The sequence below is a fragment of the Ranitomeya variabilis genome, chromosome 2, assembly GCF_051348905.1.
Source record: "Ranitomeya variabilis isolate aRanVar5 chromosome 2, aRanVar5.hap1, whole genome shotgun sequence".
Taxonomy (NCBI): domain Eukaryota; kingdom Metazoa; phylum Chordata; class Amphibia; order Anura; family Dendrobatidae; genus Ranitomeya; species Ranitomeya variabilis.
Window position 1 is genome coordinate 274,967,491 of NC_135233.1, and position 144,179 is coordinate 275,111,669.

General features: G+C 45.3%; 2 protein-coding genes across 3 annotated transcripts; both read left to right on the plus strand.

Moving 5' to 3' along the window:
* Window positions 1-497: 497 nt before the first annotated feature.
* IGBP1 (immunoglobulin binding protein 1) lies at window positions 498-29,485 on the plus strand. Its single transcript, XM_077284967.1, has 6 exons — window positions 498-730; window positions 5,091-5,393; window positions 15,437-15,629; window positions 23,528-23,610; window positions 23,836-23,948; window positions 28,779-29,485. The coding sequence occupies exons 1-6, from the start codon at window positions 543-545 to the stop codon at window positions 28,913-28,915; spliced, it is 1,017 nt and encodes a 338-aa protein (XP_077141082.1). The 5' UTR covers window positions 498-542; the 3' UTR covers window positions 28,916-29,485.
* Window positions 29,486-30,668: 1,183 nt separating this feature from the next.
* Window positions 30,669-117,562, plus strand: LOC143805503 (diacylglycerol O-acyltransferase 2-like). Of its 2 annotated transcripts, none has more exons than XM_077284950.1 (8): window positions 30,669-30,760; window positions 101,520-101,648; window positions 104,971-105,078; window positions 107,410-107,480; window positions 107,765-107,969; window positions 111,421-111,595; window positions 111,696-111,898; window positions 117,019-117,562. In XM_077284950.1, the coding sequence occupies exons 3-8, from the start codon at window positions 104,985-104,987 to the stop codon at window positions 117,171-117,173; spliced, it is 903 nt and encodes a 300-aa protein (XP_077141065.1). In that variant the 5' UTR covers window positions 30,669-30,760; window positions 101,520-101,648; window positions 104,971-104,984; the 3' UTR covers window positions 117,174-117,562. The 2 variants fall into 2 exon arrangements, with proteins under 2 accessions (XP_077141065.1, XP_077141064.1); XM_077284949.1 differs by lacking the exon at window positions 30,669-30,760 and adding an exon at window positions 64,164-64,433.
* The last annotated feature ends 26,617 nt before the right edge of the window (window positions 117,563-144,179 follow it).

Below are 144,179 nucleotides of genomic sequence, written 5' to 3' on the forward strand. Positions count from 1 at the left end.
TATTACTGGCTATGGGGACACTGAGGTATTACTGGCTATGGGGACACTGAGGTATTACTGGCTATGGGGACACTCAGGTACGGCTTTGGTGACACTGAGGTATTACTGGCTATGGGGACACTGAGGTATTACTGGCTTTGGTGACACTGAGGTATTACTGGATATGGGGACACTGAGGTATTACTGGCTATGAGAGAACTCTGTCTTGCTAAAATCTTAAAAATCATAAACTCAAATCATGCTATGGCAGAGGACAGGACAGCAGCGGACAGGCAAGTAAGCACAATGCGGGCTGCAGTCAGAGACTCGACTACTCTCAGCAACCCGCCTCAGTGCCTCAGTGCCTGCCCCTGCGATAGACAGGTGACCTCTCTATTAGCATATAGCGACCTCTACCGACAAACGAGCAGAACACACATCGTCTGCCACATCTAACATGGCGCATTCTTACAGCCGTGCACTACTGGCACATACAATATGGCGGCTATCTAACGTCACTTCCCGACTACGGAAGCTGTAGAGCTCAGACATGGTCGACAAACATGGCGGCTGAATCCGGACCTGAGCTCCCGAAGTTGCCAGAGCTGTTAGATAAAGGATGGCAGATTTTGGAGGAGGTGGAGGACAGCAGCCAGCCGGCGGGAGTGCGGGAGGTGCAGGACAAGGTGAAGCGCGGGCTGGGGCTGCTGGAGCAGGCCACCCGGATGGTCACTCAGCTGGAGCTCTTCAGGTACTGGTGGAGGCGACTGCGGTGTCCCCCCGACTGTGTGACGCGGGCTGCCGTGTCCCCCCGTCTGTGTACATGCAAGACACAAGAAAAAGCATGCCCATATATTTAGGGAACACCCAGACATATTAAATACTCAGTTTATTACAGAAAAAATTCAGCACAATCATTACACTTAGGGCACAATAACAATTAAAACCATTTAAAAACAATTGTGAGGCATCCAAAAAGCCATGTCCAATAATGTGGATCATCGACCACCCCGTGACTACTCAAACATGCTCAATATTGTAAACATTGGCTCAGAAATGAGTGTGTTGATACCATTCAGAAAACATATATATATGAGCTGCCCCATCTATTCACAGTACCATATAGATTGTGTGGTAGACAAAAAGAAGTAATAGTTCTATATATGCCCATGTATGTGTGTATGTGTGTGTGTGTGTGTGTGTGTGTGTGTGTATATATATATATATATATATATATATATATATATATATATATATATATATATACACACACACACACACACTTATACGTAAACAGGTCTAACAAATAGCAATGACCATATATGGGCTGATAGACTAAATAATGTAGGCAATAATAAAGAAAAGAATCCTGAAATACAGCCGTCCAATAAACCCAGCTGGATACACCTAATATGGTGTCACAGTCATGGAAGCAAATGCAGGATATAGCATGGCCATGACTATACTTTAGAAAAATACTTTATCCAAAAAACTAATTAAAGCTGCCAAAAAGGAAACAGAGAAGCACATTGCTAAGGAGAGTAAAACTAATCCCAAACTGTTCTTCAACTATATCAATAGTAAAAGAATAAAAACTGAAAATGTAGGCCCCTTAAAAAATAGTGAGGAAAGAATGGTTGTAGATGACCAGGAAAAGGCTAACATATTAAACACCTTCTTCTCCACGGTATTCACGGTGGAAAATGAAATGCTAGGTGAAATCCCAAGAAACAATGAAAACCCTATATTAAGGGTCACCAATCTAACCCAAGAAGAGGTGCGAAACCGGCTAAATAAGATTAAAATAGATAAATCTCCGGGTCCGGATGGCATACACCCACGAGTACTAAGAGAACTAAGTAATGTAATAGATAAACCATTATTTCTTATTTTTAGGGACTCTTTAGCGATGGGGTCTGTTCCGCAGGACTGGCGCATAGCAAATGTGGTGCCAATATTCAAAAAGGGCTCTAAAAGTGAACCTGGAAATTATAGGCCAGTAAGTCTAACCTCTATTGTTGGTAAAATATTTGAAGGGTTTCTGAAGGATGTTATTCTGGATTATCTCAATGAGAATAACTGTTTAACTCCATATCAGCATGGGTTTATGAGAAATCGCTCCTGTCAAACCAATCTAATCAGTTTTTATGAAGAGGTAAGCTATAGGCTAGACCACGGTGAGTCATTGGACGTGGTATATCTCGATTTTTCCAAAGCGTTTGATACCGTGCCGCACAAGAGGTTGGTACACAAAATGAGAATGCTTGGTCTGGGGGAAAATGTGTGTAAATGGGTTAGTAACTGGCTTAGTGATAGAAAGCAGAGGGTGGTTATAAATGGTATAGTCTCTAACTGGGTCGCTGTGACCAGTGGGGTACCGCAGGGGTCGGTATTGGGACCTGTTCTCTTCAACATATTCATTAATGATCTGGTAGAAGGTTTACACAGTAAAATATTGATATTTGCAGATGATACAAAACTATGTAAAGCAGTCAATACAAGAGAAGATAGTATTCTGCTACAGATGGATCTGGATAAGTTGGAAACTTGGGCTGAAAGGTGGCAGATGAGGTTTAACAATGATAAATGTAAGGTTATACACATGGGAAGAAGGAATCAATATCACCATTACACACTGAACGGGAAACCACTGGGTAAATCTGACAGGGAGAAGGACTTGGGGATCCTAGTTAATGATAAACTTACCTGGAGCAGCCAGTGCCAGGCAGCAGCTGCCAAGGCAAACAGGATCATGGGGTGCATTAAAAGAGGTCTGGAATACACATGATGAGAGCATTATACTGCCTTTGTACAAATCCCTAGTTAGACCGCACATGGAGTACTGTGTCCAGTTTTGGGCACCGGTGCTCAGGAAGGATATAATGGAACTAGAGAGAGTACAAAGGAGGGCAACAAAATTAATAAAGGATGGGAGAACTACAATACCCAGATAGATTAGCGAAATTAGGATTATTTAGTCTAGAAAAAAGACGACTGAGGGGCGATCTAATAACCATGTATAAGTATATAAGGGGACAATACAAATATCTCGCTGAGGATCTGTTTATACCAAGGAAGGTGACGGGCACAAGGGGGCATTCTTTGCGTCTGGAGGAGAGAAGGTTTTTCCACCAACATAGAAGAGGATTCTTTACTGTTAGGGCAGTGAGAATCTGGAATTGCTTGCCTGAGGAGGTGGTGATGGCGAACTCAGTCGAGGGGTTCAAGAGAGGCCTGGATGTCTTCCTGGAGCAGAACAATATTGTATCATACAATTATTAGGTTCTGTAGAAGGACGTAGATCTGGGGATTTATTATGATGGAATATAGGCTGAACTGGATGGACAAATGTCTTTTTTCGGCCTTACTAACTATGTTACTATGTTACTATAAAAGAACACGGTCCCTACAGTCAAACATGGCGGAGGTTCCCTGATGTTTTGGGGTTGCTTTGCTGCCTCTGGCACTGGACTGCTTGACCGTGTGCATGGCATTATGAAGTCTGAAGACTACCAACAAATTTTGCAGCATAATGTAGGGCCCAGTGTGAGAAAGTTGTTTCTCCCTCAGAGGTCAAGGGTCTTCCAGCAGGACAATGACCCAAAACACACTTCAAAAAACACTAGAAAATGGTTTGAGAGAAAGCAGTGGAGACTTCTAAGGTGGCCAGCAATGAGTCCAGACCTGAATCTCATAGAACACCTGTGGAGAGATCTAAAAATGGCAGTTTGGAGAAGGCACCCTTCAAATACCAGGGACTTGGAGCAGTTTGCCAAAGAAGAATGGTCTAAAATTCCAGCAGAGCATTGTCAGAAACTCATTGATGGTTACCGGAAGCGGTTGGTCGCAGTTATTTTGGCTAAAGGGTGTGCAACCAAGTATTAGGCTGAGGGTGCCAATACTTTTGTCTGGCCCATTTTTGGAGTTTTGTGTGAAATGATCAATGTTTTGCTTTTTGCTTCATTCTCTGTTGTGTTTTTTCATTTAAGACAAATTAAATGAAGATAATAATACCAAAGAAATTGTGATTGCAATCATTTTCAGGAAGAAACTGAGTATTATGTGACAGAATTGCAGGGGTGTCAATACTTTTGGCCATGACTGTGTGTATATATAGATAGATAGATAGATAGATAGATAGAACTATTCTTCTTTTTGTCCACCACAATCTATATGGTACTGTGAATAGATGGGGCAGCTCATGTATATATTTTTTTCTGAATGGTATCAACACACTCATTTCTTAGCCAATGTTTACAATATTGAGCATGTTTGAGTAGTCACGGGGTGGTCGATGATCCACATTATTGGACATGGCTTTTTGGATGTCTCACAATTGTTTTTAAATGGTTTTAATTGTTATTGTGCCCTAAGTGTAATGATTGTACTGAATTTTTTCTGTAATAAACGGAGTATTTAATATGTCTGGGTGTTCCCTAAATATATGGGCATGCTTTTTCTTGTGTCTTGCATGTTCTTAACCTTTTTGCCCATAGGTGAACCCCATTCTTAATATTGCATAGTGGTGCCCTCCACACTTCATCTCTTGTCCCCCGGCTGTGTGACGCGGGCTGCGGTGTCCCCCGACATGGCGGTACACGGTATTGGCTCTGTGCGGTATGGCGGTACACGGTATTGGCTCTGTGCGGTATGGCGGTACACGGTATTGGCTCTGTGCGGTATGGCGGTACACGGTATTGGCTCTGTGCGGTATGGCGGTACACGGTATTGGCTCTGTGCGGTATGGCGGTACACGGTATTGGCTCTGTGCGGTATGGCGGTACACGGTATTGGCTCTGTGCGGTATGGCGGTACACGGTATTGGCTCTGTGCGGTATGGCGGTACACGGTATTGGCTCTGTGCGGTATGGCGGTACACGGTATTGGCTCTGTGCGGTATGGCGGTACACGGTATTGGCTCTGTGCGGTATGGCGGTACACGGTATTGGCTCTGTACGACATGGCGGTACACGGTATTGGCTCTGTACGACATGGCGGTACACGGTATTGGCTCTGTACGGTATGGCGGTACATGGTGTGGCGGCGTACACGGCATGCCTGGATACGGTTTGGTAATATTTCCCTTCTTACTCCCCTTTTGTTTTGTACAGCTCCAATGAGGATCTGGATGAGATTTCCTCTGCAGATATTCGGTATCTTCTGCTGCCCGCTCTTCTCGGAGCCCTGACCCTAAAGCAGGTGGATCTCAGCCATAGACGACAGCACCTGGAGGCCGCTCGCTCCTATTTTCTAGACTTCCTGAAAAGATGCCATGACTACAAAGTTTCCAGTTTTAACCTCCCTGGACAGGAAGAAGCCGCTCAAGAAGATTGTGAACCAGTACGCAGTACCCGTGCAGGGGTGCCTCCTAATCTGACTGCAATGGCAATGCAGAGGCAGGCCAAGATTGAAAGGTACGAAGACCTGAATAATGAGCTAGTGTCTGTGTTTTCACTTCAAAATTGTTCACAATTCAATAGTGGACCGGAAAAGAAGTGTTCTCATAGCATGCATACATCAGGAATAGTGTGCTCATAGCATGCATACATCAGGAATAGTGTGCTCATAGCATGCATACATCAGGAATAGTGTGCTCATAGCATGCATACATCAGGAATAGTGTGCTCATAGCATGCATACATCAGGAATAGTGTGCTCATAGCATGCATACATCAGGAATAGTGTGCTCATAGCATGCATACATCGGGAATAGTGTGCTCATAGCATGCAAACATCGGGAATAGTGTGCTCATAGCATGCATACATCAGGAATAGTGTGCTCATAGCATGCATACATCAGGAATAGTGTGCTTATAGCATGCATACATCGGAAATAGTGTGCTCATAGCATGCATACATCAGGAATAGTGTGCTCATAGCATGCATACATCGGGAATAGTGTGCTCATAGCATGCAAACATCGGAAATAGTGTGCTCATAGCATGCATACATTGGGAACAGTGTGCTCATAGCATGCATGCATACATTGGGAATAGTGTGCTCATAGCATGCATACATCGGGAATAGTGTGCTCATAGCATGCATACATCGGGAATAGTGTGCGCATAGCATGCATACATCGGGAATAGTGTGCTCATAGCATGCATACATCAGGAATAGTGTGCTCATAGCATGCATACAGCTGGAATAATGTGCTTATTTGCATATTTTCTTTGTAGTAGCGCCTCCTGCTGATGTCCCCTGGGGCAGAAATGTTGATTCCCCCAAACCCCCCTCGTAGTGGATGCACATGCTCAGTAGCTTCCCTGCGATCTCCCTGGTCATACAGTGTAGTGATGAGACTGATACTGTAATTTTGTTTACTGCTCGTTGCCTGGGTTACCGACCACCCCTGCATTCTAACAGCAGTGGTCAGTCTCCCAGACAAGGATCACAGTGCTTACAAGCTCTTTCTGTAGCTCCTTTGATGCTGCAGAGGAAAAGCTGCCTCTTCTCTCTCACTGATGGATGCACATGTTGGGCAGCCATGCCGCTGTTCCGATCTGTCAATCATCAGGAGCACACTGTTCCTTACCAAGCAGGAAGCCGGGGCAGAGCATTGGTGCGCTCTCTTCAGAAGTTAGGAAAGCACCTTTAAGGGGAAGTTCTTTCTCTCTCTCTTTCTCTTTTATGGTGCTTTTATTTTATGAAGAAAATCTAATTACCTGTGAGTAACTTTAATTTGTGGTAGCATTATTTGTGAGTCACAACAAGAAGTGCAGCCATGTTACTTGCCACTTTTAACCTCCTAAAAGGCTATGTGCTCACAATCAGGAATAGTGGGGTTTTGGATGCAGCTTATGTATGCTGCGTTCACATACGCACTTGTCTTTTAGAACTATGTGGTTTACCGCATCTAATGACCGCATCTATTCAGCGAAAGTACGCAGAGGAGACTAGCATCTCCACTACAAAAACTGACATGCTGCGGCTCGGAAACCCGCACCACAGGTGAGTTTACACAGCGTTAAATAGAAGCACAGTGGGCAGGAGATTTGTATAAATCCCATCCACTGTGCTTGTAATGAAGAACGCAGCACAAATTCGCTGCCTCCAAAACGCTAATATTCATGATTGTGGGCACATACCCTAAAGGACCTAGGGCCATAAACTTGTGATGCTTGGTCCTGGGCCTTAAACCTCTGGTGCATTTACAGTGTGGGATGTAAGCTGCATTGTAGCAGAAGCGGGTCCAATTCCCCACTGTCAAACACACACAGGGACAGAAGCGGTTCATTACTCCGGTTAGGTATCCATATGAGCAACAAATATATATATGTGTGTGTGTGTATGTATGTGTGTATATCTATATATATAATTGTCTAGGGGTTTTTCTGTCTGTCTGTCCTGGAAATCCCGCGTCACTGATTGGTCGAGGCCGCCAGGCCTCGACCAATCAGCGACGGGCACAGCATCGACGATGATGTCATAATGGAAATCCCGCGTCTGATTGGTCGAGGCCGCCAGGCCTCGACCAATCAACGACGGGCACAGTATCAACGTAGATGTCATAATGGTTGCCATGGCGACGATGATGTCATAAAGGTTGCCTCGACCAATCAGCGACGGGCACAGTCTGCCGCGAATTCTGGAATCATCATTGTCCATATACTACGGGGACATGCATATTCTAGAATACCCGATGCGTTAGAATCGGGCCACAGTCTAGTCTATCTATATATATAATTGTCTAAGGGTTTTTCCGTCTGTCTGTCTGTCTGTCTGTCTGTCTGTCTGTCTGTCTGTCTGTCCTGGAAATCCCACGTCTCTGATTGGTCGAGGCCTGGCGGCCTCGACCAATCAGCGACGGGCACAGCATGGCGACGATGATGTCATAATGGAAATCCCACGTCTCTGATTGGTCGAGGCCGCCAGGCCTCGGCCAATCAGCGACGGGCACAGTATCGACGTAGATGTCATAATGGTTGCCATGGCGACGATGATGTCATAAAGGTTGCCTCGACCAATCAGCGACGGGCACAGTCTGCCGCGAATTCGCCTCGACCAATCAGCGATGGGCACAGTATCGACGTAGATGTCATAATGGTTGCCATGGCGACGATGATGTCATAAAGGTTGCCTCGACCAATCAGCGACGGGCACAGTCTGCCACGAATTCTGAAATCATCATTGTCCATATACTACGGGGACATGCATATTCTAGAATACCCGATGCATTAGAATCGGGCCACAGTCTAGCCTCGACTAATCAGCGACGGGCACAGTATCGACGTAGATGTCATAATGGTTGCCATGGCGACGATGATGTCATAAAGGTTGCCTCGACCAATCAGCGACGGGCACAGTCTGCCGCGAATTCGCCTCGACCAATCAGCGATGGGCACAGTATCGACGTAGATGTCATAATGGTTGCCATGGCGACGATGATGTCATAAAGGTTGCCTCGACCAATCAGCGACGGGCACAGTCTGCCGCGAATTCTGGAATCATCATTGTCCATATACTACGGGGACATGCATATTCTAGAATACCCGATGCGTTAGAATCGGGCCACAGTCTAGTCTATCTATATATATAATTGTCTAAGGGTTTTTCCGTCTGTCTGTCTTTCTGTCTGTCTGTCTGTCTGTCCTGGAAATCCTGCGTCTCTGATTGGTCGAGGCCGCCAGGCCTCGACCAATCAGAGATGGGCACAGCATGGCGACGATGATGTCATAATGAAAATCCCGTGTCTCTGATTGGTCGAGGCCGCCAGGCCTCGACCAATCAGCGACGGGCACAGTATCGACGTAGATGTCATAATGGTTGCCATGGCGACGATGATGTCATAAAGGTTGCCTCGACCAATCAGCAACGGGCTCAGTCTGCCGTGAATTCTGGAATCATCATTGTCAATATACTACGGGGACATGCATATTCTAGAATACCCGATGCATTAGAATCGGGCCACAGTCTAGTCTATATATATATATAATTGTCTAAGGGTTTTTCTGTCTGTCCCGTTTAAATCATTCGCTGATTGGTCGAGGCCTCGACCAATCAGCGACGGGCACAGTATCGACGTAGAAATCCCGCGTCTCTGATTGGTCGAGGCTGCCAGGCCTCGACCAATCAGCGATGGGCACAGTATCAACGTAGATCTCATAAAGTTTGCCATGGCGACGATGATGTCAAAAAGGTTGCCTCGACCAATCAGCGACGGGATATATATATATATATATATATATATATATATATATATATATATATATATATATATATATATATATATATATATATATATATTTATATTTATATTTGTCTAAGGGGTACTTCCGTCTTTCTGTCTGTCACGGATATTCATTGGTCGCAGCCTCTGTCTGTCATGGAATCCAAGTCGCTGATTGGTCTCGCCAGCTGCCTGTCATGGCTGCCACGACCAATCAGCGACGGCCACAGTCCGATTAGTCCCTCCCTACTCCCCTGCAGTCAGTGCCCGGCGCCCGCATACTCCCCTCCAGTCACCGCTCACACAGGGTTAATGCCAGCGGTAACGGACCCCGTTATGCCGCGGGTAACGCACTCCGTTATCGCTGCTATTAACCCTGTGTGCCCCCAACTTTTTACTATTGATGCTGCCTATGCAGCATCAGTAGTAAAAAGATGTAATGTTAAAAATAATAATAAAAAGAAAAACCTGCTATTCTCACCCTCCGTCGACCAAAGATGCGCTCGCGCCTGCTGCCATCTTCCTTTCCCAGAGATGCATTGTGAAATTACCCAGAAGACTTAGCGGTCTCGCGAGACCGGTAAGTCTTCTGGGTAATTTCGCAATGCATCCTGGGAACGGAAGATGGCTGCAGCCGCGCGTGCATCGCCAGAGCTTCGGTGGATCCCGGCGGGTGAGTATATAACTTTTTTATTTTAATTATTTTTTTTTAACAGGGATATGGTGCCCACACTGCTAAATACTGCGTGGGCTGTGTGATATACTGCGTGGGCTGTGTGATATACTGCGTGGGCTGTGTGATATACTGCGTGGGCTGTGTGATATACTGCGTGGGCTGTGTGATATACTGCGTGGGCTGTGTGATATACTGCGTGGGCTGTGTGATATACTGCGTGGGCTGTGCTATATTCTGCGTGGGCTGTGTTATATACCGCGTGGCTGCCATATACTACATGGGCAGTGTGATATACTGCGTGGGCTGTGTTATATACTGCGTGGCTGCTATATACTGCGTGGGCTGTGTGAAATACTGCGTGGGCTGTGCTATATACTGCGTGGGCTGTGATATACTGCATGGGCTGTGCTATGTACTACATGGGCTGTTATATACTGCGTGGACTGTGTTATATACTGCGTGGCTGCTATATACTACATGGGCAGTGTGATATACTGCGTGGGCTGTGTTATATACCGCGTGGCTACTATATACTACATGGGCTGTGTGATATACTGCGTGGCTGCTATATACTGCGTGGGCTGTGCTATATACTGCGTGGGCTGTGCTATATACTGCGTGGGCTGTGCTATATACTGCGTGGGCTGTGCTATATACTGCGTGGGCTGTGCTATATACTGCGTGGGCTGTGCTATATACTGCGTGGGCTGTGCTATATACTGCGTGGGCTGTGCTATATACTGCGTGGGCTGTGCTATATACTGCGTGGGCTGTGCTATATACTGCGTGGGCTGTGCTATATACTGCGTGGGCTGTGCTATATACTGCGTGGGCTGTGCTATATACTGCGTGGGCTGTGCTATATACTGCGTGGGCTGTGCTATATACTGCGTGGGCTGTGCTATATACTGCGTGGGCTGTGCTATATACTGCGTGGGCTGTGCTATATACTGCGTGGGCTGTGCTATATACTGCGTGGGCTGTGCTATATACTGCGTGGGCTGTGCTATATACTGCGTGGGCTGTGCTATATACTGCGTGGGCTGTGCGATATACTGCGTGGGCTGTGTGATACTGCGGGAGCTGTGCTATATACTACATGGGCAGTGTGATATACTGCGGGAGCTGTGCTATATACTACATGGGCAGTGTGATATACTGCGGGGGCTGTGTGATATACTATATGGGCAGTGTGATATACTGCGGGGGCTGTGCTATATACTGCGTGGGCTGTGATATACTGCGTGGGCTGTGCTATACACTGTGTTCCAAATTATATTATGCAAATTGGATTTAAGTGTGATAAACATTTAATTGTTTTGTTTTTCAAATAAACTCGTGGATGGTATTGTGTCTCAGGGCTCAATGTATCACTGAAATCAATCTTAAACACATGGGATAATTAGTTTTCCAGGTGATTCTAATTAAAGGAAAATTACTTAATAATGATGTTCCACATTATTAAGCAGGTCACAGTTTTCAAGTAACATGGGAAAGAAAAAGGATGTCTCTGCTGCTGAAAAGCATCAAATAGTGCAATGCCTTGGTAAAGGGATGAAAACATTAGAAATTTCCCGAAAACGTAAGCGTGATCATCGTACTGTTAAGAGATTTGTGGCTGTATCTGAGCACAGATTTGTTTGTGCTGATAAAGGCATAATGAGGAAGGTTTCTGCCAGGCAAGTTCATTGGATTAAGAGAGCAGCTGCTAAAAAGCCATTACAAAGCAGCAAACAGATATTTGAAGCTGCTGGTGCCTCTGGAGTCCCTCGAACCTCAAGGTGTAGGCTCCTTCAAAGGCTTGCTGTGGTGCATAAACCTACTATTCGGACACCCCCTAAACAGTGGTCACAAGCAGAAATGGTTGCATTGGGCCCACACATACATGAAGACTAATTTCCAAACATTCTTATTTGCGCATAAGTGTTGAGGAACCCTGGATGGTCCAAATGGATGGAGTAGTGGATGGTTGGTGTATGGCCACCATGTCCCAACAAGGCAGCAACAACAGCAAGGAGGTGGAGGAGTCATGTTTTGGGCCGGAATCATGGAGAAACAGCTGGTAGAGCCCTTTAAGGTTCCTGAAGGTGTGAAAATGACCTCTGCAAAGTATATAGAGTTTCTGACTGACAACTTTCCTCCATGGTATAAAAAGCAGAAATGTGCCTTCAGGAGCAAAATCAACTTCATGCCTGACAATGCACCATCTCATGCTGCAAAGAAAACCTCTGAATCATTGGCTGCTATGGGCATAAAAGGAGATAAACTCATGGTATGGCCACCATCTTCCCCTGACCTCAACCCTATAGAGAACCTTTGGAGTATCATCAAGCAAAAGATCTATGAGGGTGGAAGGCAGTTCACATCAAAACAGCAGCTCTGGGAGGCTATTCTGACTTCATGCAAAGAAATACAAGCAGAAACTCAATGGATGCAGGAATTGTGAAGGTGATATCAAAGAAGGGTTCCTATGGTAACATGTAACTTGGCCTGTTAGGATGTTTTGGAGTTAAATAGCTTTTTGTTCAGTGAATGTGACCTCCTAATGCTGCAAATTCCACAAATGGGCATTTTCAGTTCTTTAAAACATATCAAATGTTTAGAAATTCTACTGTGCCTAATAATTTGGAGCAGTGCATTTTGAGTTTTTATTCATTTTGGAGATTATACTGTTATCATTGGGAGGTTTAGTCAATAAAATTCAATGTATACTCTAACGGGTTTTTACTTTTATTAGACTGACTGTCATTTGCACCAACCATTTAGGAAAATCAGAGAAAAATGTCATTTGCATAATAATTTGGAACATAGTGTATACTACATGGGCAGTGTGATATACTGCGTGGGCTGTGCTATGTACTACATGGGCTGTGTGATATACTGCGTGGGCTGTGTGATATATTGCGTGGGCTGTGCTATATACTACATGGGCAGTGTGATATACTGCGTGGGCTGTGTGATATACTGCGGGGGCTGTGCTATATACTACATGTAGAAAAGCCGCGGAGACACCATCACATGTTTCTCAACGCAAGCAATGAATAGCCTGGTCTTTCACCGGGAAGGAACAACCACGGGAAGGGCAGCATCCAATAAAGGAAAAACACCTATGCCAAAACATGGTATCCATCCACAGACAGCTGTTTCGGGGTATTTGCCCCTCATCAGTGTGGAGTAGGAAACTGGCTATTAGGAGCAGTGCCTAGTGAAAGGACTATAAACCTAAGGATGAACGACCTCGGGGAGATCAAAACATCCAACACCGTGGAGACACCATCACGTGTTTCTCAACGCAGTGATCCAGAACACTGCCCCCATCCCTTAAGGGAAATATGCAAATGCATGTAGAAAAGCCGCGGAGACACCATCACATGTTTCTCAACGCAAGCAATGAATAGCCAGGACTGCTAAACCGCTATGGGGACACTGACTGGGGAGTAGGGAGGGGGCACTGACTGGAGGGGAGTAGGGCAGGGCGAATTCGTGGCTGGACTGTGCCCGTTGCTGATTGGTCGCTGCTGGCCGCGACCAATCAGCGACGCCGGATTTCCTTTACAGACAGACGAAAGTACCCCTTAGACGAATATATAGATAGATATTTGTAGCACAAAAACGGTATGCATTAAACAGTAATTTATATCCTCCACAAAGCAAGCTGGGGAACAAATGGAAAACATTTTTTGGGTGCCTCAGGTATTTGGCTTGATTTTAGATATATTCAGTCCTCCGAATCCTAATGTCATTTATATTTTTTGTAGCAGCTGTAGTTTTTTAGAGAGCCTTAAATGTGTGCTTTTGCGCAATGGGAACAAATATGGATCAATCCCAATAAATTATTATTTTACTTTTCTGATCATCACTTGTCCTTTTGTCAACATGTTCAAGCAGTACTAAACTTACAATTGTCTAAAAACTAATACAAAGGTGCCATCTTTATTGCTCTATTGTGAGCACGTTTTATAAAAATTGCTCCTGCAACCAATAATTCTGCTACTGAAAGGTACATAAATTCCAAAGTTTGCTCTGGATTCCATATACACTGCTCAAAAAAATAAAGGGAACACTAAAATCCCACATCCTAGCTATCACTGAATGAAATATTCCAGTTGTAAATCTTTATTCATTACATAGTGGAATGTGTTGAGAACAATAAAACCTAACAATGATCAATGTAAATCACAACTAATATCCCACGCAGGTCTGGAGTTGGAATGATGCTCAAAATCAAAGTGGAAAATTAAGTTACAGGCTGATCCAACTTCAGTGGAAATGCCTCAAGACAAGGAAATGATGCTCAGTAGTGTGTGTAGCCACCACGTGCCTGTATGACCTCCCTACAACGCCTGGGCATGCTCCTGAGGCGGCGGCGGATGGTCTCCTGAGGGATCTCCTCCCAGACCTGGACTAAAGCATCCGCCAACTCCTGGACAGTCTGTGGTGCAACCTGACGTTGGTGGATGGTGCGAAACATGGTGTCCCAGATGTGTTCAATCGGATTCAGGTCTGGGGAACAGGCGTTCCAGTCCATATCTTCAATGCCTTCATCTTGCAGGAACTGCAGACACACTTCAGCCACATAAGGTCTGGCATTGTCCTGCATTAGGAGGAACCCAGGGCCAACCGCACCAGCATATGGTCTCACAAGGGCTCTGAGGATCTCATCTCGTTACCTAATGGCAGTCAGGATACCTCTAGCATGCACATGGAGGGCTGTGCGGCCCTCCAAAGAAATGCCACTTCACTCCATTACTGACCCACTGCCAAAAGGGTCATGCTGAAGGATGTTGCAGGCAGCAGATCTCTCTCCACGGCGTTCCCAGACTCTTTCACTTCTGTCATATGTGCTCAGTGTGAACCTGCTTTCATCTGTGAAGAGCAACCCCCATCTATGGACGTCGGGCACTCGGACCATCCTCATGGAGTCGGTTTCTAACCACTTGTGCAGACACTTGCACATTTGTGGCCTGCTGGAGGTCATTTTGCAGGGCTCTCGCAGTGCTCCTCCTGTTCCTGCTTGAATAAAGGCTGAGGTAGCGGTCCTGCTGCTGGGTTGTTGCCCTCTACGGCCCCCTCCACGTCTCTTGGTGTACTGGCATGTCTTCTGGTAGCACCTCTAGCCTCTGGACACTACACTGACAGACACAGCAAACCTTCTTGCCACAGCTGACAATGATGTGCCATCCTGGGTGAGCTGCACTACCTGAGCCACTTGTGTGGGTTGTAGAGTCCGTCTCCTGCTACCACGAGTGTGAAAGCACAACCAACATTCAAAAGTAACCAAAACATCAGCCAGAAAGCATTGGTACTGAGATGTCGGCTGTGGTCCCCACCTGCAGAACCACTCCTTTATTGAGTGTGCCTTGATAATTGCCAATAATTTCCATCTGTTGTCTATTCCATTTGCACAACAGCATGTGAAATTGATTGTCAAACAGTGTTGCTTCCTAAGTGGACAGTTTGATTTCACAGAACTTTGATTTACTTGGGAGTTATATTCTGTTATTTAAATGTTCCCTTTATTTTTTTGAGCAGTGTACATGGGCACTTTATATAATGTGTGTACATCGTGTTTATCACTTTTTGTAATGATATTGTTATCTGATGGGTTGCAGGTATAAGCAGAAGAAGGAGCTGGAGAACAGACTGTCCGGCTTGAAAGCAGCAGTGAAAAGTGGCACCGCTGATGAAGAGCAAGTGCGGGAATTTTACCTTCTGCATCTACAGCGCTGGGTGTGCATGGCCCTCGAAGAGGTGGAGAGTATTGACCAAGAGATGCCAATGGTAAAAGCCAGGGAAATGATGAAGGTGAGCCAGGTTATAGTCTTACTAATAACATGAAGATGGCGGTATGAAGTCCATGTCAGAATGGCTTTGTGTATTGGTGAAGGTGAGGCCAGGAAGACGGGCATTCATTGCACTCTATCATTTCCAAAGACATCTTTATGTGCTCTTATAGTGGTTCAGGAGATAAGCCGATACTAGAGGAAATGCACCATAAATTGGGTGAAAAAGAGGCTCATAGGGTAAGTATGGTAATAGCAATTGCATGTTCACAGTAAATTCAGAAGGCTCACCTTGTGCGGGTGTGCTAGGATAGGCACAACTCTCTTGTGAGCATGATGTGTGACTAAACGTCCGTAACCTGTGGTATAGCATGACCGTGACGAAACCCTGGGACTGTGGAGCAAATGCATTATTCCATTAGCAACTGAAAAGGACATGCGACGTTTAGCAGCCAGTCAAAAGTCGGGGTTACACCCCATCTAGGGATTTAGTTGTAGAAGAGTCCCTTAGTCTTTAAGTCTAAAACGTGATGTGTTTCGGAGTTATCTGCTCCTTTCTCAAATGCCAAGACTATCATTTGAGAATCCAGCAAATTGCTCTAAAATGCATCATGTTTTAGACTTGCAGGGAATGTGTCACCCCCAGGATGTATAAAACCTATTAATATGGGCATACAGGTGATAACATTTTACACTGGTCCTACCTGTATGCCTCATATTAGAGGTCTTGTTGTGGATAAATGTTATATTATTTCTGTATGTTAATGATTTCTTCCAGGCTCCGGGGCATGCAGTGCTGTAAAAAATCCCTGCCTCCTGTCTTCATTATAATACTATGAATAGGTCATATGTGTCCCGGGGAGTGACAGATTCCCTTAAGACCAAAGGACTCTTCTACAACTAAACGTGATGGAGTGTAAGCCTGACTTTGGATTGGCTACGCGAGTCTACATGTTCTTTTCGGGTCTTATTACAATGACAGATATCTAAAGTGTCTGGTCAGATTAATGTTTTTGTTTTATGCCTAAACTGATTACAGCAAACACCTAAAAGAAAAATTTGGTGATAGATGCTTTTTCAAAGTACTGAAGGCCCCTGTGTGTGCCAGGTTAGTGTGTGTATGAATGTGAGGTAGTGGAGATCATCAATTATACAATAGACTGCAATACTGTAATATTGTGTTGTATTGGCATTCAAGGGATCATGTGTTCAGGTCTCCTAAGTTGACTAAAAGGGAACTTGTCCAATATCACTATTAACCTGTAGATAATATGCAGGTAAAGTGTGTTATAAAGGTGCCTGGCCGCTGTACTGAACGTGCGCCTACCCTTTACTTCGATATGACACCTTGGACCCCTTGGTAGTACTGTGAGCAGCCTTTGTGGTGTAAACGTGCTACCATGACCTGCTGTGTTTCTGGACTTGTCTCTGATCGAGCACATCTGGGACATGATTGGACGGCAATTGCAAAAGTAGCTGCCAGCAGAGGATCTTGATGATTTGCCCCAAGTGCATTCAGTGTGGTAGATCATTCCTCAGCCATTAATAACCTTATTGATAGCAGCACAGTCATGGAAGTGCTGGGATTTCTGCGTGTGGGGCTGATACACAATAATGAATAAATCAAGATGGTTCGAAAATTTAGTTTCCATATATTTTCATTATTTGCATCTCATTAACATGTCCAACATCCAGTGAAATTCATAGGTCCACAACTTTGCTTTTTTGGTGTTGCCATTACAATCTCAAGGAGTGTATATATATATATATATATATATATATATATATATATATATATATATATATATATATATACAGAGTTTCTCCTACGCCTCATTGGGGGACACAGACCGTGGGTGTTATGCTGCTGCCACTAGGAGGACACTAAGTGATACAAAGAAAGTTAGCTCCTCCCCTGCAGTATACACCCTCCTGCTGGCCCTCAGCTAACCAGTTCTTGCTTAGTGTCTTAGGAGGCACTTGGGTCTTTTTTCCCAGACCCCATCTTTGTTTTAATTTTTGATTTTTTAATTTTATGTAAATTTTTAATTTTTTATTTAACGGAGTGAAGGGGGCGACGGGTCCTTTTTTTCATAAGGTCCGCTCTCCCCCGAACCAACAACAGGCGAGCACGGCGAGTATACCTCCCCGTCCCTCTCCTGCGACGTATGGCGCACGAAAAAAGTTTGCGCCAGGGCAACGGTTCCTTTTTTGGTCCCGATTTCCCCCAACCCCCTCCAGGACCCTGCATTACAGCGATGTAATTTGGAGACGTAGGCAGTCCGGAGGGGATGTTGTGCCGCAGCCCCCCTCTGCTACAGAGATGCATCAGGGGCCTCTCCATCCCCATCCAGGGTGCATGGATTGAGCTTACAGACTCACAGAAGCGCCCAGCAGACCTGTGAGATCCGGGATGGCGACTGTAAGTACCTTCTGGGGACTCCCCCCTGCTCCCCCTCAGCGGCAGCGATGCAGTCTGGGTCCCCAGGGAGAGGCACCGCCGACCGGTGGTCGGTGGTGCTCGGCGGCGCTCCGTCGCGGCCGCCGCCGCACATCGTCGGCAGGGCCCATAAATTTAGGCCCCGGCTTCTTCAGCCGGAGTAGGCCGCAGTGGCCTCTATGGGGTAGGCGCCGGCAGTACTTGCGGCAGAGCCCCTGGGGACAGGCGCCGGCGGTCGGGAACTGCGGCGGTTAGCGTCGCTCTGTTGCGGCCGCCGCGCATCCCCAGGCAGGCTGGAAATTTAGTCCCCGGCTTTTCAGCTGGAGTAGGCCGCAGTGGGCAGATCCCTCCCACGGCCGTAACCCCGCCCCCCTAGATCGGCGCTTCTCGTCTGGGACGAGAGGCGCCCTGCAGATCTCGGGGGCCATGCTTCCTCACGCTGCCTGCCTGGAAGATGCGGTCCTGGGGGTGCCACTGGCCAGTACGCCAGCGGCAATCATTCGGCGCGCGGCCCGCCGACGCGCTCCACCGGCAGGCTCCATAAATTTAGTCCCCGGCTTTTGCAGCCGGACTAGGCCGCAGTTGAAATCCTTTTCAGGAGCGGAGGTGCTTTCATGGTTCCGATGGGCTGAACTTCGTGGATGTACAGAAGCCCCCCTCCATGGTCCGGGCAGCCTCCTCCACCACTGTGAAAGCGGACAAGGAGGCGGACGGTTCCTCTCCACCTCCTTAACAAAGGGATGATGGATTGAGGTTTATCTCTCTATCCCTGCACCGTCCACGCTGCAATACCCGACATCCGCGGCGGCTCCATGCCGGGACGCGCACCGTTGGTAAGTGGATTCTGCCAGCAATGGGCTTCTGCAGCGGGATATTGACAGGCAGTCTCAGACTTCCCTGTGGCCACCTCCCTGAGGTAACGCTCCAGTCGGCTAACAAATTTTGCTCCCGGCTTCGGCCGATGGTAGTACAGAAGCGCACTGTGTCGCCTCAAGGCGGCTTAGCCTTTTTTCCTGGCGCTTAGCGCCTGACGCAGAAGCGCTCAATTTTCTCGAGCAACGGGTGACCACCCCTAACTTTTACGCTGACGCCGGCTGCAGAAATTTACGCCCCGGCTGGGGCCTATCATGGAAGTTTCGAGGCTCCGCCCATGTCGTGCCTGTAGCTCCGCCCCCTAAATTGGCGCTTCTCGCTCGCTGCGAGATTTTACCTAACCCGCATGACCAGTATTCCTGGTCTTAAAGTCACACGACCAGTATTCTCTGGTCTTAAAGGCACGTGACCAGTATTTCCTGGTCTTAAAGGCACGTGACCAGTATTTCCTGGTCTTAAAGGCACGTGACCAGTATTCCCTGGTCTTAAAGGCACGTGACCAGTATTCCCTCGTGACCAGTATTCCCTGGTCTTACAGGCACGTGACCAGTATTCCCTGGTCTTAAGGGCGCGTGACCAGAATTCCCGGGTTTTAAAGGCACACGTCCAGTTTTCCCTGGTCTTAAAGGCACACGACCAGTATTCCCTGGTCTTAATGGCGCACGACCAGTATTCCCTGGTCTTAAAGGCACACGACCAGCATTCTCTGGTCTTAAAGCCACACGACCAGTAATCCCTGGTCTTAAAGGCAGACGACCAGTATTCCCTGGTCTTAAAGGCACACGACCAGTATTCCCTGGTCTTAAAGGCACACGACCAGTTTTCCCTGGTCTTAACGGCACACGACCAGTATTCCCTGGTCTTGAGGGCACCATGACCAATCCGAAACTGGTCATAAATGAGGAGCCCTCTGCCGCTGATCCCAGTTTATCCCAGTGTAACTAGTTCCCTCAGCCTAACACTGGACAGAAGCCTCTACGCGGGACGCTATGCCTGGTCTGATTTTTAACGGCGACAGGCACTTTAAAGGGCGCCGGTCTCCCCACACCATCAACAGACGGGCACTCGAAGGTCCAGGCCTAACGCCAGACAGCCTGTCCTGTCCACCCGGAGACTTGCACTCTGTGGATGTACAGAGGCATCCCTTTTTTCGGGTGTCTGAGCACCCCCCTCTGCATCACCACTATTTAACAGAAGATGCAAGTAGGCGTATTTCCCTCTCCACTTCCTTGTTAAGAGGATGGTGGATCGAGGCTCCTAATTTTTAACTCTGCAATGACCTGCTGGAAGCAGCGGCGCATTCTGCCACTCGGCAGATTAACCGGGTACAATCTCCTGTGGTTTACCTACCAGTATCCCTGCCCGATATGTCCTCAATTAAAAATGCCACGATCTGTCAAATAGCACATCTGGTTTGTTCCGTTTGGCAGCTACGGGTCCAGCCCTTTAATCTCCCTATCCGCCGCATGGATGCTAGAGCCCTTAACTACTTCGATTCACACCAGTATCCCTTTCCTGATCCCTTTCCTGAAGACAGTTCAGCTGGTCAATCATATTTTTGAGCGGGAGACTAACGAACAATCGTACGTTTCCGCAGCCCCGACCAACAATGAAAGGGTTGTCCAGGACAGTCTAGATCTAAGGGATCTTGGTTACTAAGAGGTGGAACGATAAGTAGGACCGATTCCGGACCTCAAACTTCTAACAATCTTTTCACAAGGTTCTTCTTCGAATGGAGTTTCATCCGCTCAGCCATTACTTCAACAAAAAAGGTGCAATTTCGGGCATCCATCGACATTCGGGATGCCTAACCTCTTCAAAAATTCCTTTTGCTTTTCCATTCGTGAACAGCATTTAGGTCACGACCTTGTTCTTCGGCCTTGCTACCGCATCCAGGGTGTTCGCAAGGGTCATGGTGGCTGTCATCTTGCACCTAGAGGCGTGGTCGTCCTATCCTGTTTGACCGACTGTTTACCCACCCTTGCAGGACTACCCTAAGTCGTCTATATCACTTGCGATACCCTCTCACCTGGGCTGGTGGCTAGACTTAGACTACTCCTCATTTCCAGCCCAGCAGATATCCTTTTTTGAGGATGATCCAGTATTCTTCCAGAAGGGTGGTAAATCTCCCTCCAGACAAGGTCATGGTTTTTCAACAGGGAGCTCGCGCTCTTGCTCACTCCCCCCCCTCATTTCATTTGATTTACTGGGAGGGTTCCAAAAAAAAAAAAAAAAAAAACAACGGAGACGACAATGGAAACAGTTTCCTTTGCTTCGTTAGTTTTCAGCAAGTCAAGCAGCTTTTCAGACGATAGTCTCTGAGCTCCTTCTTCATCCGGAGTTTTTTCTCCCGGTTCCATGGTTACTAGTAACTTCCAATGCCAGTCCTCTTCTCCCGATCATTGCTCTGGAGATCTCAAGGGTAGTCCTATAGTAGGTCCACTCCTTAGGGCGGGTCAACCCATCCGAATTCAATTGGACAACGCCACGGCTGTCATACGTCAATCATCTAGCGAGTACCCACGTTCAAGCACCATGGCCAAAGTACCTCACATGGGCCGAGATCTATCACTCGGTGATCTTGGCAGTTCATATCCCAGAAGTAGAACTCTGGGCTGCGAACATATTTAGCCGTCAGGGTTTCACCTCAAGTGAGTGGGAACTTCACCGGAAGTATTCCATCAGACCCGCCTTCACTGGAGCTCTACAGTTGTAGCTCGGATGGCGTCCTGACTGATCGCCGGTGTACTGGAGTTGGTTGTTCGGCCTCGAGATCCAGGAGCCTTCGCACTGCATGCTCCGGTTATTCCGTGGTACCAGTTTCCACTTCCGAAAGCTTTTCAGAAGCAGAAAGGGCCCCAGTGATCCTCGGAAATCCGTACTGACCACGTCAGTTCGCTTGCGGAGCTGGTAGCTTTCTGTATTTCTGCAACAAAACTGCAAGTAGGGACCACCTCGCAGGATGTTTTTCACATGTAATTCTTCCCTTTTGCATACCGTTAGATCACTGGGATCTATTCTCTTAGGGAAGGTTGCCCCCCTTTTCTCTCGGCGATATCCTCATCCTGACGAGTCTTCGGTGCTAACGGGTCTTTTTCAGTCTTTTTTCTCTTATTTCCTTCAAGGTTGTCCTCAAGCCTTCCCTGTCCCTAGTTACCAAGGTGGTATTGTATTACTACTGTCATGAGGGCATAGTTCCTCCCTCATCTCTTTTGGCATCACTCCACAAAATGGAATGAGGTCCCCATATTCCGGACAGAGCAAGTGCTCTGAGTAGGTATGTCTTGAGGACGGCGTCCTTCCGAAGGTTGGACACTGTATCTTGGGTTTCCTACCGGTAAGAGGAAGGCTTCCTGACTGTTACAGGAAGGGTTTGGCCGTCTCCATCGGCCATTTAGCCTGGTGTATTCTTTCACCATCCAGTAGTCCTTCCGTGTTAGATGACAGCCTATCTCCCCGTCTATCGTGGGTTCCAGGCACCAGGCGTCAACAAGACACGCCTGCAAGCTTGCGGATTCGTCCAGTCCGCATGCATTCTTGAAGCATTATAATTCCCAGACTTCCACAGATGTGACTCTGGGCAGGCGGACTCTGCAGGCCGCGGTGGCGCACTTGTAAGTAGCGGTTACACAGAGCCTGATCTGATGTTGTCCCCACCCAGGGACTGCTTTGGTACGTCCCACGGTCTGTGTCCCCCAATGAGGCGTAGGAGAAAAGGAGATTTTTGTTTACTTACCGTAAAATCTTTTTCTCCGAGCCAATCATTGGGGGACACAGCTCCCACCCTAGTATTGGCTTATGCTTGTTTTTACAATCCGATATGCTATACTCTCATATATAATATGACATGCTGTAAGCTAATATGTTGTTACTGCTCTCCTACTGCTTTTTGCACCGAACTGGTTAGCTGAGGGCCAGCAGGAGGGTGTATACTGCAGGGGAGGAGCTAACTTTCTTTGTATCACTTAGTGTCCTCCTAGTGGCAGCAGCATAACACCCACGGTCTGTGTCCCCCAATGATTGGCTCGGAGAAAAAGATTTTACGGTAAGTAAACAAAAATCTCCTTATTGCTTTATACACCAGTTAATCTGTATGGTTGCCACAATTCCTACTATTACTTTTTATTTGTTGAGTATTAAAGGGAATCTGTCAGCAGGTTTCTGCTATGTAATCTGACAGCAGCACGATGTAGGGACAGAGACCCTGATTCCAGCAATGTATCACTTAGTTTACAGGGTGCAGCAGTTATGAGGGCCAAAGCTTTCTTTGTTGCAGAGCTCAGTTGTTGATCTGAGTATATCCCCACCTACACCACAGCTTTCTGTGTAAAATGTATAGTGACAGAGCTACTAAACAGTGCTGGGGTGTGGTTGGACTAGGAGACACAGGGGAAGATGTCCTGTACTGATAATATCCTGTTGTTAAAAGACTGATTGTATTGAAACAGCAAAATAAAGCTTAGTAAGTGATACATCCCTGGAATCAGGGAATCTGCCCCCTACATTACGCTTCTTTCAGATTACATAACAAAACCTGCTGACAGATTCCCTTTAAAGTCTGTTGCCATTTTAGATTGTATATTTTATCTTTTACTATATTCCTGTAGGGAGCTGAGGTTGCTCATCCTCCACGTCCGAAAAGACCACCTATGAAACCATTTATCCTGACTCGAGACGCCCTCCAGGCAAAGTACGTGGTAGTTCATTCTATTTCGTCTACCATGCTTTTACTTATTTTTCTTTATATATATATATATATATATATATATATATATATATATATATATATATATATATATATATATATATATACATACATACATACATACATACATACATACATACATACATACATACATACATACATACATACATACATACATACATACATACATATAAACTGTTTAAATTACAGGGTCTATGGAGCAGGATATCCTAGTCTTCCTACTATGACAGTTGATGACTGGTACGAGCAGCATCGCAGTAAAGGAGTTCTCCCTGATCAGGGTGTTTTCAGCAAACCAACAGGTATATCTTTTCTTTTTTTTTTTAATATAAATTGCGGCTTGCTTTAAAGTGATTCTCCAGAAGTAGAAAAATAATCGATAAGTAAAATGTCATAGTAAATGTGTTCATAAATTCTTATTGAAATCACATTAATTTTGTCTAAGGAGGTAATCACTATAGTACATGAACATGGCGGCTGTCTTAGGATGGATACCTATTGTAGAATGTGAGCAGTCTCTTCTTACTTTAGCACATCTGTTATCTCCTGTATTAGATCAGCCATACAGGGTGGGCAGCAGTGTGAGCAGTCTCTTCTTATCTCATCACCACTGATATCTCCTGTAATAGATCAGATCCACAGGGTGGACAGCAGTGCGAGCAGCCTCTTCTGATCTCAGCTCTACTGATATCTCCTGTATTAGATCAGATTATCCTGTATTAGATCAGATTGGCATGATGGACTGCAGTGTGAGCAGACTTTTCTTACATCAACACCCTTGGTATCACCAGTATTAGATCAGATTTACAGGGTGGACAGCAGTGTGAGCCGTCTCTTCTGATCTCGGCACCACTGGCATCTCCTGTATTAGATGAAACAGTCAGGGTGGACAGCAGTGTGAGCAGCCTCTTCTGATCTCAGCACCACTGGCATTTCCTGTATTATATCAGATAGACAGGATGGACAGCAGTGTGAGCCGTCTCTTCTGATCTCAGCACCACTGGCATCTCCTGTATTAGATCAGATAGACATGATGGACAGCAGTGTGAGCAGACTTTTCTTACATCAAAACCCTTGGTATAACCAGTATTAGATCAGATTGACAGGGTGGACAGCAGTGTGAGCCGTCTCTTCTGATCTCGGCACCGCTGGCATCTCCTGTATTAGATGAAACAGTTAGGGTGGACAGCAGTGTGAGCCGTCTCTTCTGATCTCGGCACCGCTGGCATCTCCTGTATTAGATGAAACAGTCAGGGTGGACAGCAGTGTGAGCAGCCTCTTCTGATCTCAGCACCACTGGCATCTCCTGTATTAGATCAGATAGAATGGTGGACAGCATTGTGAGCCGTCTCTTCTGATCTCAGCACCACTGGCATCTCCTGTATTAGATCAGATAGACAGAGTGGACAGCAGTGTGAGCAGCCTCTTCTGATCTCAGCACCACTGGCATCTCCTGTATTAGATCAGATAGAATGGTGGACAGCATTGTGAGCCGTCTCTTCTGATCTCAGCACCACTGGCATCTCCTGTATTAGATCAGATAGACAGAGTGGACAGCAGTGTGAGCAGCCTCTTCTGATCTCAGCACCACTGGCATCTCCTGTATTAGATCAGATAGAATGGTGGACAGCATTGTGAGCCGTCTCTTCTGATCTCAGCACCACTGGCATCTCCTGTATTAGATCAGATAGACAGAGTGGACAGCAGTGTGAGCAGCCTCTTCTGATCTCAGCACCACTGGCATCTCCTGTATTAGATCAGATAGACAGAGTGGACAGCAGTGTGAGCAGCCTCTTCTGAGCTCAGCACCACTGGCATCTCCTGTATTAGATCAGATAGAATGGTGGACAGCATTGTGAGCCGTCTCTTCTGATCTCAGCACCACTGGTATCTCCTGTATTAGATCAGATAGAATGGTGGACAGCTGTGTGAGCAGCCTCTTCTGATCTCAGCACCACTGGCATCTCCTGTATTAGATCAGATAGACAGAGTGGACAGCAGTGTGAGCAGCCTCTTCTGATCTCAGCACCACTGGCATCTCCTGTATTAGATCAGATAGAATGGTGGACAGCAGTGTGAGCCGTCTCTTCTGATCTCAGCACCACTGGTATCTCCTGTATTAGATCAGATAGAATGGTGGACAGCAGTGTGAGCAGCCTCTTCTTCAGCTCATCTGGTATTTCCAGTATTGGAACTGAATTTTCCACTGCTAGCACTCAAAACAAGTGTGATTTGCTAATTATTAATTAGTTAGCAAAATAGTTTGCATATTTATAATGTGAATTTAATTTAATTTGTTTTTTATTCCCGGAAAACCCAATTAAAAAGTTTATATTTTAATATTTTAGAGCTTTGTTTGTTTCCTTTATTGTTCTGCAGATCAGGGATTTGTGCACAGAATGGTGTAAGAGTTGATAGATTTAATTTTAAAACCCTAAATCTATATCTTTTCTGAAAGTAAAAACCTTTGGGGTTGCCGCTCTCTGCACTTAATACACATGAGCACCTGCAAGCAATTTTGTGTCAAAGTGGCAATAACCTTTATCAGAAAAAATGCATATAGCTACAGTAGCATTAGTGTCTAAAAGTGTGACTCAATCAGCAAATCAGATACACCACAACTCCTGGAAATAAAAGTTAATATGTGTCCATAAATGCCACTTAGGAAAGTCATTATTTTAATAAAACATACACTTGCGCCTTACACCAGGCGTCTTTTTTGTAACAATATAAAAACAGTAATTTAACCTCTCCTTCACCTTGTGGCAATTTTTTTTTCTTTTTTAGTTTCTTCCCCTTCTTCCAAGAGCTATAACTTTCTTATTTTTCCAGCCATATAGCCATATGAGGCTTGTTTTTTTTTTTTTTTTGCGGGATAAATTGTACTTTTGAATGACACCATTCATTCTGCCACATAGTGTACTGAAAGATGGGAAAAATATCCAATTGGGGTATATATATCATGTTTTGATCACCTCTTTTTGCATTTTATTGCAATATTGTGGCGGCCCAAAAAAATTTCATTATGGCTTTTTTATTTTTTTTATTTTTTTTCTCTTAAGCCATTTACCGATTAGATTAATTTGTAATATTTTGATCGGACATTTCTGAACTCAGCGACACCAAATGCGTATTTTTTGAATTGTTTTTTATTAGGGCAAAAGGGGGGTGATTAGAACTTTTGTGTTTTTGCTTAAATTTTTTTTAAATATTTTTATTTTTTACTGTAGCACAGCTATGTATAGCAAAAATTACAATCTCCTATGAATGCTGGCAACTGGTCAGCGTTCACAGGGGGATTGTGGTGACAGGCTCGGGGGTCTGACTTGAAGCTTTCTGTTATCAGTATCCTACATTCTGGTAACATTGTAACCCCTTAATGACCGCCAATACGTCTTTTAACTGACCTGAGGTGTAAGAGAATAGCATCCCCATACAGGTAATAATCCAGGAGCTGTCGACTGTACACTATAGCTGACAATTTGCTGCATCAGCCACCATCAGTGTTTGCACCATCCAAATCTGTTTAACCCCTTAGATGCTGCTGTCAATAATGACTACATCATATAAATGGTTAACAGAGTGTGGGGGCTTCCTCTTTATCCCAATTGGTGCCCTCAGGTCATGATTGTGTGGTCCTGATGTTTGCTGTGGCAATTCATGACCAAATAGCGGCCTCAGAGTCTGACGGCTGTAGCGGCCTGTTCAGAAGTTAGCGGCATTTAGGTGGTAAAAATACACATTTTCATTTGTGTTATGCCACTTTGCATTAATTCCTGAAAATCACCTGAAGGGTTAGTAAACTACCTGACTGCAGTTTTCATTATGTCAGGGGGTTCTGTTTTTAAAATGGTATAACTTTTGGGGGTTTCCCAATATATAGGACCCCTAAAGGCACTTCAAACATGGATAGGTCTGCGGGGCTGGGATTCACAGGCAGGGCGGCCGCACAGGCGCAGTCAGCTAGACTGCATATGAGGACAGAGGACGGGCAGCGCTCACTGCGCCTGCCCAAGGCAGGAGAAAAGAGCGCAGGCGCCGGCAGATTTCAAAACCGTGGCAAGGAGGCGGCGCCCGGCGCCAAGAGGATTTGAGTGACGGCTGTGTGGCGTCTGCAGCAGGGGGGAAAGGCCTGCCTCTTTGACTGAAGAAAGGTATTTGGGACAAATTACAAAACGGATTATTTCTGCAGTTACAGCACCAATAACTAAAAGAGCCACCTTGTCAGGTTCCCTTTAAGCCCAAGTGATCGTTGTGTAGTGCAAGTGTAATGTAGCATTGCACGTGATTTCATTGGCCGCATATGTTGTGCCTGGACTCAGTGGGTCCACCAGGACGAGAGCCACTCCTGCAGCTTCTGGCTCACAGATCACACTTGGCCTCTATAATGTTAATTTGCCACACGGCATATGAACAGGGGCTGAGCTTACTGCATTGTTCCTGATATCTGTGTGCTGCATGCCCAATATAAGGGTATGTTTCCACGGTACGTAAACGCTGCTTGTTTGACGCTGCAGCGTCAAACAAGCAGCGTCCAGATGTTCCAGCATAGTGGAGGGGATTTTATGAAATCCCGTCTCCACTATGCGTGGAAACCCGCACGCGGCGGCCCTGCGACTCCGGACATGCTGCGCGTCTTTTCAGAACGCAGCATGTCCGTACACCTTGCGGGGACGCAGCGTCCCCGCAAGGCATATCACAGGGCCCTATGGCGAGGGGTGCGATGATCCCGGATGTGTACTGTACACATCCGGCACCATCGCGTCCCAGAAAGGGGGCGGGGCTTAGCGCCGAACCCGCCGGCAAGCCGTACCGTGGAGCCATACCCTAACGTTTAGGGATTGTTACAGCAGAAGCCCATAACGTTCTGTGTTCATTGTTCCGTCTGTGATAGACTCTCACTGCAGCTTCTGTTATAAACAGTTGCAGATTTGCAGCCCTGAATATGATAACCTGGAAAACATAAGTCTGAGAATTTATTTACGTAAGTGCCCTGTCCAAATAGGAGTCACTTTATACCGGCACTACCATCAAAGGTCGCAATGTAGTTTAAAAATGCTGCATTGCTAATATACTAATGTTTTGTGTTTTTTTGTTTTGTTTTTTTTTGTTTGTTTGTTTTTTTTCTATAGATGAGGAGCAGGAGGCAGCTGAACGGGAGCATAAAGAAGAGCAGGATGATCCAGACACACTGCAAAAGGCTCGGAATTGGGACGACTGGAAAGATACTCATCCTCGGGGATATGGAAACCGCAAGAATATGGGCTAATGTCACTTCTTGTCTAGTTTTAAAGAGACTCACTTAAAGGCATCTACATTATTCACTGGTCAAGTAAGACTTGATGCAGGGATCGCCATCTGCTGAGTGCAATAAGTCACTTGGGGTGCTTTCACATTGCGTTCAGGCATCTGTTTGGTGACATCCAAACCCCCCCCCCCCCCCATGTAAAATGGGATTCCGACATATGCGCTGATGGGGACTATAATGGTGTTGGCAGAGCGAATCTGTGCTCGGTCTACAATGCCTGAGTGTCCACCTCGAGTAGGCATACACGCTCGAAAGTAATGCATGGCAGAGCGCACGTTCACTCTACCAGCACCTTTATAGTCCCTGGAGCCATCGGCGCATATGTCTGAATCCCATTTTGCAGGGGGTTCAGACGTCGGTCCCGACGGGGCAACCAAACAGGCGCCTGAACGCAGTGTGAAAGCACCCTTACTGACAGCGTTGTGCGTGCCTTTGTTCTCACACTAGCTGATGCCATGACACAACAGTTCAATGTATGTTTGTATTTATTTCTGATTCTGGTTTCTTTTTTTAATAAATGTTCTCCTGGTATTTCTGATGCTGCACTCATACTTGCACAGACAGTCTGCGTGTTCTTTCTCAAGTACAATCACTGTTTACTACATTCACTATGTCTGTGTTATTACATAATAGACTGGAAACCAAATAAAAATGAGAGTTCAGCAATTGGAAGATATAGCCCCTGCTTATGAAACAACTAATGAAAATGGACCAAGGCAAGGTAACCATGATTCTGTGACACTCACACAAAGGCAATAACCAAGTGCAAAACAGAAGAGCTATCATTTTACTACTATCTATAGGTAGCTATATCTATGTCCAGTGTCAGGGAGGGAGGGTGGTCAGCAGTGCCAGATCACTTTCTTAAATGTTATGGACACCTTTGACATGGAAAAAATATTTTACATATTTTAATGGTTAATTTACATTAGTAGAACTGTACAAATTAGCAGTGGGAAAGCCTCATTCCATCAAGTCTTTGTTTCTCTGGTGTCTTGTCTTTTTAAAGCACTGAACTAAAAATTCACTATATGATCGAAGGCCTGATGGAGTCCAGAGTAACTCTGCCTGCCACATTATAGTGATTGAATTCATCAGAGATTCTGTCATAATTACATATTCGGCAGATTTACATGGAAACCCCAACGTAACTGCTCTGCATAGAGTGCAGGATAAATGTGAGCCGAACATTATAATGATCTTTGGGAGTCAGAATGAACAAATAAACAGCAGATGAAGAACAGCATATATATATTTTTTTTACGCTGTTCACCTTGTGGTATAAGAGGTAAAACTTCTTTATTCTTCAGGTCAATATGAATGCAGAAAGACCAGATTTTATATCTTGTTCCTTTTTAGGAAAATATCTATATTTTTGTATCCTGTTTTGAGAGCCATATTTTTTCTATTTTTCATCCGACAGTTGTGAGGGCTTGTGAGTTGAAATCTTATTCATATCAGTTTTGGGATATATAATAATTTTGATCACTTTGTTTTCAGGTCTTTGGGAGGGAGAATAAACAAAAAATCACACAGCGTTTTCCACAACATTCATTGTGCAATGAAACTGATAAGGCAACTTTATTTCTTGTCTCACTACAATTGCAGTAATACCACATTTATATAGGTTTTTTATGTTTTGCTACTTATGCACACTTAGATCAATTTTCTAGGGGGAAAAAATGTATAGCTCTCGTAATATTCAGAGAGCTATAACTTTTTATTTTTCAGCTGTGTGAGGGCTTGTTTTCTCCAGAACGAGATTACGTTTTCAGGAATATCATTTTAACGTACATACGACTACCGGTAAGTGGATTTGCTTTTGTTTTTTTGCTTTTTTTTTTTTTTTTATTTGCTGTGTTCATTGCGGCATAGCTCTGGTCTTTGTGAACACAATACCAAAATGTGTACTTTATTTTATTTTTTTACATAAAAAAAAATGTTTAACCCCCTAAGGACGAGGGGTATTTCCGTTTTTGTGTTTCCATCTTTTGCTCCCCTACTTCCCATGGCCATAACTTTTTTTTTTTTTTTTTACTTTTTTGGTCAAAATGGCCACGAGAAGGCTTGTTTTTGCGGGACGAGTTGTACTTTTGAACGACACCATTGGTTTTACCATCTCGTGTACTCGAAAATGGTAGAAAAAAAAAAACTCCCAAGTGCGGTGAAATTGCAAAAAAAAGTGCAATCCCACACTTGCTTTTTTGCTAGGTTCACTAAATACTAAAACTGACCTGCCATTATGATTCTCCAAGTTTATAAACCCCAAACATGTCTAAGTTCTTTTTTTTATCTAAGTGGTAAAAAAAAATTCCAAACTTTGTTAAAAAAATTGTCCCATTTTCTGATACCCGTAGCATCTCCATTTTTCGTGATCTGGGGTTGGGTGAGGGCTTATTTTTTTGTGCGACAAGCTGACGTTTTTAATTATACCATTTTGGTGCAGATACGATCTTTTTTTTTTTTTTTTTTTTCGTTTAATCAGATAAATTTTTATTAAGGAAAACAATTATGACAAATATGACATCAGGCTATTGTTTACACATAATCATAATTTTATGAACAAAAACTCCTCCCCCCCCATTTTTCCCCCCTAACCCCCCCCCCCCCTCCTTCAAGACCCCTTTAGTGCATTCCTCATTTCCCATCCAAAATTCTTTCCCCAATCCATATACAATTATATAGTATGAACATCGTCTATACCATTATGCATCCTCCCCACAAATCTAATTCCATGCTATCCATGGCTGTCATATCTTTGCAGATACGATCTTTGATCGCCCGTTATTGCATTTTAATGCACTGTTGCGGTTACCAAAAATGTAAAAAATTCTGGCATTTTTCTCGCTACGCCAATAAATGATCAGGTTAATCCTTTTTTCTCCTACGCCTCATTGGGGGACACAGGACCACGGGTGTTATGCTGCTGCCACTAGGAGGACACTCAGTAAACACAGAAAGAATAGCTCCTCCCCTGCAGTATACACCCTCCTGCTGGCTCTCAGTGAACCAGTTCTTGCTTAGTGTCTGTAGTTGGCACTTGGGTCTGTTTCAGACCCCACTGTTTTTATTTTAATTTTTTGATTTTTTGTTCTATTTTTTCCTTTAAGGGAGCGAATGGGGGCGACGGATCCTTTCTAGGCTCCGATATCCCCCGAACCATCAACAGGCAAGTACGTGGCGCGTTCCTCTCGTATCCTTTCCTGCAACGTTGGATGCCAGCCCTGAGCTCACCTTACGGGCGACGGTTCCTTCGCATTCCGATCTCCCCCCTCCATAGCAGGCGACCACATGGAGTAGCCCTCCATCTACCTTTCCTGGAGCCAGGTGCATAGCCGGACATGATATATATGGCGTCTGTGCAGCCCCCCTCTGCATCACCACTGATATAGCGGATGACGCATGGCGGCAGAAGCTCTCCACCCCCTCCCTGACTACGGTGACGGATTGAGCACCGGCCCACCGCATCTACCGTGAGTACACTGTGGGGGCCGAGGCACTGGGGGGTCCTGGTCCCTGGGGTATGGGAGGTCCGCACCTTAAGCCTGTGTCCGTGGGTGGTCCTTAGTGCGGCAACCCCACGAAGGAGTGCAGCTAATGATGGCGCTAATAGCGGTCGTGGCGCTGCAGGCCGCAACCGCTGAGAGAGAAAAAAAAAATTCCCTCAATACAGGCCGACGTTTTGGCCAGGCCCACCGGCAGTTAGCCCCACCCACTTTTTCTGGCGCTTCTCGTTCCCTGTGATGAGCTCCCACTTCCTGGTCTCGGCGGCCATCTTGGGACACCCACAGCGCTGATGCTGCAGCACTGCTCCAGCGTTTCCTATCACAGCCCTCAGGACTAGCGTTTTTCTCTGCCTACACTGCGGACCTGCCCTGGGGACTCAAGACACAGGACCTGGGTAAGCTGCAGACACATAGCTTAACCCTTCCCCTGCTAGTAAGCGCTTTCCTCCAGGCTTTACTATGTCTCAACCAAAGCCTCACAAAAAGTCTGGGAAAACCCACACTGTATTTTTCGCTGCATGTTCCTCTTGTAAGGTATCATTACCTCGGAGTCACAATACTGCATTATGCACAGCTTTTGTGAACCGGTGACGGCTCAGGAACCACCTGTTGCTGATACTGAACCCAGTGAGCCTAGTCCCCCTGAGTGGGCTACCTCCCTTACCCGATCTATGGCATCCCTGGCAAAAGCGTTAGACTCGTTCCGAGACCCTTCCTCTAACCAGGGCACTAATACGGACGACGCTTCTGATGGTCAGAACCCCTCGTACTCCAGGGGTCGTACCTTGCCAAGGAGTTCACTCTTCCAGGAAAAGGACTCATGCCATATCCCCAGACCATCAACGGTTTTCGGGTTCTGAGAGCTCTATTTCTCGCTCCCCTTCCATTGGGGCTAGTAGAGAACCTGTTTCAGAGGACGATTCTGAATACGTCCCTAGATCAGGAATTTCATCACGATCAGGAGACTCTCGACTCTCTAATTGAGTCAGTGAATAAGGCTTTGAGACTTGAGGAGGAACCCTTATCTAAAACGGATCATGCCGTGTCCTTTAAGAGGACCAAACGAGCTCACAGAGTGTTCGCCACTCATCCCGAGTTTAAGCAAATTGTTGAATCTCACAGGATCCGTCCAGATAAACGGTTCACAGGGCAGAAGCCCATGGAGTCCAAATATCCCTTTGCCCAGGATCTAAGAAAAGATTGGTCACAATCTCCCCCAGTAGATCCTCCGGTATCGCGCCTGGCTACCAAATCTGTTTTATCCTCCTCGGAGGGTGCCTCTATCAAAAATCCAACCGATCGTCAGATCGACAATATGGCGCGTTCAGCCTTTGAAGCCTCAGCAGCCGCACTCTTTTTATCTTTTGCCGCTACGTGGGTGGCTAAGGCTATGACCCACTGGGCTGAGGTCTTGTCTTCAGCAGTACTGGATACCAATCTTCCCCCCCGAGATAGCAGACCTCGCTACTCAGATAGCCAGAGCTGGAGATTTTGTAGTGACCGCGTCCCTGGATGCCGCTGACTGCGCTTCTCAAGCAGCAGCAAATGCCATCACCATCTGGAGGTCCTTATGGCTCAGGGACTGGCGTGCGGATTCTACTTCCAAAAAGTCATTGACTTCACTGGAGGGAAGAGTAAATTTCTTCCACAACAGAGACCCTCTTGGCCCTTTCGGAACCTGCAACCACAGGCTCGTTCCTGATTTTTTTTTTTCGTTACAACTCAAACTGGTCCTCTACTTCCACATCTCCCGGTTCCGGCCGGGCACAATGTGGAGACAGAGGTTCACAGGCCTCTTTTAAGCCTTCCCCTTCATGGAGAGGCAGGCCAAGGCAGCCGGGATCCAGAGGCGCCAGAACGGGCAGACTTTCCACACAATGACTCCCTGCGGTATCCGGGGGACACCCTCAAAGTAGGCGGCCGCCTGCTTTCCTTCAGTGCCGCGTGGCTCTCGGTCGTTCATGACGAGTGGGTCCGCGATCTAGTGTCCTCCGGATACAAGATAGATCTCTTATCTCATCCTCCAAACCGTTTTTTCCTGTCTTCTCCTCCCAGGGCAAAAGCATCAGAGTTCTTCAAAGCTATAAGCTCTCGGAGAAAAGACGGAGTTATTATTCCTGTCCCTCAAAGCGAAAGGTTTCAAGGTTTTTATTCAAACCTCTTCATTGTTCCAAAAAAGGACGGTACAGTACGGCCCATACTGGACCTAAAACTGCTGTACAGGTTCGTCATGGTATGACGGTTCCGGATGGAATCGCTTCGTTCTGTCATCGCCTCCATGGAAAAAGGCGAGTTCCTGGCATCTATAGACATCCAGGACGCATACCTCCACATTCCTATTTTACCTTCTCACCAAAGGTTTCTTCGCTTCGCAGTTCAGGAAGATCACTTCCAATTTGTTGCTCTGCCCTTCGGCCTCGCCACCGCTCCCAGGGTATTCACCAAGGTCTAGGCAGCTGCCGTGGCCATACTCCACACCCGAGGAGTGGTGGCGCTCCCGTATTTAGACGATATCCTCATCAAAGGCCCCTCTTTCCGCTCCTGCAAGGAAGCCGTGGCCATCACAATAGATACCCTTTCTCGCCTGGGTTGGAAGATAAACTTCAAAAAATCTTCCCCAGTACCGGCTCAGCGAATTTCCTTTCTAGGAATGATACTCGACTCGTCCCGGGGGTTGGTTCTTCTTCCCCCGGAAAAGATCCCAGTCTTACAGCGAGAAGCTCAGAAGCTCTCTCAGCCTCGCTCTCACTCTCTGCGCTTCAGTATGAGAGTCCTCGGCAGGATGGTAGCAGCTATGGAGGCGGTTCCATTTGCCCAACTACACCTCTGTCCTCTACAGCATGCCCTCCTGGCTGTTTGGAACAGGAACCCGTTCTCCCTAGACCGTCGGTTCCTCCTTCCCCAGCGAGTCAGACAGTCTCTCAGGTGGTGGACATTGAAATCCTCCCTGAATCAAGAGAAGTCTTTTTTTCTTCCAGTACACTGGCTGGTTGTGACGACAGACGCCAGTGTTCTAGGCTGGGGAGCGGTGTTCCTTCATCACACTGCCCAGGGCCGCTGGTCCCCCCCAGGAATCACGCCTTCCAATCAACATCTTGGAAATCCGGGTGATCAGGCTGGCACTTCTCCAGTTCCATCCCTTCCTAGCAGGTCGCCCAATCAGGATTCAGTCTGACAACGCCACTGCAGTGGCATACATCAACGGCCAAGGGGGAACCCGCAGCAGGGCGGCCATGACAGAGGTAGGCCACATCCTCCGATGGGCCGAGGAAAACCGCTCAATGATCTCTGCGGTTCACATCCCGGGAGTGGACAATTGGGAGGCAGACTTCCTCAGTCGGCAATGCCTCGACTCCGGGGAGTGGTCTCTCCATCCGGAGATCTTCCACCAGATCTGCTGTCGTTGGGGAACCCCGGACGTGGATCTGATGGCCTCACGGATGAATTCCAAGGTTCCCAACTTAATGGCTCAGTCCCACGATCCGGCAGCCATCGGGGCAGACGCTCTTGTACTCCCGTGGCATCATTTTCGGCTTCCGTACATATTTCCCCCGCTTCCTCTCCTACCGAGAGTCATCAAGAAAATCAGAGCGGAGAGGGTACCGGTAATCCTGATTGCGCCAGATTGGCCGTGCCGGGCGTGGTACGTGGAACTAGTTCAACTAGTCGCTGACGTTCCCTGGCGATTACCGAATTGCGCAGATCTGCTATCTCAAGGCTCCTTTTACCACCAGAACTCAGAGGCCCTGTGTTTGACGGCATGGCCGTTGAGTCCTGGGTCCTAACCCAGGCAGGTTTCTCTCCAGAAGTCATAGCTACCATGATCAATGCTAGAAAGCCTACGTCTATGCGTATCTATCATCGCACTTGGAAGACCTTCTTTTCATGGTGTAGCGACCGAGGACGTTCTCTACATTTTTCCATCCCTTCCATTCTCGAGTTCTTACAATCGGGTTTGGACTTGGGTCTCGCCCTTAGTTCTCTCAAGGGGCAGATCTCAGCCCTGTCTGTTCTCTTTCAACGCAGGATTGCCAACAGATTACAGGTCAAGATGTTTATTCAGGGAGTCTCCCATCGGGCGCCCCCTATAGGATGCCGTTGGAACCATGGGATCTTAATCTGGTCCTCGGAGTTTTGCAACAGGCTCCTTTTGAACCTCTACAGGAGGTTTCCCTGTCTCTCCTTTCATGGAAAGTTGCTTTTCTAGTTGCGGTCACCTCTATCAGACGAGTCTCCGAGCTGGCGGCTCTGTCCCCTCAAAATCCGTTCCTGAATTTTCATCAGGATAAGGTGGTTTTGAGGACATCCCCGTCTTTTCTACCGAAAGTTGTATCCTCTTTTCATCTCAATGAGGAGATTGTCTTACCCTCACTCTGTCCGGCACCAGTCCATCGCATCGAGAAGGCCCTTCACACACTGGATTTAGTGAGAGCTCTTAGGAGATACATCTCACAGACAGCGTCTTTCCGCAAGTCAGATGCCCTATTCGTGCTCCCGGAAGGACCGAGGAAAGGGTTTCCCGCTTCCAAGGCGACAATAGCCAAATGGATCTGTTCCGCTATTCAGGAGTCCTACCGAGTCAGAGGTCTTCCTGTCCCAGCAGGGATTAAGGCTCACTCCACTCGGTCAGTGGGTGTGTCTTGGGCCATCCGGCACCAAGCTTCGGCAGCACAAGTTTGTAAGGCTGTGACTTGGTCCAGCCTGCATACCTTTACAAAACATTACCATATTCTCTCTCAGGCCTCGGCAGATGCGACCGTCGGCAGACAAATTTTGCGGGCGGCTGTGCCGCATCTGTAACTTGTGGGTGCAAGTAGCAATTGCAGTTAATTGTTTTCCCACCCAGTGACTGCTTTAAGACGTCCCATGGTCCTGTGTCCCCCAATGAGGCGTAGGAGAAAAGGAGATTTTTGTGTACTCACCGTAAAATCCTTTTCTCCGAGCCAATCATTGGGGGACACAGCACCCACCCTGTTAGCCTATTGGCTTTGGTTTTTGTTGAGTTAATTTGGTTTTTGACATAGTTCATCCTTGTTAAATATTAAGCTCCTACTGCTTTGTTACCGAACTGGTTAACTGAGAGCCAGCAGGAGGATGTATACTGCAGGGGAGGAGCTATTCTTTCTGTGTTTACTTAGTGTCCTCCTAGTGGCAGCAGCATAACACCCATGGTCCTGTGTCCCCCAATGATTGGCTCGGAGAAAAGGATTTTACGGTGAGTACACAAAAATCTCCTTATTGATAGATCGGGCAATTCTGAATGCGCCGATACCAAATATGTGTATGTTTGATTTTTTTTTTTATTGTTTTATTTTGAAAGGGTTTTTTTTTTTTTTACTTTCATATATATTTTTTTTTATTTATTTTTAAAAACTTTTTTACTTTTGCCATGCTTCAATAGTCTCCATGGGAGACTACAAGCTGCCATATCTCGATTGGCTCTGCTACATACAGGCGATGATCAGATCACCTGTATGTAGTAGAATTACACACTTGCTATGAGCACAGACCACCACGCGGCGCTCATAGCAATCCAGCAGTGACAACCATAGAGGTTTCCAGGAGACCTCTGGTTGTCATGCCGACCCATCGGCGACCTGTGGTCATGTGACACGGGCGCCGATGGGAGGAGGTAATGATGCGCTTCCTGCGCGTGCATGTTAAATGCCGCTGTCAGAGTTTGACATCGGCATTTAACATGTTAACAGCTGCGGGTGGATCGTGATTCTAAGCGGCTGTTAGGGGCACATGTCAGCTGATCAAATCAGTTGTCATGTACTGGAAAAGGTGCGGGCTCATCGCCGGAGCCTGCACCAAACTCTGTCCGTCATTGAACGTTAAGGGCAACAAATTTTCCTCAGATTTTTATGTTGTTTTCATATATTTTTACAAATATTTTTTTTCTTACCTTATTATCTTTTTTTTTTTTTTTTTTTTTTTTTTTTACTTAGTCCTTTTATGGGACTTGGACGCTTCATAGTTTGGTCACTGGTCTCATATACTGTAACACTTATGCATTGCAATATATTACACCGGTCATTGTTACACTGACAGAACGCCTGTTAGACCATCCTTGTGGTAGGGCCAAACAGGCCACTCTACCCAGCAGGCCTGAAAGTCACACTTTGACCGCCAAATGCCTTGACAATCATCGGCACCCCACGACAAACTGCCGATGGGTTGAGAGAGGGTGTCCCCTCCCTTCCATACCATTCTAAGGCTATGTGCACACGTTGCGGATTTTGCTGCGGATCCGCAGAGGATTTGATGCTGCGGATCTTCAGCTGTTTTCCATCCATTGTACAGTACCAAGTAAACCTATGGAAAGCCAAATCCGCAGTGCGCATGCTGCGGAAAAGAACGCGCGGAAACGCAGCTGTGTTTTTTCCGCAGGATGTCAATTCTTTGTGCGGATTCCACAGCGGTTTACACCTGCTCCTCAATAGGAATCCGCAGGTGTAAAACCGCAGGTGGAATCCACACAAAACCCGCGGTAAATCCGCAGATAATCCGCAGTGCGGTTTACCTGCAGATTTTGCAAAAATGGTGCGGAAAAATCCGCACACCAATCCGCATCGTGTGCACATAGCCTCAATGCCACCATCGCTATTGATTTCTGCATCTTAAGGGTTACATAGCCAGGAATGGTGCTGATACCAGACAGCTGTTCCTCCAGGATATCAGCTGCCGGTGAAAGCCAAACTCCTGTGTGATGGCCCGGGCACAAGCTCCATGAGATCACTTGGATGTACCAGTATGTTGATTTGTGGGGACTTCCTTGGAAAATAGGACATACTGGTACACGCTGTGTCAGGAATGGGTTACCACTGCTATTTTTTTTTTAAAGCATTCTTACTTTGCTCATTTTTCCCACTCTTGGCTAAACTTTTTGCACAGTACTGTATGTGTTTGCTAATTTCTAGAGCAGGGATACCTGTGGTCTCAGACTTATTGATTTTATGATGAAATTGTAGATTTATGATAAGATTGTCTGGGTTAGAGATGAATGTCTAATATCCCAGAGGTCAAGGTGGAAATAGACTGCTCTGGATACATTGGCACCCTGGAATATGGAATCATTATGCTTAACGGTACAATGAATACATAAAATGTGCTTTCACCTTGGATCGCCACTTTCCAGCTTACATTTGAGGTTCATCTACAAACGATGAGTAACTTTGTAAATGTACAGCAGTAATACATAAAGATATCTAACGCTTGGAGGAAATACCGCAGCTTGTTTCTACAAGTTTGCAAACCCAAAAAGTAGAGAGGCTTCATTGCGGGATGGACTAGGCAAACTATTGACGTGGCCTACAAGTGTTCAAGTCTTCTTGTCCCAAGGAGACTTAGGGCTCCGTCTACATGGACTCCTTCCTGTCTCTCTGAGGTGCTGTCATGGTGAGGAAGATATTGGTAATTATACTCACTGGTAGTTGTATTTCTTTGAACCATTACAGAGTGCATGTGTATCATTAGCATGTGACTACATTTAATCTAGGAGACCCTCTAAGTCTCTGTAGTGTGTTGAGGTGGGGAAGGAGGGACTTCCTTTTATTTCCAAATTTCCAGTCCCTTGGGGTAGACTCTCTAATAATACTGTCATGGTTTGAGAAATTGAAATTGCCAATAAGTTTAATTACCAAATTCTTAAAATTCCCAACCCAACTGTCTATATATCCAAGCAATGTTCGCACCTGCTCAAGATTTATAATGCACTAGCTGAAGAGCCCGGCGTTGCCCGGGCATAGTAACCACCTGTGGTTAGTTATAACAAATTACAAGAAAAAGAAATTGTCGCTATTGAACATAGCAACGCACCCGCACTGGTACATGGAACACAACTGGCATCATCGTGTTGAAGCAAAAGTGTTATTGGTTTTTTTTAAACACAATATTAACCCCTTAACGACTGCCGATACGACTTTTAATGGCGGCAGTTAAGGGGCCTTACTCCTCCTGCACCTCACGCTCCTTTTTACACAGCCTCCTCCTGCACCTCACGCTCCTCCTTTATGCACAGCATTTTTTTGCTGCACAGATTTTCTCCTTTTATAGTCACCTCCTCCGGCAGCACCTCACACTCCTCTTCCATATACAATTGGAAACAGTTAATCCCTAGAGAAATTGCACGAATTGCAATAAAGCGTATCGCATACACAGCCTCCTTCTTATGCAGCACTACACTTTTCTCCTTTAGACCTCGTTCACACGTTATTTGGTCAGTATTTTTACCTCAGTATTTGTAAGCTAAAACTTGGAGTAAAGCAATCGGAGGAAAAGTATATTAGAAACACATCACCACACATTTTTCTCCTTCTCATGGTTTTGGCTTATAAATACTGAGGTAAAATACTGACCAAATACTGAACGTGTGAATGTGGCCTTATACACAGCCTCACACTGCAGCAGCACCTCACTTCTCTCATTTTCCCATCACGCCTCTCATTTTCCCCCTCCTCTCATTTTCACCCCTCACACCTGTCATTTTCCGATCGCTATTTTCCCCTCACTCCTCTCCTTTTCCCCTCACTCTTCTCACTTTCACCTCACACGTGCACAGCATCTCCCTGTTATGAGCACAGCGGTATAATCCATGAGGCTCCTCCCTTTCTCTTGACGTCATGCCTCACAGGAGCAACGCCATTCTAGTCATGACAGAGCTAGATGTGGCCTGTGCCTGCCACGCACCGATACTCTGAAGGCAGCGGCCCTGATTGTAGCTCGCAGGGGCTCTGATTGTAGCTCGCAGCGGCTCTGATTGTAGCTCGCAGCGGTTCTGATTGTAGCTCACAGCGGCTCTGATTGTAGCTCGCAGCGGCTTGGACGTTGCAGCCAGTGAGTTTTGCAGGGTGGCTTTTGAGGTAAATGCATCTCCGCCTGTGTGCGCTAACAACGTGGGCGGGCTATGTTGAGTGGACATGGCTTGATATACAAACACATACATACACTCCGCTTTATATATGTAGATTATAATTATTAAATCATCTTTTTGTGCTTATGTAAGCAGGTTGCAGGATTCAGTGATGGACAGGAGGCAGATCAAGAGTAGACAGGTTTTAACCCCTTTCTGCCATTGGACGTACTATTCCGTCCATGTGGGGTGGGCCCTAATTCCCAAGGACGGAATAGTACGTCCAGCGCGATCGGCCGCGCTCACAGGGGGGAGCGCGGCCTGGTGTTGGCTGCCTATCGCAGCTGACATCCGGCACTATGTGCCAGGAGCGGTCACGGACCGCCCCCGGCACATTAACCCCCGGCACACCGCGATCAAACATGATCGCGGTGTGCCGGCGGTACAGGGAAGCATCGCGCAGGGAGGGGGCTCCCTGCGGGCTTCCCTGAGACCCCCGGAGCAACGGGATGTGATCGCGTTGCTGCGAGGGTCTCTTACCTCCTATCCCTGCAGGCCCCGGATCCAACATGGCCGCGGGGCTGCATCCGGGTCCTGCAGGGATTACTTCCGGGTGCAGACCAGGCTCTGGTAAGCCTGCACTGCTGTATGTCAGATCGCCGATCTGACAGAGTGCTGTGCAAACTGTCAGATCGGCGATCTGTGATGTCCCCCCCCCCTGGGACAAAGTAAAAAAGTTTAAAAAAAAATTTCCACATGTGTAAAAAAAAAAAAAAAAAAAAAGAAAAGAAAAAAATATTATTCTCATAAATACATTTCTTTATCTAAATAAAAAAAAAAAAATCAAACAATAAAAGTACACATATTTAGTATCGCCGCGTCCGTAACGACCCCACCTATAAAACTATATCACTAGTTAACCCCTTCAGTGAAAAAAAAAAGGCAAAAACGCTTTATTCTCATACCGCCAAACAAAAAGTGGAATAACACGTGATCAAAAAGACGGATGTAAATAACCATGGTACCGCTGAAAACGTCATCTTGTCCCGCAAAAAACGAGCCGCCATACAGCATCATCAGCGAAAAAATAAAAAAGTTATAGTCCTCCAGAATATAGCGATGCCAAAATAATTATTTTTTCTATAAAATAGTTTATATCGTATAAAAGCACCAAAACATAAAAAAAAATGATATAAATGAGGTATTGCTGTAATCGTACTGACCCGAAGAATAAAACTGCTTTATCAATTTTACCAAACGCGGAACGGTATAAACTCCTCCCCCAAAAGAAATTCATGGATAGCTGGTTTTTGGTCATTCTGCCTCTCAAAAATCGGAATAAAAAGTGATCAAAAAATCTCCCGTGCCCAAACATGTTACCAATAAAAACGTCAACTCGTCCCGCAAAAAACAAGAACTCACATGACTCTGTGGACTCAAATATGGAAAAATTATAGCTCTCAAAATGTGGTAACGCAAAAAATATTTTTTGCAATAAAAAGCGTCTTTCAGTGTGTGACGGCTGCCAATCATAAAAATCAGCTAAAAAACCCGCTATAAAAGTAAATCAAACAACAAATTCATCACCCACTTACTTAGGGAAAAAATAAAAAATTTAAAAAATGTATTTATTTCCATTTTCCCATTAGGGTTAGGGCTAGGGTTAAGGCTACAGTTAGGGTTGGGGCTAAAGTTAGGGTTAGTGTTGGGGCTAAAGTTAGGGTTAGGGTTTGGATTACGTTTACGGTTGGGAATAGGGTTGGGATTAGAGTTAGGGGTGTGTCTGGGTTAGAGGTGTGGTTACGGGTGTGTTTGGATTAGGGTTTCAGTTATAATTGGGGGGTTTCCACTGTTTAGGCACATCAGGGGCTCTCCAAACGCGACATGGCGTCCGATCTCAATTCCAGCCAATTCTGCGTTGAAAAAGTAAAACAGTGCTCCTTCCCTTCCGAGCTCTCCCGTGCGCCCAAACAGGGGTTTACCCCAACATATGGAGTATCAGCGTACTCGGAGCACATTGGAGAACAACTTTTGGGGTCCAATTTCTCCTGTTACCCTTGAGAAAATACAAAACTGGGGGCTAAAAAATAATTTTTGTGGAAAAAAAAAATATTTTTTATTTGCATGGCTCTGCATTATAAACTGTAGTGAAACACTTGGGGGTTCAAAGCTCTCACAACACATGTAGATGAGTTCCTTAGGGGGTCTACTTTCCAAAATGGTGTCACTTGTGGTTTTTTTTTACTGTTTAGGTACATTAGGGGCTCTGCAAACGCAATGTGACGCCTGCAGACCATTCCATCTAAGTCTGCATTCCAAATTGCGCTCCATCCCTTCCGAGCCCTCCCATGCGCCCAAACGGTGGTTCCCCCCACATATGGGGTATCAGCATACTCAGGACAAATTGGACAACAACTTTTGAGGTCCAATTTCTCCTGTTACCCTCGGGAAAATACAAAACTGGAAGCTAAAAAATAATTTTTGTGGGAAAAAATTGTTGTTTTATTTTTACGGCTCTGCATTATAAACTTCTGTGAAGCACTTGGTGGGTCAAAGTGCTCACCACACCTCTAGATAAGTTCCTTACGGGGTGTACTTTCCAAAATTGTGTCACTTGTGGGGGGTTTCAATGTTTAGGCACATCAGGGGCTCTCCAAACGCAACATGGCGTCCCATCTCAATTCTAGTCAATTTGGCATTGAAAAGTCAAATGGCGCTCCTTCGCTTCCGAGCTCTGTCATGCGCCCAAACAATGGTTTACCCCCACATATGGGGTATCGGCGTACTCAGGACAAATTGTACAACATCTTTTGGGGTCCATTTTCTCCTGTTACCCTTGGTAAAATAAAACAAATTGGAACTGAAGTAAATTTTGTGTGAAAAAAAGTTAAATGTTCATTTTTATTTAAACATTCCAAAAATTCCTGTGAAACACCTGAAGGGTTAATAAACTTCTTGAATGTGGTTTTGAGCACCTTGAGGGGTGCAGTTTTTAGAATGGTGTCACACTTGGTTATTTTCTATCATATAGACCCCTCAAAATGACTTCAAATGAGATGTGGTCCCTAAAAAAAAATGGTGTTGTAAAAATGAGAAATTGCTTGTCAACTTTTAACCCTTATAACTCCCTAACAAAAAAAAATGTTGGTTCCAAAATTGTGCTGATGTAAAGTAGACATGTGGGAAATGTTACTTATTAAGTATTTTGTGTGACATATCACTGTGATTTAATTGCATAAAAATTCAAAGTTGGAAAATTGCGAAATTTTCCAAATTTTCGCCAAATTTCCGTTTTTTTCACAAATAAACGCAGGTAATATCAAAGAAATTTTAGCACTATCATGAAGTACGATATGTCATGAGAAAACAGTGTCAGAATCACCAGGATCCGTTGAAGCATTCCAGAGTTATAACCTCATAAAGGGACAGTGGTCAGAATTGTAAAAATTGGCCCGGTCATTAACGTGTAAACCACCCTTGGGGGTGAAGGGGTTAATAACAACCTCTTACTCCACGCAGGGAGATAGGGAAAACATGAGGTAAAATGTAGGCAGAATAGGGAAAACGTGAGGTAAATTATAGGCAGAATAGGGAAAACATGAGGTAAAATGAACATAGGAGAGTCCAAGAATAAGAATGACAGCTCTGGTAACAACAGTTCCTGTGACAAAGTTGTGTCAGAAGCTCCGCAGACTATAACTCCTACTGAGGACTCAATGGCGCCGACATCGGCTGGATGGATTACTAATGGAGTTCAGCAAACAACAATACCCCGTCTTTTGTTGACAGTGGTCGGTCTCCGGTACCTTCCATTGCCCCATAAACTGTAGTGGCTACTTAACAGTGAGGGCCACAGTCCTGTACGAGCCCAGCGCGGCTCTGCTAACATACGCTGGCAAAGTTAGGTCTCTGGGCCGACATTCACTAGTACAGTCGGGATGTAAATAACGGTCATGCTACCGGTCTTTTTCAGGCGGCATGCGCTCAGTGCTCACAATCCTGTAACACCTGGCTTTATAACGGTCACCGGGCACACACTGCCCGTCTCTTCTCTCTGGTGTCCCCGCTGTTGATGGGGGGGGGGGGGGCGCAACAGCGGTCCCTGGTCTGTGTGGCTTTGATGCTCCCCAGACGTAGCACTCCTCTCTTTGCTGCAGCACCCGACTTGGCTCTGCTCTGCGGGCACGGCTCTGCTCTGCAGGCGATGGGGGCTCCTACTATACGGCCCGTTGCCACGTCGATACTCTCTGATGAGGGAAGCAGAGCGCGCCAGTCACCGTTCTGCGCGCTGCTCCCTATGCTGCCCTCCTCACTGCTCTGAGCCGGCCCCTGACTGACTTGCTTCACGCTCTTCTTATATTTCTCCGTCGCTGTGTCTTTTTCTGGCTCCACCCACTCTCTTGGGTTCAAGGGTTCGTCCAGCTCAGGCTATGTGCACACGCTGCGGATTTTGCTGCGGATCCGCAGCGTTTCCGCAGCTGCGGGTCCGCAGCAGTTTCCCATGAGTTTACATTACAATGTAAACCTATGGGAAGCAGAAAACGCTGTGCCCATGCTGCGGAAAAAAACGCGCGGAAACTCAGCCGTTTACATTCCGCAGCATGTCACTTCTTTGACATAAAAACAAAAAAAATAAATCCACAAAAACATTAACAATGTAAAATGTAAAATCAGATCTTGTTTATAATTTAATATGTGCACACGTTCAGGAATTTTCGTGTTTTTTGTGCGTTTTTTCGCGATAAACAATATAAAAACGCATATAAAACGCATACATATGCATCCTATCATTTAGAATCCATTCCGCAGTTTTTGTGCACATGATGCGTTTTTTTCCGCAAAAAAAACGCATTGCGGGAAAAGAAGCATCATGTTCATTATTTTTACGGATTTTATGCGGATTTCCCATTGTTTTGGAGTGTCCAGAAAAAAAAGCAAAAAATCCACATAAAAAACGTATGCAGAATTCCTGCGGAAAACCTCAGGTTTATCTCAGGAAAATTCTGCATGCATTCCGGACGTGTGCACATACCCTTAAGGTTTTAAACCATGTGGTATATGGGTGTAGAGATCTCGTGTGCTTCTCTATTAAAAAGTTTGCATTTTCGATCCCCTCCTTTAGGGGAGGGAGTAACGCTTCAATACTGTAGGGATTCTCTTTCTCTCAGGTAGGCATTTGGTAACATTCACACAGGCAATGCGATTTGGTCCAAACCTGCAGTTTTATTGCTTTCATAAAACTACAAGGGATTCAAAAATCAAAAACGGCCTCTTCTGCGCAAAACAGCAAATAAACCGTTCATTCTGTAGGCACATATATATGAGTGTGAGGTCACCCTAACAGATTACAGTCCTTTCTTTCTGAGAAAACTTCATACACAGAAGAGGCGCGATCCTACCATGTTCTCTGCAGCTTGAGCTCCAGCAGCTTCTAGCACCAAACAGAAGTGCACAACTTCAGGCACAGTTCACACTGAACAGGGTGCAGCTTCCACACAGTTCTCTGCAGCTCCAACACAGAGACTGTTCAGCTTTCCTAGCTGACCCATGCAGTTTTCATTCAGACAGACACCCGAGCATGTCTCTCTCAGCTACAGCTTTCATTTTATCAGGTCACTCACCAGCAGCACACTCGACTCTGTTCCATTCAACAAACTGGTACACAGGCCCTGGATTTAGTGAAAAAAAGAAAACTAGGCAGATGCATCTAATCAAATCCTGCAGAGCTAGGACTTAACCCTGTTCAACCTGACTCTGCTGGATATCCCCCCTCTGCCCAAAGCCGGAGGCTGGGCACCATCTGCTGACACAGAGCCTACAGGGCTCTGCTACCTACAGATTACATGGAAAGTTCTGCTGCCTGCACATCCCGCACACAAGCTCTGCTGCCTGCACATCACGCACACATGCTCTTTGGCCTGCACTTCATGCACACCAGTTTTGCCATATACATATTACCAAGACACTCACTGCCTACAACATGCAGTCAATCTAGTGCTACAAGCCAAAAAGACAAGCATCATACTGCTCTGCAGACACCCAGCCTCACACACAGCTCTGCTACACGATGACTGATGCTGGTCTGTGCTCATTACACTACATCCTCCTCTCTAGCCAGTACAGTGAACGTAAAACTTGACCAAAACAATAGCATGCAACAAGTTCTTAACCACTCTCACTCAGTGGGACACTGAACAGTCTGTGGATATGTTCATAAAGAAAGAGACCCCAGCACATCTCTCGGCTATATCTCACATTTTGGCTGGTCACTCACCAGCAGCACACTTGACTCTGCTTCATACATCAGTCTGAAACACCTAGTAAGCACAGGTTCTGGTTCTAGTATAAAACTAGGCAGGTACATATCAAATCCTGCAGAGCTATGATTTATCGCTGTCCTACCTGGCCCTGCTACAATACTCAGAACCGAAAGTGGAAAAAGTCATACCATGATGTGCAGAAGCAAAATAAAAGGAAATAGCAGAAATATTTCTGAATTAATTGCATCGGAAAGGTGCTTTCTAATGCGCGAATAAGTGGTGCAACCTACATATTGGCGTCGATATTCCTTGCAAGACATTAAACAGTGGTATTGCAATTGATGTATTGTTTTATATGAAAAAACACTATTATTGCTATATGATGAAAAATGTTGAACGTTTAGCAAAAAGTGACAACAGAAGCATATATTGTATTCAAAGCTGTATGTGCCTTTTAGATTGTAACCAAGTGTTCTAAATCCTAAAGAAGAGGTAGAGCTTTTTTTTGCTTCACATCTACTATATGTCTTTGCCTGCCCAGAACTTTGGCCAAAACTTTACCATACAAAACTGGGATGTGTTTATAAATAACATTACATATTTTACAAAACTGTATATGGTAGAAAAAACAATAGGGGCAATCTCACTTTGTTGGACAATTTGTTTCTATCTATGGCTGAGGCTATTCTATGTGCTATGAGTAGAAACCATGTGAGATAGCCTTGCTGAAGAAGACGATTGGAAATATTGGTAACCTCATAAGAAAAAGCCTCAGAGGTTTAGCAATTCCTTCTTGCTCTAATCATCTCACCCACTGGAACACTGGGAATAATATGCGGAGGATGACATGAGGAAGCATGCAAAGTGGAATTGCCAGCAGTGACCTTTCTATAGGTACAAGAAATAATTTTGCACAATGTGGGGTTAAAACTTAGTCAGATCCCAAAAATTGACCAGTTCAAAATCAAAATGACTATTGGAACTGATGAAAGCATGAAAAGGCTCGATGGCCACAACATTGATGCCGCATATGAACAATGTAGTGGCGGTACCAAACAATCCCACGTTCTCTCATCATCGCCAAATAAGATATACTTCCCCAATATATACTGTATAAGCTATATATATCTGCTAAAGATGGGGAGAACTGGCCCTCCCTTATCTGCAAAAAAATAATGATCATCAAAAAGTAAAAAATTGTGTTGAAACAAAAGAAAAAGAAAGCTGTGGAATAAATATATTCCTTAAAGGGAACCTGTCGGGTCCCCCGTACTACCAGAAACACCAGCAGTTGTGTCTGCATATGTGAATACCCTAAAACCACCAGAGGAAAAAAACGAGAACCAATGTAAAAGGTATTTTTAGAGTGACAGGACAAAGAACATTAAATAAATTGCCGTTAATGAAACAAGTATGAGTGCAAGTGGTGGCACAGAATGCACATGCATCAAATTGGGTTACATATATAAAACAGCCACAATAATAGAAAATATGGTATCAAATTTGTCTTAATCATAAAGGTTTTGGATTATTAAGTGCAAACAGTGCTATTGCAACTAGGCAGTTTTAATACATATAAAGTGCTAGGAGCCAGTATAGACTTAATAAGGAAGGCACATATACGTAGACATACTTCAGGTCAGTAAGTAAAGGGATCCCAAGGTGGGTTATATTTATTGGGCTTACGGAATAGATCTGTTTGCAGATACTGACCAAAAGGTCTGAATACTTAAGACTAGGGTTGAGCGACTTTTACTTTTTTAGGATCGAGTCGGGTTTCGTGAAACCCGACTTCCTCAAAAGTCGGATCGTGTGAAATCGGCCGACCGAAACACGAAACCCAATGCAAGTCAACGGGGTTGTGTTTTTTTTGTTTTTTTTTCTTTCTCTCTCTCTCTCTCTCTCTCTCTCTCCTATGTCATCACGCCGCCCACACTCCTTCATTGGCTGAAAAAATGACGGGGAACGTGTCATACAAAACGTGACTGTGGCGCCAAAATCGCCGACCGCGTGGCCGATCCCACGCTGGGATCGGATCGGGTTTCACGAAACCCGACTTTGCCAAAAGTCGGCGACTTATGAAATTATTCGATTTGTTTCGCTCAACCCTACTTAAGACCATGTGATATTTCAGTTTTTCTTTTTTAATAAATTTGCTAAAATTTCTACATTTCTGTTTTTTTTTTCAGTTAAGATGAGGTGCAGAGTGTACATTAATAAGAAAAAAAATGAACTTTTTTGAATTTAACAAATGGCTGCAATGAAGCAAAGAGTGAAAAAGTTAAAGGGGTCTGAATGCTTTCCGTACCCATTGTATGCACAGAGACCTGTGTCAATGCATATAACAAACAGGAAAGGTTTGAATAATGTTAGAAAACAGCCTAAATGACAAAAGTAATGTTCACTTATGGGGTTTCTCCTTTAATAATAAAACATTTGCAGGACAACATCAGCTGCACCCAGATATAAACATCTTCTAAGCTACAGGAATTGTGAAGTCTTGGGCCTGATTCATCATTGCATTTTTGCCAGGTTTTTGACATAGATAACTCTCAATGAATGACTTTTTGATTTGCTACAAATTTATCAAAGGATTTACATTTTTTTAAAGTTGTCTTTTGTTGTTAAGGTTTTAGATTTTTACGTGAACATGGCTTTTCTGCATATTTTAGACTGGTTCATCAAATACAACTTTTTTAAATAGTTTCAAAATTTGAAGCAAATGTGCTCACGTCCCTCTGTCACGTGGCATGGTATGATTTTATGTTCAACGTTTAATTAGGCACAATTTTTGCACCGATTTTGCAACAAAAAAAAAGTTTTACACAAAAATAAACAAAACTGATGAATTGGGGTCATGATGTTAAAACTACTGAACTGGGAGACAATGATATCACCTCTACAGAAGCCACAGTTTCGAAAATATGAATCCAAAGTCATTTTTCAGTCGAATGCAGTGAAGGTTATTTAGCAGAAAAAATATTGTTCAATCTTTTCTGGCAAAATTATAAAAACAATGGAAAAAAAATAACGAGGGATCCGATTATAAGTCAATGGGGACCTTTAGATATGTTTTTGATGTACACCACGTGATGCATCTCGCCCTGAAATTTGCTTTTTTGCTCCTGTGACTGAGCAGAATATCAAAATATAATAAGAAAAATCTGATGCAGGATTTTTAGCAACGAAACACTTTTATTGTACAGTATAAATGGAACCTAGGGGATCACTTTGGGGCCGTACCTCACAGGATATATTTATCAGGGCCGGCCCGAGAGATTACGGCGCCCTAGGCGAAACTAATTTGTTGCGCCCCTACTACTTTTAACGTACCTCCCAACTTTTGAAGATGGGAAAGAGGGACAAAGTTTGCGGCGCGCAAAAAGTGCGCCGTGGCAAATTTTAGGCCACGCCTCTGACCACACCCATTCATAACTAGCCACACCCATATCCACATCCCAACCACACCCATTTAGCGCTGCTGATCACACTGTTTCATAAAGAATAATTATAAACAAAAAATATGGCCACACAGTGCTCCATACTGTATAATGGCCACACATGATGCTCCATACTGTATAATGACCACACATGATGCTCCATACTGTATATTGGCCCCACATGATACTTCGTACCGTATAATGGCCACACATAGCTACTCCTACACACGCGGCTGCGCTCTGTACACACGCGCTCCGCTCCATACACCTCGTACACACGCGGCTCCGCTCCGTACACCTCGTACACATTTAGCTCCGCTCCATACACCTCATACACACACGACTCCGCTCCGTACACCTCATACACATACGGCTCCGCTCCGTACACCTCATACACACACGGCTCCGCTCCATACACCTCATACACATTCAGCTCTGCTCCATACACCTTTTGCCTTTTGAAAAGATTTTTTATAATTTTTTCTATTTTTTCTCTGGCGCCCCCTTAGGGTCGGCGCCCTAGGCAGCCGCCTAGTTCGCCTATATGTTTGGGCCGGCCCTGATATTTATATAATATTTCATGCAATCTGAATATATTTTTTACTGTACTCCTTAAAGGTGGTGAGAAGGTAGCTATAATTTCTCAATGAAAATGTTATAGGGCAGCACGGTGGCTCAGTGGTTAGCACTGCAGCCTTGCAGCGCTGGAGTCCTGGGTTCAAATCCCACCAAGGAAAACATCTGCAAGGAGTTTGTATGTTCTTCCCGTGTTTGCGTGGGTTTCTTCCAGGTTCTCCAGTTTCTTCCCACATTCCAAAGACATACTGATAGGGAATTTAGATTGTGAGCCCCATCGGGGACAGTGATGATAATGTGTGCAAACTGTAAAGCGCTGCGGAATATGTTGGCGCTATATAAAAATAAAGATTATTATTATAGACAACTTTGATACCTAAAGACATATAGGTCGTCACTAAAGTATATGGAGAAGTATGTAGTCTTATATGGTTCATAGCCCTGGATTGTATTGTGGTATGGCTATAGTTTCACAGCCTTGGTATGGCTTCTGATCATGTTAACGTTACAATGAAGCTTTTTTTCATGTGAACCCTACTGTGGGGTCAAAAGTCAGATGGGTGATTACAGATCAACCAACAGGTTCTTGTGTAACACGTCCTACCCACTCAGTTGTTTTTGACTTCTCTTCTCCGTACTGCGGTGTAACACAAGAGCACACAGAGTGTACAATTTTGCATGTATTCTGTTAATCATCTGCAGTATCTCATACACTACATGGAAATTGATTCTTTGTAAGCCTTTGTATGTTATCTGCTCCAATGAAACAATACAATAAACAATCATCAAGATAACCAAACTCAGCTACTATACAATTTTGTATCCTATAATTGCAACAAACTGGACTTTAGTCATGAGTTTGAGATACAGTACTGTGCAATCGTTTTAGGCAGGTGTGGAAAAATGCTGGCTACTTTCACACTTGCGTCGGTACGGGTCAGTCGCTAAGCGCCGGGCCGACGTACCGACGCACGTTGTGAAATTTGTGCACGACGTGGGCAGCGGATGCAGTTTTTCAACGTATCCGCTGCCCATTCTGAAGTCCGGTGAGGAGGGGGTGGAGTTCCGGCCGCGCATGTGCGGTAGAAAATGGCGGATGCGACGTACGAAAAACGTTCCCTTGAATGTTTTTTTCGTGACGACGGTCTGCCAAAACACGACAGATCCGTTGCACAACGGACACGACGTGTGGCCATCCGTCGTTAAAAAAACGCTAGTGTGAAAGAAGCCTAAGAATGACTTCAAAATTTGAAATGTTAATAGTTTATTTTTATAAATTAACAAAATACAAAGTGAATGAACAAAAGAGAAGTCAAATCAATGTCCGATGTGCCTGCCCTTTGCCTTCAAAAAGGCATTAAAGCATTAATTCTTACAGGTAATCTTAAACAGACTAGTTGATTGACTCTAAAAAATGTTCTGGTCTCAACATCAGACACCTCCCTGGTGTTATCGCATGATGATAAGTATTTTCCTATATTTCTCTGTATTGGGGACACCACTAATCCTGACTAAATCTCTAACTCCATTTGCTGAAATACAGCCCCAAGCGTGCAAGAAACCTCCACCATGCTTCACTGTTGCCTGCAGACGCTCATTGTACTGCTCTCTAGCCCTTCGGTAAACAAACTGCCTTCTGTTACAGCCAAATATTTCACATTTGACACATAAGTCCTGAGCACTTGCTGTCAGATTTCTGAATCCCAGTTGCTATGTTTTCAAACATAGTTGAATATTCTTCCATAAAGACCACTTCTGGCCAGATTGCCAAACTGTTTTTGTGTATAGTTGAATCACTTGACCTTTGTCTACATGGCAAGTGTATGGCTTTTTGGCTACAGTTTTTATGGGAACACCACTTCTAGCAAGACTTCCCTGAACAGCAGATGGTTACAACTGGGTCCCACTAGTTGCTGCCAGTTCTGAGCTGATGACACTGCTGGACATCTTTCAATTTTGAAGTGAAGTAAGTCTGATGTGTCTTTCACCTGCTGCAGTAAGTTTCCTTTATTGACCACTGCGCCTATGGTCCTCATTAATTGCCTATTTCTTGGAGCCCTCAATGTAGATAAATGCTGAGGGATAAAAGGCAGCGTTCCAGCTCCTTTGGTAAAATTCAAAATCCTTTACTGGAAGCTTGTTTAAAAAATATGTAGATGGTCTGGGAAGAATAGGACGACAGGAGATAACAAGCGACACGTTTCGATCACCTCAGTGATCTTTGTCAAAGCTAATAAAGCACCATCTCCCACAAATCTTTAAACCACAGGGGACCAATCGCATAGTGATGTCAAAATCACATGATGTGTGAAAGGTCCTGAAATGTGAAAAGCTACACTGTAACAAAAAAAAAAAATATATATATATATATATATATATATATATATATATATATATAACCTACTATTGTATCAAAATTAAAAAAACAATACATACCAATTGTACAGAATGGTGAAGAAAAAATGAACACAAAACCCCCTTGAGAAAATGACAAAATTAATAATGAAACATTCTCGTTCAGTTTGTTGAAACCATCAGGAAATCTTGTACCCAAATAGTAAATCCAAAATGCCTCACGGGTAAGAAGACACCGCTGCATGTCCCCGCCTCTAGGTAATTTCTCAATCTTTTCTACTCCATACGCACGGAAAGAGATAATGTTTCTAGAGTGACAAAGTATAAAATGTTTTGCCACTGAGTTTGCCTAGTGTCATCGCACTATGGGGAAATTCAACTTAGCCCCTTGGCAACAAGCCCATACGGTCTACAGTATATACCCCCTGAAAGATATTGCACAACCTTGCACCCCAGGTTGTCTACCACTTATCAATGCTTGAAAAAGACCCAGGATTAGGTTGAAACGTTGCATACTGCTATCTTCTGAATCATCAATCACTGTTATATTTCTTAGTGTGGTGACTATTGCAAATAAACCTTGCACTTTTTGCATTCACCCATGAGTGCGGCTGTTTTTCCTATTGCTACTTTGGATTAAGTCCTGTTCAGCCGACACCAACCCACCCAACTGAGAGCGCACCATCAGAAAGGATTTGCTCAAGCCTATATCCACAGATCTGTTTTTAGTTTTCCAAAATATTTGGAACAACCTCCCTGCTGAGATCCTCCAAAAGCTTTGTGTGATTGCACCTAGAACTGATGCTGTTTTGAAGGCAGAGAGTGATCACACCACATATTGATTTGATTTAGCTTTTTTCTATTGTTCATTCATTTTGCGCTTTGTTAATTGATAAAAAATAAACTATTAACACTTCTATTTTTGAAAGCATTCTTACCTTGTAGAACTTTTTACACACCTACCTAAAACTTTTTGCACAGAACTGTGTATATAAAAAGTTATTTCCAAACTTTATACCATTTGATATTTTAGTATCTAAATTGATTATCAATTTGGCCTCTCTAAGCAGCACAGTACTTTTTCCAATCACCGACCCTTATCCCCTTCATGACCTTTGACATATCAAACTGTCATGGTTGGGAAGGGGTTCATGCCCAATGATGTTCAGTTACATCATGGCGATTGTGTGAGACACAGGAATCGCAGCTGGGAGCTTGGCATAAGTGAAAGCTGAGTTCCAGCCTTATACCATGCAAATTGCCTCTGCTGAAAAAAAGAGGACTTAACTCTATAGCGCCACCTATTGGAAGTAGCGATCCTACAAGTCACAATCAACCCTTTAACGAGTCGTGCAATATGACTTAGGATAAAAGCCAAATCAGTATCTCAATTCGCAGACACGGTGTTTCGGGCTGTTGGCCCTCGTCAGTGCGAAGCATGAGAACTGATTTGGCTAGGTGAGAGGCTCTGGACTGGGGTCTAAGGGGTAACGTTTCTGTAGCGCCCCCACTGCCGCAGGGCCGAGGGGTACCCAGTACCGGGCCTCTGAGTCTCTGCTCTGGGGTTGTCACGGTGGCTAGGCCCGGTCCGTGACCCTGCTGAGGGGCGTACAGTAATAGATGTGGGTAGATGATGGTGGTGTGAGGCTGTAGTGGTGCGATGCACTAAATAACGAGGACACCAGGTTGCAGTCTCTCTACCTCTTTACTGAAGATCTCTGGGTCCTCAGTCCGGAATCCAGATAACCAGGCTGCGCAAGTCCGGCCGGTCCAATGGCACCTCCAGAGTTCTCTTAACAGGTGGAAATCTGTGCCTTCCTTCTAGCGCTATGTGTTGCGGTCCTTCCCTGCTGTGCTTACGGAAAGTCCCCACAACTGTTGTGTCCGTTTCTTAAGTTCCCTCACAACTCAATTAGATGATGTTCTGCTAATTCTCCGTTCCTCCCTGATGTTACGGTTAGAACGGCACCCGTTTGACGGGTAGGCTCGGAGCTCTTCCGGGACCCTAGAGTCGCCCCTCTCCACAAGTTGCCCCCCAAGACTGCATAGGTGATTTAGGTGAGACAGCCCGCCTTAGACTGACTGTCCTGCCGCTGTTTAGAGTATTGCTTGAAGCTGAATATTGTAATACTCCCTCGGCGTTCCGGCCGCCGGTTGTGCGCCTCAGTAGAATGTTGCCTCGATCTTACAGCACGACCCCTACTGGTATTCTCCTTGTTGCTTTGATCTCGTTTCTCACTCAGCACAATCTATCTCGCTTCCAATCCTTTCTTGGGCACCGCCGCTATACTGAGCAGGCACGGTCCCGTTTCGTTCTCTCAAGTTGCCAAGTCTCTGTCAGGATCCCACTCCCGGCAGAGACCCTACCGAATCTTCTCCTGCAACACCCTCTGCCACAAGGTGTTGCCTGGCTCCAACCCAGTCAGCTTTCTGTCTAACTTCCTGCCTGACCCCCAGTTTTACCAGTGTGTGAGGAGTGGCCTAATGAATAGAACCCTTAGCTCCCCCTGGAGGCCCGGTGGTGAAATGTATTGGTGTCTGTGATACCTGATCAGATGAACTCCTTCAGTGCCATCAGACGTACCATAGCTCCCCTTAGTGGCGGAGCCACAGTACTGCAACGACCAGGACTCTGTGGCGCTGCACTCCCCCCTGGTTAAATCCAGTACTCCGGGACTGGGAAGAACACAACAATACAAGTTAGCAAAAAGACATACAATTTTGTTGAGTGCAATAACAATAAGTATGTTTGAACAGAGCTTCCCTTTATGGGAGGTGAGGACACTTGAATGTTACAAACATGGTTAAATATCATAGCAACATGCTATAAATAACTTTTCTTACCCAACCGGGTATTCTACTTAGTACAAATTCTTGAACAATAATTTAACATTGCCTTTAAGGACGTACACTCTGAATCCGCTAAAGACCTTCTTATAATCACATTATAAGGCAATTTAACTTTTACATTCTCCTTCTTTAAATCTGCAGGACCGCCTGTCCTAACGGCACCAGACCTACTGCCTCTCCTTTCTTACAGGACCGCTCCTTTCAGCCCGAGCCTTCTGTCTTTTCAACTACTATACATAGTATAGAACATAACATTTCTTTCAGTTTGGGATCACTGAGCCATTTCTTCAAGGCTCCTAAGAGGACTCACTAACTAACCCCATACGGGTTCACTCTCTGTCCTCATTCTTCTATCAACATTATCAAACATTTTTCACAATTAACTTGTTAAATACACATAACTTTCTCATGCAAACATTATCATCACTTTCTTCTTGTCAAGACATTATTGCTATCTGTCAGTCTTAAAGCAATACCATTCTTTAAGTGCAACTAATGGACATCCCCTTTAAGAGGGGACCAAGTCTTTATGAGGTAGCATATCCTCTCAAGCTACCAGTCCATACTCAGCAAAGGTTCCAGTGTGGTATCTTCACAAAGAGTCCTTTTTGAAGTAAAACCAGTAGGGAGCACCTTTAATAAGGTGCAAACTATTTACAGAAAGTTTGTATCATGCACTGTTCATGATTGCGGCAGTTCTGGAAACTTGTGCAAAACTTAGAAAAAAAACAAACAAAACAATAGGGATCCCGGGTCAACAAAGGGATCCCTTTAAGAGTTAACCCTGAATGGGTTTAGCAAAACAGGAGAACAGTAACTATTTACATACTCATGGTATCGAGGTTTATCTTCATAGTAAATCACAAGACATCAGCCGAAAGTGGGTACCTTCCGACTGTGCAGACTTTGATCCTAGGTCAGCAGCTGATGCCGCACCAGTATCACTGGCGGATTTCCCTGGTGCAGTCAGACCACCCGATGTCTGGACCCGAAGGCGGACTCTAGCCGCCAGCTCAGTTGCTGCAATGAGGCGTACGGCGGCAATATTGGTAAGATCCGTCACGTCTGGTTCCATCATGGTTGAAGTAGCAGATGACGTTCCCCCAAGCTCACAGCGGCGCACGTCCCAGGCATACCACCCGTATGCATTCCGATGACGGGTGTAAGTCACCGGATCCCCCCTCTGCAATGGATCACCACTTCGGCCGCAGCAGGGAGTCTTCACGTTGCAACTGGCAACGAAGACGTCAGTTAGTAGCCCCGGCTCCTGTATGGAGCCCCATCCCCTCTTCGGGTGAAAGGCCAACACAGTGCCTCGCCTCACCATGTCCCTGTCATCACATGCAAGAGGTGGTTGTTGCACCCTCGGTGGGTCAGTCAGCTCTGCCTCTTTTTGCCGTTTCCAATGTAGGATCAAGCATTGTTTGTATTGTTCCCAGGTAAGTACAGCAAGGGTGAATCCTTCTTCCCGAACTCCATCTGGCCCAACCCGGGGGGTATCCCACTGGAGGGTCACCCCGTCTGGGCCCACGTCTACGGGTTCCCCCATCCTAGTCGGCAGCGGTGGTACCAGCTTCCCCATTGCATCGGGGGGTAACACCACTAGCTCTGCCGAGAGTAGACGGCTTTTACTGGGGTGAGGGCCGGTCGCGGGAGCGGGATCGAGCAGGGGCGTCTGCCATACCTGCGCCCGATGTGATTCCACCGATGTCGATCCGGTCCGTTGACGAGGACACTGGAATCGGCTGCAGCCCGGACCGCGGCTCCTCCACTGTGGTCCCCGGATGCGGCTCCGCCCACCATGGTTCCTCCTCCGCTGGCTTCGAGGACGGGATGGATAGGCTCAGTTCCGCGGCCGGTTCCAAGGAATTCAGATCCTTCCGCTGCAGTGGACGTAGGTCCGCCTCTGGTGGATGAGGGCAAGCCGGGATTGCTCCTTCCTCGTTCAGGCACTTGCTGTTCGTCATCGCTGTCTGATAGTCGGTGGCAGTGCATGTACCTGGCTCCGCCATTTCTCCAGGGTCGGGCTCCTTCTTCACCTCGTTCCCGCCGTTGCAAATCAGGGGGCGGTTCTCCTCTGCTGCTGGGTAGGTCGTCCTCTCGCAGCAGGAGTCGGAGGGGGCGGTCGCTACTTCTGGCGCCGCTTTGGTAGTCTCCTCCCGTGGCACGCCCTTCTTCTCCCTCTGCGCTCCCCATGGCGCTGCAATGGCGGCGACTTTTGGCGGGAGTTTTGGCGGTGAATGGCGCAGCACAGTCTTTACAATAAAGTACAGTCCAAGCACAATAAATCACAGTTCCAAGGCACACATGACCTGATTCTTCAGGCTTAAGTAGATCCTGTTCGTGACGCCAAGTTGTAGCGCCCCCACTGCCGCAGGGCCGAGGGGTACCCGGTACCGGGCCTCTGAGTCTCTGCTCTGGGGTTGTCACGGTGGCTAGGCCCGGTCCGTGACCCTGCTGAGGGGCGTACAGTAATAGATGTGGGTAGATGATGGTGGTGTGAGGCTGTAGTGGTGCGGTGCACTAAATAACGAGGACACCAGGTTGCAGTCTCTTTACCTCTTTACTGAAGATCTCTGGGTCCTCAGTCCGGAATCCAGATAACCAGGCTGCGCAAGTCCGGCCGGTCCAATGGCACCTCCAGAGTTCTCTTAACAGGTGGAAATCTGTGCCTTCCTTCTAGCGCTATGTGTTGCGGTCCTTCCCTGCTGTGCTTACGGAAAGTCTCCACAACTGTTGTGTCCATTTCTTAAGTTCCCTCACAACTCAATTAGATGATGTTCTGCTAATTCTCCGTTCCTCCCTGATGTTACGGTTAGAACGGCACCCGTTTGACGGGTAGGCTCGGAGCTCTTCCGGGACCCTAGAGTCGCCCCTCTCCACAAGTTGCCCCCCAAGACTGCATAGGTGATTTAGGTGAGACAGCCCGCCTTAGACTGACTGTCCTGCCGCTGTTTAGAGTATTGCTTGAAGCTGAATATTGTAATACTCCCTCGGCGTTCCGGCCGCCGGTTGTGCGCCTCAGTAGAATGTTGCCTCGATCTTACAGCACGACCCCTACTGGTATTCTCCTTGTTGCTTTGATCTCGTTTCTCACTCAGCACAATCTATCTCGCTTCCAATCCTTTCTTGGGCACCGCCGCTATACTGAGCAGGCACGGTCCCGTTTCGTTCTCTCAAGTTGCCAAGTCTCTGTCAGGATCCCACTCCCGGCAGAGACCCTACCGAATCTTCTCCTGCAACACCCTCTGACACAAGGTGTTGCCTGGCTCCAACCCAGTCAGCTTTCTGTCTAACTTCCTGCCTGACCCCCAGTTTTACCAGTGTGTGAGGAGTGGCCTAATGAATAGAACCCTTAGCTCCCCCTGGAGGCCCGGTGGTGAAATGTATTGGTGTCTGTGATACCTGATCAGATGAACTCCTTCAGTGCCATCAGACGTACCATAGCTCCCCTTAGTGGCGGAGTCACAGTACTGCAACGACCAGGACTCTGGGGCGCTGCATTTCTCCTTATGGAGAGTGACATACCTTATACCAGTGATCCGAGTAATGAAAGTTAAAGTCCCATAGAGGGACTAAGTATAATGGTAAAAAAAAATGGAAAAATGTGGTGTCAACATGTTTACTGCACCCCTAGATTAACTCATTGGGGGTGTAGTTTCCAAAATGAGGTCACATATTTGATGTTTCTGTTGTTCTGGCACCTCAGGGGCTCTGCCAATGTGACATGGCACCCTCAAACCATTCCAGCAAAATCTGAACCCCAATATGGCGCTACTTCCCTTCTGAGCTTTGCACTCAAAAGTAGTTTTCAACCACATATGGGGTATCGGCGTACGCAGGAGAAATTTCATAAATTGTACTGCTCATTCTCTCCTACTATCCTTTTTGAAAATCAAAAGCTTGGGGTGAAAGCAACAATTTAGTAGAAACAATTGTAACTTTACATTTACTCAGCTTAATGTTATACAATTCTGTGAATCGCCTGAGGATTAAAAATGCTCACTACATGTCTACATGAATTGCTCAAGAGTTTCCAAAATGGGGTCACTTGTGAGTGTTTCTGCTGTTTTGGGGCTCTGCCAATGTGACATGGCATCCACAATTTATTCCAGACAAAATTGTGCTCCAGAATTCTATTGGCGCTCCTTCCCTTTCGAGCCTTGCCGTGCACCCAAACAGTAGTTTTCCACCATATATGGGGTATTGATGCACTCAGGAGAAATTCCACAGCAAATTTTGAAGTCTATTTTCTCCTGTTACCTTTGTGAAGAAGAAAAATTTGGACCTAAAGTAAACTTTTTCCTAGAAAAATGATTTTTTTTTTTCATTTTCACTGCTCAATGTTATAAAATTCTATGAAGCCTCTGTGGATTCAAGCTGCTCACCACACCTTTAGATAAGTTCCTGGAGGGGTGTATTTTCCAGAATTGGGTCACTTCTGGAAAGTGATATGTAACTTACCGAGCTGCTTGCTGCCATTGTTATAACATTCTTGATTTTTTGGCTGCAGATCTACCAGTTCTCTGAATTCTGAGCTCTGTATAACTCCACCCACACAACTAATTGGCAGCTCTCTGTGTACACTGTGCATAGGCAGAAAGCTGCCAATCAGTGGTGGGTTGGAGTTATATAAAGCTGATGAACATGGAATACTACATGGCAGCAGTCCTCTTGAGGTAATCTCTTGCTGATAAAGTGATTTTCTCAAAATTAAATTAAGCAGTACAGTAAGTGAAATATCACTGTAATCTGGGTTTCTGCCCCTGCATCATGCAGCTTGCGGGTAAGAGAGCAAAATCCTGGTGACAGATTACATTTATTTGGAAAACCCCTAATTTTCATACAATGCCTTATTAGGCACAGCAAGTTAATGAAAATACTACAATATAAATTACTATATGGTGGCATGGTGGACCCTATATACTTGTATATGGAGAGTCCTTAGCTCCATATCTGATTGCGTTATCTCAGTCACTTTTCTAGCTCGTTTGTCTGTACTGTGCACATTTGGTATTGACATCATATGATTAAAGGTGTATTTCGACTAAAAACTTTTGTCACCTATCCACTAGATATGGGATAAATGTTAGTCAGTGCAGGGTGAAGAACCAGATCCCCAGCTTCTCCGCCATACAACTGCGTGAAAGAGGAGTTTGACTGTAGCGGTGGTCAAGCACTTCTTCTCCATTCACACCATATGGGAGTGACAGAAATATCTGAGTGCATTGTCATTTTTTATCTTTCCATGACACCTATGACTACATAAGGTTACAACCTTCAATTAGTTATGTGACTTTTTAATGCTCTGATATTAATTTTTTGAAAGGTGATTTACTGACCATATTAATTGACCCATTCGACTACCATACTTCAGGTTTGGATTGACGCCATGTTGTTGTGCTGATTTCCACTTTTCTCTAGTTTAGTTTAGAACCATTGAAAAATAGAAAACATACATGGCTTCGTACATAACAGATCATCATAAAGTCAACACACTGACTCTTGAAGCCCAAATATCTGGATGTGCAGGACACACTAATTGAACTAGAAAACCACAAAAAAAATAGTGTACTGGTCCAAAATCATGAAAAAAGTAGATTTTTATTAGAGATTTACATATAACTGGTCTTACATAACAGCAAAAGCTAAAATTGGCAATCACCTGCAAGCTGCAGTAGGAGGACAGAGCGGCACAAATACCCAATCAAAATTAGACCATGTATAATACCAAAAACCCAGGTGTCATATATTGAATGCATAGTAGCAGTATGCAATGCCTAAGAAGCATTCTACCCCACGTCAGAAACATTATATATAGACCAATGTCAGTAGGGCATACATTTGGTATAACAAATCACATACCTAGTAATAACAAGTAGTGCGCCGTGCTGTCTCCCACCCTCCCGACGTGCGTTTCGGATCAACCTTCCTCAAGGTGGGCGTGCCAAAGTTAAGATATCCCGTCCTTTTATAGTAAACACGATTAAATGGGTGCCAATCAGCAGTCACAACCAGAACATGTCTAATGACGCTGGTACACACGGGTCCATGTGACCAAGCGTCAGAGGGCGGCCGGAAGAGAATGAGATCCAGCACACATAGCGATCTGCGCATGCACAAGAAAATGCCGCGGCCATCTTGGTATAGGGAACAAAGTGCCCATACATATGAGGGTAAGTAAATGCCGAAGACATACACATAGGTGGCGCATACATGAAAATCGCACTACAGCAATCAAATTCAAAGATATGCCCACAGCTATAAAAATATAAAACAATAACCTATATGAAATCAAATAATAATCAAATCGCAAATATCAGAAACTGGGCACTAAATTATACAACGAGAAGTGCCTATTGTACCTGAAAATATACCTAGATCGTATAATTATTAAAAAAACATATGATTTGATATTACTTGTATTGTTTAAGATTATTGTACTTGTTTTTATTATGTATACCCCTCCTCCCATGTAAAGCACCATGGAATAAATGGCGCTATAACAATAATAATAATTGGGTATTTGTGCCGCTCTGTCCTCCTACTGCAGCTTGCAGGTGATTGCCAATTTTAGCTTTTGCTGTTATGTAAGACCAGTTATATGTAAATCTCTAATAAAAATCTACTTTTTTCATGATTTTGGACCAGTACACTATTTCTTTTGTGGTTTTTTAGAACCATGTGCTATGCTAAGAGGTCAGGGATTAGCATTGATAGTGATGAGCGAATGTGCTTGGATAAGGTGCAATCTGAACGTGCTCGGGTGCTAATCAAGTGACTTCAACATGCTTGAAAAATATGTTCTAGTCCCCACGGCTGCATGTCTCGTGGCTGTTCCACAGCTGCAGCACATGCATGGATTGCCTAATAATTAATCTCTGTCATTCAGCCGCGAGACATGCAGCCGCAGGGACTAGAACATATTTTTCGAGCACACCAAAGTAACTCGGTTAGCACCCGAGCATGAGATTGATAAGGTGTCATGAGCAAACTCGGATGACACCTTATCCCATCACATTCCTCATCATTAACAAGCAAGAAGGAAATATTCACTTTACCTTTATTTTACATTTTAATGGCGATCAGATTGTATTCGTTTTATTGAACACTTGGTATGGAGAGCTCCATTGCAAAATAATTACACTTTATTGCAATTTACATTTTTCCAAATCTCCGACATTACCAGATGTGACGATTAGGAGGAGGCCACTTGCCCCCTCCCATTCACCATCCCTGGGACATGCACTGATAAGGGCTTCAATTTGTTTTGGACTGAGTCCCATTAACCCCGGACCAAGGGCAGTGAAGTTTCATCATTACATGGACAGTTCCACTGTACAAAGCACAGGGTGAGACATCACAGGTGCTTACAATAGCGACCAGCTCGGTCCATGAACTTCTTTCAGATATGAAGTGGTTCTAAGTCATTGCAGCAGCAGCGGATTACCCTCAGGATAGACTGGATTCCATCTTTTTGGGATGCTTTAGCCAAGTGCAGCCTTGTTACCCCTCAGGCACATGGATGACGACTCCCACCAATAGAATAAGAAATCGCCAAAAGTGACAGCAAAAAGGACATCTTATCACTCAAAGCCATGAAAACAATCATAGCTGCGTATTCCAAGGATCTGCAGGGTGAGTCTCGGCAAGAATTCATTTCATATCATAGTACGTGGCAGATATTTTTTAAAAGTAAATCACTGATAGAAATCAGGTATATCATGTCTGATTGAGTGATTGTATCTCACCTAAGAAGAAAATATATACAGTCTACACACCCCTGTTAAAATTCCAGATTTTGTCCTATAAAACAAATCATACTAAGAAAAATCAATTTAAAACTTATGTCACCATGCTGCCTATGGCCGTGTAGAACATCCAAGACTCGACAATGCAAGTCAATGAGTGTAAGAAGAAAAAACGGATGGCACCCAGACCACCTGTATAGTGTCCAATATTTATGCACACATTTCAGAAGAACCAGGAAATTGCATCAGCCAAGTACACACACACAGCCAGAACCAGGTACGGACTGGGGCTGAAATTCAGTCCTGGCATTTGAAATCACACAGACCCATGTTGTCCCCGTCCCCAGATGAGATCTATTACTAATATTAACCTGGATGGAGGAAAGGAAGATTTACTACAAGACCAATATTTCTAATGATCCCCGTGGCTACTGGGTAAGTGACGGAGTCAGCGACTTTGTGCTCCATCACAACTCTTAACAGTATGGGAATCTTGAGAACACGCATACTGGTAACAACGTAGCAGACAAGGCGGCCCACGACCAGACCGGCCCTTCTGGCATTTGCCAGTTGGCCAGTCCGGCCCTGGCCAGAACGCTCCTGGCAACAAAGAGAAAAAAAACTATATAAAGATACAGCTAGATGGCAGAGAAATATTGGATATGTAAGTGTTAGATAGATAGATATCCTGCAGATCTTGGTTTCCTTGGGGCTCCTATGTTTGCTGGGCGGAAGCCCCAAGGAAACCAAGACAACACAGCAGTAACTGCAACTCTTCCCCTTCAAATATATCCCTTCCATTTCAAGTACCAAACGACACTGTGATAAAGAGACCCCTGTGGGTCGAAACGTCCTTACTTTGTCGTATACGTCAAAGTCACAATTAATTTTGTTTGTTCCCATGAAGTAAAGAAACTTGCATCACCAAAAAACACAGTGTGTGGTGAATCTCTCTAGCCTATCCTTAGGATAAGTTATGAATGTCTGATTGGATGTGTGACACCCGGCACACTCGGATATCAGCTGTTCCCGGTTAGAAGTGGTCAGAGCTGCTCAATTGCGGAACTGCACAGCACAGCTCCATCAACTGTATGCTATCCTCATCTGGGTACTGGGTATTCGCCCCTATGCGGATAAATAGGGGGTGGATGTGCAGTACCTGGCCGTAGTCAATATTCCCTTGGCAGAGCTGTGCTGTGCAAAACTGCAACTGAGCAGCTCTGGCCACTCATAATCGGCAACAGCTGATCGGCAGGGTGTTGGTTGTCGTACCCTGACCAATCAGAAATTGATGTCCTATCCTAAGGATAGGCCAGCAATGTTAAAGTCCCTGACAACTCTTTTAATGATTTGATGGAGAATGCTTATGTGTAACCGTGTGTATGCAAAGGTGGTGGAAACTGATGGATTGCTACCTGACACGCAAGGGTTAAATGTATTTTTGTGAACTTGTATTTGGTACAGGTATAATACCCCCTGGGGCTGTAGTTAGCTGGGACAGGGCTAACTGAATTGGCCAGCCCAGTTGGGGACGGGGAACTGAGTGCTAGTGACAGAGGCAGGAAGTGACAGGCAGGGCAACATTGGGTAAGCAGCAGGACTCGGGCTGCTAAGGACAACGTGAGTCTAATGTTCGGTGCAGTGGCTTCTCGCAAATACCCTTCCATATGATTCCATCCATAGCCAAGGGCAACCTCGAGATGGACGTCGGGGGCCAGGGGCACACTCAGCTTGTGAAGCTACAGGAAAAGATGGACTCAAATCACATGGGGCAGTAGGTATTTCAATCTAGATATACTGCTAGAGGTGAGGAAGATCCCCAAGGGCAAGGAAAGCCAGAGAGAGGGGACATGCCACCTATCCTGAGAACCAGGGCTAAAGTTGTATCTGGTACCTGTGGGAAAGATGACAACCCGTTGGGCCTTATCCTGTGTACCTGCCTGTAAATACTGTACAGACTGCCATTCACACAGTAAAAGTTTGGTTTTTATGAACCACATGTCTCCTGGATTATTTTCTGCCCTGGTTCCAGAAGAAGGATTCCTGGAGTCAGAAGAGGCCTGCAGGCCAGAAGTAAGTGGGAAGCTGTTATGACCCCAATGGCAGAGGGTCTCAGAAATAAATACTAAGTCTGCAAACACAAAAAAACAGCTCATAGGGCAGTGGTAACTGGGCTGACCGTATATCTAATCCTAGCACCACAAATAGCAGCAGCCGGGGAACGTGCCTATGTTGGTTCTAGACGTCTCGCGCCAGCCGGAGAACTAACTAACCCTAGAAGGGAAAAGATAGACCTTTCTTGCCTCCAGAGAAAAGACCCCGAAAGTTGGATACAAGCCCCCAACAAATAATAACAGTGAGGTAAGAAGAAAAGACAAACGTAAGAATGAACTAGGTATTAGCAAAGAGAGGCCCACTGACTAATAGCAGAATATAGTAAGATGGCTTATACGGTCAGCAAAAACCCTATCAAAATTTCCACGCTGGATATTCAAGAACCCCCGAACCGTCTAACGGCCCGGGGGGAGAATACCAGCCCCCTAGAGCTTCCAGCAAAATCAGGAATCACATTTAGTACAAGCTGGACAAAAAATAAGAGCAATGCAAATAACCAAAAAACAAGGAAGCAAGACTTAGCTTAATTTTGCAAGAACCAGGATCAGCAGACAGGAGCAAACAGAAAGATCTGATTACAACGATGCCAGGCACCAGACTGAGAATTCAGGAAGTTAATATAGCAACACCCCTGGACTAACGACCCAGGTGGGTGCCAAACTGAGGAAAGACAATCCCAGAGTCATATCACTAGTGACCACAAGAGGGAGCCAAAAAAGTCTAATTCACAACAGTACCCCCCCTTTAAGGAGGGGTCACCGAACCCTCACCAAGACCACCAGGGCGATCAGGATGAGCAGCGTGAAAGGCCCGAACTAAATCGGCCGCATGCACATCAGAGGCAACCACCCAGGAATTATCCTCCTGACCATAGCCCTTCCACTTGACCAGATACTGAAGCCTCCGCCTGGAGAGACGAGAATCCAAGATCTTCTCCACCATGTACTCCAACTCGCCCTCAACCAACACCGGAGCAGGAGGCTCAACAGAAGGAACCACAGGTACAACGTACCGCCGCAACAAAGACCTATGGAACACGTTGTGAATGGCAAACGACACCGGAAGATCCAAGCGAAAGGACACAGGATTAAGGATTTCCAATATCTTGTAAGGACCGATGAAGCGAGGCTTAAATTTAGGAGAGGAGACCTTCATAGGAACAAATCGAGAAGACAGCCATACCAAATCCCCAACACGAAGTCGGGGACCCACACCGCGGCGGCGGTTGGCAAAACGCTGAGCCTTCTCCTGTGACAACTTTAAGTTGTCCACCACATGATTCCAAATCTGCTGCAACCTATCCACCACAGAATCTACCCCAGGACAGTCAGAAGGCTCCACATGTCCCGAGGAAAAACGAGGATGGAAACCAGAGTTGCAGAAAAATGGCGAAACCAAAGTAGCGGAACTAGCCCGATTATTAAGGGCAAACTCAGCCAACGGCAAGAAGGTCACCCAATCATCCTGATCTGCAGAAACAAAACACCTCAAATAAGCCTCCAGAGTCTGATTAGTTCGTTCCGTTTGTCCATTTGTCTGAGGATGAAAGGCAGACGAAAACGACAAATCAATGCCCATCTTAGCACAAAAGGATCGCCAGAACCTGGAAACAAACTGGGATCCTCTGTCAGACACGATATTCTCAGGAATGCTGTGTAAACGAACCACATTCTGAAAGAACAAAGGAACCAGATCGGAAGAGGAAGGCAGCTTAGGCAAAGATACCAAATGGACCATCTTGGAAAAACGATCACATACCACCCAGATGACAGACATGCCCCGAGACACCGGAAGATCTGAAATGAAATCCATGGAAATGTGTGTCCAAGGCCTCTTCGGGACAGGCAAGGGCAAGAGCAACCCGCTGGCACGAGAACAGCAAGGCTTAGCTCGAGCACAAGTCCCACAGGACTGCACAAATGACCGCACATCCCGTGACAAGGAAGGCCACCAAAAGGACCTAGCCACCAAATCTCTGGTGCCAAAAATTCCCGGATGCCCTGCCAACACCGAGGAATGAACCTCGGAAATGACTCTGCTGGTCCACTTATCAGGAACAAACAGTCTGTCAGGTGGACAAGAGTCAGGTCTACCAGCCTGAAATCTCTGCAACACACGTCGCAAATCCGGAGAAATGGCTGACAAGATTACTCCCTCTTTAAGAATACCAACTGGTTCTGCGACTCCAGGAGAGTCAGGCACAAAGCTCCTTGAAAGAGCATCAGCCTTCACATTCTTTGAACCTGGTATATACGAGACCACAAAGTCAAAACGGGAGAAAAACAATGACCAACGGGCCTGTCTAGGATTCAGGCGTTTAGCAGACTCGAGATACATCAGATTTTTGTGATCAGTCAAGACCATCACACGATGCTTAGCACTCCTCAAATGCCCACTTCATGGCCAGCAACTCCCGATTGCCAACATCATAATTCCGCTCAGCAGGCGAAAACTTCCTAGAGAAAAAAGCACATGGTCTCATTACAGAGCAATCAGGGCCTCTCTGCGACAAAACGGCCCCTGCCCCAATCTCAGAAGCATCCACTTCAACCTGAAAGGGAAGTGAGACATCAGGCTGGCACAAAACAGGCGCTGAAGTAAACCGGCGCTTCAACTCTTGGAAAGCTTCCACGGCTGCAGGAGCCCAGTTAGCAACATCAGAACCTTTCTTGGTCATATCCGTCAAAGGTTTAACAACGCTAGAAAAATTAGCGATAAAACGACGGTAGAAGTTAGCAAAACCCAAGAACTTCTGAAGACTCTTAACTGACGTGGGTTGAGTCCAATCATGAATAGCTCGGACCTTGACTGGGTCCATCTCCACCGCAGAAGGGGAAAAAATAAAACCCAAAAAGGGAACCTTCTGTACTCCAAAGAGACACTTTGAGCCCTTAACAAACAAAGCATTCTCACGCAAGACCTGAAACACCATCCTGACCTGCTCTACATGCGAGTCCCAATCATCAGAAAAAAACAATATCATCCAGATAAACAATCATAAATTTATCCAGATACTTCCGGAAAATATCATGCATAAAGGACTGAAACACTGAAGGAGCATTAGAGAGCCCAAAAGGCATCACCAAGTACTCAAAATGACCTTCGGGCGTATTAAATGCAGTTTTCCATTCATCTCCCTGCTTAATGCGCACAAGGTTGTACGCACCACGAAGATCTATCTTGGTGAACCACTTGGCACCTTTAATCCGGGCAAACAAGTCCGACAACAGAGGCAAAGGATACTGAAATTTAACAGTGATTTTATTCAGAAGCCGATAGTCAATACAAGGTCTCAAAGATCCGTCCTTCTTGGCCACAAAAAAGAATCCCGCACCAAGAGGGGAAGAGGATGGACGGATATGCCCCTTCTCCAGAGATTCCTTGATATATGAACGCATTGCGGTATGCTCAGGTACAGACAGATTAAATAGTCTTCCCTTAGGAAATTTACTACCTGGAATCAAATCTATAGCGCAGTCACAGTCCCTATGAGGAGGCAGAGCACTGGACCTGGACTCGCTGAATACATCCTGAAAATCAGACAAATACTCAGGAACTTCCGAAGGAGTAGAGGAAGCAATAGACACACTTGTAATCAAAGTCTGGACATTCATGTCTGCAGCAAGCATAAGCCACTCAGAGGTAAAGGGGAGGAAGAAAGAGAGGAAAAAAAAAAAAAAACTCAGAATTTCCTTTCTTATTATCCCACTTCTGCAATGCATTAAACATTCAATGTTGGCCTGGCATACTGTTATGACCCCAATGGCAGAGGGTCTCAGAAATAAATACTAAGTCTGCAAACACAAAAAACCAGCTCATAGGGCAGTGGTAACTGGGCTGACCGTATATCTAATCCTAGCACCACAAATAGCAGCAGCCGGGCAACGTGCCTACGTTGGTTCTAGACGTCTCGCGCCAGCCGGAGAACTAACTAACCCTAGAAGGGAAAAGATAGACCTTTCTTGCCTCCAGAGAAAAGACCCCGAAAGTTGGATACAAGCCCCCAACAAATAATAACAGTGAGGTAAGAAGAAAAGACAAACGTAAGAATGAACTAGGTATTAGCAAAGAGAGGCCCACTGACTAATAGCAGAATATAGTAAGATGACTTATACGGTCAGCAAAAACCCTATCTAAATTTCCACGCTGGATATTCAAGAACCCCCGAACCGTATAACGGCCCGGGGGGAGAATACCAGCCCCCTAGAGCTTCCAGCAAAATCAGGAATCACATTTAGTACAAGCTGGACAAAAAATAAGAGCAATGCAAATAACCAAAAAACAAGGAAGCAAGACTTAAGGCCCCGTCTCACATAGCGAGATCGCTAGCGAGATCGCTGCTGAGTCACAAGTTTTGTGACGCAACAGCGACCTCCATAGCGATCTCGCTATGTGTGACACGTACCAGCGACCAGGCCCCTGCTGTGAGATCGCTGGTCGTGTCGGAATGGCCTGGACCTTTTTTTGGTCGTTGAGGCCCCGCTGACATCGCTGAATCGGTGTGTGTGACACCGATACAGCGATGTCTTCACTGGTAACCAGGGTAAACATCGGGTTACTAAGCGCAGGGCCGCGCTTAGTAACCCGATGTTTACCCTGGTTACCAAAAAAAACAAACAGTACATACTCGCCTTTCGGTGTCCAGGTCCCTTGCCGTCTGCTTCCTGCTCTCACTGACTGCCGGCCGTACAGTGAGAAGTGAGAGCACAGCAGTGACGTCACCGCTGCGCTCTGCTCTCACTGTACGGCCGGATCTCAGTCAGAGCAGGAAGCAGACGGCAAGGGACCTGGACACCGAAAGGCGAGTATGTACTGTTTGTTTTTTTTGGTAACCAGGGTAAACATCGGGTTACTAAGCGCGGCCCTGCGCTTAGTAACCCGATGTTTACCCTGGTTACCTGGGTGCTGCAGGGGGACTTCGGCATCGTTGAAGACAGTTTCAACGATGCCGAAGTCGTTCCCCTGATCGTTGGTCGCTGGAGAGAGCGGTCTGTGTGACAGCTCCCCAGCGACCACACAGCGACTTACCAACGATCACGGCCAGGTCGTATCGCTGGTCGTGATCGTTGGTAAATCGCTTAGTGAGACGGGGCCTTTAGCTTAATTTTGCAAGAACCAGGATCAGCAGACAGGAGCAAACAGAAAGATCTGATTACAACGATGCCAGGCACCAGACTGAGAATTCAGGAAGTTAATATAGCAACACCCCTGGACTAACGACCCAGGTGGGTGCCAAACTGAGGAAAGACAATCCCAGAGTCATATCACTAGTGACCACAAGAGGGAGCCAAAAAAGTCTAATTCACAACAGGAAGCACCACATACCTAGCAGCACACAAGGACTGAGACACTCCTTGTCTGTAGGATGCCAGAGAGAGTGGGGACCAAAGCTCACCCACGACTACCTTGCTTGGGCATCTTACATTTACATCAGAGCTTGTCTTATAAGAAATGTTCTTACAGCGTTCACAACGCTTACTACTGCAATTGTAGGATCCTTTAAATGTAGAGAAGAATTCAGCAGACTTATTTGAGAAAAAGGGCCCCACAATTTGTTATGCAATTTCTTCTTACCCCATAAGTGGCTGGAATCTACTTTTTGGTCGTAGAGTGTGACTTGGATAGGAAGCTGCTATATTTGACTTTAGGAGTGCAATTATTATTGGAATTTCTTTAGCAGAGCCCATTGTCACAAGTGTGTCATGCCAACCTTTGAGATCTGGGGGTAGAAGATCACTGCGTATTGTGAATCGCAGATCTTCCATTTAGCCTGTGTATTTGGATCCCATATTAAATTAATTTGGATTCCTTTGGCATATAAGAGGTTAACCCCTTCATGACCCAGCCAATTTTGACCTTAATGACCTGGCCGTTTTTTGCAATTCTGACCAGTGTCCCTTTATGAGGTAATAACTCAGGAACGCTTAAACGGATCCTAGCGGTTCTGAGAGTGTTTTTTCGTGACATATTGGGCTTCATGTTAGTGGTAAATTTAGGTCAATAATTTCTGAGTTTATTTGTGAAAAAAAAAGGAAATTTGGCGAAAATTTTGAAAATTTAGCAATTTTCACATTTTGAATTTTTATTCTGTTAAACCAGAGAGTTATGTGACACAAAATAGTTAATGAATAACATTTCCCACATGTCTACTTTACATCAGCACAATTTTGGAAACAAATTTTTTTTTTGCTAGGAAGTTATAAGGGTTAAAATTTGACCAGTGATTTCTCATTTTTACAACAAAATTTACAAAACCATTTTTTTTAGGGACCACCTCACATTTGAAGTCAGTTTGAGGGTTCTATATGGCTGAAAATACCCAAAAGTGACACCATTCTAAAAACTGCACCCCTCAAGGTGCTCAAAACCACATTCAAGAAGTTTATTAACCCTTCAGGTGTTTCACAGCAGCAGAAGCAACATGGAAGGAAAAAATGAACATTTAACTTTTTAGTCACAAAAATGATTTTTAGCAACAATTTTTTTATTTTCACAAGGGTAAAAGGAGAAACTGGACCACAAACGTTGTTGTCCAGTTTGTCCTGAGTACGCTGGTACCCCATATGTGGGGGTAAACCACTGTTTGGGCACACGTCGGGGCTTGATAGGGGTGTTACAGCGGTTTCACTTACACTCCAGGAAGCAGGCATTGATAGGAACACACACGATCTCTGCATAGACCTCTTGAACCTGGTACTTAGGGAGAATTTCTTCCTTTTCGAGGACGATTTCTTTGTACAGACATGCGGTACCGCTATGGGGTCCAATGTGGCCCCAGCGTACGCAAACCTGTACATGGACCACTTCGAGAGGGAATATGTATATGCCAACCCCAGTTTTCAACAAAACGCATTAGTCTGGTACAGATATATCGACGATATATTCTGTATCTGGCAAGGGAACCATACCAGCCTACAGACCTTCTATGAGACTATTAACACCGTTCGTCCGGAGCTTACCTTCACGCTTACTTACCACAACAGTGAAGTCACCTTCTTAGACACCAAAGTCCTTAAAAATTCCTTGGGTAATCTAAGCACTGACTTATACTCTAAACCAACTGATTGCAATAGCCTTTTACTTTACAACAGTTGCCACCCCAAGTCCACAAAAAATAGCCTCCCTAGGTCCCAGTTTAAAAGGGTGTCTAGAATTGTTTCAGACCCGGATCTGAAAGCCACCAGACTACAAGAGATGTCAACTAAATTCAAGGCCCGTAACTACCCCACGGATCTTCTTGAAACTGAATCCACTAAAATTCTCAATGAAAAAGAAGACGATACGTCTAGAATTAAAAACCCCAGACTCCCATTTGTACATAGTCACCACCCCACTATGCGCAGGGTACACAATCTTATCAGGGCACATTGGCCACTCTTGAATAGAGCATACCCCACGATTCCTATATTTAAGGAACCCCCCCTGATGTGTACAAGAAGGCCTAAGAACATAAGGGATAGAGTCGTCAGGGCGGATTTGGGCACTCTTAAAACACCGACACATAGAACACTCACAGGCCAGAAACGTACAGGGACCTTCCCATGTTTGGGATGTATGAGCTGCTCGAATGTGATTAAGGGCAACGAAGTGGTACACCCAAGGACAGGTAAATCCTACAAAATAAAGGACTACTACATGTGTGAAACAAACTTTGTGGTGTACATCATCAAGTGCCCCTGTGGGTTACTTTATGTAGGGGAGACCACCCAAGCGGTTAGAGATCGTATCTCTAACCATAAATCTACTATTTGGTGTGGTAAAGTTTGGCTCCCCCTCCCCTTTCACTTCAAAGAGGCCAACCACAACATAGCACAACTCAGATTCCAGGTCATAGAAAGGGTTCCTCGTCCTAGACGAGGAGGGAATCATATCAAACTATTGAAACAGCGTGAGACCTTTTGGATCTACACACTTGACACTCTACATCCACGTGGCTTGAACCGCGAGATAGACTGGCTAACTTAATCTTTCTCCCATATAGGCCAATTGACTTTTTGCACAACCAACCTCTATGACAAACGCGTTCTGGATGGTAAGACGCATACCCCTATAGCCTCCTTTATAAGTTTCCTTACATCAGTTCATATTTTTATTTTTTTCATTTTTTATTCTTATTTATATTTATTTTTATTTATTTTTATTTCTAATTTTTACCCAATTAATTTTCCCTATATGGTTCATTTTCATTTTTACCTTGGTATTCAATCCATAATATCCGATTAATAACTAAATCATTCCCTCCCTTCGTACCATTATCCCCATTTTTCTTTTACTTTTTCATTTCTTCTTTTTATTTCCGTTATTTCATTTCTTTTCTTTTCCTATTTATTTCGTTTGGACTCCTACCATTATTTAGTGTATTTATGTTATATATATTAATAGTGTTGTGTGCCTTGGTGTGTACCTATAAGATGGTCCGTTATTGTCTAATCCTTTTTTCCCCCCGTTCTTTAAGACATAAGTCAACCAGACAAGTCACCATTCCTTTTTAGGCACACTTACAGGCACCCTTATATATGTCATTAACATCTATGGCCATAAAGACATTTAGGTACTAGATCTCTTCCTCCAGTTCATTACACTCTAAGTAGTGTGGTATACACGGGCGTCGGACTGACTCAAACATGGGGCCACATAACATCACGCCTAGGCGCTCCCCCTCCAACTAACACACACGAGCGTTCTGCCCGACACGGTACAGGCGTCACACTAGAGACGCAGGCGCTGTACACAGGCGCCTAGCATGGGGTTTTGTGCGCAAGCGCCAGGCTACACTTCACAGCGGCAGAAGCGTTGCTTCTGCGCAGGCGCCGGCGTCCCCTGGCACTTCCGGTCACATGACCGGCCGGGGAGCTGGATTTAACGCCGGACACCATACACCTCATTCAGCGGTTCCTTTGCCTAGACACAGGATTGTGTCGGCCTCCCCCACCACGCCACCAACGCGTACGCCTCGCCTGCACCTCTGAAACGTGAGACCACGGAGTCACCACCAGATAAGTGTCTTGCCATTTTGGGAATCTTTCATAGCATGTATTATTCTCCCCCCACAGAGACGAGGTTGTTTTACCCACTGGCAGCATATCATATTCCCAGGGAGGGTCTCCTGTATGTACCCATTGGGTCACGTACTTACCAACGCAGCACAGGTATCTAGTGGAGCCATGCCATATATGTATCAGCCCCACTGACTATTCACCTCACAAGGTTATGTATCTTCCACTCTGTTCTGCCTACAGCACCAGATCCCTATGTGATCTTGAGGGCATATGAGAATACACGGGATGACCAGTACCTGATCTATAATTTTGCCCACTGTATCTACAGGACAGGTATTACTATGTCTCTATACTTCACAACCCCGTTGGTACACATGATTTATGCCTCATACTCACACAAGTATGTATATTTTAAATAACAGGATCTGTTCCAGCCGCGGATACGGCTCTTTTGCACGGACATACGTTATTTAGCGTTCCAGCTAGGTCAGTGTCTTGCTTTGTATTTGCTACACGGGCACTATACGGGTTGCTTACACCATATAGATACTACCGAAGGGACGCTTGGCCCATACCACCTGTTAAATATTATCAAGGTCTTGGTTAGCCCGCTGTCTGGTGATGTGTAGTCTTAGCTGCTATCTCATGCTACATTGTTCCCTTTAGGTATATCGCCATATCATTGTATATAACTCAACACAATTTAAAGGATCCTTCCTTAAATGCAAGAGAAATTCAACAGGGTATGTTCTTCCTCCAGTACCGTTGTTTGCAAATGTTATGTCTTCTTCCCTCTTCCTATACAGTCCGCCTTTTCTGTATATTCCAGTTGTGCAGAATACGTTACCGTTTGGTCGTTACATAGTATGCCCATCGACAGCTCATCGACTTTTGATATGGATTCTTTGCTCTTTTATGTATATTTGTATATATGTATATGTTTACCTGTTTTGTAAATATATTTTTTTGTTTCTTTGCTTGTTACAGCGGCTTTTGTGAACAAGGCCACGAGTTGGCCGAAACGTCAAATTCGCCTAGTATCTTATCCTCTTCAATTCGAATAAACTTTTCAATTTATGCATCTAAAAATCATACGAGTGCAGTGATTTTTCTGACTTTATGATATATGGGATCAAAACATCCCGTTCACTAGCACTGCAGACTACATCAATTGAGTGCTGGCTTTGATTTCTTCTCTACAGTTATCTAGAAGCATAGTGAGCACTTTAAACCCTCAGGTGCTTCACAAATCGATCCGTAAAAATGAAAAAGTACTTTTTTTTCACACAAAATTTCTTTTAGCCTCAATTTTTTCATTTTCCCATGGGCAACAGGATAAAATGGATCCTAAAATTTGTTGGGCAATTTCTCCTGAGTACGCAGATACCTCATATGTGGGGGTAAACCACTGTTTGCGTGCACGGCAAGGCTCGGAAGGGAAGGCGCGCCATTTGACTTTTTGAATGGAAAATTAGCTCCAATCGTTAGCGGACACCATGTCGCGTTTGGAGAGCCCCTGTGTGCCTAAACATTGGAGCTCCCCTACAAGTGACCCCATTTTGGAAACTAGACCCCCCAAGGAACTTATCTAGATGCATAGGGAGCACTTTAAACCCCCAGGTGCTTCACAGAAGTTTATAACGCAGAGCCGTTAAAATAAAAAAATATTTTTTTTCCTCAAAAATGATTTTTAGCCCAGAATTTTTTAATTTCACAAGGGTTACAGGAGAAATTGGACCCCAAATGTTGTTGCCCAGTTTGTCCTGAGTACGATGATACCCCATATGTGGGGGTAAACCACTGTTTGGGCGCACGGCAGGGCTCGGAAGGGAAGGCACGCCATTTGGCTTTTTGAATGGAAAATTAGCTCCAATCATTAGCGGACACCATGTCGCGTTTGGAGAGCCCCTGTGTGCCTAAACATTGGAGCTCCCCCACAAGTGACCCCATTTTGGAAACTAGACCTCCCAAGGAACTAATCTAGATGTGTGGTGAGCACTTTGAACCCCCAAGTGCTTCACAGAAGTTTATAACGCAGAGCCATGAAAATAAAAAATAATTTTTCTTTTCTCAAAAATGATTTTTTAGCCCAATTTTTTATTTTCCCAAGGGTAACAGGAGAAATTGGACCCCAAAAGTTGTTGTCCAGTTTCTCCTGAGTACGCTGATACCCCATTTGTGGGGGCACACCACTGTTTGGGCACACGTCGGGGTTCGGAAGGGAAGTAGTGACGTTTTGAAATGCAGACTTTGATGGAATGCTCTGCGGGCGTCACGTTGCGTTTGCAGAGCCCCTGATGTGCCTAAACAGTAGAAACTCCCCAGAAGTGACCCCATTTTGGAAACTAGACCCGCAAGGGAACTTATCTAGATGTGTGGTGAGCACTTTGAACCCCCAAGTGCTTCACAGAAGTTTACAACGCAGAGCCGTGAAAATAAAAAATAATTTTTCATTCCTCAAAAATTATGTTTTAGCAAGCAACCCCAATTTTTTATTTTCGCAAGAGTAACAGGAGAAATTGGACCCCAATAGTTGTTGTCCAGTTTGTCCTGAGTACGCTGGTACCCCATATGTGGGGGTAAACCACTGTTTGGGCACACGTCGGGGCTTGGAAGGGAAGCAGTGACGTTTTGAAATGCAGATTTTGATGGAATGGTCTGCGGGTGTTACGTTGCATTTGCAGAGCCCCTGATGTGCCTAAAGAGTAGAAACCCCCAGAAGTGACCCCATTTTGGAAACTAGACCCCCAAGGAACTTATCTAGATGTGTGGTGAGCACTTTGAACCCCCAAGTGCTTCACAGAAGTTTATAACGCAGAGCCGTGAAAATAAAAAATAATTTTTCATTCCTCTAAAATTATGTTTTAGCAAGCAATTTTTTATTTTCGCAAGGGTAACAGGAGAAATTGGACCCCAATAATTGTTGCCCAGTTTGTCCTGAGTATGCTGGTACCCCATATGTTGGGGTAAACCACTGTTTGGGCGCACGGCGGGGCTCGAAAGGGAGGGAGCACCATTTGACTTTTTGAACGCAAGATTGGCTGAAATCAATGGTGGCGCCATGTTGCATTTGGAGACCCCTGATGTGCCTAAACAGTGGAAACCCCTCAATTCTAACTCCAACACTAACCCCAACACACCCCAAACCCTAATCCCAACTCTAGATATAACCCTAACCCCAACACACCCCTAACCACAACCCTAACCCAACACACCCCTAACCCTAATCCCAACCCTAACCCTAATCCCAACTCTAACCACAACCCTAACCCCAAAACACTCCTAACCCTAACCACAAGCCTAATCTTAACCCTATTTCCAACCCTAGCCCTAATTCCAACCCTAACTCTAATTCCAACCCTAACCCTAAGGCTATGTGCCTACATTGCGGATTCGTGTGAGATTTTTCTGCACCATTTTTGAAAAATCCGCAGGTAAAAGGCACTGCGTTTTACCTGCGCATTTACCCCGGATTTCCAGTGTTTTTTGTACGGATTTCACCTGCGGATTCCTGTTGAAAAGCAGGTGTAAAACGGAATCCGCACAAAAGAATTGACATGCTGCGGAAAATGCAACACAGCGTTTCCGTGCTGTATTTTCCGCACCATGGGCACAGTGGTTTTGGTTTTCAGTAGGTTTACATGGTACTGTAAACCTGATAAACTGCTACGAATCCGCAGCAGCCAATCCGCTGCGGATCCACAGCCAAATCCGCACCATGTGTGCACATAGTCTAATCTAACCCTAACTCTAGTTCTAAACCTAATTCTAATCCTAACCCTAGCCCTAACCCTAACCCTAGTGGGGGAAGAAAAAAAAAATATATATATTTTTTATTTTTATTATTGTCCCTACCTATGGGGGTGATAAAGGGGGGGTTCATTTACAATTTTTTTATTTTGATCACTGTGATAGGTTTTATCACAGTGATCAAAATGTACCTGGAATGAATCTGCCAGCCGGCAGATTCGGCGGGCGCACTGCGCATGCGCCCGCGATTTTGGAAGATGGCGGCGCCCATGAAGAAGACGGATGGACACCGCAAGGCTCGGTAAGTATGAGGGGGGGAGATCGGAGCACGGGGGGGATCGGAGCACGGGGGGGTGGATCGAAGCACGGGGGAGCGGACCACAGTACGGGGCAGAAAGGAGGACTGGGGAGGCGATCGGTGGCGGTGGGGGGGGCAGATTAGGTTTTCCAGCCATGGCCGATGATATTGCAGCATCGGCCATGGCTGGATTGTAATATTTCCCCATTTTCATAGGTGAAATATTAAAAATCGCTCTGATTGGCTGTTTCACTTTCAACAGCCAATCAGAGCGATCGTAGCCATGGGGGAGTGAAGCCACCCCCCCCGGGCTGAAGTACCACTCCCCCTGACCCTGCAGATCGGGTGAAATTGGAGTTAACCCCTTCACCCGATCTGCAGGGACGTGATCATTCCATGACGCCACATAGGCGTCACAGATCGGATTGGCACCGACTTTCATGACGCCTACGTGGCGTCAAAGGTCGGGAAGGGGTTAACAACCATTTCTATGCTGGTCAAAAACATTCAGCTTCTGATCTGGTTGTTAACTCTTCCTATAAAACCTGGCCAGACCCTCTCTGTCCTGCTAGTGAAAGCTCTGCTTCCTTGCTATTAGGAGACGCTGTGCTGAATAGGCGTTTATTGTTGCTATTGGAAATTCGTCTTCCTGGGCTGTGTGCTAAAGCTAAGTAATTGAAGTTTGGAGTTGGAGTTGTGATGTTCTGTAGGTTGCAGTTATACATGTGTTTATCTCCTGTTCCCTTTTCCCATTTAGTTTATTCCTCCCTGTCCCTATCCCCCTCCCTATTGTTGGTTAGTGGTTTTGTATGATAGAGGTTTTCTGTTATCCCTGCTTTGTCTTTGTCTCTGGTTTTATAATATTGGGTCCTCGAAATAACAAATATTTTTACCACTAAAATGTTATATTAGCTGCAAATGTTTCATTTTCACAAGGGATAAAGGGTAAAAAAGGACTGCAGAATTTGTCATGCAATTTCTCTTACATGCAGCAATATGCCATATGTGATTGAAAACTACTGTTTGGCAACACAGCAGGGCTCGGCAGGGAAGGAGCGCTATCTGACAGATTTTGCTGGAATAGATTGTGGGTGCCATTTACTGAGTCCCCAATGTGTGAAAACTGCAGAAACCCCCCCCCCCCCTCCCCAAAGGGACCCTATTTCGGAAATTAAACCCTACACTGAATTGATCTGATGAGGCAGTGACTATTTTGGTCTCATGTGAGTTTTCCAGAAAAAAAAGCATTAACTGGATGTTGCAGAATGAAAAATGGCAAATATAACATGTTAGTGCCCAACATTATGACCAGCTTGTGTTTCTGGAGGCATCAACCCTGTAATTTATTCTCGCTACAGTAATGCTATAGACGTGGACACTGAAGGCGGTTCAGACACAATGTGAAGGATTTGAGAGAGCAGATTCTGGTGGACTAGTTTTTATGTGTTATTTTACTTTTTCTGAGACTTTGTCCTACCAGTATTGTGGAAACTCCTTATGCTTAGGATTTTGTTTGGCCTCTGCTGGTGTAATGAAGAATTTGGCACTTGTTGGGGAATATGCATAAGACCCTTTTCACACGTCCGTTTTTTATGTCCATATGAGGTCCGTTTTTTAAGGACCGCAAATACAGACACAATCACACCCATTGTATTCAACAGTGGTGCTCCCATTTCAGGTTTTTCACATGGACAGTTAACTAATGAATAGTTTTATAGGTTGGGTCGTTCTGGATTCGGCGATACCAAATACGTGTACTTTATTTGTTTTGATTTTCATTACATAAATATATGTATTTACTGGATGAATAATTTTTAATTTTCTTTTCTTTATTTTGTGATTTGCTTTTTAAATATTTGTACAATTTTTAAACTTTAAAAAAAAATCTTTTTACCTTGTTTCAGGATGGAACATCATCTTTCCTTGCCTTGGTCGCTGATCTAATACTCTGTAATGGATTTCTGGGCATTAGATCAGAGTCTCGTAGACAGGGAAGAGGCGTGGCAGCTCCTGCTCAGAGCTGGAGCTTACAGTCCACCATACTTGGGTGACCCCATGGCCATCTTTTGGCCCACGGTCACCATGGAGGCCATTGGCACAACACAATCGCAATAGCGTTGTGCCGATTGGAGCAGAGAACATGCTCACTCCCTCTGCTATGCCAATCGATGTTACTGTTACTATTTACAATGGCCTCACAGGGGTTAAACGCCCGTGATCGGCACTAGCACCGATCGTGGGCGTTGTTGCAGTGTGTCAACTCTTGTATAGCTCTGACACCCCCTTTTGTTTGTCCTGTGAGCCTACGCGATCATTATGCCATACATGTACAACAGGTTGCGGGAATGCAGTGCCATGCATGTACGGCAGATGGGACGGGGTTAAAATTGCTCTAAAACTCATGGTGTAACACCTTGAGTAAGGGTGCTATATTCATGAGAAATATGTAGGCGATATTTCTTATGGGCAGTCCTTAGATGTTACCATGATATTCTAATCTACTATATAATTGTCTAAGGGTCACTTACGTCTTTCTGTCTGTCCTTCTGTCTGTCTGTCTGTCTGTCTCGGATATTCATTGCTTGTGGCCTCTGTCTGTCATGGAAATCCAAGTCGCTGATTGGTCGCGGCAAAACAGCCACAACCAATCAGCGATGGGCACAGTCCGGCGGCAAAATGGCCGCTCCTTCCTCCCAGCAGTCAGTGCCTGCTCCATAATCCCCTCCAGTCAGCGCTCACACAGGGTTAATGGCAGCGCTAACGGACCGCGTTATGCCGCGGTGTAACGCACTCTGTTAACACTGCTATTAACCCTGTGTGACCAACTTTTTACTATTGATGCTGCCTATAAAAAGATCTAATGCTAAAAATAATAAAAAAAATAAAAAATCGTTATATACTCACCATCCGTCGGCCCCCGGATCAGGAACAGGCCTTCCCCGCTCCTCGCGACGCTCCGGTGACCGCTCCATGCATTGCGATCTCGCGAGATGATGACGTAGCGGTCTCGCGAGACTGCTACGTCATCTGTTGTGAATTTGCTTTTTGCTCCCTCTAGTGGTTACTAGTTTTTTGACTCTGGTTTTTCTGTCACTCCTTTTATCCGCACCTGGGTCGTTAGTTAGGGGTGTTGCTATATAAGCTCCCTGGACCTTCAGTTCAATGCCTGGCAACGTAGTTATCAGAGCTAGTCTGCTGTGCTCTTGTCTACTGATCCTGGTTCCAGTTATATCAGCTAAGTCTGCCTTTTGCTTTTTGCTATTTGTTTTGGTTTTGTATTTTTGTCCAGCTTGTTCCAAAACTATATCCTGACCTTTGCTGGAAGCTCTAGGGGGGCTGGTGTTCTCCCCCCGGACCGTTAGACGGTTCGGGGGTTCTTGAATTTCCAGTGTGGATTTTGATAGGGTTTTTGTTGACCATATAAGTTACCTTTCTTTATTCTGCTATCAGTAAGCGGGCCTCTCTGTGCTAAACCTGGTTCATTTCTGTGTTTGTCATTTCCTCTTACCTCACCGTCATTATTTGTGGGGGGCTTCTATCCAGCTTTGGGGTCCCCTTCTCTGGAGGCAAGAAAGGTCTTTGTTTTCCTCTACTAGGGGTAGCTAGATTCTCCGGCTGGCGCGTGTCATCTAGAATCAACGTAGGAATGATCCCCGGCTACTTCTAGTGTTGGCGTTAGGAGTAGATATATGGTCAACCCAGTTACCACTGCCCTATGAGCTGGATTTTTGTATTCTGCAGACTTCCACGTTCCTCTGAGACCCTCGCCATTGGGGTCATAACAGTTTGCCAGGCCAGTATTAAATGTTTAATGCATTGCAGAAGAGGGATTATAAGAAAGAAGATTCTGAGTTTTTTTTTTTCTTCTTCCCCTTTACCTCAGAGTGGCTATGCTTGCTGCAGACATGAATGTCCAGACCTTGATTACAAGTGTGGACCAGCTGGCTACTCGTGTGCAGGGCATACAAGACTATGTTATCAGAAATCCTAGGTCAGAACCTAAAATACCGATTCCTGAACTGTTTTCCGGAGACAGGTTTAAGTTTAGGAATTTCGTGAATAATTGTAAATTGTTTTTGTCCCTGAGACCCTGTTCATCTGGAGATTCTGCTCAGCAAGTAAAAATTGTTATTTCGTTCTTACGGGGCGACCCTCAGGATTGGGCTTTTTCGCTGGCGCCAGGAGATCCGGCATTGGCTGATCTTGATGCGTTTTTTCTGGCGCTCGGTTTACTTTATGAGGAACCCAATCTTGAGATTCAGGCAGAAAAGGCCTTGCTGGCTATGTCTCAGGGGCAGGACGAGGCTGAAGTGTATTGCCAAAAATTTCGGAAATGGTCCGTGCTGACACATTGGAACGAGTGTGCACTGGCCGCTAATTTTAGAAATGGCCTTTCTGAAGCCATTAAGAATGTTATGGTGGGTTTTCCCATTCCCACAGGTCTGAATGATACTATGGCACTGGCTATTCAAATTGACCGGCGGTTGCGGGAGCGCAAAACCGCAAATTCCCTCATGGTGTTGTCTGAACAGACACCTAATTCGGTGCAATGTGATAGAAAAACCGCAAATTCCCTCATGGTGTTGTCTGAACAGACACCTGATTTAATGCAATGTGATAGAATCCTGACTAGAAATGAGCGGAAAATTCATAGACGCCGGAATGGCTTGTGCTACTACTGTGGTGATTCTACACATGTTATCTCAGCATGCTCTAAACGTATAGCTAAGGTTGTTAGTCCTGTCACCGTTGGTAATTTGCAACCTAAATTTATTCTGTCTGTAACTTTGATTTGCTCACTGTCATCTTATCCTGTCATGGCGTTTGTAGATTCAGGTGCTGCCCTGAGTCTCATGGATCTCTCATTTGCTAAGCGCTGTGGTTTTACTCTTGAACCATTAGAAAATCCTATTCCTCTTAGGGGTATTGATGCTACACCATTGGCTGCAAATAAACCGCAGTATTGGACACAGGTTACCATGTGCATGACTCCTGAACACCGCGAGGTGATACGCTTCCTGGTTTTACATAAAATGCATGATTTGGTTGTTTTAGGGCTGCCATGGTTACAGACCCATAATCCAGTCCTGGACTGGAAGGCTATGTCAGTCTCAAGTTGGGGCTGTCGTGGTATTCATGGGGATTCCCTGCCTGTGTCTATTGCTTCTTCTACGCCTTCGGAAGTTCCGGAGTATTTGTCTGATTATCAGGACGTCTTCAGTGAGTCTGAGTCCAGTGCACTGCCTCCTCATAGGGACTGTGACTGTGCTATAGATTTGATCCCAGGCAGTAAATTTCCTAAGGGAAGACTGTTTAATCTGTCGGTACCTGAACATACCGCTATGCGTTCATATATCAAGGAGTCTCTGGAGAAAGGACATATTCGTCCGTCTTCTTCCCCTCTTGGTGCGGGATTCTTTTTTGTGGCAAAAAAGGACGGATCTTTGAGACCTTGTATTGATTATCGGCTTTTAAATAAGATCACTGTCAAATTTCAGTATCCTTTACCGCTGTTGTCTGACTTGTTTGCCCGGATTAAGGGTGCCAAGTGGTTCACCAAGATAGACCTTCGTGGTGCGTACAACCTTGTGCGCATTAAGCAAGGTGATGAATGGAAAACCGCATTCAATACGCCCGAAGGTCATTTTGAGTACTTGGTGATGCCTTTTGGTCTCTCCAATGCGCCTTCAGTTTTTCAGTCCTTTATGCATGACATTTTCCGGAAGTATCTGGATAAATTTTTGATTGTTTACCTGGATGATATTTTGTTTTTTTCTGATAATTGGGATTCGCATGTGGAGCAGGTCAGGTTGGTCTTTAAAATTTTGCGTGAAAATTCTTTGTTTGTCAAGGGCTCAAAGTGTCTCTTTGGTGTACAGAAGGTTCCCTTTTTGGGGTTCATTTTTTCCCCTTCTGCTGTGGAGATGGACCCAGTCAAGGTCCGAGCTATTCTTGATTGGACTCAGCCCTCGTCAGTTAAGAGTCTTCAGAAGTTCTTGGGCTTCGCTAACTTCTACCGTCGTTTTATCGCTAATTTTTCTAGCATTGTGAAACCTTTGACGGATATGACCAAGAAGGGCTCCGATGTAGCTAACTGGGCTCCTGCTGCCGTGGAGGCTTTCCAGGAGTTGAAACGCCGGTTTACTTCGGCGCCTGTTTTGTGCCAGCCTGACGTCTCACTTCCCTTTCAGGTTGAGGTGGATGCTTCGGAGATTGGGGCAGGGGCCGTTTTGTCGCAGAGAGGCCCTGGTTGCTCTGTTATGAAACCTTGTGCCTTTTTCTCTAGGAAGTTTTCGCCTGCCGAGCGAAATTATGATGTGGGCAATCGGGAGTTGTTGGCCATGAAATGGGCATTTGAGGAGTGGCGTCATTGGCTCGAGGGTGCTAAGCATCGTGTGGTGGTCTTGACTGATCACAAAAATCTGATGTATCTCGAGTCTGCTAAACGCCTTAATCCGAGACAGGCCCGCTGGTCATTGTTTTTCTCCCGCTTTGATTTTGTTGTCTCGTATTTACCTGGTTCAAAGAATGTGAAGGCCGATGCTCTTTCTAGGAGCTTTGTGCCTGATGCTCCTGGAGTCGCTGATCCTGTTGGTATTCCTAAAGATGGAGTTATCTTGTCAGCTATTTCTCCGGATCTGCGACGTGTGTTGCAGAGATTTCAGGCTGATAGGCCTGAGTCTTGTCCACCTGACAGACTGTTTGTCCCGGATAAGTGGACCAGCAGAGTCATTTCCGAGGTTCATTCCTCGGTGTTGGCAGGTCACCCGGGAATTTTTGGCACCAGAGATCTGGTGGCCAGGTCCTTTTAGTGGCCTTCCTTGTCAAGGGATGTGCGGTCATTTGTGCAGTCCTGTGGGACTTGTGCTCGAGCTAAGCCTTGCTGTTCTCGTGCCAGCGGTTTGCTCTTGCCCTTGCCTGTCCCAAAGAGACCTTGGACACATATCTCCATGGATTTCATTTCTGATCTTCCGCTATCTCAGGGCATGTCCGTTATCTGGGTGATATGTGATCGCTTCTCCAAGATGGTCCATTTGGTTCCTTTGCCTAAGCTGCCTTCCTCTTCCGATCTGGTTCCTGTGTTTTTCCAGAACGTGGTTCGTTTGCACGGCATCCCTGAGAATATTGTGTCTGACAGAGGATCCCAGTTCGTTTCCAGGTTCTGGCGATCCTTTTGTAGTAGGATGGGCATTGATTTGTCGTTTTCGTCTGCTTTCCATCCTCAGACTAATGGACAGACGGAGCGAACCAATCAGACTTTGGAGGCTTATTTGAGGTGTTTTGTCTCTGCTGATCAGGACGATTGGGTGACATTCTTGCCGTTGGCTGAGTTTGCCCTTAATAATCGGGCTAGTTCCGCCACCTTGGTTTCACCTTTTTTCTGCAACTCTGGTTTCCATCCTCGCTTTTCTTCGGGTCATGTGGAGCCTTCTGACTGTCCTGGGGTGGATTCTGTGGTGGATAGGTTGCAGCAGATCTGGAATCATGTGGTGGACAACTTGAAGTTGTCACAGGAGAAGGCTCAGCGCTTTGCCAACCGCCGCCGCGGTGTGGGTCCCCGACTACTTGTTGGGGATTTGGTATGGCTTTCTTCCCGCTTTGTTCTTATGAAGGTCTCCTCTCCCAAATTTAAACCTCGTTTTATTGGGCCTTACAAGATATTGGAAATCCTTAATCCTGTATCTTTTCGTCTGGATCTTCCTGTGTCGTTTGCTATTCACAATGTATTTCATAGGTCCTTGTTGCGGCGGTACATTGTGCCTGTAGTTCCTTCTGCTGAGCCTCCTGCTCCGGTGTTGGTTGAGGGCGAGTTGGAGTACGTGGTGGAGAAGATCTTGGATTCTCGCCTCTCCAGGCGGAGGCTTCAGTACCTGGTCAAGTGGAAGGGCTATGGTCAGGAGGATAATTCCTGGGTGGTCGCCTCTGATGTTCATGCGGCCGATTTAGTTCGTGCCTTTCATGCCGCTCATCCTGATCGCCCTGGTGGTCGTGGTGAGGGTTCGGTGACCCCTCACTAAGGGGGGGGTACTGTTGTGAATTTGCTTTTTGCTCCCTCTAGTGGTTACTAGTTTTTTGACTCTGGTTTTTCTGTCATTCCTTTTATCCGCACCTGGGTCGTTAGTTAGGGGTGTTGCTATATAAGCTCCCTGGACCTTCAGTTCAATGCCTGGCAACGTAGTTATCAGAGCTAGTCTGCTGTGCTCTTGTCTACTGATCCTGGTTCCAGTTATATCAGCTAAGTCTGCCTTTTGCTTTTTGCTATTTGTTTTGGTTTTGTATTTTTGTCCAGCTTGTTCCAAAACTATATCCTGACCTTTGCTGGAAGCTCTAGGGGGGCTGGTGTTCTCCCCCCGGACCGTTAGACGGTTCGGGGGTTCTTGAATTTCCAGTGTGGATTTTGATAGGGTTTTTGTTGACCATATAAGTTACCTTTCTTTATTCTGCTATCAGTAAGCGGGCCTCTCTGTGCTAAACCTGGTTCATTTCTGTGTTTGTCATTTCCTCTTACCTCACCGTCATTATTTGTGGGGGGCTTCTATCCAGCTTTGGGGTCCCCTTCTCTGGAGGCAAGAAAGGTCTTTGTTTTCCTCTACTAGGGGTAGCTAGATTCTCCGGCTGGCGCGTGTCATCTAGAATCAACGTAGGAATGATCCCCGGCTACTTCTAGTGTTGGCGTTAGGAGTAGATATATGGTCAACCCAGTTACCACTGCCCTATGAGCTGGATTTTTGTATTCTGCAGACTTCCACGTTCCTCTGAGACCCTCGCCATTGGGGTCATAACAGTCATCATCTCGCGAGACCGCAATGCACTCTTGAGACCGGAGCGCGCGAGGAGCATCGGTAACTGCTTCGCCTGGATCCGGGGGCCAACGGAAGGTGAGTATATAACTATTTTTTATTTTAATTCTTTTTTTTAACAGGGATATGATGCCCACATTGCTATATACTACGTGGGCTGTGCAATATACTACATGGGCTGTGCAATATACTACGTGGGCTGGGCAATATACTGCGTGGGCTGTTCAATATACTATGTGGGCTGTGCAATATACTACGTGGCTGTGCAATATACTACATGGGCTGGGCAATATACTGTGTGGGCTGTGCGATATACTACATGGGCTGTGCAAAATACTACGTGGGCTGTGCCATATCCTGCGTGGGCTGTGCTATATACTACGTAGGCTGTGCAATATACTACGTGGGCTGTGCAATATACTACGTGGGCTGTGCAATATACTACGTGGGCTGCAATATACTGCATGGGCTGTGTAATATACTGCGTGGGCTGTGCTATATACTCCGTGGGCTGTGCTATATACTACGTGGGCTGTTGTGAATTCTGCTCTTGGGCTCCCTCCGGTGGTTGTAAGTAGCACTTTTGTGAGTTCTGCACTTGGGCTCCCTCCGGTGGTTTTGAGTGGTATGGCTGCTTCTTGGATTTAGCATCAGCAGCTGCTTCCACTGATCGTCTTTCTGGCTCGGCTATTTTAGTCTGGCCTTATCCCTCAATCAATGCCAGTTGTCAATTGTTCCTGCTTGGAGTCACGGCTCTTTTGGATTTCCCTGACACTCTGACCTGTTCAGCAAAGATAAGTCCTTGCTTGTCCTTTTGCAGTCCTCTTGTTGTGGACTTTATTGTTCAGCACATTCTATGTTTTGCACATTTGTCCAGCTTATCAGTATGGATCTATTCAGCTAAGCTGGAAGCTCTGGGCAGCAGATTTTGCCCTTCACACCTTTAGTCAGGTGTGGAGATTTTTGCATTTCTCTGTGGTGGACTTTTTCTAGTTTTTATTACGGACCGCACAGTGTTCTGTCCTGTACTATCTATCTAGCTAGAAGTGGCCTCCTTTGCTAAATCTTGTTTCATTCTATGTATGTCATTTCCTTCTCCACTCACAGTCATTATTTGTGGGGGGCTGTCTATCCTTTGGGGATTCTCTCTGAGGCAAGATAGCTTTCCTGTTTCTACCTTTAGGGGTAGCTAGTTCTCCGGCTGTGACGAGGTGTCCAGGGAGTGACAGGAACATCCCACGGCTACTGCTAGTGTTGTGTTAAGATCAGGAACTGCGGTCCGTATAGTTACCACCTGCTCAGAGCTAGTCGCATGTTGTTCCTAAATCACCAGCCCATAACAGTACAACTGGCCAAAAATGAGTTGAATGCATCTCAAAAGAAGGAAAAGAAAAAGAGTTCTGAGCCATTTTTTTCTTCTTTAGTCTGTTTTGTCTTTTTCCTTCCTCTTAATCTCTGGGTGGTTCAGGATTTGGGCGCGGGCATGGATTTCAGGGTTTGTTTTCTCGTGTGGATCAGCTTGCTGCAAGAGTACAGAGTATCCAAGATTATGTTGTTCAGACTCCGGTTTTAGAGCCTAGAATTCCTACTCCAGATTTGTTTTATGGGGATGGATCCAAGTTTTTGAACTTTAAAAATAACTGCAAATTGTTTTTTGATCTGAAACCCCGTTCCTCTGGTGATCCCATTCAGCAAGTTAAAATAGTTATTTCTTTGCTGCGTGGTGACCCTCAGGACTGGGCATTCTCCCTTGAGTCAGGGGATCCGGCATTGCTTAATGTAGATGCATTTTTTTCAATCGCTCGGATTATTGTATGACGAACCTAACTCTGTGGATCATGCGGAAAAAACCTTGTTGGCCCTGTGTTAGGGTCAGGAAGCGGCAGAATTATACTGCCAGAAATTTAGAAAATGGTCTGTGCTCACTAAATGGAATGAGGACGCTCTGGCAGCAATTTTCAGAAAGGGTCTTTCTGAAGCCCTTAAAGATATTATGGTGGGGTTCCCCACGCCGGTTGGTTTGAGCGAATCTATGTCTCTAGCCATTCAGATTGATCGGCGCCTGCGCGAGCGCAAAGTGGTGCACCATATGGCAGCGTCCTCTGAACAGAGTCCTGAGCCTATGCAATGTGATAGGATTTTGACTAGAGCAGAACAGAGGGGATACAGACGTCAGAATGGGCTGTGTTTTTACTCTGGTGATTCTGCTCATGCTATTTCTGTTTGCCCTAAGCGTATTAAGAGGGTAGCTAGATTTGTTACCATCAGTACTGTACAGCCTAAATTTCTCCTGTCTGTGACCCTGATTTGCTCATTGTCATCCTTTTCTGTCATGGCATTTGTGGATTCAGGTGCTGCCCTGAACTTAATGGACTTAGAATTCGCCAGGCGCTGTGGTTTTTCTTTGCAGCCTTTGCAGAGCCCTATTCCTTTGAGGGGTATTGATGCTACACCGTTGGCCAAGAATAAACCTCAGTATTGGACTCAGCTGACTATGTGCATGGCTCCAGCACATCAGGAAGATTGCCGTTTTCTGGTGTTGCATAATTTACATGATGTTGTTGTATTGGGTTTTCCATGGTTATAAGTACACAATCCAGTGCTGGATTGGAAATCTATGTATGTGACTAGTTGGGGTTGTCAAGGGGTACATAGTGACGTTCCTTTGATGTCAATTTCCTCTTCCCCCTCTTCTGATGTTCCTGAATTTTTGTCAGATTTCCAGGATGTATTCGATGAGCCCAAGTCCAGTTCCCTTCCTCCACATAGGGACTGTGATTGTGCTATTGAATTGATTCCTGGCTGCAAGTTCCCTAAGGGCCGACTTTTCAATCTATCTGTGCCAGAGCATGCTGCCATGCGGAGCTATGTGAAGGAGTCTTTGGAGAAGGGGCATATTCGGCCGTCTTCGTCACCATTGGGAGCGGGATTCTTTTTTGTTGCCAAGAAGGATGGCTCCTTGAGACCCTGTATTGATTATCGCCTTCTTAATAAGATCACGGTCAAATTCCAATACCCTTTACCTTTGCTTTCAGATTTGTTTGCTCGGATTAAGGGGGCTAGTTGGTTTACCAAGATTGACCTTCGAGGGGCGTATAATCTTGTTCGTATTAAACAGGGTGACGAATGGAAAACTGCATTTAATACGCCCGAAGGCCATTTTGAATACCTTGTGATGCCTTTCGGGCTTTCTAATGCTCCTTCTGTATTTCAGTCCTTCATGCATGATATTTTCCGCAATTATCTTGATAAATTCTTGATTGTGTATTTGGATGATATTTTGATTTTTTCTGATGATTGGGAGTCTCATGTGAAGCAGGTCAGGATGGTATTCCAAATCCTTCGTGATAATGCCCTATTTGTGAAGGGGTCTAAGTGCCTATTTGGAGTTCAGAAGGTCTCTTTTTTGGGGTTTATTTTTTCTCCTTCGTCTATAGAAATGGATCCTGTTAAGGTCCAAGCCATTCATGACTGGATTCAGCCCACATCTGTGAAGAGCCTTCAGAAATTTCTGGGCTTTGCTAATTTTTATCGCCGTTTCATTGCCAACTTCTCCAGTGTGGTTAAACCCCTGACTGATTTGACGAAGAAAGGCGCTGATGTGACGAATTGGTCCTCTGCGGCTGTTGAGGCCTTTCAGGAGCTTAAACGCCGATTTACTTCTGCCCCTGTGTTGCGTCAGCCGGATGTTTCTCTTCCTTTTCAGGTTGAGGTTGACGCTTCTGAGATTGGGGCAGGGGCCGTTTTGTCACAGAGGAATTCTGATGGTTCCTTGATGAAACCATGTGCCTTCTTTTCCCGAAAGTTTTCACCTGCGGAACGCAATTATGATGTCGGTAATCGGGAGTTGCTGGCTATGAAGTGGGCATTTGAGGAGTGGCGACATTGGCTTGAGGGAGCCAGGCACCGCGTTGTGGTCTTGACCGATCATAAGAATCTGATTTACCTCGAGTCGGCCAAGCGGCTGAACCCTAGACAGGCTCGATGGTCCCTGTTTTTCTCCCGTTTCGATTTTGTGGTCTCATATCTTCCAGGATCTAAGAATGTTAAGGCGGATGCCCTCTCTAGGAGTTTTTTGCCTGATTCTCCTGGAGTTCTTGAGCCGGTTGGCATTCTTAGGGAAGGGGTGGTTCTTTCTGCCATCTCCCCTGATTTACGGCGGGTGCTTCAGGAATTTCAGGCTGATAAACCTGACCGCTGTCCTATGGGGAAGCTGTTTGTTCCTGATAGATGGACAAGTAAGGTAATTTCTGAGGTCCATTGTTCGGTGTTGGCCGGTCATCCTGGCATTTTTGGTACCAGAGATTTGGTTGCTAGGTCCTTTTGGTGGCCTTCCTTGTCGCGGGATGTGCTTTCTTTTGTGCAGTCCTGTGGGACTTGTGCCCGGGCTAAGCCTTGCTGTTCCCGCGCTAGTGGGTTGCTTTTGCCTTTGCCTGTCCCTGAGAGGCCCTGGACGCATATTTCCATGGATTTTATTTCGGATCTTCCTGTGTCCCAGAGGATGTCTGTTATCTGGGTGGTTTTGTGACCGGTTCTCTAAAATGGTCCATTTGGTACCTTTGCCTAAATTGCCTTCCTCCTCTGATTTGGTTCCATTGTTCTTTCAGCATGTGGTTCGTTTGCATGGCATTCCGGAAAATATTGTGTCTGACAGAGGTTCCCAGTTTGTTTCCAGGTTTTGGCGGGCCTTTTGTGCTAGGATGGGCATTAATTTGTCTTTTTCTTTGGCGTTCCATCCTCAGACAAATGGCCAAACTGAGCGAACTAATCAAACCTTGGAAACCTATTTGAGATGCTTTGTGTCTGCTGATCAGGATGATTGGATGGCTTTCTTGCCATTGGCCGAGTTTGCCCTTAATAATCGGGCCAGTTCGGCTACTTTGGTTTCGCCTTTTTTTTGTAATTTTGGTTTCCATCCTCGTTTTTCTTCAGGGCAGGTTGAGCCTTCTGATTGTCCTGGTGTAGATTCTGTGATGGACAGGTTACAGCAGATTTGGACTCATGTGGTAGACAATTTGACGTTGTCTCAGGAAAAGGCTCAGCGTTTTGCTAACCGCCGTCGGTGTGTTGGTCCTCGGCTTCGGGTGGGGGATTTAGTTTGGTTATCTTCTCGTCATGTTCCTATGAAGGTTTCTTCCCCTAAGTTCAAGCCTCGGTTTATTGGTCCTTATAAGATTTCTGAGATTATCAATCCAGTGTCTTTTCGTTTGGCCCTTCCAGCCTCTTTTGCCATCCACAATGTTTTCCATAGATCTTTGTTGCGGAGATATGTGGTACCCGTTGTTCCCTCTGTTGATCCTCCTGCCCCGGTGTTGGTTGAGGGGGAGTTGGAATATGTGGTTGAGAAAATATTGGATTCTTGTTTTTCGAGGCGGAGGCTTCAGTATCTTGTCAAGTGGAAGGGTTATGGCCAGGAGGATAATTCTTGGGTGGTTGCCTCCGATGTTCATGCCGCCTATTTGGTTCATGCTTTTCACTTGGCTCGTCCTGATCGGCCTGGGGGCTTTGGTGAGGGTTCGGTGACCCCTCCTCAAGGGGGGGTACTGTTGTGAATTCCGCTCTTGGGCTCCCTCCGGTGGTTGTAAGTAGCACTTTTGTGAGTTCTGCTCTTGGGCTCCCTCCGGTGGTTTTGAGTGGTATGGCTGCTTCTTGGATTTAGCATCAGCAGCTGCTTCCACTGATCGTCTTTCTGGCTCGGCTATTTTAGTCTGGCCTTATCCCTCAATCAATGCCAGTTGTCAATTGTTCCTGCTTGGAGTCACGGCTCTTTTGGATTTCCCTGACACTCTGACCTGTTCAGCAAAGATAAGTTCTTGCTTGTCCTTTTGCAGTCCTCTTGTTGTGGACTTTATTGTTCAGCACATTCTATGTTTTGCTCATTTGTCCAGCTTATCAGTATGGATCTATTCAGCTAAGCTGGAAGCTCTGGGCAGCAGATTTTGCCCTTCACACCTTTAGTCAGGTGTGGAGATTTTTGCATTTCTCTGCGGTGGACTTTTTCTAGTTTTTATTACGGACCGCAGAGTGTTCTGTCCTGTACTATCTATCTAGCTAGAAGTGGCCTCCTTTGCTAAATCTTGTTTCATTCTATGTATGTCATTTCCTTCTCCACTCACAGTCATTATTTGTGGGGGGCTGTCTGTCCTTTGGGGATTCTCTCTGAGGAAAGATAGCTTTCTTGTTTCTACCTTTAGGGGTAGCTAGTTCTCCGGCTGTGACGAGGTGTCTAGGGAGTGACAGGAACATCCCACGGCTACTGCTAGTGTTGTGTTAAGATCAGGAACTGCAGTCCGTATAGTTACCACCTGCTCAGAGCTAGTCGCATGTTGTTCCTAAATCACCAGCCCATAACAGTGGGCTGTGCAATATACTACGTGGGCTGTGCAATATACTACGTGGGCTGTGCAATATACTATGTGGGCTGTGCAATATACTACATGGACTGGGCAATATACTACGTGGGCTGGGCAATATACTACGTGGGCTGGGCAATATACTACGTGGGCTGTGCAATATACTACGTGGCTGTGTTATATACTGCATGGGCTGGGCAATATACTACGTGGCTGTGCAATATACTACGTGGGCTGGGCAATATACTATGTTGGCTGGGCAATATACTACGTGGGCTGTGCAATATACTACGTGGGCTGTGCAATATACTGCGTGGGCTGTGCTATATACTACGTGGGCTGTGCTATATACTACATTGGCTGTGCAATATACTACGTGAGCTGTGCAATATACTACGTGGGCTGCAATATACTGCATGGGCTGTGCAATATACTGCTTGGGCTGTGCTATACTCTGTGGGCTGTGCTATATACTACGTGGGCTGTGCTATATACTACGTGAGCTGTGCAATATACTACGTGGGCTGTGCAATATACTATGTGGGCTGTGCAATATACTGCATGGGCTGTGCTATATACTACGTGGGCTGTGCTAAATACTGCATGGGCTGTGCTAAATACTGCGTGGGCTGTGCAATATACTACGTGGGCTGTGCAATATACTATGTGGGCTGTGCTATATACTTTGTGGGCTGTGCAATATACTACGTGGGCTGTGCAATATACTATGTGGGCTGTGCAATATACTGCATGGGCTGTGCTATATACTACGTGAGCTGTGCAATATACTACGTGGGCTGTGCAATATACTATGTGGGCTGTGCAATATACTGCATGGGCTGTGCTATATACTACGTGGGCTGTGCTAAATACTGCATGGGCTGTGCTAAATACTGCGTGGGCTGTGCAATATACTACGTGGGCTGTGCAATATACTATGTGGGCTGTGCAATATACTACATGGACTGGGCAATATACTACGTGGGCTGGGCAATATACTACGTGGGCTGGGCAATATACTACGTGGGCTGTGCAATATACTACGTGGCTGTGTTATATACTGCATGGGCTGGGCAATATACTACGTGGCTGTGCAATATACTACATGGGCTGGGCAATATACTATGTGGGCTGGGCAATATACTACGTGGGCTGTGCAATATACTACGTGGGCTGTGCAATATACTGCGTGGGCTGTGCTATATACTACGTGGGCTGTGCTATATACTACATTGGCTGTGCAATATACTACGTGAGCTGTGCAATATACTACGTGGGCTGCAATATACTGCATGGGCTGTGCAATATACCGCTTGGGCTGTGCTATACTCTGTGGGCTGTGCTATATACTACGTGGGCTGTGCTATATACTACGTGAGCTGTGCAATATACTACGTGGGCTGTGCAATATACTATGTGGGCTGTGCAATATACTGCATGGGCTGTGCTATATACTACGTGGGCTGTGCTAAATACTGCATGGGCTGTGCTAAATACTGCGTGGGCTGTGCAATATACTACGTGGGCTGTGCAATATACTATGTGGGCTGTGCTATATACTTTGTGGGCTGTGCAATATACTACGTGGGCTGTGCAATATACTATGTGGGCTGTGCAATATACTGCATGGGCTGTGCTATATACTACGTGAGCTGTGCAATATACTACGTGGGCTGTGCAATATACTATGTGGGCTGTGCAATATACTGCATGGGCTGTGCTATATACTACGTGGGCTGTGCTAAATACTGCATGGGCTGTGCTAAATACTGCGTGGGCTGTGCAATATACTACGTGGGCTGTGCAATATACTATGTGGGCTGTGCAATATACTACATGGACTGGGCAATATACTACGTGGGCTGGGCAATATACTACGTGGGCTGGGCAATATACTACGTGGGCTGTGCAATATACTACGTGGCTGTGTTATATACTGCATGGGCTGGGCAATATACTACGTGGCTGTGCAATATACTACATGGGCTGGGCAATATACTATGTGGGCTGGGCAATATACTACGTGGGCTGTGCAATATACAACGTGGGCTGTGCAATATACTGCGTGGGCTGTGCTATATACTACGTTGGCTGTGCAATATACTACGTGAGCTGTGCAATATATTACGTGGGCTGCAATATACTGCATGGGCTGTGCAATATACTGCTTGGGCTGTGCTATACTCTCTGGGCTGTGCTATATACTACGTGGGCTGTGCTATATACTACGTGAGCTGTGCAATATACTACATGGGCTGTGCAATATACTATGTGGGCTGTGCAATATACTGCATGGGCTGTGCTATATACTTTGTGGGCTGTGCAATATACTACGTGGGCTGTGCAATATACTATGTGGGCTGTGCAATATACTGCATGGGCTGTGCTATATACTACGTGAGCTGTGCAATATACTACGTGGGCTGTGCAATATACTATGTGGGCTGTGCAATATACTGCATGGGCTGTGCTATATACTACGTGGGCTGTGCTAAATACTGCATGGGCTGTGCTAAATACTGCGTGGGCTGTGCAATATACTACGTGGGCTGTGCAATATACTATGTGGGCTGTGCAATATACTACATGGACTGGGCAATATACTACGTGGGCTGGGCAATATACTACGTGGGCTGGGCAATATACTACGTGGGCTGTGCAATATACTACGTGGCTGTGTTATATACTGCATGGGCTGGGCAATATACTACGTGGCTGTGCAATATACTACATGGGCTGGGCAATATACTATGTGGGCTGGGCAATATACTACGTGGGCTGTGCAATATACTACGTGGGCTGTGCAATATACTGCGTGGGCTGTGCTATATACTACGTTGGCTGTGCAATATACTACGTGAGCTGTGCAATATACTACGTGGGCTGCAATATACTGCATGGGCTGTGCAATATACTGCTTGGGCTGTGCTATACTCTCTGGGCTGTGCTACATACTACGTGGGCTGTGCTATATACTACGTGAGCTGTGCAATATACTACGTGGGCTGTGCAATATACTATGTGGGCTGTGCAATATACTGCGTGGGCTGTGCTATATTCTACGTGGGCTGTGGTAAATACTGCGTGGGCTGTGCTATTTACTGCGTGGGCTGTGCTATATACTGTGTGGGCTGTGTTACATACTGCGTGGGCTGTGCTATATACTGCGTGGGCTGTGCAATATACTGCATGGGCTGTGTAATATACTGCATGGGCTGTGCTATATACTTTGTGGGCTGTGCAATATACTACGTGGGCTGTGCAATATACTATGTGGGCTGTGCAATATACTGCGTGGGCTGTGCTATATACTACGTGAGCTGTGCAATATACTACGTGGGCTGTGCAATATACTATGTGGGCTGTGCAATATACTGCATGGGCTGGGCTATATACTACGTGGGCTGTGCTAAATACTGCGTGGGCTGTGCTATTTACTGCGTGGGCTGTGCTATATACTGCGTGGGCTGTGTTACATACTGCGTGGGCTGTGCTATATACTGCGTGGGCTGTGCAATATACTGCATGGGCTGTGTAATATACTGCATGGGCTGTGCTATATACTTTGTGGGCTGTGCAATATACTACGTGGGCTGTGCAATATCCTGCGTGGGCTGTGCTATATACTACATGGGCTGTGCTACATACTGCGTGGGCTGTGTTATATACTGTGTGGGCTGTGCAATATACTGCGTTGGCTGTGCAATATACTTTGTGGGCTGTGCAATATGCTATGTGGGCTGTGCAATATACTACGTGGACTGTGCTACATACTGCGTGGGCTGTGTTATATACTGTGTGGGCTGTGCAATATACTGCGTGGGCTATGCTATATACTTTGTGGGCTGTACAATATACTACGTGAGCTGTGAAATATACTACGTGGGCTGTGCAATGTACTACGTGGGCTGTGCAATGTACTATGTGGGCTGTGCAATGTACTACGTGGGCTGTGCAATGTACTACGTGGACTGTGCAATGTACTATGTGGGCTGTGCAATATACTACGTGGCCTGTGCAATATACTACGTGGGCTGTGCAATATACTACATGGCTGTGCTATATACTACGTGGCCTGTGTTATACACTACGTGGCCTGTGTTATACACTTCGTGGCCTGTGTTATACACTATGTGGCCTGTGTTATATACTGGATGCATGGGCTGTTATATACTACGTGGCTGTGTTATATGCTATGTGGGCTGTGCTATATACTACGTGGCTGTGCTATATACTATGGGGCTGTGCTATATACTACGTGGGCTGTGCAATATACTACATGGGCTGTGCAATATACTATGTAGGCTGTGCAATATACTACGTGGGCTGGGCAATATACTACGTGGGCTGGGCAATATACTACGTGGGCTCGGCAATATACTACGTGGGCTGTGCAATATACTACGTGGCTGTGTTATATACTGCGTGGGCTGGGCAATATACTACGTGGCTGTGCAATATACTACGTGGGCTGGGCAATATACTACGTGGGCTGGGCAATATACTACGTGGGCTGTGCAATATACTACGTGGGCTGTGCTATATACTACGTGGGCTGTGCAATATACTACGTGAGCTGTGCAATATACTACGTGGGCTGCAATATACTGCATGGGCTATGCAATATACTGCTTGGGCTGTGCTATATACTCCGTGGGCTGTGCTATATACTACGTGGGCTGTGCTATATACTACGTGGGCTGTGCAATATACTACGTGGGCTGTGCAATATATTATGTGGGCTGTGCAATATACTGCGTGGGCTGTGCTATATACTACGTGGGCTGTGCTAAATACTGCATGGGCTGAGCTATATACTGCGTGGGCTGTGTTACATACTGCATGGGCTGTGCTATATACTGCGTGGGCTGTGCAATATACTGCGTGGGCTGCGTAATATACTGCATGGGCTGTGCTATATACTTTGTGGGCTGTGCAATATACTACGTGGCTGTGCAATATACTACGTGGGCTGGGCAATATACTACGTGGGCTGTGCAATATACTACGTGGGCTGTGCTACATACTGCGTGGGCTGTGCTATATACTGTGTGGGCTGTGCAATATACTGCGTGGGCTGTGCAATATACTGCGTGGGCTGTGCTATATACTTTGTGGGCTGTGCAATATACTATGTGGGCTGTGCAATATACTACGTGGGCTGTACAATATACTACGTGAGCTGTGAAATATACTACGTGGGCTGTGCAATGTACTACGTGGGCTGTGCAATGTACTATGTGGGCTGTGCAATGTACTACGTGGGCTGTGCAATGTACTACATGGACTGTGCAATGTACTATGTGGTCTGTGCAATATACTACGTGGGCTGTGCAATATACTACATGGCTGTGCTATATACTACGTGGCCTGTGTTATACACTACGTGGCCTGTGTTATACACTACGTGGCCTGTGTTATACACTACGTGGCCTGTGTTATATACTGCATGCATGGGCTGTTATATACTACGTGGCTGTGTTATATGCTATGTGGGCTGTTATACACTCCATGGGCTGTGCTATATACTATGTGGCTGTGCTATATGCTCCGTGGGCTGTGCTATATACTACGTGGCTGTGCTATATACTATGGGGCTGTGCTATATACTACGTGGCTGTGCAATATACTACGTGGCTGTGCTATTTACTACGTGGGCTGTTATATACTACGTGGCTCTGCTATATACTACGTGGCCGGCCGTGAACAATCAGCGACAGGCACAGTCCGGCCGCGAATTGGCGCGGGATTTGAACCACGCTTCACTAATTGGTCGCGGCCGGCCGAATCCTGTGTATTCAATGTATTATTCTAAAATCTTCATAAATAAACTACAATACATACCGTACATATTCTAGAATACCCGATGCGTTAGAATCGGGCTACCATCTAGTCTACTAATAAAACTTGAAGATTTTATCTTTGTCCAACCTGGATCTATCATTGTATTGTCCATGTCAGTGGTGGTGCTCCGAGCTGCGGAGGACAACATACAGCTGCTTTGGTGAGCAGTCTCCCTTCTTCTACTGGTTAAACCGCAATACCCAATAATAGGACTTTTCACTTCACCAAGTCTCCCCGCTTCTTTGTTCTCAGAAAGTCTTTGACTAAGGCTAGATGTCCACTAATGCTTACGAACTACTTTAAAAGAAAAAATTGAACCAGGTAGAATGCAGACATATCAGTGATGTACAAGTTGAACTAACAAAATGTTAACAAAAGTGATAATCACAGAATATTTGGAGGAGAAATACAATGAAAATATATTATGCTGTAGATATTTGGAAGAAGATCACACTAGTACAGTCAGAGATCACGGATTTCCAGAACGGAACGGCTTCTTGTTCTCATTTTTCTTCAAAAATTAATAGTACATAGGAATTAATTAAAACTTATTATGTCTTATAAACTGTAGGTGACAGTGGTGCCTTGCCCACCTTCCAGCAGCCTGTACTCCCCCATTCCTGACTGCAGCCTCTCTGTACTTTTTCACAGATGCTAAACATAAATTTATTGATGACTTTTGGATTCTGGTCTTGTCTTTAAAGAGTAGCTCTATATAAAAAGTACAAACATTTGGTATTTTCATATGAAGGGAAGGTGTTGACATTAATCTACATAAGAGCTTTCTGTTCATTATGGTCTCCTGCATTTTAGGGAGCAGTCTCACGCTGCGCTCGGCCCTGCACTCTCTATCCGCTGCCACTACACCACCCCAAGAGCAGCGCCGATCATGTCTACAACTCTTCTCTATCATTCAGTGGATATTTTCCTTTTTACTTTTGGGTAAGTTGTATACCGTACAATTCTGTCATAACTTTCCATTAGTTTCTACAGAACTTCTCTTGATAGATGCTTGGATAGTCATGGACGTCTTGGTTCCGGCAGTTGGTTTTTACAGGTCACAAATCCCTAGCAATGTAAATGTAATTCTTAAGCAGATCTATTATTATAATATTCTTCCATATCTTTTGACAAAATGATGGTTAGAGAAAATGATCAGGTTTTTACATTGATTTCCTATCCTCGGGGCCATATTTTCAGTCCCAGTGTCATTCGACAAAACATCAGATCGCACTCGGCCAAGCCAGTCAATAAGTCCATGGAATTTCATGGAAACTAGTCCAATCTACATGTACTGACAGAATGGAGAGGATGGAGAATTTTTTTCTTCATCTTCTCCTCATCTGTGAAAGTTGGATCCCACTATGATCACACATTGATCACTGTGTGATTTGTACAATCGACCCAATCCTCTCAAATAACAGAATACGCAGTCGTCTGCAACTACCTTTAGAAAAGACCATCAAAGTGTGATTTGTGGGGGTCCCACACCCAGTTCTCCCACCTGTCAGCACACAGAAGATGGCTTCTGACCGTACACTACAGTTCACACTCGTGAGTATGTGCCCGATACTGCACTAAGCCCATTCAAGTGAACTGGGAAAAGATGCAAAATCAAGTAATTGGTGGAAATTTTTGGGTGGGAATCTAGGAAGTAGTGATCCTACGTTGATAGTCATTCCTAAGGATAAGCTATTAAAGTAAGATACCAGAAAAATCCTTTAACCCTTCCTAACCCGTATATTTATGACTCAATGAGATGGATGTGTGCAGTGATAAAATTACAGCCTTTTCATGGCGCAGAATCAGAAGCTGAGCCCCCATTATTACCAGCCGGAACAGGCTATAATATACAACCAGGTTCCTGCATCAATGGCCGGGATCAAAACTCACTGTAATCTTAACTGTGTAACCGTTTAAATACCATATTGAAAAAATAAAAAAAATCATATAACTTGGGTGTTACCATAATTGTATTGACCTACAGAATAAAGTTAACATGTTACAGAAGCGCTCACATCAAAGTTTTTATCCTGTTAATATATTGCAATCACCATTGCAATCACTGTGTACTTACAATTGCTCATTTTTCCCTTCTACCCAGATAATTTGTCTTATTTCCATTAGGTCTATGACATCACGTGAATAAATACTGATGAGCTGAATCCTTCTAAGCTCTATGTAGAAACAGGAGGTCAATTTTCCCTGTATGAGTCATAAGTCACTGAAAAAGTCCCTGGCAGGGAGAGGAGAGAGCAGCTGGGTTAGGAAGTGAAGAGGGGGATGCAGGGACAAGAGACTTCCTGTTTCTACACAAGGCAGAAAAAAGAGAAGCATTATCTGGGTAGAAAGGCAAAATGGGCAATAGTGAGAACACAGTGCCGTATACGGTAATATAATGGCTGCAATATATTAAGAGGATAAAAACTTTGATGGGAGGAGTGCTTCTTTAACTATATTATTATTATTATTATTTATTTATTTATATAGCACCATTGATTCCATGGTGCTGTATATGAGAAGGGGATATGCAAATTACAGATATCGCTTACAGTAAGCAAACTAACAATTACTGACTGATACAGAGGGGCGAGGACCCTGCCCCTGCGGGCTTACATTCTACAGGATGGTGGGGAAGGAGACAGTAGGTTGGGGGTTGCAGCAGCTCCGGTGTTGGTGAGGCAGTAGCTCCGGTAGTGGTAAGGAGGCAGCAGGGGCAGTGCAGGCTGTAGGCTTTCCTGAAGACGTGGGTTTTCAGGTTCCGTCTGTAGGATCCGAATGTGGTTGATAGTTGGACATGTTGGGGCAAAGAATTCCAGAAGATGTGGGATATTCGGAAGAAGTCTTGGAGGCGGTTGGGTGAGGAGCGAATAAGTGTGGAGGAGAGAAGGAGGTCTTGGGAGGACCGGAGATTATGTGAGGGAAGATATCGGGAGATTAGTTCAGAGATATATGGAGGAGACAGGTTATGATGGCTTTGTAGGTTAGTATAAGTAATTTGAACTGTATATGTTGAGGGAATGGGAGCCAGTGAAGAGATTTGTAGAGGGGGGAAGTGGAGGAGTAGCGAGGAGAGAGATGAATTAGTCGGGCAGCAGAGTTAAGGATGGACTGGAGAGGTACAAGGGTATTAGCAGGGAGGCCACATAAAAGGATGTTGCAGTAGTCAAGGCGGGAGATGATGAGGGCATGCACAAGCATTTTAGTAGATTGACAATTGAGGAAAGGATGGATTCTGGAGATATTTTTGAGTTGGAGGTGACAGGAGGTGGAAAGAGCTTGGATGTGCGGTTTGAAGGACAGGGCAGAGTCAAGTCCGAGGCAGCGGACATCCGGTACGGTGGAAAGCATGATGTCCTTAATAGTGATAGAAAGGCCAAGTAAGGAAGATCTATGAGACGGAGGAAAGATGATGAGTTCAGATTTGTCCACATTGAGCTTGAGGAAGCGAGAGGAGAAGAAGGAGGATATGGCTGATAGACACTCCGGGATTCTGGACAGCAGAGCGGTGATGTCTGGGCCAGAGAGGTAGATCTGAGTGTCATCAGCATAAAGGTGGTACTGGAATCCATGGGACTTTATGAGTTGTCCCAGGCCAAGTGTATAGATTGAGAAGAGAAGGGGTCCTAGAACAGAGCCTTGGGGGACTCCAACAGAGAGAGGGTGGGATGAGGAGGTAGTGTGGGAGTGTGAGATTCTGAATGTGCGGTTGGAAAGGTATGAGGAGATCCAGGATAGGGCGAGGTCTTGATTCCAAAGGAGGAGAGGATCTGTAGTAGGAGGCAGTGGTCAACTGTGTTGAAAGCAGAGGACAGGTCTAGAAGAAGAAGTACAGAGTATTGTCCGTTAGCTTTGGCTGTAAGTAGGTCATTAGTAATTTTCGTCAGGGCTGTCTCAGTTGAGTAATGGGGGCGGAAACCAGATTGTAGATTGTCAAAGAGCAAGTTAGATGAGAGGTGGGAGGAAATTCAGCATGGACGTGCTGCTCCAGGAGTTTGGAAGCGAATGGGAGCAGCAATATTGGGAGATAGCTGGGCAATACTATACTGCATGCTTAATGGCAGAAAACAAAAAACTTAGACATTCAGGACTATAGCTAGCAGGTTCTGGATGCTTGCTCAAATTTACTGATTTACATTACATTTTAAGCCCACAACTTGACTTCCACTTTAAAGAAATCTTGAATAACTATTGAAACTTTAGGACTGGTTCTGAGAAACACTGATATCTAGACTATCAAACCATGTTTTATGTCATCCCTCAGGATTCTTGTCTCTTATGGCGCTTACTTTTCTGTTCTTCACGCATCTCTGGCCAATATCTGCTATGTACTTCACCTGGGCATTATTCGATTGGGAAACACCAGAAACAGGTAAAAAATATGATATTGTGTTAAAGGATTAGTAGTGAACCTCTCTAATAACGTAACAAAAATTCACCATCTGTGTTAGCAAAACTGTCCGTCCACCGTTTTCATTGCCTTAATGGTCATCCAAATCTTAGCATGACATGGTGATGGTGTGCCATAACTTTATGATCAGTGGGGTCTGACTTCTGGACCTCTGCACAGCGATGTTTTAGCGATATGCTATCAGTGGGAAAACCCACTATTGGCAAATTCTCAGTCCAGTAATGTTACACTAACATAACAGCATAAAGTATAGAAATCAAGAAAACTGACAACTTATTGGGTTTTCATTGTTTATCACAATTAGCACTGGTATTGCATCATCGCTTATTTGCAAGTGCAATTAGCCAAAGTAGTGTCACATTAATTGCAAACGGGTACAAAAGGGAGATACCAGGACAAGCTCCCCCTGGCATGTTTCTCCATCCCATGATAACACCCCAAACATAGACAACAACCAGAACATGACCACTAAAATAAAAGCAGTGTGCAGAGGTCAGTCTTATTCCTGCTTCTCGTAACCTCAGACTTGCAAAGTGCCTGTGTACTCAACTCAGTGAGCAATGGTTAAATGGTTTTATAGTGTACTTGTGTCACTCAATCTTTGGCTTAAAGGGTGCAGTCAGACAGCCGTATTACTAGCGCAAGGATCGCATCGCAATCCTTGGACTAGCCGTCTGCTCTCTTCACCTGAGCATGACATGCTGCCTCGCTCAGGTCAGTAGAGCCGATGACCAGTCCGAGGATTGCGATGCAATCCTCGCGTTAGTAATACGGCAGTCTGATTGTGTCCTTAAGCTGACCTGACACCAGATTTCCAAGCACAAGTGGTATACATTATTATAGACCTCTATTAGGCCTCATTAGATTGATGTTTTTCATTCGAAAGTCCATGTCAGAATGGCTGTGAAATCCTAATCTTAAAGAGAGTATTTTTTCAGTTCAACTATAGAATGAAATAGCTCATGAGACCAAGTGTACTCAGTCTCCGTCTCCTTCCACTTAGCCTGCAGCTTGTTCTGAGCAGTGTGAGATTTCAGTAGCAGCAGGGAAGAGGGACACTGAGGATCTGTCAATCAGTTTAGGTAGGTTGAGGTTGAATACAAATTTTCAGAATGGATCACACAACCATTCCGATATGGATTGTAAAACCAGTCTCATTGTAAGAGATCTATTCACTGATGAATGTAGTTTAAATGGTAAAATCTGACAGTTTTTTAAGCCGTTTTATTGCGCAGAACATATTCTTACTCTTTAACCCCTTATTAGAAACACTGTTTGGAGCATTTAGGGGAACCTGATAGCTGATACATGCTGCTAGATCCACGGGCAACATGTATCCTCACAGGCTGTATGATTTCAGCCATGTACTTTTGACTCTGAAACACTGCGTCAATTGCTTAAAAAGTTGCTGGGTGCTAGCGGCCTGGGAGAGACTTTTGAGTGAAGCTGCCGGGGACCCACCTGTCTGACTAGTCACTGTGCCGCATGATTCCTGGAGGCTTTTAAAGTATATTTCTCTAAGAAATGTCGTGGAGTCAAACATACATGGCTGAAATTGTGCAGCCTGGTGCATGCTGCTCGTGGATCGAACACCACGTATCAGCTGTCAGGCTCCTTTTTTTAGGCAAGTACAATTTTTATAATCTTTTTGTCATTCAAACAGCTGTGACCTATTTTAGTCTATACCCTTTTTATGACAAATAAGGTTTTTCACCACTTTTTACCAAATATACGTTTTTTTGGGGGGGGTTAGCAATATTGGCCTTTTATTTTAAGGGTTGGGTGGAATTCACAAAGTGCCCGCTCTGCCTTCAGTATTGCAGCCACAGTACGAGGGTTGAACAGGAGCGGAATCTGCACAACACTCTCACTGTAGCTGCTAGGAGGCATAGCGTGAACACTGTGCCCCCCCATAGTCAAAGTACGTACGTACACCAGGTATGGGGCATGGATCTAAGTAGTTGTTACAGCACAGTTCTGCATCTGTTTTCTACAGAATGACCACCAAATAGAGGAATTAACAATTCTACAATAGTTTTACAAATTTCATTTCCAGTTTTAAACTTAAGAAAATAAGCTTAGTTACTCCCTGATTGATTGAGGTCTCCAAGCACTAATTTCATGCATCCCCTGACACTGTAGTAACACTAGATGTTGTAGGCCACTCTTTCCATCTTCATGGTCAGGATCACTGGAACATATTGTTGTTGACACCTGCTGTATTTTATCCTGCATGTCCATATCTATTGATTTGTAATGCCATTGAATATTCTTTGCTGATCTGATCTATAGGGGGTCGACGTAGCGAATGGGTGCGGAATTGGTCTGTCTGGAACTACTTTCGGGACTATTTTCCTATTCAGGTAAAAAAATCACTAAAATATCAACTGGCTAAAGAGTAAAAGAAGACTGCAAAGACACAAGGCACCATGATAAAAAAATATATTTTTTTTTTAGCTACTTTGCTAAATTTCCTGGTACTTGAAAAATAAGTACCTAATACAAATCCTGTTTGGAGGTCATGCACAGACAGTAAAACCACACTCCTTAAAATCTAGAGAGAAACATTTGAAACTCAAGGTGGTCAGTCTCGTTGTTCCTAAGTGTGTGACTTTCTTTTTCCGTTCTGTTGTTTTTTTCTGGACAGCTTGTGAAGACACACAATCTTCCTCCAGGACGTAATTACATTATTGGTTCACATCCTCATGGGATTCTGTGCATTGGAGCGTTTTGTAATTTCGTCACAGAATCTACCGGATTCTCTAAGAAATTCCCTGGTATTCGACCTCATTTAGCTACACTTGCAGGAAATTTCCGACTGCCCATATTACGGGAATACCTGATGAGTGGAGGTAAGTTGGTTAAAAATGTTCATGATTTAAATCTGAAGTTTTCCAATGGATACACTTATTGTGCATATCTTTGAAATGTAGATACAGAAAATTTGTAGTAAAGGTTAGATCTTATGGAATAATTATTACCAATGATTTTTACCACTATATTTTTAATTCTTTTGAGATTTTGTTATTTGGTAATAGTGTGTCAGAGAATGCAAAATGTGAAGAAAAAAAAATTCTAGATGTTTTTTTTTTTTTTTTATTGATTTTCAAAGTTCGGAAAAAGTGCGAATTTCGGTGTTGCCTGCCTTTACATTTCTCCCCATAACTCAGGCTAGAAAAGAGATAGAGAAACAAAATAAACACCATTCTACTCAGAACTGTACAGGTTTTCACCAGATATGTCACAAGAGTATCTTTAATAATATTTTACCTATGCGAACGCAAGCGCAAAACTTTAAAACGCATTTCCGAAAAAAAATTCAAAAACTGCACATGTGCCTGTTATGCTCCTAGCCACTTCTGCACCAAAATACAAGCTGGGATCGTGATGGGATCATATTTTAAAAAATAAAAATATTACAGTGTCAGTTCAAAAATCTTGATCTCAGATCTGTTCAGCCTGTGGTCTAACAGTGTGGGGTCTAGATTTACCAAATAATCCATGATTGCTAGATATTACTGTATTATTTTATTATGTTACCACTTAGAAGCAGGAGAGGACAGAGGAGAAGCTTTGTCAGGGGTAACAGTGACTGCAGAGCAGATGACAGGCCGGCAGCTCAGGCCTCCAGAGGCCGTATTCACACCAAATCTTATCACCCAGGCAACTCCTCAAATGTAGGGAGAAAAATACTCTTAAGGCTAAGTTCACATTAGCGTTGTGCGACGCAGCGTCGGGCGCCGCTGCGTCGCCGCATGCGTCATGCGCCCCTATACTTAACATGGGGGCGCATGGACATGCGTTGTGATGCGTTTTTTGACACATGCGTTTTTTGCGGCGCACGCGTCAGGGCGCACAGGACGCAGCAAGTTGCATTTTTTTGCGTCCAATTTCGGCCAAAAAGGACGCATGCGTCGCAAAACGCAGCGTTTTAGCGTGCGTTTTGCTGCGATTTTGTTTGCGTTGTGCGTTGCGTCGCCGACGCTGCGGCGCACAACGCAAATGTGACATGCATCCAGTTCATGTATTGTACAAACCAGGACTACAAAGAGGAGGAGGAGAGTTTGTGAGAACATCGGTCACAGGAAGCAGAACCCATCACAGGGACTCAGCAATACCGGACTGTCATCCCATGTAGTGGAAATAAAGACAGTGACGTCCATGAAGTGGTAGAAGGTGGCACGAGATCGGCAATGGATGACACAACTGGCTATGTGACCTGTGAATATGATCGGCGCTGACGGCTACTGGACTCTCCAAAGATTGTGAAAATGAAGAGGTAGAAGTGACTTTTTTGCACCTTCTGGTCCAGCGCCGTCCTTTGTGTATCCAAGAAAACCAGACATTGTAAAAGTTACAAACATCAGATATTAACTCAGGTGGAGCCGAGCACCATGACCGGTCGCACATACTGACACAGAAGGAAACGGCCATTGCTAGTGAGCGCTTATGGACAAGATGACATTTCATCCTCTAGAAGGGACACATTGATAACAGGCCAGTGTAAAAACCTACTATTAATTGTTTGATTAGTTCATATTTTATAGTACGAGGATTTAACTACTGGACTATTCTTCTTAAACACTTCATAAAGGACATGTTTCTAATAGCTGCCAGGTTATTAGTCGCCTCAAGATGGAAAGACACTAATTCTCCCAATATTAGAGAATTAATTAATAAACTTAATGTCCACTGCCAATATGAACTCGCCTTGGCTCACTCCATTACTGCCAAAACCAAAAGACAAAATATTTGGCACCCTTGGTTACATAGTGGTCATTCCTCTATTGACCCGCACCACCTTGTTTGACCGTTTACTTGAGTGGGAATAAGTAAGCATAATTGACATGTATGTTTTTGTGTTTGTAATATTCTTATTCTGCCACAGTTTGCCAGGACCCCTTGTCTATAACTGAACTGCTAGATAATGTCTTGTGAATGCCTATACTCCTTTCCTCCCTCCCTATTCCCCCTACCGTACCTACCCCTCACCCCCCCCCCCCCCTCCTTCAGATTGGTTTTGTTTTTCTCCTCACTTATTTCTGGTCATTTTTAGTTGACCTCTGTTACTGTTATTACTGTTTGACTGTACTGTATTGTTTTGGAAATCTTCAATAAACACTAATTGATAAAAAAATAAAAATAAAATAAAGGACATGTTTAGTGATATAGTAGAAAAAAATTGTTCCATGTATAAATAGGTGGTAAAAATATTGGTTCTTTTAATCTTGTTTTTAACATATAATTAGGATCAGACTGTATTTAGAAAATCACACTTGAGGATATGATCACGTTTTTTCTTTTGGCTTGTTCAATGCATTCAGGTTGAAAATGCTGAGCAAGTTGTTATGATGATTAAGATGTATTTATTCTGGCACTTTGGTATTTGTTTTTTTGTGTTTCTTTATTGTTACATATAAATGCTGAATGCAATAAGTTGTAATTTGAAAAGAAAAAGTGAAGAAACTCACACAAACATAAAATCAGATGATTCAAGGCTTAAAAAAAAAATACAAATGTGATAGACCCCAAGTTGAATCCCTGTACAAATATAAACAAGGACACAAGTAACACACATGCATGTTTTCACAATTTTAAAACATACGTTTTTTCAGAATTGCGCATCAAAATGTTTAATTTGATTTCACCAAAACAAAATATAAAGAAACATAGTCTTGTGACATAGCAAATGAAAGCCGGTACCGTTCTGAGAAAAATGATGCCTCTCCCACCTCTTTATCTTAATTCTAGCCCGAGATATGATAAAAAATGTAAAGCCATACCAGGCCAAAATCTGCGCTTTTTTAAAACTTTAAAAATCTGTAAAAAATTAACTGATGAAGGAAAAAATTCTAAACTTTTAATTTGTAATTATCTAAAGTTGTACTTCATAAAAACAAAAAATAAAAAAAATCTAAAGACGTCAGGTAAAAAAAATATTCATATTTGGATCACTTGATATGGAATGACCCAATTAAAGGCAGGCAGAGCTCAAATAAAGTGTACAAAGATGGAGATCATTTTATTGATCCGTCTGAAATACAGACCTCTTGGTTCCACTAATTCAGTGGCGAGTCTTTCACAAGCATTGAGAAATGCTTTCCGGCGCTGAAACAATGAATTATTTCAGAAAAGCTTAACTGAATAAAGTTTTTTTTAATTGCATATTTATGTACCAAATCTACTAATCTAAAATTACATAACCCAAATATTATCAGAATCATACAAATGTAATTGTAGCCTTAATATTTGTAAAAAAAAAAAAAAAAAGCTATATCTTATGACCTTACTGCCTCCTTTTAGGCTTGTGCCCAGTGAATCAAAAATCAATTGGCTACGCTCTATCACAGAAGGGGCGAGGCAATGCAGTGGTGATAGTAGTAGGTGGAGCAGCCGAGTCATTGTCCTGTCAACCTGGAGTCACAACGGTGATCCTAAGCAGACGAAGAGGATTTGTCCGACTTGCACTTGAGCATGGGTCAGTACTGAACCATGCCACAGTAATTTTTTGTAGCATTAGACCTCTGAGAGAGAGAGAGAGCTCTGATGATTGTCCTTGTCTTGGTATCTAAACATAGGGCAGACCTGGTTCCATCTTTCTCGTTTGGTGAGACTGACCTCTACCAACAACTCCGTTTCTCAGAGGGAAGTGTTCTACGTTCAGCTCAAAGCAAGTTTCAGAAACTTTTTGGGTTTGCTCCATGTTTTTTCTATGGTCGTGGCTTAACATCTCCTGAATCAAAGGGCTTCATCCCTTACTCCAGGCCAATAACAACTGTGGGTAAGTCATAATCTTGTCATTTTTACCACTGAAGAAGGAAATAATTTTCTCAGTCTGGATGAAATCAGGTAAATGTAGAGGACATAATTAATTGCTGCAAAAGTATCTAGATCATCCAACTCTACTAAGGGAGAACAATATAGAAAATTGCCATAAGTAAATCTGCAAATTTTCCAACGGTTTTCAAACCCCCATGTATCCATTGTTCATTGAAGTTTTTTTGTGCATGAAAATGAGATGTTCCATCATTGGTCTGAGCTCAATATCCAACCTTATATGGAGGATATGAGTATGGTGAAGATGTTGTGTGTGAGGGGAAGAGGCAGAAGTGAACTATGGAGAAAAAAATTGTAATACGTGTAAGGGCCTTCTCACACTGCGTTCTTCTCCACAATCAGTGGCTCCATTGGGGCGTACACTTGAACCCCTCCATAACACAGGATTTGGGCCTGTGCGCCAATGGGGCAATTGACTATATTGATTCAGGCAGTGTCACTGTGTGATCTGTCGTGCATCATTTTTGGCCTATTAGAGACAGACAGTAAAACGTAGCTAGACTGCATTATTACCTCAACAATCATGAGCACACAGATGCCTAATCTGTCCTAAAAAGGCCTTGGAAGATGTCATCACAAGTGCTTGCTGAGTTATCATCGTAACCTGGCATGGACTAGCCACAAGAGACGTAACGAAAGCCCGATGCTGGAGCCGGGACAGGCAAATAACATCTATATTGTTTGAGAGGCGTTCAAGTATAAGAACCTCGGTGATGAGTAAAAGTTGCATCACTATTACCTACTGTGTTTCTGTTGGGCCTCCGTACCTATTCCGAGAGAGGGACACCCATTGCTAGGACCAAACTGTGCAAGTTCTTAGAGGGACTGACACTCACCTTCAGGTTTGTCTTTAGTTATATTACTACAATGCCTTGCATTAAGTAAACTCGACATGATATAAATTGTGTGGTTCCAAAACAGCAGTAGGTTAGATGTGTTGTTGACCATAGTGTGCCTCAAAATGATGGCTATCACTCCATTCACCTTGTGTTGCACTCGAATTCAACTTTCCAAGCCCTGTTCCACCCCAGCTCTGCCAAAACTAGCGTGAAAACGCCAAAAGACGTAAACTTTTGCAGAACTCCGTATTGTGCAAACATTTTGACACATTTGAATGTATTTTGTGCCAGAAAACACCTTCATGAATAGACCAAGTCTGTTATATGTAACTAGCTATTGAACCCGTTCTACGCCCGGGTGGCGAGCATTTATATTGGTATATGGTCACCATCCTGTCATGTGCTGCTCCATCCTGCGTCCCCATCCTGTCATGTGCTGCTCCATCCTGCGTCCCCATCCTGTCATGTGCTCCTCCATCCTGCGCCCCCATCCTGTCATGTGCTGCTCAATCCTTCGTCCCCATCCTGTCATGTGCTCCCATCCTGCGCCCCCATCCTGTCATATGCTGCTCCATCCTACACCCCCATCCTGTCATGTGTGTGCCCCCATCCTGTCATGTGCTGCTCCCATCCTGCGCCCCATCCTGTCATGTGCTCCCATCCTGCACCCCCATCCTGTCATGTGCTGCTCCCATCGTGCGCAATCATTCTGTCATGTGCTGCTCCCATCCCGCGCCCCCATTCTGCCTGTTCCTGTTTCCATTCTGCCATATGTTGCTCCCATCTTTCTCTCTCCGGCTCTACTGCCCGAGTGCGGCTGTGCTGAGTGCGGGCGGCTGTGCTGAGTGCGGGCGGCTGTGCTGAGTGCGGGCGGCTGTGCTGAGTGCGGGCGGCTGTGCGTGGCTCTGCTGAGTGCGGGCGGCTGTGCGTGGCTCTGCTGAGTGCGGGCGGCTGTGCGTGGCTCTGCTGACTGCGGGCGGCTGTGCGTGGCTCTGCTGACTGCGGGCGGCTGTGCGTGGCTCTGCTGACTGCGGGCGGCTGTGCGTGGCTCTGCTGAGTGCGGGCGGCTGTGCGTGGCTCTGCTGAGTGCGGGCGGCTGTGCGTGGCTCTGCTGAGTGCGGGCGGCTGTGCGTGGCTCTGCTGAGTGCGGGCGGCTGTGCGTGGCTCTGCTGAGTGCGGGCGGCTGTGCGTGGCTCTGCTGAGTGCGGGCGGCTGTGCGTGGCTCTGCTGAGTGCGGGCGGCTGTGCGTGGCTCTGCTGAGTGCGGGCGGCTGTGCGTGGCTCTGCTGAGTGCGGGCGGCTGTGCGTGGCTCTGCTGAGTGCGGGCGGCTGTGCGTGGCTCTGCTGAGTGCGGGCGGCTGTGCGTGGCTCTGCTGAGTGCGGGCGGCTGTGCGTGGCTCTGCTGAGTGCGGGCGGCTGTGCGTGGCTCTGCTGAGTGCGGGCGGCTGTGCGTGGCTCTGCTGAGTGCGGGCGGCTGTGCGTGGCTCTGCTGAGTGCGGGCGGCTGTGCGTGGCTCTGCTGAGTGCGGGCGGCTGTGCGTGGCTCTGCTGAGTGCGGGCGGCTGTGCGTGGCTCTGCTGAGTGCGGGCGGCTGTGCGTGGCTCTGCTGAGTGCGGGCGGCTGTGCGTGGCTCTGCTGAGTGCGGGCGGCTGTGCGTGGCTCTGCTGAGTGCGGGCGGCTGTGCGTGGCTCTGCTGAGTGCGGGCGGCTGTGCGTGGCTCTGCTGAGTGCGGGCGGCTGTGCGTGGCTCTGCTGAGTGCGGGCGGCTGTGCGTGGCTCTGCTGAGTGCGGGCGGCTGTGCGTGGCTCTGCTGAGTGCGGGCGGCTGTGCGTGGCTCTGCTGAGTGCGGGCGGCTGTGCGTGGCTCTGCTGAGTGCGGGCGGCTGTGCGTGGCTCTGCTGAGTGCGGGTGGCTGTGCGTGGCTCTGCTGAGTGCGGGCGGCTGTGCGTGGCTCTGCTGAGTGCGGGCGGCTGTGCGTGGCTCTGCTGAGTGCGGGCGGCTGTGCGTGGCTCTGCTGAGTGCGGGCGGCTGTGCGTGGCTCTGCTGAGTGCGGGCGGCTGTGCGTGGCTCTGCTGAGTGCGGGCGGCTGTGCGTGGCTCTGCTGAGTGCGGGCGGCTGTGCGTGGCTCTGCTGAGTGCGGGCGGCTGTGCGTGGCTCTGCTGAGTGCGGGCGGCTGTGCGTGGCTCTGCTGAGTGCGGGCGGCTGTGCGTGGCTCTGCTGAGTGCGGGCGGCTGTGCGTGGCTCTGCTGAGTGCGGGCGGCTGTGCGTGGCTCTGCTGAGTGCGGGTGGCTGTGCGTGGCTCTGCTGAGTGCGGGCGGCTGTGCGTGGCTCTGCTGAGTGCGGGCGGCTGTGCGTGGCTCTGCTGAGTGCGGGCGGCTGTGCGTGGCTCTGCTGAGTGCGGGCGGCTGTGCGTGGCTCTGCTGAGTGCGGGCGGCTGTGCGTGGCTCTGCTGAGTGCGGGCGGCTGTGCGTGGCTCTGCTGAGTGCGGGCGGCTGTGCGTGGCTCTGCTGAGTGCGGGCGGCTGTGCGTGGCTCTGCTGAGTGCGGGGGCGGCTGTGCGTGGCTCTGCTGAGTGCGGGGGCGGCTGTGCGTGGCTCTGCTGAGTGCGGGGGCGGCTGTGCGTGGCTCTGCTGAGTGCGGGGGCGGCTGTGCATGGCTCTGCTGAGTGCGGGGGCGGCTGTGCGTGGCTCTGCTGACTGCGGGGGCGGCTGTGCGTGGCTCTGCTGACTGCGGGCGGCTGTGCGTGGCTCTGCTGACTGCGGGCGGCTGTGCGTGGCTCTGCTGACTGCGGGCGGCTGTGCGTGGCTCTGCTGACTGCGGGCGGCTGTGCGTGGCTCTGCTGACTGCGGGCGGCTGTGCGTGGCTCTGCTGACTGCGGGCGGCTGTGCGTGGCTCTGCTGACTGCGGGCGGCTGTGCGTGGCTCTGCTGACTGCGGGCGGCTGTGCGTGGCTCTGCTGACTGCGGGCGGCTGTGCGTGGCTCTGCTGACTGCGGGCGGCTGTGCGTGGCTCTGCTGACTGCGGGCGGCTGTGCGTGGCTCTGCTGACTGCGGGCGGCTGTGCGTGGCTCTGCTGACTGCGGGCGGCTGTGCGTGGCTCTGCTGACTGCGGGCGGCTGTGCGTGGCTCTGCTGACTGCGGGCGGCTGTGCGTGGCTCTGCTGACTGCGGGCGGCTGTGCGTGGCTCTGCTGACTGCGGGCGGCTGTGCGTGGCTCTGCTGACTGCGGGCGGCTGTGCGTGGCTCTGCTGACTGCGGGCGGCTGTGCGTGGCTCTGCTGACTGCGGGCGGCTGTGCGTGGCTCTGCTGACTGCGGGCGGCTGTGCGTGGCTCTGCTGACTGCGGGCGGCTGTGCGTGGCTCTGCTGACTGCGGGCGGCTGTGCGTGGCTCTGCTGACTGCGGGCGGCTGTGCGTGGCTCTGCTGACTGCGGGCGGCTGTGCGTGGCTCTGCTGACTGCGGGCGGCTGTGCGTGGCTCTGCTGACTGCGGGCGGCTGTGCGTGGCTCTGCTGACTGCGGGCGGCTGTGCGTGGCTCTGCTGACTGCGGGGGGCTGTGCGTGGCTCTGCTGACTGCGGGGGGCTGTGCGTGGCTCTGCTGACTGCGGGGGGCTGTGCGTGGCTCTGCTGACTGCGGGGGGGGGGCTGTGCGTGGCTCTGCTGACTGCGGGCGGCTGTGCGTGGCTCTGCTGACTGCGGGCGGCTGTGCGTGGCTGTGCTGGGGGCCTGAGCAGGCGGGGACACCGGCGCGCTGTGGGGGTCAGGTGCCGGGGTCGCCGCTAGCTCAGGCCCCCGGCACTTGCTATATTTACCTGTCCTCCCGTTCCACTGCTGCGCGCCGGTCTGTCTTCCGGGTCCTGTCCTCTGGCTGTGACTGTTCAGTCAGAGGGCGGCGCGCATTAAGCGCGTCATCGTGCCCTCTGAACTGAACGTCTCAGGCAGAGGATGTGGAGGACGGAGGCTCGCGCAGCGGTGGAACGGAGGACAGGTAAATATACTCACCCTCCTGGCTCCGTGGCTCGTCCCCGCTTCTCCGTTGGAGATCGCGGTGTGCGTTCAGTGCTTACGCATACCGCGATCTCCTGGGAGCGTCACTCTGTGGGGTCCAGACTGCGCCGGCGCTTGCGCTTGCGCAGTCTATAAAGGCTTCGGACAGAGTGACGCTCCCAGCGTTATATTATAGATTTATTATAGGCATGTCTCAAATCTCTACTGCTTTTCCCCATTTTCCACAGTTGGAGAGCCAGTCACTGTGCCGCAGATACAGGACCCAACCCCAGAGATCGTGGATCGATATCATAGCATGTACAAGCATTCTTTGCTAAAACTTTTCAATGAGCACAAAACCAAATACGGATTGGGAGAGAATGCTGAGCTACAAATCTTGTGACTGTTATTTGTTTGATCGAGTGAGAGTCTTCTACTGTCTGCTGCACCGGCTGCTTCTCTACAAGTCTTCATGATTTAAACGTGTGCCACATTCATATCTGCTTCTTAATATGAAGGTCTACGAGCGGAATAAACATGGAGACATTACTATAAGTGATTGCGGACTTATGCATAAGTATCCTAAATATAGCTATGTACCAAATTTAGGAATGCAAAGACACATGTTGATTGTAAAACATTGTACATTTATACTAAAGATAGCTATTATGTATTTACAGGCTCATAAGCAATGGAGATGAAGAGATGTTTTGAAATTCAAATTTGCCAGCTTTGCCGAATTTTCCCCCCAAAAAATCAATTTGTGGAAAATAGGTTTGCTCGGCTCTCAATACTGGAAAGCTTCCAAATGCTTGTAAAATACATGTTGGGAAAAGGAGAGAGGCAAATAACCCTGATGACCATAAGAGCTTACACTCTACAAGAGACAGAGGACCCACTGACCATAAGAGCTTACACTCTACAGGAGAGAGAGGACCCCACTGACCATAAGAGCTTAGACTCTACAGGAGAGAGAGGACCTCACTGACCATAAGAGCTTACACTGTACAGGAGAGAGAGAACCTCACTGACCATAAGAGCTTACACTGTACAGGAGAGAGGACCCCACTGACCATAAGAGCTTACACTCTACAGGAGACAGAGGACTCCACTGACCATAAGAGCTTCCACTCTACAGAAGAGATAGGACCCCACTGACCATAAGAGCTTACACTCTACAGGAGAGAGAGGACCCCACTGACCATAAGAGCTTACACTCTACAGGAGAGAGAGGACCCCCTGACCATAAGAGCTTACACTCTACAGAAGAGAGAGGACTCTGCTAACCGTAAGAGCTTACACTCTGCAGGAGACAGAGGACCCCACTGACAATAAGAGCTTACACTCTACAGGAGAGAGAGGACCCCCTGACCATAAGAGCTTCCACTCTACAGAAGAGATAGGACCCCACTGACCATAAGAGCTTACACTCTACAGGAGAGAGAGGACCCCCTGACCATAAGAGCTTCCACTCTACAGAAGAGAGAGGACCCCACTGACCATAAGAGCTTACACTCTACAGGAGACAGAGGACCCCACTGACCATAAGAGCTTACACTCTACAGGAGACAGAGGACCCCACTGACCATAAGAGCTTACACTCTACAGGAGACAGAGGACCCCACTGACCATAAGAGCTTCCACTCTACAGAAGAGATAGGACCCCACTGACCATAAGAGCTTACACTCTACAGGAGAGAGAGGACCCCACTGACCATAAGAGCTTACACTCTACAGGAGAGAGAGGAACCCGCTGACCATAAGAGCTTACACTCTACAGGAAACAGAGGATCCCACTGACCGTAAGAGCTTACACTCTACAGACGAGACTTAACCATTGACTCTGGAGATGGAAAATAACTCTACTGCACAAACTGCACTCCGCTGGGAACTGCTGATCTGTGATGGCCCCAGTACTGACCACCACTGTACAAGGCATGATAATCCATAAGATGTCTATGCTGAAGGCAGGGTATTATGGGGAGGCCTGCACAGCAACGCAAAATGACATTATCCTGCTTTCTGATGATTCTACAGTTTGGGAAATAGTGCCAGGCATTATTTTTGTTCTGAAACTATGAATTGTATGTCAAAGTGTTTAATTTCACATGAAACCACAAATTTCCTGAAATTCTACTCGAACTTGATCCTCTGTGGATCGCTCCCCTCATCTCTAAATCTATTGCTAAGGGAGCTGAATGAATACATTGCGGCTGTATACTAAAGGGGTTATGCAACATTTTCAAATTAATGTCTTATCTCTAGGAGGGAGCGAGTGCAGATAGACATACCCCCACTGATCTAAACTTGATGGCCTATCATGGAGAAAATACATTAATTTTAAAAAGACTGGAGAACCTCTTTGAGTCAAAGTAGCTGTGTTCCTTAAAATATACAGTACAGACCAAAAGCTTGGACACACCTTCCCGTTTAAAGATTTTTCTGTATTTTCATGACTATGAAAATTGTACATTCACACTGAAGGCATCAAAACTATGAATTAACACATGTGGAATTATATACTTAACAAAAAAGTGTGAAACAAATGAAATTATGTCTTATATTCTAGGTTCTTCAAAGTAGCCACCTTTTGCTTTGATGACTGCTTTGCACACTCTTGGCATTCTCTTGATGAGTTTCAAGAGGTAGTCACCGGAAAAGGTCTTCCAACAATCTTGAAGGGGTTCCCAGAGATGCTTAGCACTTGTTGGCCCTTTTGCCTTCACTCTGCGAAAATACAGAAAAATCTTTACATGAGAAGGTGTGTCCAAACTTTTGGTCTGTACTGTATGTATTTATAGTAAATATACTGTACATCCCTGTGGAATATATGGATGCAATATGGCAACATGAAATATACGATATGGGGCTAGCAATGCATTTTATGATTTCAACCTGCTAAATATCATCAGGACAACCAGGGACAATCTGTACAAATATTACACTTGTGAATATTTTTTGAAGCTAGACAAATATCTGCAGATCTACACTGATATATATCATGGGCATTATTAGTTGCTCTGTCCTTGTTACAGCAACATGTATGTGTGTGGATAATAAAGGATTTTATATCCTCTCTTCATCTTATCCTGTGTCATACTATAATCAAAACTGTGATTAATAAAAAAAAAATCCTTTACATGTGTCCTAGATAGTGTAGCAGAAATCTAGGTCTAACTGCAGCTGTTTTGTTGAAAGAAGAACCTCTCCTGCTCCTGCTTTGATCTTCAGCACTCTGGCTATTATGTTATTGGGCCAGCAGAGGGAGCCAAAGGTCTGTGCATCACACAATGTTCCATATGTGCGAAGAACTCTCTCTTTGAACTGTTAGGCCGGCGTCACACTGGCGAGTTTTACGGACGTAAGAGCGCAGAAAATACGTCCGTAAAACTCGCAAAATAAACGGCACAATTATTCTCAATGGGGCTGCTCCTATTAGCCGTATATTACGGTTCAGTATTATACGGCTTTCTACGGCCGTACAAAATCGCAGCATGCTGCGTTTGTCAGCGTGTTGCGCAAAAAAATGCCAATGAAAGTCTATGGGGGCGAGAAAAATACGGATTCCACACGGACCAGCAGTGTGACTTGCGAGAAATACACAGCGGTGTTAGTGAAAAGCCGGTAATTCAATTGCCGGCTTTTCATTTCTCCTTCCCAAACCCGACAGGATATGAGACATGGTTTACATACAGTAAACCATCTCATATCCCCTTTTTTTTGCATATTCCACACTACTAATGTTAGTAGTGTGTATGTGCAAAATTTGGGCGCTGTAGCTGCTAAAATAAAGGGTTAAATCGCGTAAAAAATTGGTGTGGGCTCCCGCGCAATTTTCTCCGCCTGAATGGTAAAGCCAGTGACTGAGGGCAGATATTAATAGCCAGGAGAGGGTCCATGGTTATTGGCCCCCCCCGTGGCTACAAACATCTGCCCCCAGCCACCCCAGAAAAGGCACATCTGGAAGATGCGCCTATTCTGGCACTTGGCCACTCTCTTCCCACTCCCGTGTAGCAGTGGGATATGGGGTAATGAAGGGTTAATGCCACCTTGCTATTGTAAGGTGACATTAAGCCAGATTAATAATGGAGAGGCGTCAATTATGTCACCTATCCATTATTAATCCAATTGTCTGAAAGGGTTAAAAAACACATACACACATTATTAAAAATTATTTTAATTAAATAAACACACAGGTTGTTTTAATATTTTATTGCTCTCTCAATCCACCTAAGACCCTCGCTTGGCAAAATAATAAACCCACAATATACATACCCTCTGATGAACCGTCACGTCCCACGAGGTAATCCATCTGAAGGGGTTAAAATATTTTACAAGCAGGAGCCCTGCTAATGCAGCTGTGCTCGTGCTTGTAAGCCCCGGCGAATGAAGGAAATGTAGGTCAATTACCTATAGTTACCTTCAGTCGCGGTGATGCGCCCCCTGGTGGATGTCCTCATATGACCTGGAGCGTGGGAAAAAGTTCCCAGGCTGCAGTTCATGAGGACAACCTGCAGGGGGCGCATCACCGCGACTGAAGGTAACTATAGGTAATTGACCTACATTTCCTTCATTCGCCGGGGCTTACAAGCACGAGCACAGCTGCATTAGCAGGGCTCCTGCTTGTAAAATATTTTAACCCCTTCAGATGGATTACCTCATGGGACGTGACGGTTCATCAGAAGGTATGTATATTGTGGGTTTATTATTTTGCCAAGCGAGGGTCTTAGGTGGATTGAGAGAGCAATAAAATATTAAAACAACCTGTGTGTTTATTTCATTAAAATAATTTTTAATAATGTGTGTGTGTGTGTGTGTTTTTTAACCCTTTCAGACAATTGGATTAATAATGGATAGGTGACATAATTGACGCCTCTCCATTATTAATCTGGTTTAATGTCACCTTACAATAGCAAGGTGGCATTAACCCTTTATTACCCCATATCCCACCGCTACACGGGAGTGGGAAGAGAGTGGCCAAGTGCCAGAATAGGCACATCTTCCAGATGTGCCTTTTCTGGGGTGGCTGGGGGCAGATGTTTGTAGCCAGGGGGGGCCAATAACCATGGACCCTCTCCTGGCTATTAATATCTGCCCTCAGTCACTGGCTTTACCGCTCTGGCGGAGAAAATTACGCGGGAGCCCACGCCAATTTTTTCCGCAATTTAACCCTTTATTTTAGCAGCTACAGCGCCCAAATTTTTCACATACACACTACTAACATTAGTAGTGTGGAATATGCAAAAAAAAAGGGGATATGAGATGGTTTACGGTATGTAAACCATGTCTGATATCCTGTCGGGTTTGGAAAGGAGAAATGAAAAGCCGGCAATTGAATTACCAGCTTTTCACATACATAGCGCTGAAGTAAATATAAATACAGAATATATATATATGTGTCTCAATGACATATATATATATATATATATATACTGTATATATGTTTTACCGAACATTTGAGCACATACTGTAAATCCATTAGATGTCGGTTTTGCAAGCCTGCGAGAAAATATCGCAGTACGGATGCCATACGGATTACATACGGAGGATGCCATGCGCAAAATACGCTGACACACCCTGCCTACGGATCACTATTTTGGGAACATTTCTCCGTATTACGGCCGTATTACGGCCGTAAAAAACGGACCGTATTGTCTTACGCTGAGTGTGACGCCGGCCTTAGGGTATCGGGATCAGTTTTGGACTGGGGTGCTAAGGGCCCACCTGTAACATTGACTTTGGAGGGGCCCACTTTTCACCTGCATACAAATATTACACTACCCTCGTTCACAAATTTACCTATAGGTATCATAATATTTTATTATATTATCATTATATCATAATAAATTAGGTATTTTGGTTAATGAATGATGAGTTGCTGCTTTTTTCTGTACGGAGTGAACAGAAGTGAATTATGCCAAGTCCTACCTATACAGTGGGGTTGCACAGGGGCCCACCAGGGGAGTCCCCTGTTACCCTATGAGCCAGTCTGAGCCTGATCGGGATCGGTCTGCTTTGTGCATCATACCTCCCAACTAGTGATGAGCGAGTGTACTCGTTGCTCAGGTTTTCCCGAGCACGCTCAGGTGACCTCCGAGTATTTATGACTGCTCGGAGATTTAGTTTTCATCGCCTCAGCAGCATGATTTACAGCTATTAGCCAGCTTGATTACATGTGGGGATTCCGTAGCAACCAGGCAACCCCCACATGTACTCAGCCTGGCTAATAGCTGTAAATAATTCAGCTGCCATGATGAAAACTAAATCTCTGAGCACTAACAAATACTCGGAGGACCCCCGAGCAACGAGTACACTCGCTCATCACTACTCCCAACTGTTGCAGAACATAAAAATGGACAAACCAAGCGGTGCACATTGCTCCACAAAGAAGCCTCTAGAGAAAAAAAAAGCACCAAAACCGCACAGTTCAGCAGCGTCTTTAGACGCACAGGAGGCGCCGTTCTCATAAAATCACATCCACTTTGCTTGGAGAATGAAAAACGGCAGAATTTCTGTACAGAAAAAAAATGCAGCATTTACACTACATGTAAACATGGCCTAAATGTCCAAGCAAAGTGGATGTGTTTTCAAGAAAAACTCAACTCTTGGTGTGTCAAAAGGTGCTGATAAACTGTGCAGTTTTGGTGCATTTTTTCTTAATAGGCTTCTATGAGGAGCCTGAAAAAAAAAAAAGTAAAATAAAAAACATGCCATTGCATTTTTAAGTGAAGAATGAAAGCTTTTCTGCACTATTAAAAAAGCATTAAAATGTTGCTTTAAATCTGCAGCAACAACACATCAAATAAGGGTAAACGCATAAAAGAAATGCAGCAAACATGCAATAATCAGGAGATTGTTATTGCGTTAAGTACTATGGACACCTGCAGAAAATGTGTACAAAAAAGCAACATTCAGGCCACATGTGAACACGGCCTCAGCATTACATTTTTATTAAATTTTGTATTTTGGTTGTTTAACCACTTAAGGACCAGGGCTATTTCCGTTTCTGCGTTTCCATTTTTGCTCCCTTTCTTCCCAGAGCTATAACTTTATTTTTTCCTTCAATATGGCCGTGTGAGGGCTCTTGTTTTGCAGGACAAGTTGTACTTTTGAACAACACCATCGCTTTTACCATATCATGTACTGGAAAATGGGAAAAAAAAGTCTAAGTGCGGTGAAATTGCAAAAAAAGTGCACTTCCACAATTGTTTTTTGGAGATTTTTATTTACCATGTTTACTAAAGGCTAAAACTGACCAGCCATTATTATTCCCCAGGTCATTACGAGTCCATAGACATCAAATATGTATAGTTTATTTTTTATTTAATTGGTTAAAAAATCCAAAATTTGTAAAAAAAAAAATGGCGCTCTTTTCCGAGACCTGTAGCGTCTCCATTTTTTGGGATCTAGGTGAGGCCTTATTTTTTGCATGAATAGCTGACATTTTTATTGATACCATTTTGGGATAGATACGATGTTTTGATCGCCCGTTATTGCATTTTATTGCAATGTTGTAGCGACCAATTCTGACGTTTTGATTTTTTCCTCGTTATACCGTTTACTTATCAGATTAAATATTTCTATATTTTGATAGATCAGGCGATTCTGAAAAAGGCAATACCAAATATGTTTTTTTTAATTTTCCTTTTTAATTGTTTTATTTTGAATGGGGCAAAAGGGAGGTGATTTTAACTTTTATATTTTTAAACATTTTAAAAATATTTTTAAAACCTTTTTTTTTACTCTTTACTGGCTTCAATAGTCTCCATGGGAGACTAGAAGCTGCGATCATATGATCCTTTTTGCTACACATAGGAGGGCTGCAGCACTTTGGGGTAAAAAAAACCTTGACACTGCTGAATGCCTGCATCTGCCTGGCCTCTTCCTCCGGTCATGGACATTCAGCACAGTGACGGCTTTGGTACAGGTACATGGGGCAGCAGTGTCAATCACTGACACTGCTCACAACTCTCACTGCCTGCACCCTGGCCATAGCTCACTCCCTTCAGTCAATTGTATTCGCATCTTATGGGCAGATAGTTGCTAACTACCTGCCTTTTGTGGCCTATGCTGGAGGGGTCACAGACCGCTCCTGCTGGTGATTCTGCAGCTTCCAGTCACATCACGTTGACAGAGCAGCTGCTTCTCTTCTGCTCTGCTCTGTTGACGGGCATGACTGTAATGATGAGAATGTAAGTCCGCAAGGACAGGGTCCTCTCTCCCCTCTGTACCAATCTGTCACTGTAAACCTGTTTACTGTAAATGATATCTGTAACTCTGTTTGTAACCCCTTTCTCATGTACAGCACCATGGAATTAATGGTGCTATATAAATAATAATAATAATAATAATTTACAGCCAGTTCCTTGCTGCATAACTAGGGGAAGTCAGCAGTCTGGCCCTGTTAATAGTGCATCCCGGAAAGCCGCTTTGTTGATGTGAAGCAGCAGAGTCACCGACAGGAGCGGTCTGTGATCACTTTAAGGCTACTTTCACACTTCCATCAATACGGGGCCGTCGCAAACCGTCGGCCTGACGTACCGACGGACGTTGTGCTAAATTTAGCACAACGTGGGCAGCGGATGCAGTTTTACAACACATCCGCTGCCCATTGTGATGAGCGGGGAGGAGGGGGCGGAGTTCCGGCCGCGCATGCGCGGTCGGAAATGGCGGACACGTCGCACAAAAAAACGTTACATTGAACGGTTTTTTTTTGTGCGTCGCGTCCGCCAAAACACGACGGATCCGTCGCACGATGGATGCGACGTGTGCCCATCCGTCACGATCCATCACTAATACAAGTCTATGGGCAAAAAACGCATCCTGCAAGGACATTTGCAGGATCCGTTTTTTGCCCATAACGACGGATTGCGACGGAGCCCAGAAGACGGAAGTGTGAAAGTAGCCTAAGATGGCGCTGTGCAGAACAGGCAGGTAACTGGCAACTATCTGCTTGTAGAGTTAGCCCATTAGGAAAAAACAAAATAGTCCTGGATAGCCCCTTTAATAACCTAACTGATAGCAGCCAAGGTGTACACGTGAGAGGATTTCTGCAAGTGGCGCTCATCCTTGATACTGAAAAAAATGTGAGATGTTTTCAAAACTTGGTTTCCATTTATTCATTTTTGCATATCTATCGATTCTCTGCTTCCAGTAATTCCATGCCCGTACTTTCTTGGTGTTGCAGTTTCAGTGTTGAGGACTGTAAAATTATCATAAAGGCATGTTATATCTTTTCAAGGACCCTGTAAGGAAGTGGACAAGAGAGTAGATGAGTATAGTTGATGCTTAGCTGACTAACTGCAGGCGAACACTGCCATCTGCTGGTCAAAGGCGAAAATCACAGTAAAGAAAGATTTACAGTGATAGGAACCTAATAGTGGGAACCTATGTTCCCACAGGAAGAGATTGAAGTTGACACCAGATCAGGTGACACCTGTGTTGCGGTGACAAATTATAAAAGGCCTGGCCAGGCCAAGAAGGAGCAGTTGATGCCAGAACCTGTAGCAGAACAGGTTGTGTGGCTGCTAGGTGGACTTACTGCCCCTATCACCACAGAAGGATCAAAGAGCGGTCAGATGCAGGAAAAGGCCTGAGATGAGTAGAAGATCCGTGAGCAGCACCAGTAGCAGTACCAGTAGAAGATCCGAGAGCAGCGCCAGTAGAAGACTGTCACAGATCCAAACCAGGCTTGGGAGATGAAATGGCTGTAGCAGGGGACCATTCCTGTGGGCCATTACTTCCAGCGCAGATAAGAGATATAGGGTGTGGGCTGGGGCCATACTTCAGGGAACGGAGACGGCCAGTGCAACAGTCACACTGTATATCCAGTGACTCGCATATACAGGATTTGCTGCCTCGCGGGAAATACCGGTGACCCCTGCTAGGGTTAGTGTAACGATGAGAAGAATGTACAGAGACTACAATGGGGAATGGGCCTAATACTGATAGTGACGCTCGTTAAGCTGAGACATAAAGGCTTAGCATTATCATATTAAGTCGCATCGCTGTGTTCTAATATCGTAGTGGCCCTGTTACTGTTACCTGCAATATAGTGCTTATGCTTAGTGCATATGCTAGTGTGTATATATATATATATATATATATATATATATATATATATATACACTCACCGGCCACTTTATTAGGTACACCTGTCCAACTTCTTGTTAACACTTAATTTCTAATCAGCCAATCACATGGCGGCAACTCAGTGCATTTAGGCATGTAGACATGGTCAAGACAATCTCCTGCAGTTCAAACCGAGCATCAGTATGGGGAAGAAAGGTGATTTGAGTGCCTTTGAACGTGGCATGGTTGTTGGTGCCAGAAGGGCTGGTCTGAGTATTTCAGAAACTGCTGATCTACTGGGATTTTCACGCACAACCATCTCTAGGGTTTACAGAGAATGGTCCGAAAAAGAAAAAAAATCCAGTGAGCGGCAGTTCTGTGGGCGGAAATGCCTTGTTGATGCCAGAGGTCAGAGGAGAATGGGCAGACTGGTTCGAGCTGATAGAAAGGCAACAGTGACTCAAATCGCCACCCGTTACAACCAAGGTAGGCCTAAGAGCATCTCTGAACGCACAGTGCGTCGAACTTTGAGGCAGATGGGCTACAGCAGCAGAAGACCACACCGGGTACCACTCCTTTCAGCTAAGAACAGGAAACTGAGGCTACAATTTGTACAAGCTCATCGAAATTGGACAGTAGAAGATTGGAAAAACGTTGCTTGGTCTGATGAGTCTCGATTTCTGCTGCGACATTCGGATGGTAGGGTCAGAATTTGGCGTAAACAACATGAAAGCATGGATCCATCCTGCCTTGTATGGAGCATCTTTGGGATGTGCAGCCGACAAATCTGCGGCAACTGTGTGATGCCATCATGTCAATATGGACCAAAATCTCTGAGGAATGCTTCCAGCACCTTGTTGAATCTATGCCACGAAGAATTGAGGCAGTTCTGAAGGCAAAAGGGGGTCCAACCCGTTACTAGCATGGTGTACCTAATAAAGTGGCCGGTGAGTGTATATACTTATAACACCAAAAAATAATAATAAAGCCACAAAGTAAAATAAATGCTTTATTTTAATAATATTAAAAACATGTATAAATAAAAATAAAAACCAGTGAGCACCATAAACAAAACAAACAACAATAGATGGGACACCTGGACTGAGCAAAAAAAAAACTGTGTATATATATGAGAGTATGAGCAGGGGCAAAACATGCCTGATGTACAGTACAGACCAAAAGTTTGGACACACCTTTTCATTTAAAGACTTTTCTGTATTTTCATGATTATGAAAATTGTACATTCACACTGAAGGCATCAAAACTATGAATTAACACATATGGAATTATATACTTAACAAAAAAGTGTGAAACAACTGAAAATATGTCTTATATGCTAGGTTCTTCAAAGTAGACACCAGATGACCTGGCCTCCACAGTCACCAGACCTGAACCCAATCGAGGTGGTTTGGGGTGAGCTGGACCGCAGAGTGAAGGCAATAGGGCCAACAAGTGCTAAGCATCTCTGGGATTCCTTCAATATTGTTGGAAGACCATTCCTGGTGACTACCTTTTGAAGCTCATCAAGAGAATGCCAAGAGTGTGCAAAGCAGTAATCAAAGCAAAAGGTGGCTACTTTGAATAACCTAGAATATAAGGCATAATTTCAGTTGTTTCACACTTTTTTGTTAAGTATATAATTCCTCATGTGTTAATTCATAGCTTTGATGCCTTCAGTGTGAATGTACAATTTTCATAGTCATGAAAATACAGAAAAATCTTTAAATGAGAATGTGTGTCCAAACTTTTGGTCTGTACTGTAGATAAATTGAACAACAGTAATCCCAAACACACCCGACGCACGTTTCGCATGAAATGCTTCGTCCAGGGGTCACATTAGGCATGTTTTGCCCCTGCTCATACTCTCATGTATAGAGTGTTTGTTATCACTCTTGTTACTGCCTTGAGTCATATTCACACACTGTGGGGGGGTTTTTGTTCAGTCCAGGTGTCCCACCTATTGTTGTTTGTTTGTGGTGCTCACTGGTTTTTATTTATACATGTTTTTAATATTATTAAAATAAAGCATTTATTTTACTTTGTGGCTTTATTATTATTTTTTGGTGTTATATATATTGGATGCTTAACATTATAGGTATACTTATATACAGGCTCGAACTGGCCCACAGGGTAACAGGGGAATCCCCCTGTGGGCCCCTGTGTAGATCTGGGCCCCCATCCTCACTGTATGGACAGTACTTGGCATAATTCACTTGATTCACTCTGTACAGAAAAAGCAGCATCTCATTCATTAACCAAACTACCCAGTTTATTATTATATAGAGATGTAGGTAAATTTGTGAATGAAGGTAGTATAATATTTGCATGCAGGTGAAAAATGGCCCCCCCCAAAGTCAATGTTACTGGTGGGCCCTTGTCACTCAAGTCCGACACTGCTACTTGTTAAGGTACCTTCACACTAAACGATATCGCTAGCGATCCGTGACGTTGCAGCGTCCTGGCTAGCGATATCGTTGAGTTTGACACGCAGCAGCGATCAGGATCCTGCTGTGATATCGCTGGTCGTTGGTTAAAGTTCAGAACTTTATTTGGTCGTCAGATCGCCGTGTATCGTTGTGTTTGACAGCAAAAGCAACGATACCAGCGATGTTTTACAATGGTAACCAGGGTAAATATCGGGTTACTAAGCGCAGGGCCGCTGGTTACCAGTGTAAAATGTAAAAAAACAAACAGTACATACTCACCTTCGCGTCCCCCGGCGTCCGCTTCCTGCACTGACTGAGCGCCGGCCGTAAAGTGAAAGCACAGCACAGCGGTGACGTCACCGTCACTGCTGTTAGGGCCGGCGCTCAGTCAGTGCAGGAAGCGGACGCCGGGGGACGCGAAGGTGAGTATGTACTGTTTGTTTTTTTACATTTTACACTGGTAACCTGGGTAAACATCGGGTTACTAAGCGCGGCCCTGCGCTTAGCAACCCGATGTTTACCCTGGTTACCCGGGGACCTCGGCATCGTTGGTCGCTGGAGAGCTGTCTGTGTGACAGCTCTCCAGCGACCAAACAGCGACGCTGCAGCGATCGGCATCGTTGTCTGTATCGCTGCAGCGTCGCTTAGTGTGAAGGTACCTTTACTCAAATAAATAGTATTGGTTAAGTACCATTGTTTCCTCATTGTCTGTGATGTTGCATCCAAGTAACCTGCTTTCAGCCCCACTGATAGCGAAGTTGAGCCCCAGCTTCCTCACATCTTTGTCACTAGTTCCATTTTCTGTTCCATCACAGGAACCGGAAAGCAAAACTAGAGCAAGTGCTCAATCTGTCACATGAATCGCCCAATATACTCTTTGGCCTGTAGTAAACGGTGTAAGAAATCCTATTGATGATAAAAATTTCTGTAAAATCAATGGTTGTCTGTCAGCATCCCGCAGAATCCTTACCTTTAATGAGGCCTATTGGGTTTGTGTTATAGAGTTTATGGAGCTTAGAAGTATTTCTAAAACAAACAATTCTGTAGCAGATTTACAACCCTGTTGTGCTATTCCTCCATTAGCCTTCCTAGAAAGGTATTAATACATTTGCAACTAGCTGTTACCTTTCCTTTGAAATAAGGGATGTGACACAAGCAGCACTCATTGAGCCCCGTCAGACTGCGCAGGATCACACCCCAACTGGCGCCACGTTATTCATAGACTGAATAGCAGAGGAATGGCACAATACAGAGGTATAACAATGGGGGCAGGTGATGTATTATTGTATGAGGATGACAACCATTCACTATAAGAGAAATGTCAGAAGACATGATAATCCCACCTTATTGGGATAAGATTATGGAGATGGGAATACCTCTTTACATTAATATCCACTGAACCAGTATATTGACGTTACACTCCAATAAAATGCCAGGCCTGTGCTTCCCTTACATTTGCAACATCCTGTAATTAATTGCTCCAATTCAGCCCCTGTGATTAACAGGAACTTTACAGATTCCACATTTTGCTATTTTTGCTAGTATGGTCAGCCTGTCACTTATAAATAGAGATGGGAAGACACCTGGATGTTCGGGTCCGGCGGGTGCAGCGGAACAGTAACTAAAAGTTCGAGTAACAGAACAGTACCCGGACCCCAGGGCCGGACTGGGACTAAAATTCAGCCCTGGCATTTGAAGTCACACAGGCCCACTTGTCACATGGTGACTGTATAATATCTTTGTACACTTGTAGGCTACAAGAAGTGAGGGGAGTGTAACACGACTATATAACATATAATTACAGCTGTATCCAGCATTACAGCTCAGTCCCCATCGACTATAATACAGCACAGCCCCATAGAATGTAATGCTGCACAGCCCCCATAGACTATAATACAGCACAGCCCCATAGAATGTAATGCTGCACAGCCCCCATAGAATGTAATGCAGCACAGCCCCCATAGAATGTAATGCAGCACAGCCCCCATATAATGTAATGCAGCACAGCCCCATAGAATGTAATACAGCCAGCCCCCATAGAATGTAATACAGCCAGCCCCCATAGAATGTAATACAGCCAGCCCCCATAGACTATAATACAGCACAGCCCCCATAGAATGTAATGCAGCACAGCCCCCATATAATGTAATGCAGCACAGCCCCATAGAATGTAATACAGCCAGCCCCCATAGAATGTAATACAGCCAGCCCCCATAGAATGTAATACAGCCAGCCCTCATAGACTATAATACAGCACAGCCCCATAGAATGTAATGCTGCACAGCCCCCATAGAATGTAATACAGCACAGCCCCCATAGAATGTAATACAGCCAGCCCCCATAGACTATAATACAGCACAGCCCCATAGAATGTAATGCTGCACAGCCCCCATAGAATGTAATGCAGCACAGCCCCCATAGAATGTAATGCAGCACAGCCCCGTAGAATGTAATACAGCCAGCCCCCATAGAATGTAATACAGCCAGCCCCCATAGAATGTAATACAGCCAGCCCCCATAGAATGTAATGCAGCACAGCCCCATAGAATATAATGCAGCACAGCCCCATAGAATATAATGCAGCACAGGCCCATAGAATATAATGCAGCACAGGCCCATAGAATATAATGCAGCACAGGCCCATAGAATATAATGCAGCACAGGCCCATAGAATGGAATGCAGCACAGGCCCATAGAATGGAATGCAGCACAGGCCCATAGAATACAATGCAGCACAGGCCCATAGAATGGAATGCAGCACAGGCCCATAGAATGGAATGCAGCACAGCCCCATAGAATGGAATGCAGCACAGCCCCATAGAATATAATGCAGCACAGGCCCATAGAATATAATGCAGCACAGGCCTAGAATATAATGCAGCACAGGCCCATAGAATGGAATGCAGCACAGCCCCATAGAATATAATGCAGCAGAGGCCCATAGAATGGAATGCAGCCAGCCCCATAGAATATAATGCAGCAGAGGCCCATAGAATGGAATGCAGCCAGCCCCATAGAATATAATGCAGCAGAGGCCCATAGAATGGAATGCAGCCAGACCCATAGAATATAATGCAGCAGAGGCCCATAGAATGGAATGCAGCCAGCCCCATAGAATATAATGCAGCACAGGCCCATAGAATGGAATGCAGCACAGGCCCATAGAATGGAATGCAGCACAGGCCCATAGAATACAATGCAGCACAGGCCCATAGAATACAATGCAGCACAGGCCCATAGAATGGAATGCAGCCAGACCCATAGAATATAATGCAGCAGAGGCCCATAGAATGGAATGCAGCCAGACCCATAGAATATAATGCAGCACAGGCCCATAGAATGGAATGCAGCACAGGCCCATAGAATACAATGCAGCACAGGCCCATAGAATATAATGCAGCACAGGCCCATAGAATGGAATGCAGCACAGGCCCATAGAATGCAATGCAGCACAGGCCCATAGAATGGAATGCAGCACAGGCCCATAGAATATAATGCAGCAGAGGCCCATAGAATGGAATGCAGCCAACCCCATAGAATATAATGCAGCAGAGGCCCATAGAATGGAATGCAGCACAGCCCCCCCCCCCCCCCAATAGCTCCACAATCCAGTCATCACTCATTGATAAAAAACAAAAACAAACACTCTACTCACCTTTCCTCCTGCCCCGCGCTGCTCTGGCTCTGGTCTCAGCAGTCGCAGTCTGCCCGCCCAGTCACACATCAGGTGCGCGATGATATGATGTCATCGCGCACCCGCAGTGTCAGCGGCAGGCAGAGCGGGGAATGATGGGAGAGGGGGCGTCAGCATACGCTCTCTCCTCCATCATTGCATTCAACTGTACCGGCGTCTATGACGCCGGTATAGTTGAATGCGGGGCCGGGAGTGCGCCGACAGCGGGGAGAGTATGCCGACAGCGGCACACTCGAGCGGCCCACTACTGCCACCGGCCCTTCTGGCATTTGCCAGAACTGCCCGATGGCCAGTCCGGCCCTGCCGGACCCAAACTCGAATCCAGACCCCATTCACTTGAATGGGGGTCCTGAACATCCAGTGTTTGCCAAGCTATCATGTGCATGACAGTCCGGCAAACCCCACTTCTGATCAGCAGTAAAATAATCACTGTCGGTCAGAGAGCCGCATTTCCCACACTGTCAAAAGACAGCATGAGCGCACTTCTGTGATCGGAGGTATAAAGTTTACCTCCAGTCACTGTTGTCAGCTGATGGCACTACTGCTCCCATCAATCGACGCCTGCTGCCGCTAATAACAGTGAGAGCAGGAGCGGCTGGTGGGAGTATTCATCAGCCAGCTCCTGCGCAGTAAATAGTTTAAAAAAATGGCAAAACTCAAAATTATTTAAATAATAAAAAAAATACAGAGAATGGACCGCTCTATTCTTGATAAGGAGTCTTGCTGAAGCTGCAACCCTCAGCTGTCAACTTCAGCAAGGCTTAGTATCAAGAATAGAGCGGTCCCCTCTCTTTATTTTTTAATTATTTAAATACTTTTTAAAAATGACGTGGAGTCCCCCCATTTTTGACTACCAGCCAAGCTACAGCAGTCAGCTGGGGGCTGGTATTCTCAGGCTGGTAAGGGGGTATGGATATTGGCGCCCGAGCCTAAAAATAGCAGCCCGGAGCCACCAAGAAAAGGCACTTCTATTAGATGCGCTAATACTCCTGTTTTGTCCGTCTCTTCTCACTTGCCCTGTAGCGGTGGCAAGTGGGGTTCATATTTGTGGGGTTGATGTCACCTTTGTATTGTCATTGATGTTTATTTTCCCATCAAATCTGACCAGCTTCCCTTTCTTTGCTGAACAAAAGCATCCCCACAACATGATGCTGCCACCACCATGTTTGATGGTGAGGATGATGTTTTCAGGCCCATTTATCAAATGCCAGAGATCACTTCCATTCTTGGATCAGGACATTCACCCATCAAGCACTGTGAGGAGTACAGTGCATAGTCATGGATGAGGGGTTGCTATTCTCCCACACTCTGGCTCCCTACAATCAAATAATCTGTCATGTGTTTTGTGTAAAGAGAATAACACTCACTCTTGATCCTGAGGACTCCATTTTCTCATCTTTCCCAATTCCCGGATGCAACAGTAAACCACAGACTCTTCATCCATTTTCAACAATTCAACTTTATTTTAGTAATAGTTCCTTCAGTCTCTCTATCCCTTCCGTTGCTGGCACTCCTTGTCCTTGGGATATTCCGCCTGGAACCGCAGTTTCCTTGAATTCTGACCTGATTGCTGTCTATGAATCCCTGCACCTTTTTCAGGCCATTAGCCTCGAATGTTATGGGATAGATATCGAAATTTGTTGTAGCCGTTCTCATGCTGCATTTTCCCTCCATTTTCTTAGTATTAAAGTGACCTTCAGCCTTCTGGCCCTGAACCACTGCTTCAATAACTCTCATCAGATAACATCAACACTATCTCCAATTCTATCTAAAACCAGACCAAGACCAAAGAGCTTTATAAGGATGTCAGGGACAAGATCATAGACCTGCACAAAGCTGGAATGGGCTACAAAACCATAAGTAAGACACTGTGTGAGAAGGAGACAACTGTTGGTGCAATAGTAAGAAAATGGAACAAATACAAAATAACTGTCAATTGACATCAATCTCAGGCACTATGCAAAATCTCATATCGTGGGGTATCTTGGGGTATCCTTTATCATGAGGAAGATGAGAGATCAGAGTAAAACTTGATTGGGGAACTTGTTAATGATCTCAAGGCAGCTGGGACCACAGTCACCAAGAAAACCATTGGTAACACATTACAACATAAAGGTTTAAAATCCTGCAGTGCCCGCAAGGTCCCCCTGCTCAAGAAGGCACATGTGCAGGCCCATCTGAAATTTGCCAATGAATACCTGGATGATTCTGTGAGTGATTGGGAGAAGGTGCTGTGGTCAGATGAGACAAAAATTGAGGTAATTAACTCAACTTGCCGTGTTTGGAGGAAGAGAAATGCTGAATATGACCCAAAGAACACCGTTCCCACTGTCAAGCATGGACGTGGTACAATTATGTTTTGGGGTTGTTTCTCTGCTAAGGGCACTCGGCTACTTCACCGCATAAATGGGAGAATGGATGAAGCCATGTACCGTAAAATCCTGAGTGACAACATCCTTCCCTCCGCCAGGACATTAAAAATGGGTCGTGGCTGGGTCTTCCAGCAAGACAATGACCCAAAACTTACAGCCAAGGCAACAAAGGAGTGGCTTAAAAAGAAGCACGTTAAGGTTAAGGAGTGGCCTAGCTAGTCTCCAGACCTTAATCCCATAGAAAACTTATGGAGGGAGTTGAATCTCCTAGTTGCCAAGTGACAGCCTCAAAATCTTAATGATTTAGAGATGATCTGCAAAGAATGGACCAAAATTCCTCCTGTCATGTGCGCAAACCTCATCATCAACTACAAACAAGTCTGACTGCTGTGTTTGCCAACAAGGGTTTTGCCACCAAGTATTAAGTCTTGCTTGCCAGAGGGATCAAATACTTATTTCTCACTGCAAAAATGCAAATAAATTTTTATAATTTATACAATGTGATTTTCTGGATTTTATTTTTGATATTCTATCTCTCAATGTTAAAATTAACCTACCCTTAAAATTATAGACTGTTCATGTCTTTGTCAGTGGGCAAACGTACAAAATCAGCAAGGGATCAAATACTTATTTCCCCCACTGTACATTATGAATACACCTATGGATGGGGATATCCAAAAACATAATGATTACATCTATGGATGGGGATGTCTATATACATATTGATTACACCTATGGATGGGGATGTCCAAATACATTATGATTACACATATGGATGGGATTGTCCATATACATAATGATTACATCTATGGATGGGGATGTCCATATACATAATGATTACACCTATGCATGGGGATGTCTAAAAACATCTGTGCTGCATTCAATTTTTTTTCATGCTTTTTTTTCGACTGAAGAAATGTCTTTGTACCCAAACCAATAACTGTCAAAAAGGTGTTACCCGGAGTTATAAGGTCACAACGAGTAATGAATCGCAGGTCCTCTTTAGAAGACGGCATGAAATCCTTACTGAAAGGGTTAAAGACTCTTGACATACTGGCTGGGAACATACAAGTAGTTGAGCTCAGCTGCAGTTGCTGACATCATCTCCTCTCCCTACATATACTAACTCTGGGCGTTTCTTCCTTGCTGTTGAAAGAATCTTCTTCCTGTGAAGTATTGAGCTGTGTAGTTGGAGTTGATAGTAGTTATTGGAGAGTTCTGTGTGCAGTAGGTTTGTGAGAGTTTATCCACTTGTCCTTATTCCTATTTAGTTTGTTTATTCCTCTCTTTCCCTTCCTTCCTCCCTATTTTGGTGAGTGTTTTGTATGAAAGTGGAATTCAGTTAACCCTGTCTGTCTTTGTGTCTTGTTTCCCTTACATTTCTGTTCAATGCCTCATGGGTTGGAGGTAGGGGACAATTTAGGGTCTAACAAGAGCATAGTAAGGTCTGAGACCCAGGCCTCTCTACCTTCAAGAGTACCACTGGAACAGGTATAGTCAGGGTTACTGGGACAGTTTTTAAGGGTCACCCTTACTTCTGATGGTCACATTGTGACAATAATGGAAAAGTTTAGCTAAACACATGGAACATTTATTTCACAGCTTATGCAATGTTTTACATTCCTACTTCAGTGGCTGTATACCAATAATACTAGTGCCACGGTTATATGTGTCATGTCTGTGTACTTGTCTAAGAAAACTGCTTCTGACTGCTTCTGATCACATTTATACTTGTGCCCCATGTGCCCACCTGTGCTTCATGTTCTCCGCTATTGACTGTTCTGTGTGATCTCTCTGCTTTGTCTGCATCAGCTTTATCCAGCTCACAGCTGAGCTCATTTTACAATTCTTTCCAATTGCCAGTATTCAGAGGGGATCTGAGAACAATTGCAGCACAGTGAATGGAATGAATTCATGTTTGTGAATTCCAGGACACAACGTTATTTTAGAGGCTTTTGTTTGATCCTCATCTGCTTTGCTAATTACAGCAGGGGTCTTAACCACTAACTTGCTATAGACAAACAAGTTTCGGACTTTTGAAAGATATGGCTTACAGCAGAAACTGTCCACGTCCCTTTCATTGTTCCTTTAGACCTTTGGATATATTTTGAGTACCTTTACGCTTTGCACAGAATGCACCATTGGTATTAATCATGTGTATTTTTTTCACAGTTATTCATAGGGAGACAACTCATCTACACAAATATTTATATTCTATTTTACCCAACACAATGAATGCATTGAAAATAATTATTTATTTCTAGTTTATAATTATCAGGCTACTCAATCTGGGGCTATAAGTACACAATTTTCTGTTAAGCCCATAGGGGACATAGGTCCATCTGTTCATGTCATCACCTTTTTCCCCCAACTGGCTTATAGGATATACATGGAAATAAGATACATATAAAAATTAAGCACTGAGTGTAACCCCAGTCTTACAAAGTGCTGTATGCTGCTTGTTTTTTTGCAATCCTCATAGATGCTGTCCATAGAACTATGAGGATACCGTCCCACAAAGTGCTAGTGAAGGGGCTATTCCATATGAATTTTCTTATCATTGAATCGGCTGGGTTTTACAGTTACCATGAGATTTTAATAAAAATAATACATCCATGGCGGAGATTATATGAAGCGTAAATTGATCAGAATTCTGCAACCCAACAATTTATCTTGCGGATGTTACCATGAATTTTATCCTTTAGAATGCGGAGTCAAGTGCTCGCTTAACTGCACCAATTATACAGCGATAAATACCATTGCAGATTTCAATGTGGGGAAATGACCTATGGGAACATAGCCTGAAAATGTCAAAAATTTTAAGCATTTACAACAGTGAAGCCATAGCCTATTGCCGAGATTTTAAAAGGTCCATATTCTCACACGTTTTCAATGTGTTTCGTCATTTTTTATGTACAGACATCTCTTAAGTAATGGAACTAATGGTGCTATATAAGCGAGTAAAAAAAAATAACTGAATGATTTTGTTGAGCCCCGCAACACCCATTATTTCTCATTGCTGATAATTTGGATTTATTCTGATTAATCAAATACCTCTTGTATTAACAGAGTCCTTTGTTCGGTATATATATTAAGAATACCTGATAAAGAAACAATTACACAAAAAAGGTGAGAGCTGACATTACAGTTCACCCTAATATGGCACATTATACATAACATGCAGTATGTTTTGGTATGTATGAAAAATAACAATCTGTGATATAGAGTACGTGGCGTCACTTCTTCTGTTTTTCTGCATTTCTCTGTTTCCCTACTAATAGCTGTACACCAAGAGTTTGGGATCTTAGTTAAACTGTAATTATCTTGCTTGAAAAGCTTTGTGGCCCCTTTTCCCTTTCAGACTGCTTCTCTGTGGTTTCTGTCAATAAGATCCATCTGTGTTTTTTGACAGAATACTTGTTCCCTGAAAATACGCTCCAGTCAGCATCGATTTGGAAACAAAGCATATTCCCTCCCTACATCTCCCAAAGTTATCCCACAAAAGTACAGAATTCCTCAGGAGGGGACATTCCAGAGCTCAGGGACAACATATCTTTCTACAGCTATAGTCCAGGATAACAAATTTCTTCTCCATCACCATGGGAATCTTTACAGCGCAGTGATAAAAGCTGGTTTGACAAAAGAAAAAAAAAAACACTGAAAATGCAGAACACTTAAACACACTGTAAAACTAACAGGAGGTCAGTACAGCCTGACTACAGGCGGGAGCAGAACAGAATCGTAAACTGTCCAGATAATTCTGGCTGTAATTATCATCATTTTACAGCTCATAGTGAATGCAGCTGATGTTTACTTTAGAATTACATTTTAAATATATCACTTAAAATCTTTATGATTTCTTATGGTTTGCCAATGTGTCTGTAAAAAAGAATGTTATCTGTCCATGATTTTTTGGATAATCTGTCTAGAAAAAATAAAAAGTCAAGTTGGCAACCCTAATGGAGAGGTTGCAGTATCACCCAGATCCTAGAGCGAATGTCCCTCTACTCCATCTGAGAATAGTAGCATGACTCAAAAGTGAGTGCAGTACGGTGGCTCAGTGGTTAGCACTGCAGCCTTGCAGTGCTGGGGTTCTAGGTGCATATCTCACCAACGACAACATCTGCAAGGAGTCTGTATGTTCTCCCCGTGTTTGTGTGGATTTCCTCCAGGTTCTCCAGTTTCCTTCCAAACTCCAACAATACCCATCTGGATGAATCGGGACCAGAGTGTTTAAAAAATATCTGGCAGACTTACTGAAAAATGACGTTATATTCTCCTTGCAACCGCGTGCTTCCAGTTACCAGTCTCTGAGCTCTACATAATGAGAGCGCTTTGAACCCCAGTCACTGTAGATCTGATTTTATTGCTATTTACCTGCAGATTACCACTATTGCATGTAAGTAATATTTTTGTATGTGAGTTTTTCAAGTTGTATGTTAGGAATGCAACTTAGTAATAGACTTTGGCTGACATTCAAATATACATGAGCTGAAAACCAGGACACACAAGGGCAAAATTGTTGGTTTCCCTTGTGATAAAGTAAGAAAAACCCACAATAGCCACTGAATTAACGTGAAACTGAGAAAACTAATTTTCAATTTAAATTTATTGAATATGAACTAATGAAAATCAGACAAATCCTTAAAATAAAAAAAAAATCCTGAAAATGGCCTGGACAAAAATGATGGTAGTTCTAGAAAAGTTTGAAAATAATAATAATAATAATAATAATAATAATAATAATAATTAATAATAAAACTAAGGTGTGTCCTGAACTGTACTGTACTGGGTTTTCCTTAATTTACCAGATGATACTAACACATTTTCCTCATTTCAGCCTATTGAGACATTAAATTAATTGGGGAAAAGCAGTGAGAAATGTAAAGCCATACGCATGTCATACTGATATGAGTTGCCCGCCAGGGCCATGGGGTACTCGGTACCGGGTCTGGTACTTAAAGGGATGTGTCAAGGCGGCGGCGACACGGTCCGAAGCCCTGGACGCCCATGTTAAAGGAAAGGTCTTTAACCCACTATCTACCAATGTACTTTTTTTTGGGACGCCTAATCTTTAGCTTCTAGCAACTAAGATTTTATAATTTTTATAATTAGGTCCAATTTTTTGTGTTGTGTTTGTAAAATTAATGTTTACAAAATAGGAAATCATGACATTGTCATTCTTAATTGAATATTGGGACGTCCTTTTCTGAAAAATCCGTACTTGAAAACATTTTGAAAATTATGTTTCTGATTCATTAGGACCCAAATCATTAAAAATCTGTCATAAAAAAAATGAAAATTGCTAATTTGGCAAGTAATGGGTTAAAAGGGTTTTTGAAATAAAGAAAGTTTGTGACGCTACCTGTGGTATTCGGTCAGGGATGACCAACGCTGCTTAAAGGTGTCCTCTGGGGTGATGTTATGGCAGCCAGATGGTATAACTTCTCACAGGTGAAGTAGGTCCCCAGGGCTCCTGGTGAATAGATGGAAGATGGTGAGTGGTGCAGTAAAGAACGAAGGACACAGTTGTGTAGTCTTTTTACCTGGTTTACTGATGGTAGCAGGCAGCCACAGTCCAGGGCACCAGATCACAGGTACAGGCAGGGTCTGGTCAGCTTGGAAGTGAGTTCAGAGTCCCCCTTTAACCAGGTGGAGTTAAAAGCCTTCCTTTTAGCGCGGTGGTATTGTAGTCCCTTACTACATAAGGCTTCTGGCAAGGTCCTCTCAGTTCTCTCTTTCCCCCCTTAGGACTCAAACCTGTATGACAGGTGACTCGAGACTTTTTACAGGGTCTCTATCACGACCCGGGCTCTATGTGTCCACTGTGTCTCCTGGGTGTTAGGGCGGACAAGTTACATGTAGTCTAGCTGTCCTACTGGTTTCTGCTGTGCCTCCTAGAGTATGACACAACCTCGGTCTTCCGGTTTCCGGTATCTGCGTTCTGTCAGGGAGGTAGTCCAATCGCTGCTATTCTCCCTTGTTGTCACTCTCCTGTGCTTCACACTCTGGCACCTTAGCTAAAGGCTGTTCTTCCTTCTGTATCTCGCTATCTAGGAGCTACAGCACCTCAGGCTGTAAGGCCCCTCACCATCCTTCTGCCTCAGACTGCTCCAGTCTGCTGTCTAAATCTTCCTAACTGCCTAGCAACTGCCTAGAAACTGTCACGGGGGTACTGGGTAGAATACAGCTGATTACCCGGGCCCCTGCAATATCCCTCAAACTAGGGAAACCCTGTCTGTCCCTCTCCCAGAGTTTACACTGAAGGTGTGCATGTCTGGGCCGCCAGGCCTGACCCTGAGTCCTGTTTCAGTACTAAGCTGAAACCTCCACCCGCCACCCAGTGATAAGACCACTCACCAACGCCTACAGAAAGCACAGACAGGGAAAACTAAAAAACGCACCACGCCGCAGACACACAGGAAAACACGATAATGTGCACAGGGCAAAACAATACAAATATAGGAAGGAGAAATATAACGAAGGATAATACACCACCAGATACGATATTTCCTCTCCTAGACCACCACTCCAGACCGAGATCACCAGGCAAAATACACAAGCTATAATCGGCGACGCCCAAAGCCCAGCAAAACTATTTAAAGGCAATGGGCATGACTAAGCCTCCAACCCGAGTACCAGCCAGATTAACCCCGGACAATCTGGATCAATCTAGCCGGCGCCACTGAGCATATAGTGGACGAATGAGGAATTACCGCTGTCTGTCGGACGCCCTAGTGTGAACAGCATCCGACATGACAGAAACTAACTCCTCCCGACCAGAGAGAGCAGCTCCCCTTAAGTCAGGTGTAGAGCTCCCCCTTCTGGCCCGGCATCAGAATGGTGTTGTATGTGCTGATTACCTGTCAAAAGGAATCCTCCTTCGCTTCTAAGCGTGACATCACTCTCCCCGTGAGGAAAGCAATGCCACTGTGACAACCAGGACCCTGGGGTGTCACACTTACATAGATTTTATTATTATTATTATTATTATTATTATTATTATACATTTTTTATAGCGCCATTTATTCCATGGCACTTTACATGTGAAAAGGGGGCAAGCATAGACAAATACAATGACCATGAGCAAAAACAAAGCACTAACAGGTACAGAAGGAGAGAGGACTTTGCCCGTGAGGGCTCACAGTCTACAGGGGATGGGGGAGGATACACTAGGAGAGGGTAGAGCTAGTCATGTGGTGGTTCAGTAGACTGAGGATCACTGCAGGTTGTAGGCTTGTCGGAAGAGGTGAATCTTCAGGTTCTTTTTGAAGGTTTCCATGGTAGGCGAGAGTCTGATGTGTTGGGGTAGAGAGTTCCAGAGTATGGGGGAAGCACGGGAGAAGACATGGATGCGGTATTGGGAAGAAGCGATAAGAGGGGAGTAGAGAAGGAGATCTTGTGAGGATCGAAGGTGGCGTGTGGGTAAGTACAGGGAGACCATGTCACAGATGTATGGAGGAGACAGGTTGTGGATGGCTTTGTATGTCATAGTAAGGGTTTTGAACTGGAGTCTCTGGACGATAGGAAGCCAGTGAAGGGCTTGTCATGGGGGAAAGGCTGGGGAATAGCGGGGAGACAGGTAGATTAGTCAGGCAGCAGAGTGTAGGATGGATTGGAGTGGTGCCAGAGTGCTAGAGGAGGCCAGAGAGTAGGGGGTTGCAATAGTCAAGGCGGGAGATGATAAGGGCTTGCACTAGTATTTTTGTGGTTTCATAGTCAAGGAATGTGCGGATACGGGAAATATTTTTGAGTTTGAGACGGCAGGAGGAGGCAAGGGCTTGGATATGTGGCTTGAAAAAGAGGGCAGAGCCGAGGATCACCCCGAGGCACCAGGCATGTGGGAGTGAGGAAAATGAGCAGCCATTGACATTGATGGATACGTCTGGTGGAGGGGTAGAGTGAAATGGGGGAAAGTGTTGTGAATTCTGTTCTTGGGCTCCCTCCGGTGGTTATAAGTGGTAGCGCTGCTGTCCGTCCTTCACAGCAGTTATCAGGTGTGTCCACTCTGGACTGGGCTATTTAGTCTGGCCTCACCCTTTAGTCAGTGCCAGTTGTCCATTGTATTCTGGAGGATTCACATCCCTTCATGGTTTCTCCTGCTTCCTGGTCTTTTCACCAAGATAAGTTCTGCTTGTTTTGCAGCCCACATGTTGTGGGCCTCATTGTTCAGTGCATTTCATGTTTTTTCTTGTCCAGCTTAATCTGTGTAAGGATTTATGCAGTCAAGCTGGAATCTCTGGAGAGGCAGATATACCCTTCATATCTTTAGTTAGATGTGGAGTTTTTTTGTATTTTCTGTGGTGGATATTTCCTAGTATTTTAATACTGACCGCATAGTTCTCTGTCCTATCTTTCCTATTTAGCTAGATTGGCCTCCTTTGCTAAATCCTGTTTTCAGCCTGTGTATGTTTTTTCCTCTCCTCTCACAGTCAATATTTGTGGGGGGGCTGTGTTGTGAATTAGACTTTTTTGGCTCCCTCTTGTGGTCACTAGTGATATCACTCTGGGATTGTCTTTCCTCAATTTGGCACCCACCTGGGTCGTTAGTCCAGGGGTGTTGCTATATAAACTTCCTGGATTCTCAGTCCCGTGCCTGGCATCGTTGTAATCAGTTCCTTTCTGTTTGCTCCTGTCTGCTGGTCTTGGATCTTGCAAAATTAAGCTAAGTCCTGCTTCCTTGTTTTTTGGTTATTTGCATTGCTCATATTTTTTGTCCAGCTGGTACTAAATGTGATTCCTGATTTTGCTGGAAGCTCTAGGGGGCTGGTGTTCTCCCCCCGGGCCGTTAGACGGTTCGGGGGTTCTTGAATATCCAGCGTGGAAATTTTGATAGGGTTTTTGCT

Coding starts and splice junctions, on each gene's coding strand:
- LOC143805503 (XM_077284949.1), top strand. CDS start 64,394: ATGAAAACAATCATAGCTGCGTATTCCAAGGATCTGCAGG. Junction 101,649..104,970: donor ATTTTCCTTTTTACTTTTGG/GTAAGTTGTATA, acceptor GTCATCCCTCAG/GATTCTTGTCTCTTATGGCG. Junction 111,596..111,695: donor CGACTTGCACTTGAGCATGG/GTCAGTACTGAA, acceptor ATCTAAACATAG/GGCAGACCTGGTTCCATCTT.
- IGBP1 (XM_077284967.1), top strand. CDS start 543: ATGGCGGCTGAATCCGGACCTGAGCTCCCGAAGTTGCCAGAGCTGTTA. Junction 731..5,090: donor ACTCAGCTGGAGCTCTTCAG/GTACTGGTGGAG, acceptor TGTTTTGTACAG/CTCCAATGAGGATCTGGATG. Junction 23,949..28,778: donor TGTTTTCAGCAAACCAACAG/GTATATCTTTTC, acceptor TTTTTTCTATAG/ATGAGGAGCAGGAGGCAGCT.